This window comes from Ptychodera flava, chromosome 9, assembly GCF_041260155.1.
Source record: "Ptychodera flava strain L36383 chromosome 9, AS_Pfla_20210202, whole genome shotgun sequence".
NCBI lineage: Eukaryota > Metazoa > Hemichordata > Enteropneusta > Ptychoderidae > Ptychodera > Ptychodera flava.
In genome coordinates, this window is record NC_091936.1 from 36,191,593 (window position 1) to 36,335,771 (window position 144,179).

The 144,179-nt window shown below is 39.9% G+C and overlaps 5 protein-coding genes across 7 annotated transcripts in view; 3 read left to right on the top strand and 2 right to left on the bottom strand.

Annotated features, from left to right (window-relative positions):
* Positions 1 to 18,612: 18,612 nt before the first annotated feature.
* LOC139140847 (uncharacterized) lies at positions 18,613 to 28,416 on the top strand. Its single transcript, XM_070710296.1, has 2 exons — positions 18,613 to 20,068; positions 26,689 to 28,416. The coding sequence occupies exons 1-2, from the start codon at positions 19,339 to 19,341 to the stop codon at positions 26,772 to 26,774; spliced, it is 816 nt and encodes a 271-aa protein (XP_070566397.1). The 5' UTR covers positions 18,613 to 19,338; the 3' UTR covers positions 26,775 to 28,416.
* Positions 28,417 to 32,369: 3,953 nt separating this feature from the next.
* LOC139140853 (protein LSM12-like) lies at positions 32,370 to 43,959 on the top strand. The gene is made up of 5 exons (XM_070710302.1): positions 32,370 to 32,529; positions 34,479 to 34,615; positions 38,013 to 38,122; positions 38,859 to 38,982; positions 41,735 to 43,959. The coding sequence occupies exons 1-5, from the start codon at positions 32,385 to 32,387 to the stop codon at positions 41,792 to 41,794; spliced, it is 576 nt and encodes a 191-aa protein (XP_070566403.1). The 5' UTR covers positions 32,370 to 32,384; the 3' UTR covers positions 41,795 to 43,959.
* Positions 43,960 to 44,795: 836 nt separating this feature from the next.
* Positions 44,796 to 65,617, bottom strand: LOC139140851 (uncharacterized). The gene is made up of 20 exons (XM_070710301.1): positions 65,464 to 65,617; positions 63,269 to 63,375; positions 62,808 to 62,901; positions 61,933 to 62,175; positions 59,528 to 59,695; positions 58,672 to 58,906; positions 57,728 to 58,051; positions 56,985 to 57,137; positions 55,812 to 56,079; positions 55,001 to 55,143; positions 54,421 to 54,495; positions 54,101 to 54,250; positions 53,312 to 53,352; positions 52,567 to 52,741; positions 51,643 to 51,714; positions 50,648 to 50,729; positions 50,220 to 50,281; positions 49,518 to 49,629; positions 48,873 to 48,964; positions 44,796 to 46,636 (listed from the first exon to the last, which is right to left on the bottom strand). The coding sequence occupies exons 1-20, from the start codon at positions 65,527 to 65,529 to the stop codon at positions 46,467 to 46,469; spliced, it is 2,832 nt and encodes a 943-aa protein (XP_070566402.1). The 5' UTR covers positions 65,530 to 65,617; the 3' UTR covers positions 44,796 to 46,466.
* Positions 65,618 to 66,049: 432 nt separating this feature from the next.
* LOC139140854 (rac GTPase-activating protein 1-like) lies at positions 66,050 to 79,714 on the top strand. The gene is made up of 17 exons (XM_070710303.1): positions 66,050 to 66,180; positions 66,534 to 66,675; positions 67,663 to 67,723; positions 68,176 to 68,306; positions 68,763 to 68,928; positions 69,438 to 69,518; positions 69,665 to 69,776; positions 71,000 to 71,118; positions 71,625 to 71,670; positions 71,920 to 72,073; positions 72,482 to 72,638; positions 73,332 to 73,443; positions 73,634 to 73,739; positions 74,348 to 74,480; positions 74,946 to 75,069; positions 75,395 to 75,518; positions 78,064 to 79,714. Exons 1-17 carry the CDS (start codon positions 66,096 to 66,098, stop codon positions 78,134 to 78,136), a joined length of 1,926 nt encoding a protein of 641 aa, XP_070566404.1. The 5' UTR covers positions 66,050 to 66,095; the 3' UTR covers positions 78,137 to 79,714.
* A 51,504-nt stretch (positions 79,715 to 131,218) lies between these two features.
* Positions 131,219 to 144,179, bottom strand: part of LOC139140855 (uncharacterized) — a 55,670-nt gene continuing 42,709 nt past the window's right edge. The window contains exons 1-3 of one of the 3 annotated variants that reach the window (XM_070710307.1): positions 143,601 to 143,801; positions 134,056 to 134,560; positions 131,219 to 132,796 (exon numbers count right to left, since the gene is read on the bottom strand). In XM_070710307.1, the coding sequence (XP_070566408.1) occupies positions 132,158 to 132,775 (618 nt within the window). In that variant the 5' untranslated portion in view covers positions 132,776 to 132,796; positions 134,056 to 134,560; positions 143,601 to 143,801 and the 3' untranslated portion in view covers positions 131,219 to 132,157. Of the gene's footprint in view, positions 132,797 to 134,055; positions 134,561 to 136,825; positions 137,016 to 143,600; positions 143,802 to 144,179 lie in introns of those variants that run through there. The other 2 variants (XM_070710304.1, XM_070710305.1) reach the window with 2 other exon arrangements.

A 144,179-nucleotide genomic window follows, 5' to 3' on the forward strand; every position in this document is an offset into this window, starting at 1 on the left:
GGCGAGACCCCCGTGAGCCGAAAATTGGGGCTGGATTTATTTTGATGACATATTGGTGCATATTAGAGGTATACTAATTTACTCTTCGAAATATTCAAACATTTAGCTACTCATAACGTTTCAGGCAGGGCCTGTAACTTTACGCATGTTACAAAGATAAGGGAAAACTGATGGAAAGGCACATTTGCCAGAAAGATGACTTTCGATCGAGCCCGGATGATGAAACTTACGATTTTAGTCAAGCTGGTCAGCTTTCAGAGCGTTTCGTTCTCCATTTTTCTATTATTTGAAATATGTACGGTATTCTCATCAAACACACTGATGTACATTTAAAAAACTCATTGTCGACCCAGTACTTTTGAGTTTCGTTATACATAAACAGGTTATATCAACCAGCATCAATTACCATTGAAACTAATCAGCAACAACAAAAGCGAAAGAGTGCTACTCACAAGCACAGGAAACCCACTCAAAAAGGGAGGGATGAAAATAAGGATACGTTTATTATTGGCATACGTTTATTTTTAGATCAAAGCTGAAGAACATAGGATGGTGCTTTCTTTCAGCTTTCCATCTTTACAAAATCTTAAGGTACAGTGTAGTGCATACGATCAGAAATTGCACTTGTCTGTTGGCTGGCGGAAGGCGGGTTCAATGACTGATGATGAGTTTTTGCAACGAGAACTGTGTAATGCGAATTCCCATGGCACTCTTGGGGCGTATGGTTTTGGTATGATTGCTATCTCAGACTGTCTCGCTCGTTCCCCGAGCCAGACTCCAACTGTAACACCTGTTTTCCCTCAAGAACAATGCAAGACGACACTTATTTTTGGCCCGAAAAGAGCGACGCAAATTGATGCAAACCGTGCCAAACTTAATTAGACGGGGGAAGCAACTGCAGGGTTCGATTCCAGCGGCACCGTTGCTGGGTTTGGTTCAGCCCGCTGGGATTGTTTCGTAAATTACTGTGAAACGGTTAGTTGCCGCTCCGTGTCTGTTCACGCCATCTAATCGAAATGCCTTGAAAGGCAGGGAGGTGGGCAGGAACCGTGATGTCACGTAGTAGTCTACCTGTTGGCACCGAGCGCATTTTTTCGATCGAGCAAATGGGTTGGAAGGGGCATCCCGCTCACGGATGCACGGAAGCTGGTGTCAAGCTTTTGTGTTACGTGTCCCCTCTAAAACTTCACAGGCAAGATCGGGTTTGCATGCAGTCGGTGTGACTGAACAAACGCAAGACAGGAAGCGTGTGTTATAGAGCAGAGGGGAAGCCACGCACATGATATACCGCCCGTGATAAGCCGTGACTGTCCTGGACGAGATCAGGCAGACTGTCAAACGCCTGATATTCAAACCGACCAAGGTAAAATATAGAACCTGTGAAATCCAACTGATACGCTGCTGTGACAGTGTTATCGTTAACAAAACTTGTTTTACAGGATTCGGATAACCCTGAAACTGAAGCCCTAATCGTTTTCGACTTCGTCAGACGATTTTATGAGAAAATCGGCGCCACATTTCAAGGTCTTGGTGACGAGGGAGGGGGGACGAAAGGAAGAGCAGTGCTCCGTAAGCTGACCGCTTTTATCCACCTTCCTCCGCGATGCATACTGTTATGTATCAATTTCAAACCTGTCAAATTTATGACGTCAGGGCGCTCGCTGGGAGTAAGCAAAATGTACAAATGCAATAAACACAACATCAAGACAGTGGTACTTTGCGATCTGCGTGGTTCGTTCGCCCATGATTGGTGGGAAGTAAGCCATAGGTGAGGGAATGAACAACAAACAATTACGTCAGAGTAGACACTGCCATCAAGTCTTCCCCGACTGAAGCCTCAGACTTTGTGTCAACTTTTACGTCTTTGTAGACATAGTATATGAGATAGTGGACCAAATGCCGAAAAGAGGAATTTACGAAATTTTTGTCTCGTGACTTCCCACAAAGTAGAATCTCATGTAGTCCACAAAGAGAGAGAGAGAGAGAGAGAGAGAGAGAGAGAGAGAGAGAGAGAGAGAGAGAGAGAGAGAGAGAGAGAGCGAGAGGGGGTTTCTTGACCCTTCACTTTATTTTACACTTTTACATAACAATCTTTCCTTCACTAGAGTGCGTCATATTGTAAATGTAATACATCTCTAAACTGTTGTTGCTTCTTTCTCTCCTTCTTCAGCATCACTTACAGTAGATTTTTGTTTTGTATCTTGTTGCTATGAACGTTTTTATCGTCAATGATCCTATTAGTAAGATTAATAGAGATGCAAAAGTATGTACATATACATGTATGCGTTCGTTCCAAAAACTGTTGGTAAACCTTGGTTTATGTCAATTTCGTGGAGACAATCTCATGCAAGCACACACTCACTCAAATCCTTCGTTTCTTCTTCAGGCAAGCTTCTATTTCAACAATAAATCGCACCCAGCGACAGTATACCAGGATATTTTGACCAGTTCTCGACACATCTGCACTAGCGATAGCAAGTGCATATGTTGACTGAACTGGTCAAAATCGAGTGGTATACCCGTTGCTGAGGTGGTTTATTGCTGTTATATCATAATATTAAATTTAGATTCTGGCGTGAAACGTTAAAAATGATATTTTTCTCTGGCTATGGGAGCTCGTGTCTGTTCCAACCGAGCTACATCGTGAATACGGCACGGTTATTTTCACGTCCCGACCGATCAGATCGCAGTATTTGCGCTATCAATATTCTGGTATGATGTACTAAAGTATACATGACGGGCGGTACAATATACACCAGTAAGTGGACAAACACAGACGGACGTTAGAAACGTGTTTTATTAGCCATGGCAAGAACATGGCAGAGTGAGATACCCATGATACAATGCCACAAGGGGAGGGACAAACAGGCCTACCGGCGATATTTTTGATTAATATAGGTTTACAGTCGCTGGTGTCCTCGGCTCTTGAAGACCGTGGATTTCCGCTCAACGTATTTCAACAGGAAATTATTTTATTAGGTGAAAGGGTATGTAACAATACGACTTTATTAGAACACTTGCACCAAGGGATGGACCAATCGATTTCGCGGAGCAAGGCTAGGAAGACTTTGGGAAGGGAGTTTGTTGGAAGTTGAAGCAATGAAAACATAAAAGGACAATATATTATGGTGTCTCATGCTATTTCGTCGGACTCTTCGGGTGCAATGTTAAATTTTGGCATCTCACTTTATCCTTCCGAAAAAAATGTGGGCCCAGTATTATAATGTTTTCTATATTCTTTTCAACTGTGCCATTCATAAAAAGATGTTTTGACAAAACTGGGTTGCCTCTGACATGGTTCACGGCCGTGTAACGCGACCTTGCACTTAGGAGTTCCTTTGTAGGTCTTCTGCTATTCTTGGTAAACAAAAACTAACGTTTGAACCAATTTTTTCAACGATTCAATCAAATTCATTATATTCCTGTGCAATGCACACATTGTAAATTTAATCCCCATTAATGTAAGCAATTACCACTATTGTACGGGTTCACATTTGTTGTTCACATGTAGGGGCATCTAAAAACCAACTTAAACACCATTATAAACTTATTACACATACTCGTAAAGGTCATGTGAAAATAATGAAAATACCATGCCTACAAATATACAATTCTTTGACCCGACTCTAAAACATTTCTCAACCCCACCGGTCTCAAAGGCAGATTAGCCTTTATAGTTTTTAAATGAGAAAAAGGAAATGCAGGGAAAGGCATTTTCTAGACCATGTTATGCTCATACTGATGAAAAACTCGCCATATAAAAACTATCTTTCAAACGTGTACCTGCAGTGTCATTTTCCCATTAAATGGTCGTATGTATGTATTTAATTGAAGACATAAAATTTGTCATAAATTTGTATTTCAGTGTGATACATCAAAAGAGGTGGGGGGTCGAGGAATTACACAACATTGTTTATGTTGGAGAATCATGTACAATATTTTGAAACTGGAGGTATCGAAATATCATAACACACAGTTACTGGACCTATCGTCTTGACCTGAAGAAAATACCACCCACCATTACGAATTCTCTCTCCTCCTCTTCCACACCCTCAATCTCCCCAACTCCTTGTCCCCCTCCTTCTTCTGCCTTCATCGCTACTACCTGTTTTGCTCATACGATGTATGTACGCAACATTATTCTGTATTTATGAGATTAAATATGAAATAAGCGTTCCATCAAGGGGGAAAATAAATCTAAAATATAAACACCTACTTGTACCCCACCACATTAAAACATCATCATCATCATCATCATCATCATCATCATCATCATCATCATCGTCATCATTATCATCACCACCACCACCACCACCACCACCATCATCATCATCATCATCATCATTATCAACATCATCATCATCATCATCTTGCGATTGCAAATTATAGCAATATGTGAGAAGTAGAACTCATAAGAACCCTCCTTAATATACCCCCAGTGTAATCACCCCCTCTCAAAACTTTCCATCATATCTTGATCTGAAGTGCCTTTGGAACACGAGACTAAAATCTGGAACTTAAAAAGCTTTGATAAAGTTTAATAGCAAGGGTTCTACATATCGCAATCAATTGTAAAAGTATACAGGGTCATAAATAGTATTCCTACTGTTTATGGATAAATAAAAAAAAAGGTGTAATGTTACCCATGGCTTTCCTCTGACGTATTGACAAAAGCCTCCACACAATTGCGTCGGGGAGAACCTTGAGTTTCAACACTGGAGCCAAGGTGCCTGCTTTCCGAATGTGATTTAAAGGGGCAGTGTTTTTATCAGCTTTATCTCTAAACAAAGTGATTGACAAGATAACTGGAAACAACTTTCGGAGAAGTATAAAGAACTAACATCACGTAAATATAATGAATATTACCAAGCACTGGTACTACGACGACAAGCTCTCTCTCTCTCTCTCTCTCTCTCTCTCTCTCTCTCTCTCTCTCTCTCTCTCTCTCTCTCTCTCTCTCTCTCTCTCTCTCCCCTGTTAGCTTTAAAATGCATATACTTCAAAAACGATACGTTGCAAACTTCTCATTTGTAAAGCATAATTACATGTAAGAGTTATAATATGCTGTGAAAAGACCAATAAACTGCAACGCGACATATCTGTAAATGAACGCGTTGCCATGACATTTGACATTCAACATATTTAACATCTTTTTTATTTCTCCTTTGAATTCGTCCTAATAGCTTTGCTCACTTTTATTATTACTCACATGAGTGTCCTTGAAGAGACTTGACGGAAAAATATGTAAGAGTAAAGAAATACCAACCATCTATCACATGTGCCGATGTCACAATCGATCTCAGTTCGATTTGTACCAGACACACCAGTCTCAGCGGAAATGTAAACAGTGTCTATCTATCGTAATAAGTGTTAAACTGGAATTTTTCAAAAACACAGACTCCTAATCAGAAGAGCCGAGAACGCCCGAGGCTCTGTAGCCGTCCCCATGATGAGGTGGGAAGCTCGGCCAACGATCCGTAACACTGCTGGTGATTATGGTGTACCAACGTAAACAGTCAGGTGGAAAATACCCGGATGCACGCCGACTAGAACCGCGAGAGCGTGAAACAAACACGATGGAGTGAAACTTGAGATGCTGAAGATATGAGAACCGCTGCAAGTTCTTTTTCGCCTGGTTTGCTCGCTGAACTGGTTTAACTTGTAGGCTTTCCGTCGCTTCGTCCTTATAAAATTAATGGTATCTTTACACCGAGTTTCAGCGCAAACTTTTAACAAACAAATTTATATAATTATTACTATATCTCACGTTAACAATTTCGCCTTCTAAATTAGTGGAGAAAGTGCAGAAGTGGCGAGGACGTCTTGTACAGGTTTGGAGACCCTGAACTATTAGCATGCAGTCGACGGATTTAAACTCAGGCGGGCTGTGTGAGCAATGCAAAAATCGTGCGACTGAAGAAACTTTGAAACGGGGGATGTTTACAGTGAGCAAGACGGAAGTGGGTCCGTTGTATGGTAATAGGCAGTGGTCGACATTTAAATAAAGAAAATAGTGAGCGTGCATATTTGTGTATATATATATATATATATATATATATATACACACACACACACATGTATATATGTATGTATGTATGTATGTATGTATGTATGTATGTATGTATGTATGTATGTATGTATGTATGTATGTATGTATGTATGTATGTATGTATGTATGTATGTATGTATGTATGTATACACACGCAAACACACTTGTATTTTCCTAGAGAATTATTCAAATTGAGGTAAACTTCATCGCATCTTTGATTTGTTTTGTCATCTTCGTGTATGTGTGTCAGTCTCTCTCTCTCTCTCTCTCTCTCTCTCTCTCTCTCTCTCTCTCTCTCTCTCTCTCTCTCTCTCTCTCTCTCTCTCTCTCTCTCTATATATATATATATATACACGAAAAATGGATTGCTTGTCAATGCAGGCAAAGTATAGTGCTTAATGCATTTCTGTGCAAATCAACCCTCAAAAAACGAGAATATTTCTTCTCAAAATGCAAATTCCTCCTCATTAATAACTGACCTGTACAACCGCTTATTTGAATATGTATACTCACCTGCAACACAATATAAACACTTCCATTCCCGCCAAATACTCACTCCTGACGATTGCTTAGCGCACGAAACAGCCTGTAGAGTGACAACTACAAGTTCCTAGATTCTCAGTATATATATATATATATATATATATATATATATATATATATATATATATATATATATATATATATATATATATATATATATATATGCCCGTGTGTGTGTATCTCAACTAACTTTCAAATGTTTCCTTTAAACACGGCGTATATGTCCTAATTGTTTTCACATATATTTCACTATGTTTTGGGGGTCAAGAGTTTCTCTGTTGGTCACAGAGTTTGTCCACTAGTAAGTCCATTTATCCGAGATTTATAGATCTGTTTGTTTCTCTTTCGTTGTGAACATTAACTTTAGGTCTTGCACATTTTGTCACGATTAACGACACTTTCAAAATACGTGCTTCACAAACCGCTAGTTTTTCCCCTCGCTGGAAGTTTATGTTTTCTGACTGTCCTTGTTTCCAGTATTCATGGCCCGTGTATTCCATGAACGAGTTGTTTTTTATTTCTCAGGGATGGGGAGAGATTCGCATTTATTGGCGGAAAATTTCTCCATGAAACTAATGTCTACAGTACAAGTTAAATGTATTCTACCGCCGGTAAAACTGCGCATGCGCTCCTGTGTCTAGCCAAAGAACCAATGAACCTGTATGTCTGCCAGACTGTCGGCTTGTCTCTGTCTTCCTCGTGTGTACAATCTCCGTATCCCTTTGCATTTACCGAACCACCGCCTGTCGATCTACCAGTCTTTCACTTCGAAAATAAAGTTCTTTTCACCAAGTTTTGGAATTCCAATAACATCTATTAGCATTATATATGTTTGAAAGGTGACGACTCTATTTTTAGCATGATAGAAGAAATACACTTGAGGTTAAAAGTTGTTCCCCTAAAACAGAAAACTCACTCTGACGTATTGCACTTTGGTGTAAGGTTGGGCTGATTTATTTCCTCGCTGGAGGGCCGACAACTTTTGAGTTTGAGGTCTCTCAGGCATGCTGGCATCTCTGTGAGCAGACGACAACAATAGCACTACTCAAACTCTTACCCTCATCGTTAGTCCTATGTTTGTTTAGATACAGTTTTCTGCTGCCATAGAGGTCTACAAAGTATGTGATCTTAATATGTTACATAAATTTCCAACGTTGGCTTTTCACGGTGGCTACGTCACGACTAGCATGTGTCCAGCAAAAAAAACCTGTCTACAAACATACACCAGCGACAGAAAAACATCCGACTGTGTGACCTCTGAGGACAGTCGATACTTTCAGCTAACGTTATAGCGGCTCGAACATAAATCGCCAGTTTTAATCAGCCCGTTAATTAAGACCCACGTCTATCGCGGCGCAGATCTCGCTCGATAATTATCCAGCCCGGCTTTGTTGTAACCGACCGTGTAATCGGACACTGATTTGTCTCTGTCCCCCCTTGCTGCTCCGTGGGATCGATTTCTGTATCGAGTTGTAGGAGGGGTGTTAACCCGCCCCAGAAACGAACATCCCCCGCTGACTATCAGTGTTTACATTCCGTCGTAACCGCTCCGCGTGGCGCGGCAAGGGCAGAGAGAAAGTACGGAGACACCGTACCCCAGTATTGCAATTTAGAAAAAAACAGCTGACGCTCGGTCCCCGTCTCTCAATTTATAGAAAACATACACGTTAAATAACAAAGACGAGATATTGATAAACCGTCTGATAGTTTTAAACTTCCAGAAGAAATTCTGACTACCATATGAGTGCGGCACATGACTTTTATTGTGCAGACGTTATCTTGTATTTGAGTTTTCAATCTGGATCCGGATTTTTGAACAAATCTAATCAGCCAAAATTGGTAGTTCTATTATTTTGATTTCAGAAAGAATAACCAAAGACAAGAAGAATATTAGAATAAGAATCATTATCATAAGTGTTATATCAACTAAATGAATATGTGTTTTACATTTTACATCATGTAATTATTCACCATTTTTATATATAAGATAGTACTATTTCAATATTTCAATATTATTTTTAATATCAGCTACAAATTGCCGTTAAGAGAAAAATATGTTTGTATTACAAGAATACAAAAAAGACCTCTCTCTCTCTCTCTCTCTCTCTCTCTCTCTCTCTCTCTCTCTCTCTCTCTCTCTCTCTCTCTCTCTCTCTCTCTGTAAAATAAAGGTAGGACGTATAGTTCCCAGCGTCCCCAAACAACAAATCGTATCCATGAGCCCGTGTGATCGATCAAATGAATGTAAGTCATTTCAACACTTCGAAAGTTTTACCAATTTCTTGATTCCTTCGTTCCGTTGTTTGTTTTGTTTATATTTGTTTTACTTTTTTCGCGATGGAATCCCTCCCCCGCAATACAGGAAGCAATAACTAAACACGTGTCGTTGTTGATGGGCAGGGAGCGTAAAATTTCACCAATGGTTTTGCAGAAGTATACGTTGACATTTATCAGTGTGTTGTTTTCACTGATTGCGTTCCAACTGTTCTTCCTGCGCGCTGCGTGTGTGCGGAAACCCCTAATGAATATTGTGCGAGCTATGCGTCTCGGCGGGTCACAGCACAGATTAACCGGGCTCTAATTGCGGCGGCCTGACGTTCACGGGCGTTAGGACGGCAGGCCGGCGCGCGGCCTCCCTTTGAAGTCTTTTTTAGTATTGTAATCAAGCTAAACATCCAACACTCCGTCAACAAAGGACCCGCTGTTAATGTAAACAAAAATAAACCGTCAGCAACTTTATGTATACCCAGGTGTAGGCGACAGAGCGCAGCTGCGCTAATTTTCTTGGCGAAAGACGTTGCCTGCGGGTACGTACTTTCAACCACTTTTGAACAAGACTGATAGTGTGCATCTTCGTTTTAAACGCGATGTCGTTTCTGTTCTTTTGCTTTCTTTTCTTGCTTCTTTCTTTTGTGTCTCTCTTTTTTGCTTTCTTTAAAGGGCTGAACAGTTGACAGAGGTTTCTGGCCACATAGTTCTTCCATGTGTATACCTTCGGAGTTCCCGGTTTGTTTGTTTGTTTTTTGCTGTATGGTAACACCGGATTTTGAGCTAACTTTAATTTCGAATATATCAGTTTAAATTTCACCCTGGACCTGGATATTTTTGAGCGCGTTTTGTATTTTCGCTTTGCTGTGCAGTCTAACACTTCATATTGGCGGGGGCTGAAGTATGTTCACCTCGATCAACTTAGCAGCTTTGGATCAATAATGACAATTTGGTGGTGTTACAAAGCACGAACAAACCTTTAGATACCAGAATATCAATGGAGTGACCGGGATACACAGTGATAGTATGCATAGCAGTGACGGATGTGGGACTGAGTGTTCCATGCTGACGATGACGTCACAGCGCCAGGCTTCATTTTGGCTGAATGTCCGGAAACCGCTTCCATCGGTTTGAAGGTTATTGTCAGGGTGATAGAGATATTAAAGATCATCGCGTATTATATTCCAAGCGTTGAAAACAATTGGAAAGTAAAAGTTGATGAATATCTTTGTGCCATTCAAATTAGTAAGAAAAAAACTTTTATTGATAATAGCCAACAGCCTACAGGACTGAATTGCTCTAAGAGGTGGAAAAATCCCCGAAATGTTCTCATTTTTATGAAAAAGATAGTACGAATTTCGATTATATCGACGAGACAATGTCCTTTAAAGTATGAAAGAATAAATCCGTTTGGGTTTTAAAAAGTATGGCTGGGCGTACCCATGCTTACTTCATATCCATGGTGTACCCAAAATGCGTCAAAGTTTTACGGCTTGAAAGTATATTTTTGCTATTTGTGTGAAAATCAGGGATACATGAGCGGACTTTCCCCCATAATGTCAGGAATTTCACTCGTCGCTGGCATTGACATAGTAAAATAAACTGAAATTTCACAGCATTTAGCTACAGGTAATGGTTATTTTTTTTTCAATTAACATCTGACAGTAACTTCACTGCAGTGAAACGAAAAATTTACCGATGCCAGCGAATATTTACCGAGCTTGACAAAACTAAGCAGTGAAACTAAAGTTCATACCTGTGCATCTTACAGCCAGTGAAAATGAAAGAGATGATATATATATATATATATATATATATATATATATATATATATATATATATATATTATATATATATATATATATCATATCTGTTACTTTAGTATCTGTTACTTTAGATTTATGTATATAGCAATCGTCACACTGCTAGATGCATAAAACGTATAAGTAAACAGATATAATTACTTTGTATACTTGAAGTAATTTGTGTTATTATTTATAACGCTCTCATTTTAGCATCGAGCACTGCAATTTCTCACAAGGACATCTGGAAACTATGTGTCACTCCAAACATACATACACACATACATACATACACACACACACACACACATACATACATACATACATACATACACACATGCATACATACATACATACATACATACATACATACATACATACATACATACATACATACATACATACATACATACATACATACATACATACATACGTACGTACGTACATACATACATACATACATACATACATACATACATACATACATACATACATACATACATACATACATACATACATACATACATACACACATACACACATACACACATACACACATACACACATACGTACACACATACACACATGCACACATACACACATGCACACATAAATACATACATACATACATACATACATACATACATACATACATACATACATACATACATACATACATACATACATACATACATACATACATACATACATACATACATACATACATACATACATACATACATACATACATACATACATACATACATACATACATACATACATACATACAAGTAGACAGGCAGTCAGGCTCATTTTAATTCAATAACGGTGTTCCCGTTTACTTTCATGGCTGAAATTTTAACTAATTCAATTAAAACATTTATCACACCTATTTGTGAATTCTGTGACGTAAGGTAAAGTGAAAAAAAAACAGGCCACTTCAAACTGACGATTAGTTGTTGTTGGCAGTTGTTTGTACATGTATACCATCATTTTGTCGACCAAGTGTCTCGTACTTCTTCGGAAGACTCTCGGTACCGACACAGAACAATATACAGTGTCCCCCATTCTTCCAGAAGAGCAATCGGACACCAAAACTGTTACATACGCGCCGTTGATGTTGTAGGATAGTCCGTAGGCAAAGTTTTGAAAACTACTTTCACAAGTTAACTTCTGTACTCATAAATCCATCCAAAGCTTTGTAAATTATGACGATCGAGAGTTGTATTGCACTAATTATACCTTCAGAAAGTCTGTGAATATATATATATATATATATATATATATATATATATATATATATATATATATATATATATATATATATAATCACATTGCAAACATTGCCAAAATGGACAGATTCTCATGTACTTAGCTCGAAGCACTTTCAGCGCATACCACCACGTTTGAAAGTACTTCAGGCGTTTTTTGAAAAATCATTTCTTTCTGCTGGTGAGAGATGTGAGTGCTCCTTCCGAGTGATCTTTGACCCTTTCACCGGGAGTTGAAGTACTGTGACATTTACATCGAAACTAGTCCCTTTTCAGCCAAATTTATTTGCTTGTCGTGCGTGGGTAAAAACGCCCGCTAACACTGAATCCCCTGTTACATCACGGACGCTGTGGTGTCTCCAACAATGATTGCTTTTTTCCCTCTCATGTGCTACTATTTCAGTTCTGCCATAGGCGGCGCTGTTTGACACTGAAATCAGGTACAGTTCGCTAACTGATTCTGCCGTGCTCTATTATCGGTCGATCCTTCCTGACGCATACTATGAAACTTTCCACCAAGCGGTGTAACAATAACGAGAAAGATGTGGTTTAGCTTTCAAATTTGCAGCGTTTAATTTGTGAAAACGATCCACTCACTGTTAAGGTTAATAATGATTTCACAGGGTAATGGCTTATGTTTCGTGTCACTGTAACTAAAAATTGAGCAGAGATAACAAAATAATATTATTCTTTTCCTATTTGTTCGAAAAGAATGACCATAAATGCCATAAAAATGTGTAAAACGTCCTCATTTTACCCCTTTACAGACAAAGATAAGACGTTGATCATGCTGGTGGTGGTGATGATGACGATGTTGACGATGATGGTGACGGTAGTGTAGTGACGGTGGTGGCGTTATCATAACCATCATCTTCTTCATCATCATCATCATCATCATTATCATCATCATCATCATCATCATCAATATCATCATCATCATCATCATCAAGAACATCATCATCATCATCATCATCATCATCATCATCATCAACAACAACAACAATAACAACAACAATAACAACAACAACATCATCATCATCAACAACATCAACAACATCAACAACATCATCATCATCATCATCATCATATTCATCATCATCATCATAGGCGGCAGCAACGTTTCGCACTAACTCCATTCCCCAGAGATATTGCGATGTTCGGTTGCATAGCATCCTTGGGACATGTTATGGGATTGACTGTTTGTATCCTCAACCACCACCACCACAACCTTGAAGTGCTCCTCCTGTGGCTTCTTAAAAACCGTGGCTGTAATTTTTGTGGGAAACTGTTGCATACGATTTGATCAACCGCGACGAAATAACTTGAGGAAATTTGCCAAAATATTTAAATCAGACGTGCACATCATGTTGCAAGGAATACGGCGCCCTCACCAGGGCAGAATTCAAAATGTACAAGTGATGATATTGCCAGAATGAGAGGGTATAGAAATGGAGGAAACGTGGGAAAACTGACTTTACGATTGTTTGACCGGAAGACAAATGTTGAAACGTGTGTACACATCGGTTGTAATATTTTAGGGAAGAAAGGAGACAGGTAATGCGTAAGTGAAAGGAACATTTTACCTCGCGAAAATACACTTCAAATATGAGGATATGGCTTGCCTTTTCTACGTCAAAACAACTAGATGCTGGGTAGTCTTTCTCAAGAAGCCAGTTTTAAAAGTTTGAACATGTATTTCAGTTACCTATCGGCATTTTTCGTCTCATTATTGAGTACGATAACAGCTCAATGACTCTATCTGTATACTGTCCACGCATCTTTCGAGGGGTTATAAAAGTGTGTTTAAGCGGATGTTTGCGCGACGTTAGGACCGACTGTGTCATTAATGCATTGACACTGACCACGAGGCGTCATACGTCAAGGCAAGTCCTGTGGAAAAACGGCAAGTCTAAGCCTGTTGGACAGAAAGCATCCATCGCCATCGTGATTAAAATTCATGGTGGCTGCTCCCACTAGAAAGAAAAATGTTCGAGTCGCTACTGAGACACGAAGTGTTTACTGGGGTTATATAACAACAAAGATTATCTCAGAGGCGCGCACATTCATAGGGTCTACGGTACATTGCATTTACATGCTTTGTAAAACTATATGATAAAAATTACAGTCGAGCATATCTTAATTTTATTGTATGTCGTAAAATAAAAAAAGATTGCGTTCGGATGGTTGTCGTAATCAAATGAACAACATATGCAAAGATACAATTAATTTGAAAGAGCAATAAAGTATTACACTTAACCCAATGAGAACACCATGAAATACCGCGTCTAGCATGTTCAGTAGGTTTCGGTGTTTATAGTCACTTTCGTGGAGGGACCGTGTTTTAGTCTAATCTGGGGAACCTGCATAAGCTAGTTAAAAATTTTCACCAGTGTGACACCGTGACATGACCGACCTATGCCATTTTTCAGTAAATGTGTTAAAGTGACTTCGGGAACCCCATAGAATAGTGAATAACCCGTTACACACTGTTTAAAGAATCTCCTCTCTGCCTTGCACGGTTGCAGTATGAAAGTGATGAGATCAATACTAAAAGGGGACACTCAGTCTAGTCGTACATTGCGCCCTCTAGCGATATCAAGTTAAGACAGTTAATGCACGATCGTAAATCTGTTGTATTCACATACTAAATTTTAATCTACGTTACCCGGGGCAAGCCATTTTTTTCTCACCTAATAAAGATCGATATCTCAATGAAGCATCGTTTCCTGGCTGTAAAGCTTTCAATTAACTGACAGAAAAGTTACTCTGAATTCCGCGGTCACAGCGTGTTATTTATTTATACATATATTTCTGCTGGACCAAAAAGTATGATGAGAGGTGAAATTTCAAGATATTTAAAGGACATAGTTTCGATATTCACGTTTTTATGTGATTTTTCCTTTGTGAAGCGTTATTTCGTAATGGCACGTTAGTGTTAAGGGGTTACCTATTGCTGAAATAGTTAATATTCGTTTTAGCAAAGATATGTGATTTCTTGTTCTTTTTCTTAACCGTATATTGGAATACAGGCGAATGCCAGCGTCGCAAAGACAGCACACTTTGCAAAATATGCTATAATGACGTCATGGTTGTAAGCGAATGAACTCTAGTCCAGAACTAAATTTCATTTGTTACCGAGACGTTGCAGAAAAAATGTGCAATGATGCTGTTACAGTTCTTCAAGTTGCCTGGACTAAAATTCACTTGTCAACAATTACATTTGACATGAATCGCATACAGACTGAATTGTCAACATTTTAATTGGGCACTTCGACATGACTTTTTGGAGCAGGACAAGAAACTGTATTTAACAAACAGAATGGAAATTTAAAAAAAATCAATAATTGCTGCTGTGTAAAGCTAACAATAATTTTTTGTAGATCCCACTGCACCTTTAACATCACAATAAACCTCCTCAGTTTACTTTTCGAGTCCCTTTGTTTTGCCCGGATAATCAACATTTTCAGCCAGGGTATCACACAAATATCTGACTGTAACAAAACCAAAATATGTTAATTACTCTAATATTTGGCTGATTTAGTTTCTTTCGGCACAATGTCGTTGCTTCATTTGATGATGCATCATGGGAAAATTGATCAGCACAATAAATCACTTGCCTCGAAAATGTGCACACACTGTACAAACTATGCATAGTTCAAGTGTTCCTTCCCTGTAAAGTGTGTGTAGATAACATTTTCACCACTTAAGCTCCAGTAACTATAACATTTAATACGTGTTTTTTCTTCTATTGGTTCATTGCATTTTTCTCTTGTTCTTGCTCCGGAACTCTCTGAAATGCCCGCATATCATCGCAACCTCTCTGTGTATGTGATATCCAATGTTATTTTTGCAAAATGAATTGTAGTCCGGTTCAAAATTCATTTGCCAACAGTAAGATGCGATATTGTACAAATTGCATCGTGTTGGCAAGGCTAGTATTTTGCATCTTAATTTACATTGGGGGGATATTGGAAACATAATTTGATATATAGAACAAATTTAAAGGAATCAGAAACTTTATGAAAATGTACAGCCATCCTCTCTTCAAAGAAGGATTTCACTGGTTGGCCTTCGTGTTGAACCGAAGAAAACGGTGTGTGGAATGCAATGACTGGAGACCGACTCGTGCAAAAACCAAACCAAATCCACAAAAAAGACGAAATCAAAGTTGAAACGCTCAGTATCTGTCGCGCTTCAGCGGCCTGGCCCACCTGTGCCGACCGGTAAGACATCTGCAAACAAACTGACAATCATAAGTGGAAAGTTACGATTGCGCAGGTAAGTCCCGGGACTTGAAAAGTCCACAAGAGTACACAGTTAGCTCAGATCGGGGTCCGCGTTCCAGCAGTTTAGCATGGACCAATTATGTGTCATGTCTATTTCAAAACACAGCTGTCCTCCCTTTTCTGTGTGTACGTGAGTTATTTGATTCCAAACAGGGGCCTTTTATCTGGTCACATTCCGCTCCAAAGTTTAACTCCACTGAATACTGGACGAAGTATAACCATGTGCCCACTCAATCAGTGACCTTTTCATTTCGAAGGGGGAGGGGTAGTTTAAAACAGATCATACTCTTCACACATTCGGAATGGGATATCGCAAGGACTTGGGGGGAAAGGTCATTAGGAGTTTATCTTGGAATTGTTTTTGTCGTTTAATAATCCGATGTCATATCATAAATTGTGGAGAGAAGAGCTTTGTGCTAATCTTGAGGATTAGCAAATCACTCCAAGATATAACTGTAGTTTTCAACACCTATCAGGTTTAGCTGTTGAACTCAGAATTACATGTCAGACAAGCTATCACTCTGTCAGACTGTTTTCAATTGGTGGTTTTCTGCACATGGTTGGGCTGCACAGAAATCATATGGATTCAGCCGTTCTGACGTGATGTGTTCTCTTGTCTTCGGGCATGACAAGGTCTTTTAAAGCACAGAGGGATAAAACATCGAAATCAAAGCGAGCGTTTTCATCGTTTCCTGGCAGAACAATTCAAGGTGTTGATCACAACCATTCTGAAGCATGACAGGGGGATAGGAAGTGGATATACACCACAGGACAGGATGTCCCCGCATCCATAAACGATTTTTCACAGGTGGGCGTCGTTTTGGAGGTGTCATGATCGATGCTGGTGACACCGTGCACGGTGGCCCTTTTTCGAAGCCAAAAAAAAGAAACCGCCTCGGGTGTTGCACCTGAGTCCTCGCAAGTGTGATTTATTGGCCATCATGTGTCCTCCTGTTTTGGCCGTATATCAATTATAAGCAAACTACCCGAACAGCTTGAGAGACAGGAGAGCGCCAAAAGAGGGTTTTTTGCTGTTTAAGTTACGTAAATGGCGGCAAAACCGCTTCATAAATTTGTGTTCAGGTCATCGACGTGATTTGATATTTTACGCGGGACTGACGTGCAAAAGCCAGCTTTGAGTCCAAAAGTTACGGGTAACTCCAGATTGCGCTCAGCTTTGCCGGCCATTCACTCCCCGGTGTTTAATGAGGCGGGTCATCGGTAATATTGCTAAAGGACTATATATATAACTCGATTACTATTGAGGGACGCGATATTTATAGGCGCGTTTATTGAAATGATGCACTGCAAAAAATGGTTAATTATTGGCCACAATAGTCACGGTGATTTCACGGCATAATTAGAAATGTTTGGTTGAAACCACGATTTTGAACGATTTGTCATAATTACTGGCGTCCTGTGCCATCGCTATGGAAAGGAGACACCAACTTCTATTGCATTGCATTTCAGAATTTATGATAACTTTTTTATTCGACGCAGCGTCCTACTAATATGATGGCCCTACATACCATCTACAAAAAAAGTTTTTTAATTTTCAGCTTTTTCAAGATGACCCCATGTTTATGAGCTTAGCACAGTCGCCTCCAATTTCTAATTACAATTTAAATTAGGCAACGGTTAAAAGAAAAGCGCCTTGAATTATTCTTTTCATCCGATTGAAACTGACTTTTTTTCAGGGGACAGAAAATGCGGTTTAGTGAAATGTAAACGGCGTCACGGGATATTAAGTTTCATTTTCCAATCAACGAAAACTTAAATGCGTTGATGAATGTACTGCGGAGATGTCATCCCTCTACAAAACAAAATAACTTGGTAAAGGGGGTTCCATTAACATTTTGTCTAGCTGGAAGGCAATTACTTTTGGAGCCCATCTCATAACTGCAGGGGCATGAGTATGCATCACAGAAGTTAACATTTGTCTCTACGCATGAGCGGACGCCCAGCTGTCACCGTCGGCGCCAGTGTGTCTAGCGACTTTTATGCAATAAATGTGCCGGGCCCGCCAGGTCGCTACGCATGTTCGTGCCCGCCCATTGAAACAGCTACTGGTGCTTTATTAAGAGATAAAGAAAAGCGCTCGTTTGGACTCGCCTAGGGTGTCTGGGAATCCATACCTGATAAATAGGGCCATTGAAACCATTCTCATTGGCCGTGAAAAGAACACCTAGGAGAAGCACTGTGACGTCACGGAAGGTTTTTTTGAGTTGTTGATTGTTTGTAAGAACTTGTCTTCGGCTTGTCAGTTGGTCACTTTGGGGAGATTTACGAGAGGTTGTAACAAAGCTAAAGACACTTACTTAAGTCTCCAATCACAAACATCGTTCTTTGGTGTTTTTGTTCCTCCAATGGGCAGATATGTATCAATTCAGAGTGCTATGTTATTTCTTTTAAATACACACACATTCCGCACTTCGAAACACCGGCCGCATAATTCTATTCCAGCTTATAGTTTTTTTGTTACTATGATTTTTGTTTCCGTTAAGAAAAAAAAAAGCTGAATTGAAAAGAGCAGCGAGCGAGGTTAATTGAAATAGTTGCATTAATTCAAAGCCTTCCGTGTTTCAAACGAGCTCGCGGCCATTATTCACCCGAAGAAACAAAGGCTGACGTGTCACGGAGAGTGATCAAAGATACAACTGTTTTGTTAAATTAATTTGCCGTTGTCAATCACACTTACACCTCGATGTGATCCAAGCACGCGTGATGGACTCAGCCTGAGATTTGCAGAGGAGAAAAATATACCCAACCTACCCCTAATAGGTGTTCTGGGCGGCGTGACGAGCATAGAAATTGCCTTGGATTGTGGGCCACACCGGAAAAATACCATACATATACACTGACACACACACGGCGGCAGCTAGCTTTATCGGAAGATTAATTGTTGTCGGAGTGTGTGGGCACAAGACGTCGACTTTGAAGGAATTTCGCCCGAAATTTCGACTGCAGAGACCTAAACTACACCGAGTGACTCTGATTTCGGCGAAGCCTACGAAACTGAGGCGCGACCGACAGCGTGTTGTTGACGCGCTTGTTGGGGTTTCCCTTACATCAATACTTGACTGCGTCGATTGGTCGATGAATAGCGCGGTGGTGCCAGTATGTCTGGGCTCGCAGGTAGTGACGAGTTCTCCTTCGTTGACGCCTTTCAGTGGCTAGAAACGACCATAGCCAATGAAATCGACGCCGAGGATGTGGAGCTGGATATCGAGGGAAGCCCTAAACCGGAGGATGGGAAACCCAAACGGCAGAGAAAGGCAAAAAGAAGGAAAAGGGCCCTGACAGGCGTGAGTAGACAGAGGCGGGCAGCGAATGCCCGCGAACGTCGACGTATTCAAGGCGTCAATATGGCATTCGTTGAACTGCGTAAAATCCTGCCGGTACTCTCGCAGGACGAGGTGTCGAAAATTGAAATTCTCCGACTGGCGACGAAGTGGATCGCCCACTTGACGACGGTTCTCATCGAAGACGAAGAAAACAATCTTGTCCACTCGCCGAGATCGAGCAATGCCGCCGGCCAGGCGAGGAACAAGCCGAACGACAGGACTCTGTCTGCCGAACTGCTGGAGAAACTGGAAGAGGTGAAAACAGTGAAGGAAAAGGAGGACAACTTTGAGATTTGTTTCTTGAACGATTCGACTCCAACACCGACATCGAACTGGGAAATGACAGTAACTTCTTACGAAATGGACAAACCATGCAGTTTAAGTGACGATAACAATTTTAATGACCCCTGTTCTAACTCGAATATCCCCGTAAACAACAACACCAAATACCCGAGTATGAACATGGGACCAGTCCTACAGTACCACCAAAACGACAATTCGAAAGGTGAGGTCTGCTTTGCTTTCCGAGAGTGTGTTTACGGTAAATTGCAAGTTTGAGAGTCCATACCAAAGCCCGTATTTACACTATCATTCACAGAAAAGCCGCAAAAAGCCTGCGTTACACCAAGACATTTCACGAGTCAACTATAGAAAATCAAACACAGTTGCCTATTTTTCTCTGCTTTTCCCTATCCCAATAACCCTTTCCGGAACAATTTCGGTGCTACTGAAATTTAGCATTGCTTGTTTTAGTATTTGCAATCCAAAATTAAACAGAGATAGGATTCAGATAATTATTGAGGAAAAAAGCCAAAAGAATCGATCGTCAAAAGGAGTCAACTGGGGAAAAGTGCGGGTATTACATTCGATGACGTGTATAGCGATTCGACACGTCATCTTCAGCTCTAACTGTTATCTCCTCAAAAGAGTTGCTATACAGAAAATAAGACTGATTAGAAAAAAAAGGCTGCGCATTTGGGAATCACCTTCGCAATCCGCAAACGGCCGTGGTGATCCTGAAATCATAATCCGTTTGTCAACAGCAGCAGAGCTCGGCGTCATTGATATAAGTTTTGGGCACATATATTTGTCGTGGGCTAACCATTTCAGTAAAAACCCGGTTAATCCTCAGCTTGTCGCTAATCGGTTGACGTAGAGCCCTGGGTGTATCCAAGCGGGCAAAGGTTTTCTAGCGATTGAGAACTGAATCCTTTACAAACGACTCCTCCAGGGAATTAAGTCTAAGGCACACGCCCCAGATCTACACTCATATATTTACAAAGTTTATTACCGGGGAAATATCACTGCCGTTTTTTTTATGTATTTCTCCCTGTAAGAGAAGATTTTCCTATTAACATGCAATTTAATGGGTACGAGTACACAAGAGTGTTTATATCTTGTTGAGTGTATGTACAATTGACTTTGTGAAAAAACACTCCGGAGTTTACAAGTTTCAAATGACCCATAGAAAACCTAGCACGATATTTGCATGTCAAAATCGCTCGAAGTGCCGATATTTTATATGAATCCATAGTTCCGGAGCTGAATTTTTTATCCATATTTGTAGAAACGTGTTTAATTAATCCCAAACGTTTTAAATTGCCCGAGTATGAGGTCCCTCCCAACATACACACAGCTCCCCTACAGTCTCCTTTAATAGTTCTCAAACGTTGGCGGACATCGCGCGCAATGTGTGTAATCTCTGATATACACCCGGGGTTTGATTATAATGATAGATGGTCGGTGCTTGAAGTGAACCCGCGAGTGATGTATTGACTGAGCGATTCCCTGACACTATTGCCGGCTTATCTGGCAGGCAACGAGTTTTGACGGTTTCTAAGCCTTTTTGAAATTCGGCACTCCGACCAATCGAGCACCGCTTGGAAACGGTTGACTTTTAATCAGTAACGGAGAGGCTGGGACGGAAACCGCAGTGTATCTAACGCTGAAAGCTTTTTGTGATATTTCCGTGGAGTGTGACCAGAGATCCCTTCAGAACCAGATTGATGTTGTAAAATACATTTAGAACATAAATCCTCATGTCAATTCTTAGATCCTTGATCTGGCAAATTCATATCGAATGGCCATCCAATGCAGTATTCTTTTTTCAAATCTTTCCCCCTTGAAATTGCTGCACGTTCCTGTCAAAATGCGAGCGCGGGTTGTTTTTCTGGATGATTCACCCGTCCCCCATTGTCGGCAATAAAACGCACGGGTCTTGACAAAATTGCAATAACTGTTTAATTTATCAAATTAATTGGTTCTGATATTGCCATAGTAACAGCGCACTGCCACAAGACATCTCATCATATACCAGTTTGATCCAGACACGAAGATTTATGTCGACTCAGGATACTTTGATTTCCTTCCCGATTTTCAGTCGATGACTCAGTATACATGTCTGCGCATGTTCCCTTTCTACGTAAAGAGAAGAGCTGTAGAAGTGCATCCTGTCTCTGTTTGTTCTTTAGAATATTATCATAAATATGACTCTCTCTCTCTCTCTCTCTCTCTCTCTCTCTCTCTCTCTCTCTCTCTCTCTCTCTCCCCCTCTATGTTTTTAGAATCCCTAGTCTGATGGTCTAAAATATATGAAATACACCTAAAATTGTCCTCCTTTTTCCTCAAAATCATACTCCATCCAATAATTCTAAAAACATGGGGAAATGACACCACCCACCCACTAAAAATAGGCAAGGACCGAATTCCACCGCCTTTTGCAAATCATATGGTAGCGGTGATTACTGTAAAGACTCTGGTTTTCGATTGCTGGATGTTGTGATGGTAATTTGTATAGTCTGTAAAAGTGTGTGTCTCTTGAACCCCCCCCCCCCTCTCCCCCCCGATACTTTCATGTTCATTTCCATTGAAAACAAGTCTATTTTTGTCACTTGAGAAGTGAATGTTTTTAAATGCCTATAGTATAATAATGCCTACTGTTGATCGCTTTTCTGCCATTTTCCGTTCGTTTTTTGTACAAGATAATGAACGCTTTATACGTCGTCTTCTTTTTTTTCCTTTGGCGGACAATAACACCACTGCGAAGTTTGACTTTATACAAAAAAGTCAAACATAACGAAATGCAAACATCATGCGATAACACCTGCACTGTACAAATTTGGACAGGGGGGAAACGGAATCGCCTCCCTGCGAATGCCCGTACGTTGTAGCTCAGCAAATGAGAAAAACTACGAGACGGCGGTTCGAAATTCGCGCAGCTATAATCAGTGAGCAAATAGTCTGGTTCAAGAGCGCACGCTTGCCATGGACAAGCCGTGAACTGGAGTGTGAGTTCCCCAATCGCCCGGGCTCTCAAGGTGAAATAAATCAGCTGATTTGACATTGAAGTCCACCTATTAAACCACGCATGCGGATTAAAATGGGGTTATTCACAGCCAGCTCTGGTCGTAAATTTTCCCGTCAACCTTAATCGTGTGAAGAAGCTTGTAATCGTGTCGATAGTCGTACAAACCCTAGATAAAAAAATAAAGTGCTCGGTGACATGTCACTTTGGATTTTTTCCGCTAGTTTTTCATTGTACGATCGGGCGTATCTGTTCCTGAACATACACATGTGTTAACCAACGAAATGTTATGCTAAAAAGTCGCAAAGAATTCCAATGGCACGTTCACAGAAGGCTGGAAGAAGGTAGGTCTTTGCCAGCTGAGAAAAAAAGAGACAAAAATGGCTGGGATGTACTTTTTACAACCTATGAGAAGACGCCATGTGTGTCCAAGATCTATTTCTTTTGAATTATTTAACAAATTTGACCGCAATACTCTAGCAACGCACAACAGCTGCTCAAGTTCACCGTCTTTCCGAGCGGACAACCTTGAACGCTGCCAGAATTTTTGAAAAAAAAAATCAAATTGTACTTTCTGCTTCCATTACAATGGACATACCACGGAAAGTTCCCCTCTTGCAATTATTTTGAATTTGCCAAGTCTCACCTCTGTTTAGCAGTGTGCCCTTTCCAATGCGGTTTAGGTTAATACTTCTTTCTTTTTTCCCTTTCCTTTCTCTCTTTATTTGACAAAACTTTTGACAAACTATTACCTCAACATTGAATCTTAAGAAATGTCACCGAGTTCGGAATATCGGAAAAAAAACCGTTCCGATAGCGCTAAATGACTTAAGTAATTTCCCCGCTTTCGTCAAAGTAATTTATTTCAACACCTGGTCGAAGAATTGGACACCCACAACATTCTAATAAACGACACCGCAAATCTTCGGAAAAAAAACCGTACTGTCGATCACTTGGCTTCAGTAGGCGTGTCGAAGAATGGCTGGATCAGCCAATGGAGGCAAGAGACGGTACCCACCGGCTGTAGAAACCCCTTCCCTCTGTCGTCTTTCCAAAGACAAAAAAATGTCCCGGGACTATGTGAATCGAAATGATTGATCTGTAGTTGGGCGAGCTGTGGAGGGTTAGAAAGTGACAACACGGATCAAACCTGTGTTTCCTTTCAATGAATGCAATCGATTTGCATTATAATTGGATGAAAGCTACCGGGGATGTGAAATTGTCTTGAATACGATTAGCCGAAAACAAAAGCAATTTGTTTCAACAATAACTGTGATCTTTTGGAAGATGGGGGATCTGTAACAAATGCCGATGGCACAGAGAAAAGGGGACGTTGTTTGTGTGCAATCAAAATTATCAAGAGGCTGGTTTTAATGAGAGGAAGGATTAGACTTGTTTTGTGAGAGGTGTGAAAGGGGAAAGCTGCCGGAATACAGAACGAATTACGTCCGAACGGTGTAGGTGTGAAATGAACACCCGACCATGAAATTGCAATTCTTCACGCGACCTAATGGCGAGTGAAATGCACATCAACAACAGTGAGGGCAGTTAGATTAGGATAAACAATCATCGGTAAATACGTGACTATTTGAGTATTTTGCGTTGTTGACAGGGATGAGGACAGAGACTGTGGGGGAAAACACTCTGGGTGTGGTCCTTCCTGACGAAGAGCGGGAAACAGGATAAACTTCTTCGGCGTGAATTGCTGGCACACACTGCACAGCGCTCACGTCGGTTGGAGAGATGCCAAGACAGTGGGAAAATATGCGCATCGCCGCTGTGTTAATGACGGAATACTTATCTATTGTTTTTCAGTCCCTTTCATTCCGTCCCATGCCACTGCACATTTCTACACTCGCCCCGCACGTAAATGCTTTCTCCGGTGCGCTTTCTAATGACTATGCAAAGATCGCGCAGTGCCCGTATGTCGGCCCATGCTTTCAGCGAGGATGACGCATTGCATCAGCGTGAACTTTGCATCAACGCGTCAACCTTACAACACTAGCCAAACACGATCGACATTTCTAGAATGTGCCGTTACTCCGGGATACGGTGCCCGGGCCCAATTTATTACCACACTTTGAGAGGGCCCACCTGTGGGGTCCTGTGTTCCAACTCAATTTCGCCTCTTTTTATCGTCGACTGAGATGCATAATAAGCCAAGAGTTTATCGTCTCTCGGTGTTGTTTTTTATGAGCTGCCTTGTGGTTTTCGATTGCGATCGACCGCAGTAGGGAGAGAAAAAAAATCGGTTTTCAGAATCACGTTTTGCAGATGGAAATACTTTTGAAATGTTCGCCCCTCTGTCACTCACTGCACGCACGGTGAGTCGAAACGAAACGGACGACTGGACTTATCATCGCGTGATTTTTTTTGTCAGTAAATTTTGAGATGAAATACGAAAACGACATGATGCACTTGATGTGAAGAGAAATGCACAGGTCAAACCTGAAATGTTCAATTACATGTTTGATTTATTGATCCGACTTTTTTCACCTTTTGCCTTCGTGATATTAAACAATAGCTTTGAAATTTCAGTCATACAAACTGAACTCCCTAAACAACACGGTATATTTCACTTTTTTTGCATCTGAATCGAAGATCAGGGCCGTCCCAATCCAAAACGGTTATTGATTTTTTTTTCTGGCGAACAAATTTAAATTACCACTCAGGATCGCTTTTTATCACCATTTAAATTGGGGCACAGGGAGGTACGGCGGAGATAATAGGGCAAAGTCAAGCTGTAATAAGGATCGAGTTAATTCCCCACCCCATCACCTTTTCAAAAACATCCTGATATTCCTATTATGGCTTGTTTACCGCCGTGTTTGGAAATCTTTGAGACATTAACTTGCCTGGCATTCAGTAACACTAAATAGCCAGGCCATCTGTTCCCTAAAAAGCCCTTCTATTACGTATTTCAGCCAGTGTTTCACATAAACAGGAAATGTACCTTGTAGACTTGTTTGTGCATATAAGTATATATATATATATATATATATATATATATATATATATATATATATATATATATATATAAAGTTGTTATATTTTTTCTGTTGCGATAATTTTGATAATTTGCAGAACGTTCGACAAATTTTGTAGGGTTTATATGATTCCCACTTTGATGCGATCCTCAATTATGGTCTCTCCTGCAAATCCGTGTCTTATCAAGATCGCCAACCTCATCTGCAACTCCCCTTATCAAAAACGGATATATACACATTTGTTTGCATCCTGTTTAAGCGAGCCCTCATCTATAATTCTACCCAGGTATAGGGTTGACTTGGGCAGGGTCGAATATTTTACAATCTTAGCTAACCCCGTCCTGCCGTTCTGGTGGGAAGCCATCTTCATTTTGAGTATGAATGGATATTTCAGAGCGTGTTTGGTTTTGTCAAATAACAATTTACATTTGCTTTTGTTCTTCATTCGTCTGTTAAAATATATCATTTTTGTTCTTTTGGTCCTAAGATAACGAAAGCGACGAAACCGTCCGAGCTACATCAGCAGTGTTCGTCTGAGATCAGTTTAATTTCAATCTCGGTTGCCAGACAAATGCGTGTTGTTATATCGAACTAGCTGTGTGTGCTTCAATATTTGATATATATATAATTATATATATATATATATATATATATATATATATATATATATATATATATATATATATATATATATATATATATATATATGGAAAGATATATAGGTGGACAGACACCTTTCTTGATCAATACAACACCGGTATAGTAACATATTTCATAAATATTTTACACATCTGAATTCTAACTGAAATGTCTGTTCGTCTCTTTGCTTTGCAGGATCTTGTTTCTTGCCCGGTAACAACTATTACAACACTAACGTCTACGGACCCATGGACACTTCTAGTTACGGAAACTGCCTCTAGTTCTAGACTTTGATGACGAAATTGTGGCGCGCTTGGATGCGACCCGAAGAGAGAGGGGGAGGGGTTTAATGTGTATAACGTCATTTTTGTTTGAATTGCAATAAACGAATATGTCTGAAAAGATAATCAACAACAACAACAACAACAACAACAACAACAACAACAACAACAACAACAAGACGAGAACAACGAAAACGCCTTTCACCAAGCCAGCAAGAGTTATATGGTAATCATGGCGATTGGAGGGAGATGATATTTTAACCTCGATGAGATCTAGCAGAGTGTGAGAGGATTTTTTGTGGAACTAGCACAATCAATTTCCAAATCAATGTCGGTCGCGTTGTGAACTTTTAATTATGGCAAACAGACTTGGCCATAGTTTGAAACTTTGAGAGGAGAAGTATACGAACTTGGAATTCGATTCAGTGGGTTGAATTCTTTTTAATCAATCACTTTTTATCATGTTTTTTCCCTTTTGTTATCTCAGTATTACAAGTACTGGTGCAACATATATGTGGCGAAGCACATTGGGAATCTTTCATAATTCTTACTCGCACTTTGCAATAGCCCTGTGTAACGCCAACTTTTAATCGGGCCAGGGCAGGTCACGACTTCCTCCGCTTTTGAAACGTCTTGTTTCAAGGCGACAGCAAACTGCCGTTTAAAGACATCCGCTGTGACTTACAGGTCTGTAAAGAGTGTGCCACCTGCATATGTTACAAATGGTCTACAACCGCCAGGAGTTTTATTGAATTTTATGCGAATTTTGTGAGGGGGATTAAATGTGGAAAGTTGTTTGTAGACGGGATTTTCAAACTTCAAATTCTCTAAATGTGCTGTCAATCTCTCTATGCGTGGATAATCATGCAACACAGCATCAAGTACTACATAATAGAGTCACCAAGTCCCGAGAACCAGCTATAACGACTAAATCCAATACTTCGACTACAAACGTCGACCAGTAGGAGGCTCCCGTGTCACGGAAAATAGAAGGATCGAGACACATATTTTTGGGAATTGTACTTGAAATCTTACACAAATCACACAGGACAAAATCGTGCCTGTCCATTGTAATTTCGAGACAAGAAAAATTTCTTTAATAGGACCTGCATCGCCAGTTATGAATGACCCCATCGTCGTCACTGTAAATTTCTCTTCAGGTTGTTGTTCCTACAATAAGCGCTGTCTCAATTTGGCAACCTTTGAAAAGACTTCTTATCATTTATTTTCGTTTCTTGCCATGATTCCGACTGAAGCTAATATGTTGGAACCCAGACTGACCCGCTAGACAAGAGTAGAAATACGTTCTCTAGCCTGTTATGAGTTTTTAATATTTTTTTTTTCAAGCATGGTAAAATGATAAATTCTAGAACCTCGGGCGGTGCGATGGAGTAAAGAGGTTTATGTGACGATATATTTGAATGATCAATCTAGAAATTTACATTTTTCGTGATTTTTTGCGTGGATGTCGTTGTGATTTTTCGATTTTTCCGAGTGCTATGAATGTTGTAAGTCTCTCGTCTGATGTCTGATACGTGCCGTGGTGGACACGCACCGTTACAGTGATTGTAGAGTCGAGTCGAACAGGTTACATTCCCAATCAGCTAAATAAAGCTACCGTTCAGAGGGTGTTTTATCTTAACTTTTCGTTCCTGTAGTTTTTTTTTTACGTTTTGTGTGAGTATGATTGGGTCATACAGGCTGAGATGTGGAATGTCAGAACCGAATGTTTTGATGCGAGTTTGTGCGTCGGAGTCTTTGAAACTGATGTGGTTATTTGTTGGCTCGAATGTTTTGTTTGTGTTTGTCGTGTGCGTCCTAAAATATGTGTCGTTTTGGTGAACTCGAAAGACGCGCTCAAAGTCGAGCACAAAATGCTCGTCCTCAAGGCGCAGCTTCGTGGAGTTTTCAGTGTAAAGAGGCGCAACTTCCGCCATTTTCAGTCATGACGTAAGCTCGTTTCTTTTAAAAGAAGGAGCAGTTTTGTTCGGGGAAAGTGACAACATGAATAGATGAATCGATCCGAAGTGATCTGCACTTTTGAGGCACTGCTTCATCGTTGCATAGGTTTTTAAGAGAGATCAGTCGGTCCAACGCGCAAAGCGACACCGCGAATCGATCGCCTTTTATCTTGCCTCTTTCACCGCCAGGTAACAGCCATACTCCGTCGTTCAGCACAGAAGTGTTTGTCACGGTGTAGCCGAGCGATCATCTTTAGGGGGAACGCAGCCTGCGAAAAGTTCAAGTACTGCTCGGAGTTTAGGTTTGTTTATTGCTGACTGCGTTTGGCGATTTGATTGGCTTGAATGAATTCACCGTCGTGGTGTGCTGAACACTATTTGTGAAAAAAGTGCACTTTGTTTGAGAAGATAATACAATTAAATCGAGAAGGTAGCGCCATTAACATAACAAGCCACCTGGCCAGTTTGACCGTTGCCCCGAGAAAAAAGTTCTTTCAAGACGATCTCCGCCCAGGTGAATTGAGACCGGAGGCATCCAGTATTTCCCGTTCGATTGTCAGCGTTGGCTGAATGGAAAACTTGAAATTCTTTCAGATATTTACAGCCAGGTGCCAATCTCTGCCGTGTTTGTATGCGACATTTACTCCTATTCCCCAGGGCATGCCCGATCTCCGTGAACGAAGGAATAGTAATGATGCGCTGTCCTGACTACAGATGGCGCTCTCTTATCTGCCCTCTGTTGGTTGCAATGGTCTCTCGATCTCTCAGTGCCAGAATCTAAAGTTAAAATACAGGTCTTGAACAATATATACGGAAAGGTCTGTTCCATGCAGATGTGGCTATTATCAACTATTTCCTTCATAGAGTTCTTTATGAATATCAACACGAGTAAAATTTCTTTCCGTACGAGTAAAATTTCCATCACGGAACTATAGTCTATTGACCTAAAGACAACCAGATGTACCCATTTACGAGCAAACATAGATTTGGACTCACCACGTGTTTGCATGCAGCTCTAATAAACAATCTGAAATACAATGCTTTAAGTTTATCAATATGTACATCTTAACCTTTATACACAGTTAGGAGACGATTGGTTCAAAAATAGCGTCAGTTTTAAAAGAATTTGCTGTGATGCCGTCACAACTATATGTCAATGCAATTAATCAGGCCTAATGGAGCGACACAAAATTGAAGGAAACCTTACCATTTTGTGTTCTCTCAAAAGTTATGTATAATATATTAATATACATTCAATATCTTTATTTCATGGTTTATTATGTGTGTAGTTCTGACGATTGTAATAAAAACAACATGCCAAAACTTTCGAAAAAGGTTCAAAGCTACCACACGGAACACTTTAGAGTGAGACACGCCTAGAATTCAATGATCGTTATAAACTTTGGAGCTCGCAGGAAGTTTACGCTTTCAGTAGGTTCGGTCTAATACATGCATGTTACACTTATTCTCAGGTATCACTGGGAATACTCACTTGTGGCCGTTAACTTGGATCTCGTTCGTCAATTTTGTTGAAACAAACCAACGCAGTTACCAAATTCGTCTGTTTTACACCCCATTCGGCAGGTATTTGAGAATTAGTAACAATTTGTCACTTTTGTTACACGTAATCTCTCTCTCTCTCTCTCTCTCTCTCTCTCTCTCTCTCTCTCTCTCTCTCTCTCTCTCTCTCTCTCTCTCTCTCTCTCTCTCTCTCTCTCTCTGAAAAAATCAACATATCTGCATATAAGCCATCGTTATTGTTACTGTGAATGATAAGCGATGGCACTTCAATCACTCTGTCCTTAAACTTCACATAAACTTCATGGTTACCCTTTCTTCGACGACATGTTGACCCTTTGAATGAGGACAAACTAAAGGTGCATCCTTTTGTGTGTTCAAAGCTTGAGTTGTTGATTGATTAATGTTTTGTGAACGTATTCACCCAGGAGATGTTTTTTTCCCCTTTTGATGCGAGCGTGAAAGACTTCACGCTACGGTGAAGTTAAGACAAGTCAGGTACCGTCCATTTTGAAATGTCAACCTAGATATTGATCGTTTCCTTTCTCTCTCTCTCTGTCGCACATTTGTTCTGCCAATCTTCTTGCCTTTGTCTCTCTCTATCTCTGCCTATGACTCCTGTATTGTGTCTCCGTATATTCGTATCTGTATCTCTCTGTTTGTTCGTCTCCATTTTCTTCTTCTCTTTTTCTGTCTCACTCCGTCTGCGTTTGTGTCTGTCTGTCTGTCTCTCAGTCATTTCTCTACCCTCTTCAAGGGAAATTTGGCGATGATGAGGTCCTATTGAATACATGGTGAGATACTACCTCAACAAGGTAGCACACTTAAACTTGAACCCCTGCCAAACGACAATATGAATGTTTGAGTTGAAAATCAGAGATGTAGGCTAAGGTTCATTCAAAACAAAACAAACACTTGATGTTGGACAGTTGGACATTTATTTCAATAGATGTGTTTGACTCAGGCTTTGCGCATATCATTGGAACACCTGTCGAGTTTAGCCAAGAAATGATCCCATAACGCATCGGACCCGGCGATATTTTTGTCCAGATTTCTTATACATATTTACACTCAAATGAGATGTGTTCCAGTGTTTCTTCTTGGCCACAAATATGGCATTTTCCATCATTTAAATTAAACGTTTTTGCCATGCTTCCTGTGACCAGGCCTTTTTGAAATATCTTCCGATTTAAATCATTGACTGAATTGTTTAAAATTACTGTCGAATTAAGACGAGTGAATAAAGAAGCTTTGTAATTGTTTGTGAGGGTAAGACTCTCGGGCTACTTTTGACCAATTTGACCTTTGACTTCATGCCATTTCTTATCAACTAATTTCCGCTAAAGTCATTTGGTTTTGCCATCACTCTTTGTCAGATCATTGTTTTTAAGTCTAGAATATCACATTTTCTCCATTTTGTCAAAATTCGTGTTGAAATACTTTGATAAGTTGGCCCATTTTGGAGTCTCCTTGTCTTGATATTTCTTAAATAATTTAATAAGTATTAATCTTTTCATCGATGTCGACAAGTTATTTTAATGCCACAATCGTCATCTTTGAGTGAAAATACTCATTTAATGACTTCCCGTTTGCCTCTCCAAACAAAATCCCATAGTTTCCTATAGGCTTAGTTCATTAATTATTTTAAGTACATTATCAAATTATGCCAGGTACAACAATTTCGATGCAGCTAGCATATTAGCTATTATTTCCCTGCCTTTTGAATTTCTCTCTCTCTCTCTCTTCTCTCTCTCTCTCCTCTCTCTCTCTCCTCTCTCTCTCTCTCTCTCTCTCTCTCTCTCTCTCTCTCTCTCTCTCTCTCTGTTTGGATAAATGAATTTCTTATTGGTAGACTGCCCTCAATGTTGTGTAGCGTAGGACCGTTCCTTTTTATGTATCTTTGGACAGAGAGGGCGCTGATCCTTCAGCATGGCTCCAATGATTTTTATCCTGTCGCTTCAAATTCTAAATCAGCGAAAAATCCATTCGAGCTTTGGCTTGCCACTCAAAATTACATGTACTAATCCATTATAGAATCACTTATATCGGTTAAAAAGCCTTTTAATGCCTCCATTTCGCTCGCTGCAGTGCGGAAACACAGACGCGCAATGACGTCTGGGATATTTTAAGGATGCTAATCAAGATGGCGACTCCAAATGAGACATCTGATTCCTTCTTCAAAGTTGGTAGTTATGTCACATGTACGACGTGCCACGGGCAGAAGGTTGAAGGAGAGGTGATGGCATTCGATGTACCAACTCGGATGCTCGCTCTAAGTATCCTTTTACGCAATCTTTCAGGTTGATATGTTTGAATTTTCGTTACCGGCACTCGGTGAGTTCGAAACGCACATTTCGCGAACGTTACAAATGCAGTCTTTTGTTACCCTGAAATCGTTGACAGAACAAAATTTCTCCATTCATTTATGATACAGTTGTCCCAGTTTCATCCATTTTAGTCATGATGTTACTCTTGTGAGTTGTTTACAGTATGATCGAGAAAACTGCTGTCGCGGTTTTCACCTGGTGTACATGTCTGCCGCGCCGGCAACCTCGGCCTCGGCCGTTAACTTGTAGGTCAGGGGCTTCACTCGCGTGTACACAAAATTTGCGATTTGTTTTGTACTTGTAGGATGCCATTCATCAAGGGCAGTCTGAAAACTGCTTCCGCCAAATTTCTAAGATGCCTTTGATCATTTGAAATATTATGCCACCAAATAACACGATACATTCATTTTGTCTAATGCAAACGATATTTTTTAAGTGTGAAGAGGTTAATTTGAAAATATTACCCCGAAGTCGTAACATCTAAAATCACACCCGAGGTATTTCTGTACTTCCATGGATCACACAGTAGCTCACAGTGGCTGAAATGAATCAGAGCCATTGAAGCTTTGGGTGATATTTGTTTTAGTAACTGTCATTCGTATGAAATAAGATGAATAACGTTCTGTTTGGTTTCCTGTAATCTGCAGTTCCTCAGTTCAAAATGATTGCCTGTCAGAAACACCTGTAGCTTTCTCACTTGATGACTTTCGATGTGATCATCACAATGTTTGCAATGAATTTAGGTAGCGTTCTGACTGTAATAGTATCAGTATTCCAAAATACTGATGTGTGCAGGATGTTTCCTAAATCATACTCGCTGTTCTCCACAGCGCGAAAAAAAAACACTGTGGCCCAGAGGCGGCCAATGTACTTAATGATGCATTGCATATCTGTTTGAAGTGGAAAATACATTCTTTTGTCTGTTTATTAGCATATGAATCGTTTGCTTGAAAAAATGAAGGGGTGGCCAATCCCTCTAAATCCCCCTTGTGGAGCTCATGGAGAACCCTGATATCATGGACCACTGGAGGGACTGTGCACGGACGTACCACAGACCTCATGCCATTATATGTAAATAACAATCACAAGGTCTGGCCAGCACCATTCTTGCTCAAAACATGCATTTGCAAGCAATGACACATTCTACATAGTTGTCATTGTGGTACTTCAGAAGTTGATAGTGATATTCAGACTTACATCAAATTATGTCAAATACCACAAAACAAATACCAAACTGAACATATCAGAGGTATGTGAATTTCAGCTCAAATCAATATGGTTTACGCCTTCAACCCTCTTCTTGTCATTCAAAATCAGCGTAAAAATCAAGGTACAAAGACAATCACTATGATGCACACAGTTGCGACATGCAGTGCCACCAGGTCAAATCACAATGTATATGAAGTCGTTGCAAGACAGGTTGATAGCGGTGAAAGTAAGATTTTATGTACGATTGGGTCTTCAAAACAGTGTCTTTTAAAATAAATTACATGGGACGTGTCATGCTGCATTGACTCTAACCCTTTAAGTGCCAAAGTCAACTTGTTTTGCATTTGTAGAATGTAATGCCAACAACTTTTCAGATATAGACAACATTTGTCAGATTTTTCCCAAAATTTTGGTCAGAAACTGTAGCCAATGAAAAGTTATGACCATTTGGTCCAAAATTATCAAAAAAATTACAGAAAAATTCATGAAAATTGGTAAAATGTTGCACTGAAATTTTGGTGGGAAAAATTACAGCCCTGAAAGGGTTTACTAACTGGACTTGGTGGCATAGTATGAATTCAGCATGAAAAGGGATAACAGAACATTGAGAACGTTAGTCAATCTCTCCATGGTCAGTCTGTCTGTCTCTCTTCAGCTGTACAGAAAATCCTTAACTGACTGTCTCACAGAAGCCACTGCCAGTAACAGCAGTAAGCCCAATCATTGTGATATACGTCTCATTAACCTCTTCCTAGTGTCAAACGTGTCTGTAGAAAAAGAAGCAACAGAGGTGCCACCACCACCTCCGTACCTCAATCTCCAGAAGGTGAGTTGTGGAGCCTTCACCTGGTGCCACAAAACTATCACACACACACACACACACACACACACACTCAGTTGTAAAGATGTCTTCGTGTGGAGACCGTGATATAAGGCAGTGATTTGTGCTAGAAAATCATCACTCACATACTCTTACATTATTATTGGAGAAAGTCTGCATGCATGCACAAACCACAGGGGACTGTCTAAATGTCCGTCCCCAGGGGTGGGTAGGTGTTTCGTTGTATCGCTAATAAAGCTTTATTCTACCAACCTTTGGTGTTTCGGTCTTAACTTATCACTGCCCTTGACAATCTTGCGTATACGTTTTATCAACATGCTGCGTCTATTATCTGATGAGTTTGAGCGCCTAATTAGCCAAAGTAATCAAGGGTAAATTACTAATCTGTGGACGCTCTCACCAGATTATCACCGGATTAAATTTGACAAAGTCAATAACGAACGCACCAGCAAGGTATAACTGAAGAAAGGGCTGAAACTCTCAAAAGCCGTGTCCAGAGGTGGTCCGTAAAACTAGTGGACACTTTATATTCATGTATTCAGAAACAAACAGAAGGCAAAACAAACTTGAATATTCATTTGTAAACGAACAGGTCGGAAAGGAGGACCTCCCAGGAATGCGTGGTATGTGTTCAACACACCTTGGTAACGTATCGGAGATGTGTTTATACTCTTCCTGCATGCTGGCCCGGCAAAAACCACGTTGGTCGACGTGTCTAACACCGCATCAAACTGAATCAGATTTCACGGGTATATTGAAAAATTCCGTGTTAGTCGAGAACAAGAACAGAAAAGACTTTATTAATTCGACGTTCGAGCTCACCTTCAACTTGTCCAGTTTATCAACTGCGTTCTTGCAATACGTACACTTTTGTATTAGTCTTTTTTTTTCAAATAACAAAAGACATGTTTTACATACGACCGATCATGTGCTCTGCAGCAGTAGTGTTGTGGGTTGGTGACTACGTGCTTGCAAATGTTATACACCGCGGTATTTTGCTTTGAATTTTTCAATTGACCCCATGTGCTAAGTTACACAAACAAGAAGGTCGAGTGTTCTCTCTGCAAATCAAGAAGTATTTCGAACACGAACGATTCAGATATCTTGACCTCAACATTACTAGCTAAGCAGCTCGAAAGTTATGCTCGGAAACAGGACGGGAACATTAGTCAGAGCCGGATTTTGCGTGGAAAGCATGCAATGTACTGCATACTGCTCCCTTGGGTCTGAGACTCTCGCCCTCTCGGCCATAAACGTCGTTGAGCTGCCAAGAATATAGTGCAGTCGCGTGAATCTGTGTATATTTTGATACATTATATTTTATCAATCCTTATACTCAACTACCCAACGAATCAAACAAGGAGCGCAGTCAGGTTCTTAGTACGTTCGCAAGAAGACATAAACGATCACTCTTGCGGAATGTTTTTACTAGTTTTGAGAACTAATAAATAACTGGTCGTCAGTGTGTCTTCGCATATCAAATCGACAAGTGTATTACTAACTTCGAAGGATCACATCCTTCACTGTAAAGTTGTTTTTATACAAAACACATTTTCGAGAAAGCTGACGTACAAGGGAAAGACACAGCGACTGAGTCCGACGGAGGCGAAAAAAACCCAGTGCATTCGCATCCGATGTACACATCTCTATTATTCCGTTCTATCAGTCGACGAAGCCTACGTCAAATTGTAGTGAACTCCAAGCAAAGTCCCACATAACATGCAAAGGCGAGCCAGTGGCCATATGATGATGTATTGCATAAACTTCGAAGTCTAACATCCTTAACTGTAAAGCTGCGGTTTTTATACAAAAAAAAACACATTTTTGGTAAAGCGAATGTGCAAGGGAAAGACGGGGAAAGACACCCTGATCGCGCGACTGAGTCTTATAGGGGAGCAAGAAGTGTTTCCCTGACAGTCAGACATATACAGTATGCTATATCATGCATTTCTAATGCGTGTCCAAACGTTGACATAAAAAGATATGTCCAAAAGGTTTTGTATAGTTATTACATTGTTACGCAGGGTTTCACGCGGGTTCAAAACTGACATAAAAAGATATGGTGTCCAAAAAATTCGTTTTATTCAGCTGACTGATTTATCGTCTTTGCTATGGCTTAGGCTTAACATCCCTCGTTTTCGTTCGACAAGACTGTGACATCAATATCTCCCCAACGTATAGATCAACCTGGTTGCATATTACTATGCTTCCAATGTGTCTTTGCAGCTTTCATCTCGTCTGGAAACGAATAAGCATATATAAGGCATGAAAATACTTTTGCCGACTAGTCAGTTTTTATGTTTACAAGCGGCGAGTTTCTTCCCGCAAACGATGACCGGCTGTAGTCAAAAATACATAGATTGTCATGTCCGTGTTTATAAACACCGATGAGCTTGACCCTCGATCCCAAAGGATGTTGGCTAATTTGTTTACCTCTATCGATCATGTGGGCTTAAACTAAACATTTCTAAGGTTAAAGGTTTGTAGTTCCGGCTTCCGGTCTGACGGACCACATCAGGACACTGACTCCACCGCTTCGATTAGCGTCCTACAGCTCAAAGAAGCAACCGACGAAGGCATAAATTGGCCTGTCCCCGTTTAAACATGTCAGAAAACTGTTGACGTTCGAAAAATTAGGAAATGTTTATTGTAAAGTAGATTTCTGTGAACACGGCTTTTGAGAGTTTCAGCCCTTTCTTCAGTTATACCTTGCTGGTGCGTTCATTATTGACTTTGTCAAATTTAATCCGGTGATAATCTGGTGAGAGCGTCCACAGATTAGTAATTTACCCTTGATTACTTTGGCTAATTAGGCACTCAAACTCATCAGATAATAGACGCAGCATGTTGATAAAACGTATACGCAAGATTGTCAAGGGCAGTGCTAAGTTAAGACCGAAACACCAAAGGTTGGTAGAATATATCTTTATTAGCGATACAACGAAACACCTACCCACCCCTGGGGACGGACATTTAGACAGTCCCTGTGCACAAACTGAAGACTTAGGTAGAGAATGCCTCAAGGACAGATGTTTGGACTCTCAAATTTTTACAATACTTTTTTAGACTACCACTTGCGGGGGATAAGTGCCTCAGTCTAAAACTCATTGAGTAAATAAAAATTTTCACCATCTTTGTGATTATCGTAAATTTTAATTTTTTTCCCCATATAGAAAATACAGGGATGTTGGCCATTTTGAATTTTAAATATTGATAAATTTATGGTAATGTGTAGCAAGTGGTACCAAAATTTGTATGTTAACCCACCTGATTTTGTCTCATTCGTCAAGTCTGTCAACTGATAAAGAAAGAAATGATTAACTCTAACCAGTTGCACTGAATTGGCTGATTGATTTATTTTCATATCATTTCAAAAACACAGCTCACTGCGAGGTGCAACAGTGAAGTGGAGGCCAAGAAACAAGCTGTCTATTCAATAGGAGTGGACGTCACCGCCGAAGCCCAGAAACTATTTAACACGATACAAAAAACGTAAGTAGTGATAACTACTGCAAAAAACAATGCAATTCAATCCCCACTTGCCGGCACTACAGTCACCATCGTACAAAAATAAAATCAGAACATTTTCAGCTCTTGGAATCATGGGATTGTTCCTGTACAATGATGAACTGTGAATAACTCACAGCAGAGTAGTTTTATGTGTAGTATTATCGTAAATGCCGCCTCCTCACCCCGTCAACCCCCATTTTTCTGTATAGAGGTCCAGCTTTGCCATAGAAGAGAATAGAACTGGGACAAACTATGGTGGTCCGAGGTAACAGCCACTTCTTGGCAGTTGTATGGCAAATCATCATCATTTGCTGTCACACAGCCTTAACAGGAAGGAATTTGCATGTTATGAAAAATCTGTTCTAGAAAGGTTTTCTTGTATCACAGAGACAAATCTTTTGAAAGAAATCTGTCTTTGTGTCTTCACACTGAAGCTGAATTTTCAAACACCGCTTAATGAAACAGTCTCAGAGACATAGCCAGTTGCTCTTGTGTCATAGTTATCTACATGATGACCTGTGATTTCCCATAGTATATGTGTCTTCTCTGTGAGAGTCACATCTCGTGTGATTTTTTTGTTCAGTGAAATTGAACACTGCTGTCTTTCAAATGCTGTTTCTTTAAGGTACTAACCTTGTCATGTCCACCCCTGATAATTATTGTAATTTTTGAGGAGAAGCACATTCGATGATGGTGGTTCATATTTTTATTTTTGCAGATTAAAATGCCAATGGCAGGATAAGACCATCGTAGTACTGGACGAAATGACCATAGTGCCGCCCTACGGTGTTGAAAACTGCAAATCCAAAGACGGCAAGCTACTTAGTCATGTCATAAAAATTGTGAGTTTCTTTTTGAAACAGCTCAACAGAACCATCTCCACTCAACCTCGCTAGGATGAGTTCAATGACTTGATCTGTTCAATTTCTAGTCCCTGGAAAATTTTTGTCTCTTGAAGAGAGTTGAGACATGCTTCACAAATGAATTGCACTCTCAAAAGAATGAGCTATGCTGTGAAACATAAAGCTTGCCACTTTCTGTGAAAGTAGCCAAATCACTGTACTGACTTGGCTGAATGGCAAGACAATCATGGATTTGTTTGATGACATGAGTAGTGAGGTGGGAGTGCAGCCCAGTTATATGTGTTGCAAATTTCTTCCTTCGTCAAATAGGTACGGAGGTAACAAGTTCAAATTCCATTGAAAAATTACTGGAAAAAAGACAGAGTTCTAAATATTTGGGTAGTGCAAACAGAGCCAGGCCAGAATGAGCTGATTATCCCCTGTGCTAGATCATAGACCCTCGAGAGTATGGCTAGATACAACAAATCAGTGTAAGACAAAGTCAGGGCTAAGTAGCAGAGAGCATGCACACGACACCAAACCAGTCACGACCTTTCTTATAAACCACAACAGTGTTCTCCCCAGAAATTTCTGAAACAGGATCGGCTAATTTGCATAACAATAACTATGTAAATTTTATGTTAATTATGCAATGCAAACGTCACTTCATAGCATCAAAAAAATCCCATAATAAAAGGATAAACTTAAAAGTAAGATCTTTCATGCACTTTAAGCACTTCATATATTACATCCATATTTTCATTCAAAGTCTTCCAGTTCTTTCTAGAATAACATTCAAAATCAGACGTTTTATGTGATCCTCTGTTACTACCGGTACATGTTTGTCTGTAGCCAGATTGCTATTCTAAAACCATGGACGTCTTTTTTAAACGTCCATGGCAAAACAGTCACACGGACAAGTTCATACGGGACTGAATATTGCACTTACAATTCGGAGTCAGAGGAGCATGCCTGCAGAGAAATATGTTCACTTTAAAACTCAATTCATAATAAAAAGAAGCCCGAAAATATTGATACCGGGTATTTTCAAGAACAAGATTTGAAATTGCATCGACTTCTACTTCGACAAACGTACGAAACTTTGACAACTGCGTAGCGTCGGCCGCGGCCGTGCATTTTGTGGAGCACACGTACCTGAACACACGCGACCTTTGAACCTATACTGTATACCCTAACCGTACGTACATAGCTGCTGTATTCAGACGATCACACGAATGATTATTTTAGCTCATGTAGTTCCTTTTCTTTCATTTCATGGTGCCTTGAATATTGTAAAACGGGTCATGGGTTTTGAAACTGGATCAAGTGCAATTGTTTCATAAAGTCAATCGAACAAATCCATGCAAGTTACGAATGCGTGACACGAGGTGACACACATGGCTTCAACGTCATGTTTAGATCTCGAAATGGCTAACTCGGACACGCAACGATCTGAACACGCGGCAGTACCATACATTTTTGCATCTTGATTTTTGTCTCAATCAATCGTACGATTTCAGCTATTTCTGATCGAAATCACTTTTCCTGCACTTCGGATTCTTACAAGTGCGAGACATTGGTGGCAACGGCAGTTCAACCAGTTGCCTATAGTATAGATGCTTTGACCATTGAACTACCTCCATGCTTTGACTGAGTGCCCGCTGGCAAAGATGCAACACCGAGCCTTTCGTTGAGTATACTCCATGTCGTTGTATAACCCTTTTCCTGCCAAGTCCATATTTCACCACCAGGTCAAGATGGTTAAAATTAATGAAACACAACATATTCCATATGGTGTATTTTAACATAATACTGTACATTTGAAGGCTGTTGAAAACATAATACTGTAAAGTTGATTTTTTTTGAACAAAAGATGCTATAATATACCAAGCCAAGTGGGTGAAAATACGTCATGTTTTGGCTCAATACCGCTTTTTACTGACTTGGCTGATGGGGAAGTGATACAGTTATTACTGTCTGGCAGGAAAAGGGATAAAATCTGTACGATCGGCAGCCTAACACATTTCATGCTTTTTGAATTTAAGTTTCATCCGTCTTAGCCGATGTTCATTTGCAATACGGCCGGGGCCGGCCTGTTTATTCTCCTCAAAGACAGGCGGACAAGCGCGACTTTGGGTGCTTTGCACCCGATAACCCTGCCTCATTGTGTGTAAAACACCTAAAGCATCGACATGAAAGGAGAACAGGCTAACCATTTCACACATTTTGGCGATGGAATAAACCTTTTAATCATCTGGCACGTCGTGTTATCGCCACATTAGAACCGTTTCACACTTGATACGCTAGCTGAAATAAAAGTGACAAAATCGCCGCCGAGAAACAATAGGTCTTCAGCCACATTGAAAGAGAATCGGCGGACATGAAACAGGATCGGCATGAAAAATAAAGGATCGGGCGAAAAAATAAAGGATCGGGCGAAAAAAAATAAAGGATCGGGTCCGATCCTGTTAAACGGCCTGGGGGAACACTGCACAATGTGTTACTCTTCTATGGAGATATTGACACAGTGAACTGACAAAAAAAATTGCCACTATGTGAAGGAAAAAAGTGTTTGTGAAATCGTGACAAAGATAGAACCTTCATGATCAAAATCTAAATTTATCATCAGAAAGGCTGGCAAGACTACAATCACCAGAAACGTGCACCGCAAATTCACAGTGCTTTTAAATGGTATATTTCCGTATTGAAGATCGATGTCCATTTCTTCTTTCCTTTCTTTTCGAAATTCTAGGTAGAGAAACATATAAGAGACCAACAACAGCAGCAGCAACAACAGTCTGGATCAACGTAGCACCACTCATCATCCACCACATTCCATAGTGTTTAGGAACGTTTTGCTGATCATGTTAAGTTATTACACACCAGAGAACCAAAAAAAACCCAAACGGTGGAATATCCCCTCTTAAAATGAAAGGGTCGGAAATGGGGGGGGGGGGGGGGGGGGGGAGTAAGGGGGAAATTTAATCAGAATATGGCGGATGGTTCCAAGGCTGTGTGGCTGTTCATATTTGTAAGATGTCAAGCCTGAAATGAATACGTTGATTTGATTTGATTTTACTTTTGAAACTTGCTGTGACATGTGTATCCATGTGGCATTCCTAGTTGGGTCAAAGGTGACTCCTCAGAGTCAGTTCTTGTGTCTTACCTGTGCCTTGTAAGCATAATTTGGATATCATGCAAGATGGACTCATTGAAAAGAAAATTGTGTACAGAAAATATGGTTAAAACCCGTACAGTGTAAAGGACAGCTGCAGTAAATCTGACACTAGTCCTTTGTTACAAAGATTTCTGTATGACTGATTTTAACTCCTATCACAGCCCCTCTGCATGTAGAGACGGGTAGAAGTTTTCATCATGTTTTAAGCTACGCTTATGTTTCCCAGACACTGAGGGAGGCAGTTCCTTTTGAAATGTGTCTGTCTGAACCGCGCACAAGAAATTACACGAAATCACTTGGCATGAACATTCAGTTCTCGGTATACCAAAAGCAGTGGCCGCGATGGCAGCTCTGTGAGCTTTTTGAGACTTGACCCTGGACTTGAAACTTTTTCTGAAATAAGTCTGTCATCTCCAAGGGATTATCTGGCAGCCCAACAGAGGAAGTAGGGGCTATTGTAGTTTTAGTCAAGGGTAAGCATATGGAATGAGATGCCAGTGTAATCTGACTATGTGGGATATGTGGATTCAAACTAAGTGTACATGGCAACCCCCATTGATGATAATGGAATAGCCCTGTGCAGCCCCACTGATGATAATGGAATAGCCCCGTTTCCCTAAAAGAATGTCGGTGTTGTTTTATATGTCTTCAAAGAAAAGAAACCTGACCATTTACCAAAATAAAGACAATGAGAGAGTTGTCATGCAGAACTTTGAAAAAAAGGCAGCTCACTATCTTCTTCGAAAGCTCTCTCATTTCTGGATGTGTGTATTGACTAAAGATGTAGTCTCATACTTTGTGTTGAACTTGTGACAGACAGGGTAACTATATGTCAATTTTCTTCACCACTGATTTGCCAGAGGGTTGCCAGACTGCAGGCTGTTGACCAAACAATTCCATACAGTGATGGACAGCTTGGTGTTGATCGCAAGTTCTGGTTGGTACAAGTGGTATAATTTTGTTATTGTCATCATTTGACCACAGAAAGGCTAGACATTTGATAGAGATCTGCTGATTGAAACAATCCTGCTAGTATTACTCTGTGTACAAATGCACATTGCAATGTGTACAGAGTGCAGGATTTCATTGAATGCTCTGTGGTCTCTCACATATTTCTCAAGGTGTGAAATTTTACACACACACACACTATCACACACACTTCCTTTCCACTAGATTCACCATACTCCGGTTTAGTTCAGTCTTCCAGATGAAATATGGGATCAATTTGTAACATAGTAATTCACATATCTTCCCAGTTAATTTTGGTTAAGGGGCATCACCAACCTCAACCCCAACCACCCCCCTAAACCCCTTCCCACAACAGCATCTACACTGCAGATGTTGAAACCAACTCTGAGTGTGTATGTATGTATGTGTGTGTGTGTGATGTATCTCCAGCACCTGAACTCTACCTGTAGCGAAGCAGATGTGTCTTAATGAGTAAAGTTCAAATTTTCAGTGTCATATTACAAATAGCAAACAGCCACAAGCCGTTGTTTGGGACCACTGTCATTATCATTACCATTATCAAAGAGCGGTGACTAACCCAAAGACTTGGCCCAGGAACTTGAAAAAAAGGATAGGTTTCCTAATATTTTGGGAAACACTGAAAAATGATGCGTAAAGGCAGGTTTTGCAAAAGTGATGTGTCATCTCTATGTCTCTTTATCAATTTGTTTACTCTCCTGGTCGGTTTTTGTTTTGTTTTTGTTTGAGGGAAAAGAGATTTCACAAATCTGTTGGAAACTTCTTAATTTTTATTGGAAATAAATCCGTGGGTTTTTCCACAGAAAAACTTGGCCACTGGTATTTCCTTGAAAACATTTTGAAGCACTATGCACAGCTGTAAAATATGCGGGTACATGTTACAGACAAAGAAGTTCCGGTCTCTGGTCTTGAACTAAACGTACCATCTTACTGTGGGGAAATTTTATCACAAGTACCAGAGTTTGTTAACCACTCAAAGATATCCCTTGGGGAATGTGGATAATTACAACGTGCACATGTCATGAAACAAAAGTTTGGAAGTACGACAATCCAACAATGAAATTGTGATTTGAACTTGACCAAACACGATAATTATTGGACTAGGTAATTTGCCGAGAAAAGTGACAACATGCGTTTCAAAATAGAGCCTTTGCCGTAATCATGAGTATACCTGTCTATGGTTTCCATGATGTAACTGTGGCATATAGCTAATGCAACTTTATGCATGCCAATGAAATAGAGCTATTCCGCAGACAACGCACATTTTAATTATCCGCTGCCCATAGGTGTTCAGTTGTGCCATCAACAAGTCAAGCAGGAAGTGAATTTCTGTTTTTATTTTATAATTAAGATACACAGTTGAAGTTTTATGTGGTAAAGCAGTATAACATTGAAAAATGATGCCTTAGACCAAACGGCATCATACAGGATAGTGATACTGAGCTAGCAAGAAAGGGACATAATGGGAAATAATATAGCACTGTCTCTAGTCAAATCGCAGTCTGGCGTCTTTCTTCAACATTTTTGCTATCTTTGTTATGTTGTCGCTGCAAAAATCTTTTCAACCCACTTTAGTAAACAGTGAATTCGTCCTGTTATCAAATAGTTTACGTTGTAGCAGTTTTCACTGTCACGTTGTGGGTCTAACTTAGCAGTTTTCACTGTCACGTTGTGGGTCTAACTTGCGTTCCATCCTGGTGTCTTCACATATCTGACCACCCCAATTCCCTGTAAGCAAGTCCACCTTTACCATTGACAACAATAGTTTTGGACAAAACCATGGTGGAGAAAAAGGTAATGTAGGTAAATTGCCGAGGGACAAGTTGTTGAACTCGCACCGATTTTTTTTGGAGTGAATGGCAAGTTGACTGTATAGGACATAATACTATTGTCCACGCTGTACAACCAATGAAATGAGTAATGGCATTGATACATGGCAGATGTCAAATACGACCTCATCTTCTTCACATCTACTTTTGTTACTTGAGGTCAGCCACTGCCTCATAAGCGATACATTCCTGATGGATACAGAGCAGAAAGTCTGTCATGATTTATGCATCTCTTCTGTCAGACAGTTTGTCAACTTTTCATCCACCTAGTTAAAGGTTATGATCAATGCAGTTTTTCATTGATACAGAATTGACAAAAGTGATGCACAATATGGCAACTTTCTCTTTCTAAATAAAACATTGCTAGCTATCAGGCAAGAGAATATTTTACACGTGATAAAACACTTTTGAAATTCTTTTCGTATGAGATTCCCCTACACTGATTTACAAGGGAACAATAAAGATATGCCCTGTTGACAAATGAATTCCAACAAAATGGTTGTCTGCCCAAAGCTCACTAGATTGTAAATTGTGAATTTGAGAATCATTATACAAATACATTTATGGCACTATATTCTCAATCACTCCATCCTGCAGGGGTCCCCTAAGCCAACACCTGTTGAGATATATTGGGTTGTAGTTTCCCATCAGCCACCACGTGAGAGTCATTGATGAAAAATAACATGTACACATTAAGTAATTACTGTCAAGTATAATAGGGAGTACCTGTATGTGCCTAGTGAGATCAGCAAAGTTCACTGGCTTTGAACTAGGGTCAAAGGTTATGTAGTTTGTTCATTTTAAGCCAGGGAAACAAAACGATGGGCAATTTAAAGTTGTGGCCACATATTTCACTGATCTTCTCACCAGTGAACTTGATACATCCTCAGTGAACTCGTCCCCTCCCTGATCAACCTTTGATGAAAATTTACCACTGGAAAAAAATATTTTATGCTGCGATGATGGTAATATATAGGATGTTTATGTAGTTCTGATCATTATATCATGGAGATAGAAGCTTTCGTCTCCATGACAACGCCTGCTTTGAATCGTTTGGTGAGCAACAGATGAGTCTATACAGATACATGCAAGTTAGTCGCAGAGAAGGGTCCATATGATCGACATATCATGTTGACAAGCCATGTCCTGCATCGCCTGAGAAAAAGGACAAAACCTAGATATATACTATTGAGGAGACCGTTATGGTCAAAATATCATCACACACACCCATTGCTTTTTTAAATCTTGTTACCGTGGGAACAAGACTGCAATGTATTTCTTGATCAGATCTTACAACACTTGTTCTACATGAACGTTTGTCATTCTTTCTACAAGAGACAAAAATTTCATAAAAACAATTTTGAAGAAGTCATAAAAACAATTTTGAAATCAAGTATACTTCTCTTTTTTGGTTATTTTGTAAACAACAAACATTTTTGGAGTTGCTTCTTGAAGAAAAGTCTTCTCGCAAGCAGAAGATAAGAGTGAGTTTATTCTCCGTCATCACCATCATCTTCCCAGAGTTCCCTGGGAACGAGGTTTTGCATCCGGACGACCCTGAGCTGAGGACAACTGCTCAAGTGTTCCATGGCATTGACAGAGACGTAGGTGCCATCCAAGTTGATCAGGGTCAGGTAAGGAAGTTCCAGCGCTTCAAGACCTGGGAAAATAATCAGGGAAAATTTTATCAAAAATAAAACAGTAAAAATCGACAAGAATTCTTGGTTCCTAACAAAGAATAAAATTGTAAATACAATTTTGCCACCTATGTTAGTCATAAAGGTCTCAGGCCGTTGACTACATTTTCAATATGGCAGATTTCTAAATGTAAAACCCAGGTTACAAAAGCAAAAGAAATTTTACAGGCAAATCAGGAATTTAATGCCTGAAAAGATGCAGGAGTTTTAGCAAGTTTTGCGAACGAACACAACTGTTTGCTGTGGTGGCAATTACATTAGTGTGAAAAGTATTTATAAGATCACTATCTTAAACTCTTGCTGTTGTGAGAAGTCAACTTTTTACCCACACAGCATTTCAATATCAATAGTTTGCCCCCTTAGCACAGGACAAAAGCTATTTAAAGTAGTGAGAATTCACATCACCTCTTCATCATGTAACTCTGCCAAGGGTAGCTGTGTACCTGATAACGAGTCATTGGGTGGATTGTTTTAGAGTTGCCACCTCTTTTGCGTTTCCTTCATTATTGTATTTGCATAGCTGTGACTCAATCACATTTACTTTAAGCCTCCTGCTATCGCTGTTCACAAAATTTGATACTTTTTTATTCCCACTTCACGTAAGTCTAATCCATGTTATCACATACCTACATTCACGTGCCTGTGTTAAGCTATGGGAGAAAGTGCCCTCAGATCCGTGCATTTTTTTTACGTATCACGCCCCGGCCCGGTGCCCAAATATGGGCAATCGCGCGCATTTCTGAACTATTTCGATTCTGGTTACTACGCGCGTTGCTATCTGCAAACGTTCCATTCGTACACAAAGCCAGCGCGAGATTAGGAAAACGTCTGCTCACTCAGATCGTAGTTGCGCGTGGCGACAGTGGGGCCGTGCAGGTGACATCGGCTTTTATTTCTAAATTCTAGTGAAATCCTGTGTATACTAAGTGCGTGCCTGTTCAGTAAAAATTACCAGAAACTGACAACACGCTTTGTCCTCCATAAACCTCGATTTCAGCCTTGGTCTCTGTTGGTCACGTACAGTACGGATGTTGCTTTGCGCGTTCTAGAATTCTGCAGGTAAACAAATGACGTCGTTATGTATGTCAATCCGCGACGGGAAGCGGTCATCGTATTTCTGAAAAACTTACACAAATGGCGATGAATCTTTGATATCGCACGCATTTTTATCTCCTAAACAATGTTGAATATTATGTAAACTACATATTTACCATTCCATAAGGTATATGATAAAACCTTTACGGCCCTGATACTGCTTTTGCGGCCCTTGGTCGTACGGCGTACGGGCCCTCGCACGCTCGGGCCTTCCGCCGTACGACCTCGGGCCGCAAAAGCCGTATCAGGGCCGTAAAGATTAAAAACCACTATTGACATAACTCAGAAAAGTCTGTGATGGTGAAAGGGCATTCATGTAACAGCTGGTACACTGTTACAATGCCAGTTTGTGTGCAAAAGATGCATTTACGATGCATTCAACCTGGCATTCATAGGGATCACGATATAAATAAAATGTTCAGAAATATAGAATGATTATGTGTATTCCTGCAAAGGCGTTTTATCCATATCTATGTGTTTGTATTGCTATAAATACCTACATGTACAGATATTTTCAAAGCATTTGTTCAGGATCTACCCCTCAATGGGCCTATTGCGGAATAAAATATCACACTTGTGCTACTGCCATGCACTGTGGAAAACAGCAACAGAACACAATACGAAACAACCACATTTTATTCCAGATTCAGCTCACTGAGGGATAGATTTTGAACAATTCCTATGAGAACATCTGACATGAGTAGTACACTATGTATCTATCGAGGGTCTAAAAGCTTTTGACAGTTGAATCTTTAGACATTGTTTATTTGTGGAGTATTATTGTTTAGTGTGGGTAAATGTTTCAGTGTGTTCATTAGGTCATAATTTGTGGGGTAGGAGCCTCTCCCCCCCCATTCATAAAGGGTGAGAGGAAGGATGGGGACTGTATCTGATGAGACCATTTGCACATGTAATCTTTTTGATATTGGGAAAACTACTTACAGTTGTAAGAATTTAGATTCTGTGACTCACAAAGCTCAGTTGTTATGTTTGGCTCTCGACAGACAAAGAAGACATACCTGCAGATGGTACATCTAGTGAGGTCGGGAGGGTAGGGTAGAGATGAGGGGACTGGTAGACAGGAGGGTTTATCCACAGACTCACCTTTGTCTTTCACTCTGGTTCTGCTGAGGTTCAACTTGTTCAGCATAATACACCTGTTAAGTACTCTCTCTGTGAGTAGCTTGCTGGTGATTCTAGAATGGACAATAAGAAGTAATTTCATTTCCATGTACCGGTATCAGCTTCAGTATCAGCTTCAGATATCTCAATGCCACACAAAATTGCAGGACATTTAGTAATTTTCTTGCCTTCCGTCAACTTGCGGGAGACAAGCTCTATTCACTGATTATCAATCATTGAGGGACGACCATAATTTTTGATCTCAATATTCAATCCAATTGAGGTCTTTTTCAGTTTGCTTAAATTGTAAAGAATGACTGCATTATGGGCAGTCTCTGTGGTGATGCCGCAGCTCTCTTAAGGTAGAATGCGCCTCGGGGACAGATATTTGGACTCTCAAACTTTTACAATTCTTTTCTGATCTACCACTTGTTGGGGCTCATTTTGAAGCCCTCGGAGTAAGAAAAATTTTCCCTGTCCTAGTTTTTAGAAAATTTAAAATTTGTATTTTTCTCCATAGAGCTAACACAGGGATGGTGGCCATTTTGAATTTATTTTTGGTGACTTTTTTCAGCTTTTCAAATTACAGTTGGTTTACAAGGTTTCCTCAAACAAATCTAAACTCACCGAGTGGACGCCAGTCCAAGCACTTGTAAGTCTGTGAACTTTCCAATAATGGCTGCCCCAGCATTGCTAATTGACGTTCTGTCCAAGTCAAGCTCCACTAGTCTGGTTAGGCCTTCAAAAAAAAATAACACAGGAGATTTCATTCAGTTTATGCGTAAAACTGCAACACACATTTCTGCAAGTTTGATTGCTTGTGTCAGTGAGGAAATGCAATACATAAACTTCCTGGAGTTCAACAGCCATTTCCATGTGCAAAGGTCCAACTATCTGAAGCAATCTGAGGGTTGGACAGAGTGTGGTATCTTTGTCACCCACTTTTTCCCTATTGAAAATAATGATGATGTAGTATAATTTCAGTGGTATACAAGGTTAAAGATATATGATCAGAAATAAACTGGTAACAGACTAAACAAAAATTTTATACATTTTTACATACCATTATGCAAAATGGATACAAATGAAAATTATAATTTTCTTCGTTTATTTTAGAAAATCTCTAATCTCAAATTTATCGATTATGAGTTTACATAGTAGAAGTTAAATTCATGTTTCAGGGCCACTTGGATGGCTTCCAGCTGTGGTATATCTCGAATAAAGCTCTGTTGCACGTGCCTCTCGACCAATCGGATCATTGAAATTCACCATCACCATACTGGTATGACATACATGAAATATTATAGCATAGTAGTACATGCAACTTACCTTGGATGCTTGTCATTGCTGCATCAGTTACCTTGGTGTTGCTTAGTGAGAGAACCTGTAAACTATTAGGGGAAAAAATACTTTTTTATATTTACCAGTAAGATGTATACGGATTTACAAATTCACATATTGCCAATGTAATGCAGTGTATGTTCATACCATATGTGCATTGTCACTGTTTTCATCAATGTAATTTGAAAAATTCACGCATAAATTTTTTGCAATAACATTTTATTCTCCTATGAGTAGCTTACTCAGTTTTTTTTATATTCCAAGAGTAAATAAGTCTGAAATACATGTACTACAAAAACAAGCGAAGAAAAAACATAAAGAAAAGCAGAAATATCATACCTTTCGGTTCAATATTTTTTTCCAAAACACTCACATACACTGTGATGCTGAATTCAGCAATTGGAATTAAATCTTACCTGTGCAAGTTTGAAATATGCCTGACTCCTTCATCTGTAATATGAATGTAATCTGTCAGGTCCAGTGTGACCAGCGGCATGTCTTTAAAAAAAAAAGGAAAAATGGAGCATCGAATTACTTTCATGTAGTTAGGATACACATGTATGTTCTCATTACGGGAAACCTCCATTAACTTAGGAATACCTGACTTCCCTAGAGGATCAATTTCACAGACCTGCCTTTCCTACAATGGCACTACAATGGCACCAACTGGATTAGATAAACATAATAATGGAACATTCACGCCTTGGGGATTAAAAGTCTTGTGTTTGTCACCCGAGTTGGTCAGGCAAGAACTCGGTTTCAGGTACCATGCAAGTTAATGCAGCCTTCCCTAATGTTCTCATATGTCAAAACTACAAAAATTACATCCTGTAAGTTTGATGCAAATGCAGGCGCACACAAAATCAATTGCAGACCATTTCACAGCTGATCTGCTGTGCAAACTTTCAGTGTTTTCCATGAGATGGAATTGTAGCCCTACGGGCTGGCGCTACACAGCCAACACGTCAGAAAAAGTCGGGGCACAGCCCGTGGGCTACAATTATTGCAGCTACATAGGAACATAAGAATAACTGCAGACAATATTACTCATACCAACACAATAATGTTATGGTAGAAAGCGCTTCGAGGTCTCCATTTTATATATTTTCTGATCTACCACTTGTTGGGGCTCATTTCAAAGTACTTGGAGTAAAACTTTTTATCATTTTAATTTTAGTTTTCCAAAAATCAAAACTTTTATTTTTCCTCATAGACTTAACCTGGGGATGTCAGCCATTTTGAAACTGCAATATTTGTAAATGTTATATGATGTGTTTCTCTAAAATACCAAACTTTACTCAGTGATCCCGGATTTTTATTCTTGACATGGCGCCAGTATGATTGCAAGTTTCACTGACAAAAATTTGAGTCTTTAACTTTTGAGGGCACTTACTACCTCAATTGTGCATACCTGCAATGTACTGTAAACCCCGATCTGTTGTCGTCAATCTGCTCGGCAACTGGAGTTCACTTAACTTTAGACCTGTGGAAATTGGTAATGACAGTGAAAAACATCTAATGCCAAATGAGTCAAAAAGGAAATAAAATTCCCGCAATCGTATAGTTGGTCAGATCATGGTTCATTTAACCTGTTCACCCCCAATTCCCTGTAAACAGGTCCACAATCACCATTGCTAACAATGGGTTTGGGCTAAACCATGGTGGTGAAAGGGTTAAACTAACATTCAGAGTTGTGAAAAAATCTAATTTCTACAAAAGTACCTGTATCTTCATTGTTCTTGGAAATAAATGAGTAAGTGTCATGAACATTGGTAACAGCTCTTTTCAATGAAAATGTAGAACAACAAAAATGTGACACAACTTTGGCTATTCCCACACATCATGTTTGACCATTAAAAGGCATTATTCATTTATCGTGATGGCAACAAAATTTGATCTAAATAGTGTTTACTCCCATACAAAATATTGCCAATGTATTACATTTGCAGTTGTATAAAATACATACAAGATTATACATGAAGGTACTTGCAGTATATCAGAGCACTGTTTCATTCAAATTTCCAGATAACTCATGTACTAATCAGATACCACAAGCACTTCACTGTTATCTGTGCAAACTCTCAACAGAAGTTGCAGGCCACAAATGCTGAAATTTCAACAACATTAGACAAAGCAAGAGGGCAGATCCGATCAGCTGGGGAAATCACTTCAAACTGATTTTTTTTTAATGATTTATGAATATTTTTATCAATGTATTTTCTCGGTAGAAATTCAACTGAATGTGTCACATTTACTCAATCCTTCCATGCAGAGTATCGCAGCACGTTGTCAGCCCTTCAGTCTTGATGACTGAATCGCTAATTCATGACTTTACCTTCCAGACACTTCAGTGCCTCATCACCGTTCATGTTCTGAGTCTGTGAGATGTTGAGAGACATCAGGGCCGGCAGTTCTCGCAGACACACCAGTGATGTGGCCGGCAGCTCAGTACCACTGATGTTGAGCGCTTGAAGATTGGTCAGTGACCGTAGTGATGCTAGATCGCTAATCTGTTCAGAAGGAAAAATCATCATACATTCTTTTCTTCAGTTTTTTTTTTGACACATTGTATATACAGCAATTTGTATTGGGTTGATTGGCGTTGAAAACAGGTTTTTTTTACTGACTTTGAAAAATTCATTTACCATTGAAAATGGACCTTCCAGTGTAATGAATATTGATGGTAACTGATCATTTCCTTCTCTACAAATTCCAAGTCTAACTCTTTTCACATGTTCACCCCCAATTCCCTATAAACAGGTCCACAATTCCTAATGATGACGATGCGTTTGGGCCAAACCATGTTACTGAAAGGGTTACCGTAGACCGTTATGAGCATACTGTAAGACTAAAGCAGATAAACACTGGTGCAATGAGTGTAGAGTATTGTTTCGAGGATTTCCAATTATCCAGTATATGCACATGTACATTGATACATGCATCTGTGGACAGAAAACGGGCATAAATAGCAGTATGTAACACAGATGTAGACTAAATTCTTGTCACAGCATGTATCACAAGTATACATTTACTGACACAAAGACCATTACTTATTGAGAAAAAATGTTTGTCATTCTGACCTGGGTTCTTTCTAAGCCTAGAACTGTGAGTTTTGACAGATCTGTGAAAGTAATTCAGACAATACGTGAGATTTTGATCACTTATACATATTTACATGCTCAAACACAGAATACAAGTACCAACACAACTTTCTGCTCTCACATAGGACAACATTTTTGACCAAACATACAATAGCACTGGTTGTGATTATAGGTTTGTTACTAAATATAGAAATGCACCTGACATTTTGCTGTTGTAGATGTCATTCATACATGTCTTTATTACTGTGGTTTGAGGTCTTATCCTTTGGCATATGATTTTCACACTTTCATTTAAAAAATTGATGGTATCACAGTATTGTTTTCATTCTTCCTGTATGACTAATTTCAGAAAGTCCATCCAAATTTTTTGGACAAGTAGTTATTTTTGCATATTAATGATGGAACTCTATCGTCATCATGATTCAGCTCTACTACAATAGCATGGATCTAATATCATTAGTTTTTTATATTTCTGTATTCACATTAAAATCCATGCTTTCATTTCTGAAGTGCCTGTCACTCCTCATACATGTATGGCTATGAATACTAATGGTCAGCCCTGCAATATTCAGCAAAACTATGCCTTTAATACTGAAATGTCATTTCTTGTACGTCCATTATCCTTATCATTCAGGACACAGTACAGTCTTACCCCTAACAACAGCACCCCCTCCCCCTCAACTCCCAACCTGCATCCACCACCACATCCAAACTATCTACACTTCAAAATCAATTCTGGCCACTCCATAAGATACAAACTTACATTACCTGTGAGTGCCTGTAAAGTTCTATCTGTTACAGCAGTTCTGTTCAGATTGAGCTGTGTTAAATTACTGGGCTTGGAATCTACATATTCTTGAATGCCTCTGTCTGTAATGCTAGTTTCTTCCAGAGAAAGTGTTTCTAAATGCCTAAATTCTGTTGAAAGAAAGTCATAAAAGCAACTCATCAGAAATTAACACCCAGTCTGGTATAAACAAGCAATCTAAGACAACACGATAAACAGTTAAAAGCACTATTTTAAAAAACAAGAACGAAATATTATACCTTTGAAAATAAAAAACTAAACAGAATGAGTTGAGTATTACCTTTGATTGTGTAAATGATTTTGTCTGTCAACTGTTTACATGAACTAAGGTTAAGATGTTTAAGCTTCTTAAGCGCTGTAAATAAAGAAATGACACTGTTATGAAATACTTAACATTGTTAGGATAAACGTATTACCAATCATAACTCTCTCTCTCTCTCTCTCTCTCTCTCTCTCTCTCTCTCTCTCTCTCTCTCTCTCTCTCTCTCAACTATGCCGTTAACTAGAACATACAAAATGCACTGACACATTCTGGACCCTTTTGCAATGGCTCAAAATCATTAGAAAAGCTACAGTATAGGCTAAACAGTACTTGAATTGCACATGGAAAATCAACTGTGAGCTCAAATCTCCGACATCACTGCCTTTCTTGATGGGGATTCGAAGAGTGCGTGGATGGTGATATATCGTAGCAACCATCTCCGATGAAGATTGTAGATCAATCCATTTCTTCATGGGCAACTTTCAGACAGCATTTGTAACAATATTTTAAATTATCACTCTCCAAGTGGAAGACACCTGAGTTCCCAATACAAGGCGACAACGACAGGTCAACAGAAAAACAGTAATATGTTACTTACATGTAAGCGGTGCAAGACCGACGTCATTGATCAGAGGACAGGAACAGAGACTAAGATTAACTAGATTAGTGTGAAGTCTAACAGCATGGAGTAACTCATTTGTTGTGTACTTGTAACAGTCAAGTATCAATTTCCTCAAACGACTGTAAAAAGAAGAAAAAACGAAATGATTGATAAGAATACAGGAAAATAAAAAGCTGTTAGTGACAGCTGTCCATTTAAAACACAATCACTAAATGTTGTTTCTTTATTTTCTTCATTTTTGTAAAAAAAAATCTGAAATTTATACACAATGGCAATATCATACTGGCTTGAAAAAGGCTTGCAACACTTATTATAGTGACCGAAGAAAATATGAAAAAAAAGACCAAAAAGTAAAATATTGATGAACATGTAATATCTGGACCTCATCTATAGATATTTATATTTACATGGTATATCTTTTATTTCATACTCTTTTGCTGTTGATTTTGTAAAACCTTTATTGTACTTTATGATCAAGATCCCAACTGGAATACAATTTCATTAAAGGCTTACTTTACTTTACTTTACAATAACCAAAAGTTTTAATAAGGCATGTTTTTCCACTAATTGTGAGTATTTCTGTACTGTGATGATTCAAGACACACAGGAAACAATGAAGACACAAGTTTTATGTTTTGAAACAAAAAGTTGGTCAATTTTAAGAAATCAATCTGAGAATTTTTTGATATGTACATGGAAATTCTGGGCATTTAAACTTGACAGAAGATAATATGATGAATGCACTTTATGAGACTTTGAAAGAATTTGAAAATATCAATAAGTTTACCATGAAAGAAAAGGCTGGAGAGTCTTTGGTCTAAGAGTTCCTTCCTTGATCATGACACTCAGAATCCTGGCTGCTACATCCAGGGGAAGTGCTCCTAGGTTCAGTAGAGGGTGCTGTTGCTGACGGGAGATCCTCTTTGCTACTGCACCAACACAGGCTTGAGTGAGAGACTGCACACCGGTGTGCATCCCCCTGGCTGCACTGCCTGATGACTTCTGAGTTGGCTGTTCCTGCTTGGCTCTCTCAAATCTCTGTAAGGCTGCTGCAGCTGCGTGTGAGAGTACATCAAGATAGAGAGAATAAGAAATAACAGAAGAATATAAATTTGTGCTGCTGAGCTCTCTTTTGCCTAACTCTGTGTACTTTTTTGTATCTGAAGACGTTTAATTGTGCACTTAGAACGCAGACAACATTAGTATCAACGTAGTGTAACTTTTGTGAATAGTCGGTGTAAACCTGCTCATACTGATCAAAACATCGGCAACCCCTCCCCCTCTACATGCAATGAGTATCATTTGTCATGTGCATGTTTTTATCACCAATGGCCCCCCCCCTCCCCTAATAGCATCAGTGTAAGAGAGAAGATGCTCAGTCTCCCACTACTGCCACCAATATACTGTACACGAGAGCACTATTAACAAACACAAAAAGCAGATCAAAGCCAGCCTACTATCACTGATACTTTGTTGAAAATGATCATCATTTAAGAAGTGGTTAATCGATCTTCCCCTACATCTGTGATAATATGAACCCTTTCACTGCAATGGTTTGGTCCAAACCCATTGTTATCAATGGTGATCATTGACCAGTTTACAGGGAATTGGGGTGAACAGGTTTGACTTATTACTTGAAAGGCCACTTGATTTTTGAAAAATGCAACACTCAGGCATTCAAAATAACCAGTACCTTGGACAGGATGTTTTTATGATGGTACAGAAACATACCTGGTAGGAAAGGAATTCTATTTGTCCTGTTTAGCGGTGACCCCTTTCCACAACACAAACTGTGTTTCTCACCATGTTAACGTGATATCATTGATGATTTTACATCAATAAAAGTTAATAATCCTTTACTATATGACTGTGGAAACTGATAAGCTGTAATGTCAGCAGTTTCAAATCAAAAATTTCTCCTCTCTGATAAAGTACAGAATGTAAAAGATCACTCTCTCACCGGCCCTCTGTGCACTTGATGCATCCTCATCATCATGTCCAAAGCCATAGTCAAAGCGGGATCCTCTCCCTGGCCCGCCACTTTGCAAGGGCTGCCCCTCTCCCCACTGGTGGGCACTGGGTCCACTTGGCGGACCAAATAAGCCGACAGGTGCTGTTCAAGAAAGAACAATGACTTAGACAGTGACACATGCAAATGTGAGAAGTATGTCCACACTGTACACATACAGGTCCATATTAACACACGATATCCAATTTCAAAACTAACATCTATAGGCTTGGTATTCCAATATTATTTCTGTATCACCAAGTGGTTGTACACATATGGCTAAATGATAGAGATCATGACTGCCTGGGTAATGCAAACTCACTGATTATGTAGGCCCACTTTTATAGTAATCCCATGCAAGTGAAAGCACATGCACTTGATTATTGATTTACACTCAGAATGTAGACTCAAGGGAAAATGTATACCAATATACTGTACACCATCAGCAAAGGTGTATGAATCCTCATCCAGAAAGCGGCATATATATAATTTGGCTTACCCTTCCATGCACCAGATATATAATCAATTTGTCCTATCCAAAGATAGCAAACACTTGCAAACTTATCCTAAGCACCACTTTGTACCCAATGTAAAAGTTTTTTATATGTAGCATAATAATAACATTTAATGATTTTTTTCAATTTTAAATAAGCTGTTATTTCTGCCTTCTTTACATTCAAAGCCTGCTACACTACCTGGAGGAGGGTGCCATCCTCCCATGGCTCCTGGGACAGCAATGTTCTCATCTTCATCACTATTCTCCCCCTCTTCCTCTTCTCCTCCTTCCTCCATCATCATGTACGGATCTTGGTCCGACCCCTCTCCCTCGTCGTCTTCGTCAACTTGCCTCTCTGGAGAGCTCAACTGTTGCCCTGCACCCCATCGGTGTGGAGCTGCAGGTTGGGGCGGCACTACTGGACCCAGAGATGATGCTGGTGGGCGTGGTGGTGGTGGGGGTGACGGCAGGGTAGGTATCAACGGGTCTGATTGGCTGCCACTTGGTTTATCTGGTCTGAGTACTGAATATGCAAGTATAGGAAGAAACCACAATTTCAATGAAATCATAAAGAATGGGTTCTGTATTGCCTGATAGATAGTGAAAGGGCTACGCAAGGCAGCTGTCACTTGTTGTCATGTTGTCATCATTTTGTTCTGTAAACGCTTACTCTTTCTCATTCTTCTCCCTAATTCCAGTCAAAAGTCTGTTTGTCCACCACATCAACAGTGAACATTGCACATTATTCAGGCTGTACATGACAAGTTGAACACATGGCATTTCATATGATTTTGGGAGTGGAATGGTGAGTATTTCACAAACAGAACAAAACACTAGAAAAACTCATCAACAGTTATTGGTAAATGGAGTTTTAAATTTGTCCTGACATTTTGAGCTGAAAGTCACCAACCCAAAAAATTTTTCATCAGGGCCTTGCCTACTTGCAAAAGGTAACGTTTCAGGCATGCCATGTCATAATGACTGAAGTGTAGTGGTAAGACAGCACCCTCAGCTGATATTATCGCCTCCAATATTTTTTATATAAATTCCATATGTTGGCCAATAATGACCATTTCCAACCTACTGAATTGATAGAAAAAGAATAAAGTACACAAAGTCTTTTGAATAAAGAATGAAGCATACCTTTTGATGGTGGACCCTCAATTCTCTTTACCACAAGAGATCCATTTGGGGTCAAACCCAGGTCCTTGAGTGTTTGAGTCATCTCAGACGCAGTGAACTCACGGCGTGGAAAGGGCTGCATGAAACCAATGTTGGACAGAGATCGGTTCTGCTGCCTGACTGACTGGAGAACTTCGCCCAGAGTTGAGGTGGTGTGAAAGCTTTGCCGGAGACTCTGCCCACTCGGAAGACGAATCTGCAACAAACAGAAACAATGGGAATTGTGGTTCCTGAGTTGACACTGCATCAAGTTCTAGAGTTTTCCTATCAGAAGTACTGCATGTCACTTTTTTCAAGTGAAATCATATTGCTTCAGTTACAAGATCACTTTCCATTTCTTACAGTGATACAACAAGTTCTATGAAAATTTAACAAGACCATGAGTTCTGTTACTTAGACTACCAAGTATCTCATTCTCCTGGTTTGACCGACCAGTGGCAGTGTGAACTTCTCCATTGGTGCACTTACACGGTGCTACCAAACAAAGTGGTAGGACCACTGCATTTACCTTGACATTGAACCAGCAGACACCATACAAATTTGCTTATCCCTGGGCATAACCGGGTATACACTTACTTTATTGTTGAACATATGGCTGGACATAATTTACGATAAAAATATGAGGATTCTCTATGGCAACAGATGTTTTTGTCCTGTCACACCAGCTGATGACAACACACACTGACTGTATTCAGCTGCATTGGAAAAATTTGGTCACCATTGGAGTTAATCAATTCTCACCAGTGACCAACTGGCCTGAAATTGAAAGCGAAGAGAAAACGACAGTAGCGTAGATATCAGTAAATGCAATACACACCTGTAACATACATGAGTCAGATTGATCTGGTGTCCTCTCTGACCCCTGTTTTGCTGTCTCTGGCTTCGTTACAGGTTGTGCCTCACTCTTTTCGGGTGACACTTTTCTGCTTTTCTCTGCCTTGGCTTGTCGGTCTGCTGCAATCTCTTTCAGGATTTGGTCTTTAGCCTGGCAAGACGTAGACAGTAACATTCGTGGAAAGTCTGCACACACGTATGGGCAAATGCCAAAGAATCTAAGGTGCACATGCAACTCCGTTTCTCAATGTCTGTTTGTTTTGTGTCTGCATGTGTGAGTGCACAGAATGTGTGGTGTATGAGTAAATTTTTATAATACGCTGAAATTAAAGCGCAGTGGTCGTCGCGCTGCGCATCCTCCTGAGGGGTCCCCCCTCTGTTGTAAACAAATCCAAGAACGCCGCACATGTTACGGGTTGATTGTAATGTTTGCCATATTGCCGCTTGTTAAAATGGCGGCTGATCTGACACAAGCATACCAACTAACCAAATGTAACACGCAATAAAAGGTCAATTAATCTAAGTTAAATATCTGCTGAATATTGAACAATAATTGCACGCTGGATTGAGATCACATTTGCTCATGATTTTCTTGAATCAGTTGAATGGGGCTCGGCTACTGTTATCGCTCGAGCCATAGAGCTAGACGTACGCATGTATAACGCCACGCCAACAGACTATCAACGACCGGGCTCTAGTTTCGACATCGCTAGCAAGGACGAGAGCTTTCATTTCAAGAGGCCCGACAGGAGTACAAAGACAACAACCCAAACTACAGAAATATACAACTCGCAGAGCCAATGCCCGCTGCAGCAAGAAGCATGTGTGCATCTGTTCCGTTCCGTGGTCTGTATGAACGTCCGTGTCAAACCGGGTATAGGCTATGGCGCGCTTCACTCAGCTGTGGAGAATCCAACTCAACTACAACAAAGTTTACCCGTTTTGGGGTGCAAACGAGAATTCTGAGTACAGGTATCAAGTCAAGCGAAGGACCTTTCATAGGTCTTCTTGTTATGTGGGGGTTATCTCACTTGAAAGAGGATTCAGACCTACCCGGCAATCAGGAGGTACAACAACGAAGTTTGCCCAGCACCGGTAGGCCTACACCAGCTAGCGGTTGGATCACTGCCATGACCGTGCACAGGCCCGGGGCACAGGATCTCTCGATACGTCTATGCACGGTGTAGCCATGCAATTTTCCTGCCAAATGCCGCGAAAACCCGCTCGTTTTGTCTATTGTTTCCTGACATTTACTATTTCTTACCACGTAATACTAGGAGAAGTAAGACATGGTGATCAACAGTTGGTTGTGGGCCAAGTCGTCGCGGGCCGGCCGGTACGTTGTGGGACCGGATTCTCTATATCCGTGTACGTCAACGCGGTGACCGTCTCCCAAAACATCTCCCGTGTCCTGCTCAGGCTAGCCGATCATGGTCTTGAGTGTAATTTTTGTGTTAGGCATTGTGCTGTTGCTGGTCTACATATATAGGCAATGTTGATCATTTTAGTTATGTATTTTCACTGTACTGTACATAGCATTGTGTATAACTAGCGTGATCGCGCGCGATCAAAGCTTTTTGTTCACTGTGTCTGCGTACAGTGAACTCAGCGACATAATGTGCTGAGTGTAGTGTCCCAATGTTCGTAGCTCTACACGAGTTTATACCACTGAAGTTCGTTTCCGATCTTAATATTTACTATTGCATGATGTTGAGTCTTACAAAGGCCTTAACAAAGTGGGGGACTGCTCCCATCTCACTCCTATTGAAGTTGAGAAGACTTATGTTTACAAAAATTTATGTTTATCAACAAAAAAACCACGCAAGCGCGGCGCGACGACCACTGCGCTTTAACTAAATCAACCAAAGACTGAATTCCTGAATGCAAACACCACGACTTGTTGATTTCTGCAATGGATGCCAAATGTCATGGCGCGTATTATCACCCAACCCTAAATAAACACAACAAATGCCTGTACAGTGTAATGTTGGGTTTGTATTCTCTAACATACACACTTTCTAAAACTTTTGAACCAAGTTAGGAATTTCTAAAAAATTCTTTCGTCAGCCTTTCCAAATGCACGTAATACATACAATTTCCTCATGTGCAAGAGAATTTTCTAGAGTTAGGAGCCTGTCAATTTGGATAGTGAATGAAACTTCATCATACTGCAATAAAACCTACAAGACTAAATTACATCACTGCAGATAGGAGGACAGATTCACGCGAGAGAAAGTTACAGTGAGTGGAAAACTTTACAATTTGTTGTAACACTGATGAAAAAGAGAGCAAAATTCCACTCAAAGTGAACAAGATGACATAATATTTACATCAAAATACCACTGCCATTGAAAACAAGGGCATATTTTGTAGACTTTTGAAACTCACCATTTTCTCGGCCATTCTTTTCCCCTTGGCTTCGGCCGCTGCCTGTTTTCTCTGTTTCTCATACCAGTTGTCCTTCTCTTTCTGTTTGTCTTCGCCCAAGGTGAATCGACTGTGCACGTCTTGCAGCCGGAATTTCTCCTCTGTGGAAGGACTTGGGCTGGTTGCTGGGCTGACAGGAGACTTACTGCTCGGTTGGACAATGGTACTGGTGTTTGGTGGATCTGGTGCCAATGACACTGTCCGCTGGGGAAATAAAAAGACAAATATTTAAATTTCTGTTGTAAGCACACTTTGTCCTGTCTCTACCCATTTCCTGCCAAGTGACCCTGTCTGTATCTAATCAAATTGGTTAATCCAGTAAAATTTCACAGGTCCCTTATTACACATTGTAACAAGTCTGTGTTATATTGAGCCTACATGTTTATGTAAAATCTGGAAAGTCTCTTCAACCCTTATAACTGAAGAAATTCAATTTGCTTTCAGACAAATCGTGAGAGAAATCATTCTTCTGAAACCTGCTAGGTACCTGTGGATGGAAACTTCCTGGCCAACCTGCATAAGTGTTCTATGGTTGTGATGATGTCTTACCATTGTAGAATGGAAGCTTTAAATATTATGATTGGTTGACAGTTTTTACATGGTCACCAATAGGAAAAGAGGATTCATGTGGGACTTCAATGCTGATAAAAAAGGCTTCACATTTACAACCGTGTCGAATTAGAAAGACATTGAAAATATACACAACACATGCCTTTCTCCCTCTTATGTTTTCATGATTGAAATACGTAATTCCTTGAGATAAAGTGTAAATAAGCCAGGAATAATAGTTGGAAACAGATGACACCGTTACCAACTGTAAAATATGTGCAGCTCACCTGTCCAATTGGAAGAACCAGTGTTGCGCCTGACTGCTGGGATGGCTGTGACATTACTGGGATGGTTGCTCCTCCTTGCCCACCTTGGAGTATCCTGTATGGCAGTGAGCGGAGAAGTTATCAAAACCAGATTTTTGAAAGGGGAAATTAGTCGCAAAAAATTACTCAAGAAGGATCAGCGATCTATAAGGCCGAGACTCTGGTATCACTGACCAAGGTCATATTGCAGAAGGGACCAACCTTGGGAGAGCAAAGTCCATCTGGGCTGTGAAGAAGGAAGTATGTTTTCTGCATTGCATCCTCGCATGGGCAAACAGAGTTACCAGTACAGCATGTAGATCATTGCAAAAATGGCTTCCATGGTGTTGTAAATGCATGATAAAGTTGTGGTTTGTCACAGCTTATGCAAAGATTACACACATGTAACAACAGTACGAAGAATCAGAATTATGAACACTCACCAATCCACAGCGTCTTGAACTGTCAGTTTACCGGCCTGCACAGCTCCCTGACACTGATCCATCTCAAAGCCCATACTGGCTAGAGATGCAAGCAGCGAGTCAACAGTCTGTTGGAGATCAAGTGAAAACAATTTGCTTCAATAGACACTCCTTGTCTCATGTGAAGTTATAGCATAGAAATATCCATGATAAAATCTTGTTCTAAATATACATTTACCCATGTTCTTCTGCAGTCAAGCACGATGCAGTCATCAGAACTCTGCTCAAAGGTTGCCAGGGACCCCTATGACTGATGTAAACACTGTATCTGGGGTACGTTGGCAACAGATGAAAGTTAAAACATGTTTGTTAACAATGAATATCGTAAAATTTAAATGTTGCAGCGATGTTGACTTGATGCATCTAGATATCATGCCAGAAATACGTTGTTTGTAAACAAGAAAGTCGCACACGTGCAGTTCCGATGACTGCATCCCTTTAATGTAAGCTGATATGATACGTGCTAGCAGACTGAAGTATAGATGTCAGATGAATATACATTGATTGGACCAGAGAGCAAAACTACCTGTATTATGAACTTTCTTTACAAAACAAGGGAGAGCTTTCTGTGTTTTTCACAAAGCAGCAAATTTTCCCAGTAATTTGACGACACTGAATGTCACTGTCAGTATACAACAATATGATCATGAAATAGGAAATATGTAATTTTCAGACAAATATATATTTGACTAGGTGCATGAACATGATCGATGAATAAGCACTGGGCAAAATTGCCATGTGAAAGTCTTTGTGGCTGATTGTATGGCATTAACCCTTTCACAACCATGGTCTGGCCAAAAGTCAAGGGTGATTATGGACCTGTTTTTACAGCAATTGTGGGGAGGGGGGTAACGTACTGGCTAAAAAAAAACATTTGCCAAAGTAGAGGCAGCAGTTCCAAGAGAAGTGTTACACTAAGGAAGTTTTTGTCAACTTTATCTCTAAACTGAGTCACTCCAACCATGGAGGTAGCACACCAAAGGGCTACTTCTATGCTACACCATAGACCCTTGTCTTTTTCTGGGGTCGATGACTACATAGAATTTTAGGAGAACTCAGGACTTACATACATCACATAATGAGTCCATGTCAACACGCACTAATGCGAGAACCAGGAATGAGGAATGCCACTTTATTCATTTTAGTGTGAGAGCTCTTGATTCTACACGCCGATAATGCAGCAGTTTATGTAATCCCCAAGGGACCCCACCTGGGGCGATTAATGCCAAAGGGGGTGGGGCAATTGCCTCATATTGATCCCCCTAGTTACTAGTACTTTCACGGACAAGCACAGAATTTATTGTCCCACCCATTGGGGTACCCAGGGTGAGGGAAATGTGGGTAATTTACTTGTTTTAGGTGGGGGGTTTAAAGATTGTCTTGCCCCACTGCCCCAGGGGGGTGGGGCATTTGACAAATTTCATTAGACTAATTTCCAAATCCCCCACTATGCTCCGAGATGGGGGAGTGGGGGTTGACATTGACCGCCGCATAAATTAGAAGTGAGAGTGATGATGTGGCTCCCTATTGTCACTAATGAGGATTCGTACAATTATACCGATAGACAAGCGTTATGACCCGCAACATTCTTTTGCGATGGTAGAAAACGGTCAAGTACGCATTCATTAAAAGAATCCATCAAAATACATACAAACTGGATTTTACAAGGCAATAAATAAACATATGGGTGCACAGAAATTGATATAATTATGATAAATGTGTAAACAAATGACAAGAGTCTAAGAGTAAGAGAATCGAAAGTCACTCAAAAACTGCATTTGCAGTACACTGCAAAAAAGGTAATCAAAAGTCTCGGTTCAGAGAGTTGTTAGCAATACGACCGGCTGCAATGTCTGTTTATGACATTTGCTCGGCTTCAGCCCCAAACATTCAACGGAACCGTGATCATTCCGATAAGCAGTTTTCAGTGGCCGTGAAGCGTATTCAGATCGCGGGTCAGGATTGCAAGTGTAAGCGATTTTATACTATGACTGTGTAATTTTTATGGAGGCACACATGTGAAAGTTTCGATGCCATTTAAATTATACCTGAGATGTAACTTTGCTGTGATCATTCATACATTTATTTACATTAAAGAAACCCGTATTGTATTCAAATGACCCCAGAAATTGCAAGGAACACAAAAATAAACATACCTGATCCGCCATTTTCAATGTTACCTTTGACCTGACCCAACAGCGCCACTGTGACCTGTTTATCATGTCATGTGACGTCTACTTTACGAATATGATTGGCTGTTTCAAAAGCAGTGCGCGTAATTCGAAGTTCTTGAATAGTACGTTTGCTTTTCGTCTATTGTCCACGTTTTCATCTTTTATTTTGGAAATTCGTTTCACCAAGGACGTTTTTGACTGAGGTAGGTGTTCATTCCGTCAGTTTTTTCTCAAGAAGAGATAGATACATGGTGAGAGTTACGATTGTTACTTAGCATTTAGAGTTAGAACTTGGTGACAACTGGCCATTAATTCTTGAATGTGGTCGTCTATTGGTCTAACGACGACACGGTACACCTCGCTTGACTACTTCATCATGCGTTCCACCGCTCTGCGAATCTTCTCTTCCCGATTTCCCCATAGTGGTCTTTGCGACAAACTTTCTCATTCTAAACTTCATGAAAATCACCCCGACTCTCATTATTTATCGATGTCTTTGTGGTGGCATTCCGCTGTATACAAAACTTAAACTGATAGCATAATATTAAAATCGTTGTCATAAGGTCATGCCATTTTAACGAAGGATTTTTTGTCCCGCAGGAAAAGGATTAACAATGACCAGTAGATACGGCAGTCTAGTGACTGCCTTCGACGATATTGTGCGTTGCACGTCCATACCAACCCAAGGTTGTGAATCGGGTAAGCTAAAAGTCATGCCTGCCTGCCCGCAGACAAGACGGTCCATTGTGTATCCATGGCCCATATTGTTGAACTGAAAATGGTGTCACTATCACATGACACATCCTTCCCACATACACCTAGGCTTTAGGCGCGCCAGGCGTTGGCTGCCTATCAGCATTTGGAAATAATAGGAGTGACTCTAGTTGTAGATCGGTTTGCGTGATTTTCAGATTTATAAGCAAACCAACCAAAAATTGAATACTGGCAAAACATGATCTAAAAAGTAACATGGCAAATATTTTATCAATGTACAATCACAATCACTTGTTAATAATCAAATGTTATGACCTTTTCATTAAATCAAATATCAGAGTTTCTGCAGTTTGTGAAACACCAAGAGGAATGTCGGAAAAGATGGCTTGAAGCCGAACTGGAAGCTGGGCAGCTGAAAGAAAAGCTGGCAAAACTTCAGGCAGAGAGAGATACATATGATGTCACACTCAAACACATTAGGTAGGTTTACTAATAGTTGTAGATTCTCATGTAATGATTATTATACTGGTTTGTGTGGCACATTTCTTCAAATGAGTAACCTTCTAGAGAGGTGATATGTAATTTTGTCTGTCATTCTCGAATACCAGATTGATGTGGGTTTTTTTGGCCCCGCGTTCACTGTACTGTCAAGAACACTGTGATGCACAAATTAGATGCTTATTATGGTAATGGCGTACTGCTCGTCTCTTTCAAAGATAGGCAGTGATACCTAAATTTTCATTTGATAATTCATGAAAATCTGGAGCGACAGTATGTAACCAGCGAACTTTTTACAATATAGTAGTAATGATCAAATGAAAATGTAGGTATCGCTGCCTGTCTTTGAAAGAGATATACATTCTGACAAGCAGTATGGCATTACCATATTGTGAAGTGACCCTGGTCCGATTTGTAAGAATGGTTCACCAACAAAATGCTTTTCAAACTACAGTCCTTCAACTGACACAGAGAATGGCAATTTAGTAGTTATACCCTGGCGTATTCCCTTCATGTATTGTGTACAGCATATTAACACATTCAGCAAGAGCAGATATTCAGAATTCTTGGGATTGTGAATGATCCATTAATTTTACCAGAGTTATATAGAATTAGCCAAACAAAGACTACCACACAGGTTTGCAACAATTCTTATTTATGCTGACAGAAAGATTCACGGACTCAATATCGTATTTGCAACATATACTCAGAGAGTCAGTAGCTGTGTTTTTGTCAAGGATGGTAAGCAAGTAAATGCTACCTGAGTTTTCCAGTTATTCTTCTGGGGTTTCCCTCAGTATATTACTGTAATAAGGGGACAGCAGAAATATTACCAGAGTTCCCAAATTATTATTTACTTATTTGTTAGTCAACCTTAGCAGAAACCCCGAGTAGGCATTATTTCAATCAGGCACTATTTTCTCCAAATTATTCAACGCTTAAGATACCTTGCCGTTCCTTTTCTCACAGGTATCAGCTGGATGTTGAGATGAAGAAACGGCAAAAGAGTGAATTGGGAAGAGATGCACTGGTAAGCAATGCTTTATCAGCTTTTATCAGGGACAGTACCTGGAGATACAAAATACATTCTGATGCTCCTGTTGTTTGAATATCTGAGAGTGCTAAAACTATGGGCTCGGCTGGTTATTGGAATGGTATCGTATATAATACCAACAACTCATCTTTCCAAACGTGAATTATTTTTTACGTTGGAATGTTATATTTGAAATTGTATTCTGTTTCTTTTCATGATATGCTGTGATCAACTTGTTGGAACAAATAAGACTCCAGTTTAGCTATATGTCATATGCCTGCACAATACTTGCTATAATTTATGTATTTCACAAATACCATAAATACCAGTCTGCTATGCAATTTCAATTTTAGGATACAATGCAATGCTGTTCTCCTGCAATGGCATTGGAACAATTTTAAATCCCCTGACTTAAAGTTAAAATCATCCATTCTGTCTTTGAATACCAGGATCGTCAGTTGGCCCTTGTCAGAGAATTACTCAATGACGGCAACAGGATCAGTATGTTGAACGAAGAGGAGAGACAGAGTTTGGCTTTTCTCAGTGCCACAAATCTACAAGCAGTCACTCCAAATAAAAGGTGGGTTGTAAAAGTAGTTGCAAAACCTTGTCAACTCTGCTGGTAGATGTGTTTGTGTTGTACAGCTGAGTCATCCCATCTGCATGAGAAGAATATAGTAGTCTTCAGTCAAGGAACCAAATGCAATGTTACTTCTCAAACCCCAGGATGGGCAATGCTGCTAGACTTGCCAACGAGTGAAAGCTTCTCAACTGTTAAAACATGAATAATGCATGAAGAAAGGTGAATCAGAAATCCAGACTGCAGTACCACTACATAATTCAATACCTGACACCTCTAAATAGAATTCTAGTATAATGTTGTTTGTTATCAAAACAAAATTCGTTTCTTTGCTCCCTTTTTACCAGCAAATCACTGGGAAATCTTCAAAACTTTTAAAGGATTAGATTATGCCAGGTCTTCCTTTTTCAACATTCCCTGGATATTACAAGTGTTGTATTGCTCTCTTTTACTCAGGTTGTCCACAGTTGATGAGTCAGGGGATTTACTGTCAGCGTCAGATGTCAGCTATGACCACACAGAGGAAGACTTAGATGACGTCTCGTACCTCAGAGATGGAAAACAGTGGCACAGAACGGCCTCTTCAACCACAACAACAACAACAACAACGAAACCTAAAAAGGTAAATGAAAAGAAGTCACCATTTTAGTGTGCCTTTTTACATGCATAAATTTTCTTAGTTCTGTGACTCAAAAAATTCCTTGCATTTGCTCTTTAAGCAGTGTTAATGTTACGAACAATTTTCATGCGTCAAAGAGAATTGTATGCTTCAGTTGAACATCACACTGGTGTAGATGATTTACCCATGCCTTCCAAAAGTACAACATTCTGCTGGTCACAGATTCACACATTGAGCAACATCAACAGAGCAATACAAATATTAACCATATAGTGACAACACTTTTAACAAAGCTACTCTCTGGCATAAAAGCTTTCAACAGCTCACTGATACAACGTAGATCACTTTTCCAAAACACTGAGTTCAATATCACAGCAGTAATATTAAAAATCTGTCTAAGTATATTACATGTAATTTCATCACATGAGTTTATGATTCTTTTTTTAACTTTCTCAGTTGATTACAGTCCACATGATGATGAATTCATTACTGTTTGCCCTTCTTATCAACAGCGTCCTAGTGCACCGCCCCTTGAACCAGATGTGCAGGAACAGCCGAAGAAAGTGAGAAAATCAGTTACCACAACAGACGCAGTAAGAATATTCAATGTATTTTCCATCCTTCACAAAATACATACCTAGTCTGTCTTTTAAAAAAAATGCTTTAGAGCCATCATTACTTATTGTTTTAGAATACTTTGACGATGACCCATGAAATCTTTCTAATTTTTCTTTTTTAGGATCAGTCCATTGTGACCACCACTACAGTTAACGTGCCAAGCAGTGGTCCCATCACAGCTACTACCCACGTTGAAGCCATACGCAGCCCACCCAACAGACTACCCTCAACAAGTGAGTGTTTGATTGTAAAAGAAATGCAAAATCAATGATCTATCAACAAATTGCACATTGTGACATTAATTCATTATTGTTAAGGTAATATTCTGTTAAAGCATTAACTCTCTTGTCTTTTATCTTGCTTTAAGGATCTGAAACCTTCCTCGTAAATTTAATCGCAAACAAGTACCACAATTAACATTTTAATCCTTGTGCCATGTACACATCAGGTCCAAAAATTCAGATCTTTGTAACTTTGTCACTCACAGAATTTTTCACTAAGTGAGATGCACTTTGAAGTATCTGGTCACTCTATCCGACTGTCTGGGGCATATTTATTTTTTCCCCATTAACTTGCTGTACAAAGACTTACATGATTAAAACCATAGACAGAAGAGTGGAAGACCATGATTGTCTACGTTAAGACACAACACTATACAAATAAATATCAGAATATCTGATACCTAATCAACGTTTGCAAGAAGTATTGAAAGGAACTGAAAGAACCTACTGCTTTAATAATTTAAATTATACAGTATCTGAAAGGTCTACATTACATCATGCAACGTTCTCCACAGCTTGGAAAAAACAGACGGACGACCAATTATATAACAATGCACAATTCGCATAATTTGTCATGGAAGTGTATTCTTGTGTGTATGGTTATAACATATGAATAGATTGCTTGAAAAACAGGGTTGGCCTTATCCCTCCTTGTGGAGAACCCTGACATATCAAAACACCTCAGGGTTTTTTTGAATAATGGAGAGTTTCTGTCATGTCAGTAGGAATTCAGCAAGGTCTTACAAAATAATCCAAAGGGGGAACGCTTCTTTTTTCACAAAGGTACCTGCATTTGTTAATCTTGACTCTGTATACACTTGTATGACAATCTCAGTGCTCTCCCCAGAGCAATTACAGCAAAGTGTCCACTTTCTCTTTAATTTCAGTAAAATGATTGAAATTCATTAACATAACAATTAATTATATTGTCATGCAAATTAACCATTATGCTTTCAGAAATTCCTGGGGAGGAGAACACTTATTATCTGACTGCTATATTAACAGTAACGTCATGCTTTTTAAGATGTAAAAAATAATTATTCCTTACCCAATTTAAAATGATAAAATTATTATCTCTCCTGCCTTATCCTTAAATCACTGCATGGCTAACTCCATATCACTAACATTTTAACCTGTTACTGCCTACCTGTAAGGCTCTATTACCTCATACACAGATTCTGTAGACAGTGATGATTACAATATGCGAGGTACGCCAAGCACGCCCGTGAATCGTGGAAGACGAATGCATACTTTCTGTTCTAAGACCGTCATCAAACCAGAGTCCTGCAATCCAGTAAGTACATGTGGTTACACTTCATGATTTTGCCATCAAAAGTCATTGAGACCATGGTGTTACCTGGCTGTAATCACAAGGTGACCTTGAATTGTTATTGAATGTTATTGACCTCAAATGGCAGTTTAAGAACATTATGAGGTAACCACAGCTACAGATGTCTTTCAATTTGCTAAAAATGCAATAATTTAAGAGTGCTTACTGAAGTGTAAAGTTGTAACTTTTTCACAATGTGCCTGTTGCAAAACTGTCACTCCCCCTTCCAATCTACCTGTCATTTAACCTGTGTCCTGCCTTCCAAATGTTACCAGACGTTCATCTATAATCTAGCAACATTTCTAAACTTGTATTAACCCAACACCAGTACAAATACCAGAAGGAAGATGTTTCTCTGTCAGATTCAGTTGCTTGGACTGTGGTCACCCATGCAGACACTTATCTTGGTGATTGTCATTTTGTCTTGCTCAATTGTTGTATATAACACTGTAAACTGATTTCAATTTCAGTGTCAGAAGAGAATTGGCTTTGGTAAACTTGCCCTCAAATGCAAAGGTGAGTGACCGACAATTTGTTTCACTTGTCACATTGACACATTGACCTTGTGTCGGCCCAACTACCCTTATAAAACAGATTTTTAAAAAAATTGCAAAACTTTGTATATTCATATGCAGTCCCATCACATACAGTAGTTTATGGCATGATGTCCATTTGCCATTCAGTTAACATATTGATATGAGTAATTTCTCAGTAGATTTCTGATCTGTAATTCAAATTATGTACTTTCTGTTATCACTTTCTCAGACTGTCGTTCAGTTTGCCATCCTGACTGCAGAGATCTGGTACCGCTGCCCTGCGTGCCCACCACCACCACCCCAGGCACTGGCGCTGGCAAGAAGGGCCAGCCCACATCACTGGAGTATTTCACGCCCAATAGCAGTCCCATGGTACCGGCCTTGTGGTAAGACAAAGCACTTTCACCTCTCAACAATTTGCAATAATCAATTGCAATTCATGACGACCTACAATATTTGTTGTCCGCGTATCACAGATTTTGTTTTTACTCAGACACAGAGCTTAGTCAGATGACAATTATATCAGTTTGCTCTGTTTCATGATGCTCAAGTTTACATTTAAGTTGTTTGTCTGAACTCATTCACAGCAATTCCTAATCAACCATTGATGACATTCGGATCAGGCTAAAATGAGCCACTTCAAGTGGTAGACCAAAGCTGTGTTGTAAAAGTTTGAGAGTTTGAATATTGAGGCGCATTCAACCTTGTAAATATATTGAAAAAGTTAGTATTTGCATAGCATGTAAGTTTTGCATGAATATTTTATTTCCTTGCCACAACTTTCCTCATAGGATAATAAACACTTTCTGTCCATTGCAGATTCACTGCTGTACAGAGATTGAGAGACGAGGTTTCATGGAGCAAGGCATCTATCGAGTTCCTGGCTCAGAGCGACAGGTCAAAGAGCTGAAGGAAAAACTGCTGAAGGGCAAAGGAAACCCAAATCTGGTCAGTACATGTGTTGAGTCGGGTTTTTTCATAACTACGGAAAACACCATAAGGAAACTCAAACATGAGAAAGAATGTATTCACAGACGACCTGCAAATGCCAGTACTCTCAGCATGATATCTCACTGTTTACTTTCTTTTCACTTGTCAGCAGGCCAATGATGAAATATTAACCCTTTTTCCCACCAAAATTCCAGTGTAACATTTTACTGATTTCATGAATATTTCTGTAATTTTGTGATAATTTTGGACCAAATAGACATAACATTTCAATGGCTGCAATTTTCGGCCAAAATTTTGGGAAAAATCTGAAAAAACTTGTCTAGATCTGAAACAAGTTGCTGGCGATGACACATTCTATAAAGGCAACAAAAGTTGACTTTGGCACTCAAAGGGTTAAATGAGATTATTTACATGCATTTGTGATTAACCTGTACTCTAATACATAATAGTAGAGGCTTTTTGTGAATTCAAACTGCACTTCAAATAGACACATGACTGCTTAGCATGTAAACACGGTGAAGACTTTCATAATCCAAGATTCTCAAGTCACCTACTGTCTCTTTAAACAACTATGGTATTACTTTCTCAAGTTCATGGCAGAAGTTAGCAATTTGGCGCCAGATTTACAGGGGTGTGATTTTCTTTTTGTTACTTATTCTAATGGAAATTTCTTTAATTTCGTTTTGGCAGCATCAAGTAAATGATATCCATGTGGTCTGTGGCGCCCTCAAGGATTTCTTCAGAGGGCTTAATGAACCCCTGGTCACTTACAGACTTCATTCACACTTTGTACGCGCAGCAGGTAAGGACTTCATATTTCAATACACTCATCAAAGATTCCTTTGTGTGTGTGTGTGTGTGTGTGTGTGTGTGTGTCTGTGTGTATGATAAAGAGTTTAGAATATGGAATTTTGACTGAAGAAGTTACCATGTTGTCAAGTTTATGTGACTTGTGAAATACTAGTGTACAGTGTTGGGTCTTTCCCTTTCAGAAATGTACGACGAGACAGACAGCCATACAGCCATTTACCAGGCAGTGAGTGAACTCCCACAATGCAACAGAGACACCCTGGCATACATGATTCTGCATCTTCAGAGGTAAGACACAGTAAATATTCACCTGCCACAACCCTCTCCAAAACCGTACTGACAATAAATCTCAAATCAATGATATGAATAAAGGAAATGTGATCCCTTTTTTGAAAGAAGTTTGTACTTTACTGCTCAAGAATCAACACTATGTCTGATTATTATTTCATCAACTTTTTTTCTTTAGCCCTTTTCCTGCCATTTCCATATTTCACCATCAGGTCAAGGTGGTTAAAATTAATGAAACACAACATATTCCATATGGTGTATTTTAACATAATACTGTACATTTGAAGGCTGCTGAAAGCATAAATACTGTAACTAAATTGATTTTTATGGACTAAAAATGCTATAACAGAACCAAGCCAAGTGGGTGAAAATACGTCATGTTTTGGCTCAATACCACTTTTTGCTGACTTGGCTGATTTGGAAGTGATACTGTCTGGCAGGAAAAGGGTTAATATGTTGTTCGCTTGAGTTGTCTGCTGTGATATTTTTGTAGGGCCAGCCTAAATTATCAAGAGCATCCTGGATTAATTCTTACAAAGTCGCAAAGTGACATAAAATTTGCCAATATTGACATTGACACCTGTGCATCATTCATTTCCTTTTTTCAGAGTCAGTGAGGCCCCCACCTGCAAGATGCCTCTGTCGAATCTTGCCAAGGTGTTCGGACCCACATTGGTTGGACACAACAACCCTGAACCGAGCCCCATTGAAATGCTGGAAGACACAAAAAAACAAGCCAAAGTATGTCCTCGCAATAGCCCTGCAAATACCTTTTGACAATTTTTTGCAGAAAATTGATGTTGGACAAACCACAACATTGCCTGTATATTAATCTTTGGATAGTGTGTTGTTTTAAAATTATTGCAGATTCCTTCTGAAAAATGTCAATGCTGGTAGATACTTTTGAAACTTCTGCAAAAATTACCTTTTTGTTGAATGTATTTGTTTCCGGACACCATAGGCCACTGGCCCTTTGTACATTTTGAGCAAATCAAACATAAAGCTGATGAGAACAGTTGATAACATTTAGAACTTGTGAACTTACAAATATGTACAGAGAGTTGTAGAATGATGGACATTCCAACTCGCTGAGAAAAGCCTGGCTCTTTTCAAAGGCATAAGACAAAATAAGGTAAAAAATAGGATAGCGAATTAAATTCTCTCTCTCTCTCTCTCTCTCTTCTCTCTCTCTCTCTCCTGCCACAGGTTATGCATAAGCTGTTTGCCATGCCAGAGGATTTCTGGAATGCCTTTGTATATGTGGACATTGAGAACGAAGTGATTTACAATCGCAATGCCATTTCATCCAACACACCAGAAGCCAAGCCAAGTAAGGACTCAGTCTTTGTCTTATGTTCTGTGATTTTCCTAATATCTTCATGTAGTATGAAAGACATTGAGAACTGCCCAAGATTAAAAACAATGAGAGGCAACAGGGAAAAGGCACAATATTCCAATCGAAACGTGATACATTTGATCAGCAAATTCCTAGTCACTGTAAAACGCTGACAAAAAAGACATTTTGTGTCCATGAAATGTTCCCCCTTTGCATTATAATATAAATGCTTACACACAAGGAACATGCATAGACACATACAGGTAGAAAACCAGCATGTCAGCAAGGAAATTCACTCTTTTCCAATATGTTTTTCCAGCACCAAGCAGTATGCTGGGTCCACTAACAACTCCAGGAAAGAAAGCCAGCAAGTCGTCATCGAGTAGTTCGATGGGATCCGTCGGAAAGAAGTCCCTATTTTCAAGAACACCAATGACACCGAGGTGAGTGACAACGTAAAAACAGCTATTTGGTCGTCTTGTTAGTTTTCACTTAGTGAACTCTGAGGGAGTGTACTTAGAATTCATCATTGCTTATCACTGCTGTCTTCAAGGAACCATTGCAGCAAGAAACACATTTGTTTATTATTTTACATTAAAACCTCCCCCTTCCCTGAACAAAACTTCAAAAGTGCAAAGTATTTATGTCTTCCCAAGAGTAAAATTTAACAGTTTTTCTTTAGCTCTCGATAATATGCCCTGGCCGTACTGCATCATCAAGTAATTGGTGTGAGCTCGGAGCCTTCTTTCTTAGCTCAATGATGCAGAAGTTGAGGTCCGTAAGATGATGATGCCCAAGTTGTATAAACTAATGTCACTCGTTTCTTAAAGTTATATTTTTTCCTAGTCTCAGTTGTCATGGGACACTAAATTGTCATCGTTTCAATGACTACAGTACAGAAATTTCATTACGCTATGGAAATATCAGGACACATGATGATGGAAAAAACATATTAGGCATTTTCTTTAACAACATCGCCTTCAAATTTCAATAACCAAATTGCATTTTCATATTGAACTTGAACTCGAAAAGGGAATTTATAGGTCGCCGCACTTCAAATTGAAAATCTGTGATTTGTACAACTAATCTGGAAACTTTTTTATTTTCCTTTCCATTAACAGGGGAGACAAGAAAAAAAAAAGCACTACTTTCTTCTCTACTCCTACTCTAAAATAGTTTACCATCAAGCAGAGAAAGCACCCTCTTGTGTGAAGGGGAAAAGAACTGACTTGTTTTATTCCAGAGACCGTTTCATGTCTTCTTTGAGTCTTGACTGGCATTTCTCTATCATTTTGGTTTTTCTTTGCTCCTCTTTGTTAACCTACAATAGTTAGTACCTGCAACAGAAATTAGTCAAATCATAATGTTCATGTCACAGTGAAGCAATAGGAAACATCACACGTCAGCCATTCATTAGCAAGGATTACAGTACACTATGATGTTATTGTCACTTTGATAGTTTAAAAATTATCAGTATTTAGGATAATTTTTGCAACGAACAAAAAAATATACTTGTGTAAGTCTGAAATGCAAGTACATGTAATCAAAATCAGACTTGTTAACATTATACAAAAGTCATACTTCTGTTGTCAGTCCATTAGTATCAGTCATACTGTACATTTCAGCATAACATTTGCAAAATTACACAATAGAAGAAAAATACCTTGACTTGTCTCAGTTATCACTGACCTTGAAAGTTCACTTTCTTGATGCCATGGATAGTTGATTAGTAGACTACACAAGGTTATCCAAGAGACTGTAATGTATGATAATACGTTTGTCTTTGGTTTGAAGTTTAAAAATCACAAACAGAATTTGACATTTGGTTTGAAACTTGGTTACTTCAAGTCCCTACTGTTAAAAACAAAAATGGGACATTCAATTGGAAATTTTGTAAGTTTTGACAAAATCATCGCTCACTCTTCCAATCCATCCTTTGGAAAGACGAGAAAGTCATAACAGTTGTTGGTTACCATCAGTGTTACCTATAACTAACTCAGCATTTTTCATCAGCATAAAAGAAAACCACATAGCTGACTCTTGCTTGACTCCGCATTTTGTCAAAGTCACCAATCCGGTAACTTTTGCACTTTCATTTTCTACTTACTCCCAACGTCACCATCCCATAATTTTTCTGTTTTTTATGCTCCTCTGCATCTTAGCACCCCACTTATTGTACATATCAATGCAGTACAATCTGACCTTAACCTTGTAAATATCTTGCCGATTTTATTAGGTGTGTATAATGTCAATGGCAACCTTACCCATATTTATGTATGGAACTCTCAGTGGGATTCCCACAACTTGAATATTTGTGAATCCCTTCAGACCTCAGTAGATATGCCATACCATTTTGTCACTGAAAAAAATGGTCTAGATGAGATCCAAATATCCTGTTCAGACAACTTGGAACTGGCAATGCATTGCTCTTTCCAGTGGAAAGACTTTTGTAATAGCTCCCATAGCTTGACCATTCATGTTGTTTTTGGTCATGGGTCATGACATTTGACAAGAAGTTGCAACTGTAATCGTTACTCATATTCACAGTTTCGTCCTTTGTCAACATATTGTGGAAGGCCAGAAACTGATTCCTGATACTTATCTCAGATTTTTTTATGAAAGCGTGTCTGTTCTGAAACCTAAGGTGGAAATCTATAAGCTCCATTTTCACCTTATTAGTGAAACAAAACAAACCAAGTGTTTTAGAGTGAATCTCAATTTTCAACTGCACATTGCTCAGTAGTTGTGGCTTTGAGAAAAAGGTAATACATGTGTTGAATCAATTTGTTGACAACCGAAAACCTGTAGCCTGAAAGAAAGAACACACCTTGTCACACACAGAAGTGGTTGCTTCAAACATACCTACCCTGATAGAATTGGCAAAACATTATTGCACGGTGTTAAACTTGTTAATTGTTTTAAGTTAAAGAAGACAATGTCATGGTAACCCATAATGCCATATTTTTTCTCTTTCACCCGTTCCCATAGAGCTGAGAGCACAAAGAGTCACAAGAAATCTTCCAGACCACGTCACTTCTTCTCGTCTCCCAAACTGGTGTGAAAATAGAACCCACCTCACAACTAGTGTAATGGACACACCCTGTAACTTGCATGTTAACAATGCATGACAACCGACCACAATAACACTCTCTTCTCTCAAATCATCCACTACATGTAAAGATAAGAAATATTTTACCATATATTCAACACTGCCATTGTTTTTGCATTATATATTTCATTTAAAGTCTACTCAAATAGTTTATTACTTTTCTTAATTTCACTTTAATTAACATTTATTGGCAGATTCGATCCAACTATGTACATTTAGCTCGAAAGGCTTTCAACAAGTGTTATGTCTGGCCAGCAAAAGAGTATTTTTTTCACTGCTTTTCATTAAGTTGTGCAGATATCCAATTACTGTATATTATATAATTAGACTCTGTGTAACCTCATAGAGCTTGTCAGTGTTTTTCATTGGTTAATTCTTCAACTTTGAATACAGTGTAAAGGTCAGAGTTGAAAGGTCAACACTTATCAAGATCATTTACTCCGATGAGATTATTAGTTTTGTTTTGTAGGTGATGATCTATACCATTATACAAACAAGTTTACAAAGTGCAAATAAAGTATTAACATTCAAGTAGTATTTAGATTTTTTATGATAGGTAGCTACTGTAATTCATGTAGACTCACCTTATGTCACTTGTATTACACTGCATGTTTCATATTTTTTAAGGGGCGTTTTCAAAACTATACTGAATCCGATTGACTGGAATTTTAGAATTGGAAAAAGACATTGTACAGTGAAGTCTTATAACATAAATTGATAGCAATATTAAACCGACAATTCAATGAGTAGGACGATTCTGACTGACTGGAAGACAAAAAAACAGTCATTGTATATAGATTTCATTTTTTTGACACATTTGCATATAGGTGTCATTGTCATGTATCATTTAGTTAGAATACCTTTGTCTGTCTTCTTGCATTTAATTACAAATATCTATGCATGTTACATAAACCAGTGCTGCTGCTACACTAATACTCATGATAATAGTTCATTTTTTACTGTTTGTCTGAGATAAGTTGATGTTATTTTTACAAATTAGCAATGTTCATTTCATAAAAAAATAATTCATTTCTGAAATCAGGATCCATGTAATCTACATCACAGCTAGATGTCATCATTACCAAAACATAAACATCACACCAGTTAAAGAGGCATATCTTTGATGAGATTACACTTAATCAAAATTCATTAGAAAAATGAACCTATCTTCCAGGGGGGGGTGGGAGAGTTGTAGGTGATTGGTGGATCGGTTTAATTCACAGCAACTTAAGGAGTCTGAAACAGAGGCTACTTGTGTAGCCCATTGTTTTGAAAAAAGTAAATTATGGTCAATAATATTCAGCAAATCAATAGCTGACTACAAACTTCGAAGATGCTGCACATTTTTCAGGAGTGCATTCATTGAACAATGATTGAATCCCATCAGAAAGATATGCCCCATGAACACGTGAACTTGACCAGTGGCTCTATTGTCCTATGTGTATGACAACCGTGACTTTCTCCAACAGTCTTGAGTTTCGTAATAGCTGTTCACACTGTATGGAAATAAAATGGACTGATAATACTGATTTTACTGCATACTGCTTTATTAATCTCTTCATGTGTGTTAACCCTTTGAGCGCCAAAGTCAATTTTTGTTACCCTTATAAAATATACTTAAGTCAATTTTTGTCAGATTTTTGCCAAAATTTTGTTAAAAAACTGTGGCCAATGAAATGTTGTGTTCATTTGGTCCAAAATTATCAGAAAAATTACAGAAAAGTTCATAAAAATTGGTAAAATCTTGCACTAAAATTGTGGTCGGAAAAAATATAGCACTCAGAGGGTTAAAGGTATACTGTCACCTGTTCCAATTTTGCCACATGGAAAGCGAGAATCTAACCAATCACAGATTTTAAGCGGGTGGCCGCTTTTTAACAGCAGCGCCCTCACGTGGGCATTTGAATACCAAGGAACGCCCCTTTGACCATATATTGGCATATTTAGATTACAGGTACTGTATACCTTTAACACAGTGCAAGAATGTTAGGTAGACTGAAATACTCATTCCTGTACGGGCGCTGTGCTACCTACAGCTGATGGTTCCACTCATACACCACTGAACCTTTCAGTCTACCTGTGTTCTTGTTAAAACCATATTTTTGAAAATTTTTGAAAATCATGAAACCGTTCATTAAAGACAGACAGGAATTGTCTTGCCATGAAGTGCTAGGGTAGATAAGCAACTTGAGAATGTCTTCATATTTTGCTCAGTAGGAAATCGTTGAATCGAGGCATTGCACCTATAACAACCAGATATGAACTGAAAATGCCCACGTGTTTCATTATATATTGCAGTTATATGCAAACTGAACCCTTGCCACATTTCTGCAACTTCATTGAAAGTGTTATGATCAACATAACGAATAATATTCACCACAGATTAATTCTAAATCCAAATATATATCCCCAATCAGGAAAGTTCATTAAAATATGCAAATAAGGAATTGATTGAAATGTTCTCATTAAATATGCAAATTAGGAATAGGCTGAAGTAAAAATGTTAAATGACTTTTAATAATCTCGTATCATAGTATCTTTAATGTACAAAACAATTTGTCAGCTTTGGTCTGGTCAAGACAGGTAAATATCCTTAATTAGGAAAGTTCATTAAATTTGCAAATAAGGTATTGGCTAAAGTAAACCAGATATGAACTGAAAATGCTCACGTGTTTCATTATATATTGCATTTATGTGCAAGTTTGAACCTTTGCTACATGCTTTGCTACATTTAAAGAGTTATGATCAACACAATGAATTTCACCACAGATCAAATCTAAAGGTCATTAAGTATTCAAATATGTAATTAGCTGAAATAAAAATAATTAATTTCTTTGAGTACTGTCATTGTATCACAATATAGCATGTGTAATTACCTTTGGTCAAGTCCTTCAAGCTCTATATGCCAAACCGTGAAAGCTTGTTAGCTATTTATGCAAATTATGAATTAGCTGACATGAAAATGCAAAATGACTTTCAATACTGTTATAACCTGGTATAATGATCAATGTACACAGCATGTTTCGCCAAATTTTATCAAGTAAATGCCAGTATATATCCCTAATTTGGAAGGTTCATTAAATATGCATATTGGGAATTGGCTGAAAAAATGTCAAATGACTTTCAATAATCTTGTATCATAGTATCTTTAATGTACATAGCAAGTTTTGCCAACTTTGGTCAAGTCAAAACAGATAAATATCGCTAATAAATGCGGGATATCGGACCGCAGGCGGGCGAAGATTGCATTATAAGCGCGCCAACCCAAACTCACTGCATGGACATCACATTTACGAAATCGAAGTCCAAAGTCAACTACGTCATTGTTAGAATAAGAGAGGTTTTCCATCACACGGGAGCATACCACAACAAATTTTGCACAGATGGCGTTGCACTGGCATTGAAAAAGGGTGCATGGGAGCATGGGAACGCGGGCAGTTTCCCTCGCTATGGGTAGGAAATGCATTGAGCAAGACACACTTCCGGGTTCGCAAAAAAAACGAGGATCCCATTTACGGGGCGCTCAAATATAACTATTTGCTGTGATACATAGCAGAGGCGTATATGTTTGTGATGCTGAGAATAACATCAGTAAATAAATGACGGGTTTTAAAAGTTGATGTTTTTTGCGACGAAACAGACTTCTGAAGATAGCTCGCTTGGGGAACACGTCATCCTGGCCGCTGTCCGCTTTGACCCCAGTAATTCACACTGGTTTTGGTCGGCCCAGGTACCCAAGTCACTTCGACCCCGTCACACTTTTGCCTACATGTCCACGGAGACGATTCAACATATTCCAAACAAAGCCAAGACAAAAATTGAAAATATCAATAAAATGGCTTCACAAAGGCTGAAATACACGATACTCGATGAAGTATGAAGTTTATGAAATGAAATCAAAATTGACAACACAAGTGTTTGTCTCGGGTAATACCACTTGAGGTTGAACTATTCTACAGACTGTTTTTCCATACAGTGCAGTATTTGTCAGTGACAAATTAATCTTTGCAATACATTTTTTTGCGATGAGCTGGAAATTTGATTAATATCGAGTTAATGTACATAAATATTCCGTATTTACTGGGACACGTTTATTTTCTCGATCCGCTATCTGCGGACTACGTGCTGAAGTACATTGACTGTTCATGTCAACGATCGTTTCTCCCTCTGCAGAGTTTCTGTATCCCGTTCAACAATGCTGTACCTCGATCACACGATAGTGACGCTATGTAGCTGTGCAGTATTGAATCATAAAATGGCCACCTCGTCTAACAGTAACACGTATTGTCGGGATTATCGTACGGAAAAAAGACTGCAAAAGTAAGACTTATGAATCTTCATCAGAATTGAACACATCATGATTGTACACGAGTATCAACCGTGAATGCACGTTGAGCTCGGCAGTTACACAAGCATGGTACGCTACATGCGTAGCCCTACGAGTATGGCGACAGTGTCCGGCTTTGGCTACGCGGGGGCTACGCCGCCTGCCGGAGGTGGGAGGCGGCGTAGCCAAAGCCGGACACTCTCGCCATACTCGTAGGGCTAGCTACATGCACTGCCGCGATGCCGATCGTATGCATTCCAAGGCCTATCCCGGAATTTGTTTCACAAACAACCTAAAAGGAGAGCAAACATACTTCTATGGACAATGACGAATACGTTTCTTGGCGAAGCAAAATCAAAACAGTGCAGAAGTACATGAAGTAGGTCATGGCCTTGGACTCTGTGCACGAACCTGATTGGACACTTCAATACCTTTGACCCAAAGTAATATTATTCATCAGCACTTCCATGCCATGAGGCTAGGTAGAGAACGTATTAGCCCTGCGTACGATGCTGTGTGTTCCGCTACAGCTAATAATAGCCCCGCTCACCACAGCCCTGCAAAGACCCGTACGTAGAGTTGGTGACTTCAAATCCATTTTTGGACTTGACGTAAAAAGCCAAATTACTGCCGAAATTCAGCGTTCTTGGGCCCAAGTCGTATCCCTGCCTACCTCAGCTACTCGATCGCTTCCAAAAATGCCAGTCTTTTATTCTTTTTCGTAAATAACCGTCGATGTCGGCAACTCTCTCGCTAGCCCTGCGTACGTACGCAGTGTACGCTGTGTGTTAGGAACGCACACAGGGAATGCACAGCGTACACTGCGTACGTACGCAGGGCTAGCGAGAGAGTTGCCGACATCGACGGTTATTTACGAAAAAGAATAAAAGACTGGCATTTTTGGAAGCGATCGAGTAGCTGAGGTAGGCAGGGATATGACTTGGGCCCAAGAACGCTGAATTTCGGCAGTAATTTGGCTTTTTACGTCAAGTCCAAAAATGGATTTGAAGTCACCAACTCTACGTACGGGCCTTTGCAGGGCTGTGGTGAGCGGGGCTATTAGCTGTAGCGGAACACACAGCATCGTACGCAGGGCTAAGAACGTATGTACTCATTTCTGGCGATCGAGCAGCGAGGGAAACAATCAATTACCAAGGATAAAGCTAATTTGCTAAACGATATTTTATCTTGAATAGTGAGTTGAATGAGTAATAAAATATCATATTTTTAATGTTCAATACGAGGTTTTAAACACGGAGGGACCGTGGTTGAAACCAGGCTATCCAGCTGCAGCTGTAGCCACCTGGACATAGTCGGTTTTCCCTGACCCATTTCCCCGGTAGAGGGCGTGGGGAAATATAGGGTCAGGTACCGGGGTAGCCATCTTGAACAGAATTTTGTTCAAGATGGCGGAGGTTAGTCACCTGACATAACATGCTGCAACAAATGTGGCTGCTACCATGAAAACGCCGGTCAAAATTAGACTGGATCAGAATTATGTTCGAACACTGGTATCTAAACCAAAAACATTGGCACACGAGACGGGAAACATAAACTGAAAGGATTAATCCAGAAGTACGGGGAAATAATGGTGATTGAAGGCTGGCTGTGATATCGCAGCAGTACTTGTGGAGTGTATCGAACGTGCTAGGGTCATTGAGGTCATCGCCGACAGTGGCGTGACCCCAATGACCAGAGCACGTTCGATACACGCCACAAGTACTACTGCGATATCACAGCTAATTGAAAGCAAACTTTGAACGATTCATTTCGATGAATGGTGTCCGAATTTCGTGAAAAATGCCAGGCATCATGTCGACCTTCTAAAAGTATCATGAGGTGTGCTAAATCACAGTGGCTAAATCATGGAGGTAAAAAGTCTTTCTTTCTACCTCCACGGCTTTGTGGAACAAACAAGAAGTTTGTGTCAAGTGAGCCTGAAAGTGCGAAACCCAAGAAACATGAGAAAAAGTTACAAGTGTTACTTTCATCCAATCACAGCTTGTTTTATTTTAATCCAATAGCGTCCATGTTTACATTAGCCGGTACCTGACCCTATATTTCCCCACGCCCTCTACCGGGGAAATGGGTCAGGGAACCAGACTAACCTGGACAAGCACATTTCACAGCGCCCTCAAACAGTCGATTGTTTTCACTTGTCATACGCGGCGTAACAGAAAAATTAAAACTTTCATAACTTCATTAATATCCAAGCCACGCCCACCAAAACCTTTTCAGTTCTAGCCATTTGAATTCTGAAGATGTCTACCAAATTTGACTGAAATACGTTCAGCCGTTTTTGAGAAAATGGACCAACAGACAGACAGACACACAGACAGACAGACATCGCTGCGACATATGCCCACGTGTTCACACGTGGGCAAATAATTACACTTCGGATTGGTATGGCGCCCTCTACAGTTGTCAAGAAGAATTTCGTTTGTGCCATGTCAACCGGGTAAGATGGAGATTCATAATTTTGTACAGTGACTGTGTACAGGCAAACGACAGTAAATCATAGTATATTGCATGATAAGGTAAACCGGCCACAAGCAACGTACTTTTAAAGTTCATTTTTCTCAAAAGGTCGTCATTTTACATGTCACAGAGAGGATTAGGTAGATAATGTGCCGGCTATAATATTGGTAATGTATCATATATAATTTACGTCAACAAATGGATATTAGTGATGTACCTCGGGTATATGGTGCACTGCACTTTGCTATCTTTCGCTCGTGAAGTTTTCTCCACAGCGCCCTGGCCCAGACACAGGTAAAACAAAAGGTTTTTCTCGGTGGTCCATGGTTAAATATAAATATTGTACACACACACACACATATATATATATATATATATTTATATATATATATATATAATATATATATATATATATATATATATATATATATATATATATATATATATATATATATATATATATATATATATATATATATATATATATATTTAAATATATATACACACGCACACATTCATACATATATACAGTGACTGTATCCTCAAACTGGATAGTAAATAAGGTACACGGGCAACGTACTATTAAAGTTCATTTTTCTCAAAAGGTCAACATTTTACATGTCACAGAGAGGATTGGGTGGATTATGTACCGGCTTCAATATTGGTAATGTTTTTTTTATAATTTACGTCAACAAATGGATATCAGTGGTGTACCCAGGGCAGTGCGCCGCACTATGATATCGTTCACGCATGAAGTTTTCTCCACAGCGCCCTCTATGGATTGAAGTGGCGCAACTCATATAAGCAAAAGTGCAGTGAATGCGATTTACGCGCTTTAAAACTTCAACATTCCTGTCGTGTCTGTATTGTTTAAATACCGTGTAACGCACATTGTACGTCTCATCAATACCCGTTTATTAAACAGACCAACGCACTCAAATGGCCATCAAAAATTCAGACCGACCTCTATCCCTTTGGGAGCAACCACATTTCCCTCCTCTGCAACACTTTTCTATCGTCTGCTTTTTCTTCAGGGCTGCTATCAGGCGTTGCATAAGTTTACCATTTCCACGGTCGTTATCGCTGGAATGATAGCCAGAAATAGCAGCACTAAACGTACTCGTCTTTCTAGACTTAATATTCTTCTGGCGTGTGTCGCCAGGGAGAAGCAGAAATTGTGGCCGATAGATAGTATACAAAGCTTCTTGTGGGTTTCTGAGATAATGTGCTGGCCCTCAAACTTATTGGGCAGATTGCAAAAGCACTTAGATTTTCATATAAAATAGTTGGTTACCCGAAACAGTCTGAAAGCCTTTAAATTAGAAGAGAAGATTTAAGATAATGATTCGGTTCAGGGCATGGAAAGCTACCTTGGCAGCAAAGACAAGTCTTCAACAGCCGCCTGTTGTCCGAAGCCTATAAATTGTGTGTTTTCGTTCAATTGTACAGCCCGTCCAGTGTGCAACCCTACTATACTGGGCTGCAACTCGTTTGATCGACATATTACTGAAAGACCTGGAGAATTATCTTAATACACAGAGTATCTTCAAATTACATCTCATCATTTTGAAAGAGCAAGAACGCAGCAAGTTTCAGGGATATTTGACGAAATCTGTTGAAATCAACGTTCCGAGGGGCCGGAATATCACTGCTTATGATAGATAGAGTATACACACATGTGCTGCGGTTTTGATCCTCTCCTACCTAATTCTCCTTTTGGCCTGATGTAGACTTTGAAGTTTTGATACAATCACTTTTTTACCTCGAGGTGTTTGCCTCCAACACCGCTTGACCTATCATTTTAGAGTTTTGACACCAATATTCAGTCAAATGTAGACTTTTGACCCCTGGTTTAACGAAAATTCATAGTTCGTTATTTGTACTTCGAATTGTACATAGTACACCTGTACCAAAATCGAGGGTGAGTGCCCCCTCCCTCCCCCCTCAGTTTACCAGTAACGCTCTAAGCTCTGTGAACTTCAAACGACGAGAACTCCGCCCAAAATGATCGGGGCGAGTGTTCCCTCCCCCAGGTAACTCCCAAGTGTTAGGCTAATGTAAACATCGAACGCCAAGACCTATACCCAAACCAGGGGTGGGTGCCCCCTCCCCCGGCTAAAATAACGTTCTAAGTTTTGACTTCTTTAAACTTCAAACGACAAGACATGTAGAGTTTTACAGGGATAAATCTACCAATTAACTGTTTAAGCTTTTCACTTGCAGTAAATATGTTAAATCACACACAAACTTTTAACTTTTCTTCATCAGAAACACAAAACTTTCCTCAATGCAAATGTTTCTTTAAATTTCAAATACTTAGGGATGGACCATTAGACCTTGGGAGGGGGGGTGGTCACAATGAGATTGTGAAAATTTTTTTTTTACTATTGTAAATTTCTGAAATTTTTTTTTTCCAATTGAGATTAGCTGTGCAAATTTTTTTTTTCAGAGTAAATTTTCAGATTTATAATTTTTTTTTCGTTCGTCGCTGTCTGAAGATAAAGAGGGCAAACATGTGGTGCCAAGCACCACAAGCGGCCATGCAAGCGGTCACTGGGAAGAGGTCAGGAGAGGGGTGTCCCCCTCCTGCAGTTGGAGCTTTTGAAAAATAGAGATTAAAATGGTGGCATTTGGTGGCATTTGGGGAGTATTTTGCGGGGGGTGTCAGGAGGGGATGCCCCCTCCTGCCGTTGGAGCTTTTGCAAAATAGAGATAAAAATGGTGTTATTTGGTGGCACTTGGGGAGTATTTTTGCGGGGGGGGGTCAGGAGGGGGGTGTCCCCCTCCTGCTGTTGGAGCTTTTGAAAATAGAGATAAAAATGGTGTTATTTGGTGGCACTTTGGGAGCATTTTTTTCGGATTACACATCTTCCTCTGAAACATGGTCTTCTTGCTCCTCAGTAGCTTCATATAGTTTTGAAAATTGACTATTTTGGTTTCCTGGCTTCCCTTTCTACTGCGTGATGAAATGCCTACATTCACGCCACCAAACATCATGCATATCTCATGATTTACAATTGATTTTGACAAGCTGAGAAGCTAAAATAAGCTAAATAATATAGTGAAATTTGCATATTTGTGTTTTTAGAGCAATTGTTGCCCTTTTTTGATCAAAACATCTATTTCTCTGTAGCAGCATGTCCAAATTGATTGGATGTGTATAGATGTGTTGAAATTTCAATATTTGTCTTTTTGGGCAATTTATGCCATTCATGGTCAAAAAATCTGTATTCTCTGAAAGGGCTTGTCCAATTTCTTTGAAATTTGCTACACAAAAACGATTAACCATGCAGATTTATTCAGTATTTGCTATCGAGAAACTTTCAAAGTTCAACCCTTTTATGTGTTTTTGTGTTGGGATTTGTTGGATAGATGGCATTCTACGTAGTGTATTGTGAATGTTAAAACATGTGTTGCTGTTGTTATTTGAGGCTGTTTTTTGAGAAAAAAGAATTGAAAATGCCTTTTTAAAAGCAAAATAATACATAATGACTTGATATGTGTTTTATCATTATTGACGTGTTTCTACTTGTTCACCCGTTCTTGCATTCATAATTGTAATAAAATGCTGTGAAAAAAATGAAACTGATGTGGCCTGCATCTGTTTACCTTGATCTTAAAAGGCAAATACAACTTTCTGTCTTGACAACCATACCATAGTTTCAATGTTTTACCTAGTGTACCTGCTTGGTTTGTACGCAGGAAACAAGTAGAAAACAGGCTCTATAATTTCATAAATTTCAAGTGATCAGAATACAAAAGTCCTGAAAAGATAAGATAATCACAACTTCCAGTATAAGGGATACAGTCACTCTAAATGTATAAATTAAAATTAAAAATGTGCGGGAGGATGTATTAAAAATACAGAAAGGTGCTTACTGTCGGTAAAATATAAAAAAAATTCGAAATTTTAAAGATTTTTGCAGATTTTTTTTTTTACGCCCTTGTCTTCTTATTTATTTATTTTTTATTTTGCAAACTAGTTTGAAGATTTTTTTTTTCCTAACTTTCTGCTCTGAAAATTTTTTTTTTCTGTTTTTGACCACCCCCCCCTCCCAAGATCTAATGGTCCGTCCCTTATCGGATGGATTCAGGAACAGTTTATATTGTGTTGAAAGCGCCTACTTCATCCATTGTTGAAAACTGATTTTCGCGCTACTCTCCTACTGGAGGTATGCTATTATTTGCTTTTTATTTCTGCGTGACCTTCAACAGACTTGAAAGTGACCATTGATGTAAACGGAAAGAGCTGTTCCCCGTGTATCCGCTCTGTCTGTCGTAGATATTTCTCAGGTGAACGGAGTTGACCAGACGCGAGAGAATGTCTTTGGAAAACCTGGAAGTGCATGATCTGCAAGCAAGAAACGCCGCACTTGGCGATTAGTAATGTTTGAGTCACGAATTCGAGAGAGTAAAACCGATTACGTAGTGTATCTTACGGGTCGCAATGGGGATTTTCAAATACATCCTAGCAAAGTCCTGGCGTTGGTGACGAATTCTCAATCACACGCTCTGTTTGAGACGCAACTAGTGCACGTGTCGGCAACGTTACGGTTGAGCATTCAAATCCTCTCGTCAAGGTTAATACCCGGCCGATTTTCCATGCTATATCTAGGGACAGTACCAGCTTTGTAGTCCCTTTTTACCGGCTGAGAACCTTGTGGTCTCAATGCGATATTAAGTCAGGTCCGTCCATTAGCTGATAGTTCAATGTATTCCCCCTAGCAGGACATTTCTCTTGTTTCCCGAAAAGATGTCGCAGTGAAAGCCTAGGGTTTAACTTGACGTCATCAACATGGCTTGTATCTGCGTAATTGGCCAAATGTCATGGTTACCAGCTGAATTTGAATCCTGACAAATTAATTTCTCGACAATGAAGAACTCGGCATATCGTACTACTCGGTCGAGTTTGAAAGGCCAATACTTTATTTTAACATACCCTAGGGAGGCAGAGAATAAAATAAATTCTTTTTCTGAAACAAAATTAATGAAAATGTCATCAAAAGACACAGCTGTCTTTTGTACCTTCAATTGTACTTTTCAGATGTAGTCGGACAATACATCGACAACACCTGGTCGAATACACATTACCTCGCGTTTACCAATTGTCAACATTGATTCTGATGTGATCACAGCTCTCTTCGTATCCGCCCGGGGCGACCTTCATCCAGACCTCAGATTTCCTCTGTTTCCATCACCGGTGGGCAGAACGGATGAATATTTTATGGGGCTTTCAGTGGAAAGAAGTTGTTTTTTTGTACTCCGACCCCTTTGACAGTGTAGAATCACATGCAAGTGAACGGTGATTTTTAACGCGTGCTCAAAGTATTACCAAAGCGAAAGCAGAATGGTTGGTCTATACGTAGAGATTTGTTCAGGAGTACAACTGAACTCCGAACCAGCGCGGACAGATGAAGGTCAAACGTGACATTTTGCTCTGTTGTTGTTGTTTCCAATTTTTATCTTTTCAATAATTCACGAATTTCAGCGAGCAAATTGGTCACGATGACTGTCCAGTAGAACCAGTCTTCACGGCCAACCTTAGAGCATCTTTCAAGCGTGACGACAAAGAGTGATGACGTTGTTTTTTTGCATCGTGTTTTACAAACAAGGCACTCCTTCATTGTAAAGAACATAAATCTCTCCTAAATCCAACAAAAATAGTTAATGGATAAAATGTAGAAGCAATATTCTATGACCTACTTTCTGAATAAAGCTACCCTATACCGAAGAAAACAATATCAGCTATTACCATGAGATTACACTCCAAAGAACAAGCTCTCAAAGTAAATCCCCAGGAAATGTTCCCTGCGTTCGTCAACTCTCTTCGCATCATGAATAATTTAACTGTTACTCAATCTTTGTCTGTTGTTGGTAGATCGTTGGAGGCCGTTGCTTATAGGCCTAAAAAGTCACCGAGAATGTAAACTTACTGTCTCGCAAGATATTGTTTCATCAAATTTTAGTTGTTGTGATTTTACGAATACACATAAGCACACCTTACATTATTACACTTTTTCGCTGGCGCATTTTCAGTATGTGACCTCGCTTGTTTGATTGTTTGTTGTTTGTTTGTTTGTTTGTTTGTTTGCCAAAGTCCGTGTCATTATCACTATTCATTTTCGAATTGGCATGGCAACGTAAATGCCAGTACTCAATATCAAGGGAAAAACCTCTCGCGTTTGCTTCTGCCAAAATCGTACGATGAGTTTGATATCTTTTCCCGAGAGTACAATTTCCTCTCATCTAGTATTCCTCCTCCGTTTGAGAACAAAGCAGGAGCACCCACTCTGTCACCGTACGCAAGATTTACACAACTTCTCGGCAGGGAGACAAGTACCACACTTGTATTTCCCTTTGCGTCAGATAAATGTTAGTAGCACCCCTTCTTGCAAAGAGACATTTTCTCTACGTCAGCAAAGCGGGGTCAACCACAATGGATTTCTGTTGTTCGATCTGTTATATTACCGTCATTAGAAATTGTCAAACGCTCTCTGTGGTTCTACAATGCCACTACCTAGCTCCGCCATCGCAATGAGATCACTTATTGTGTAATCGCAATTTTACTGGCGACAATGTGAAATCTCTCTCTCTCTCTCTCTCTCTCTCTCTCTCTCTCTCTCTCTCTCTGAGAGCATGAGATCCTTCCCATTGGCAATATTTATTTTTAGGTATAACTGTACATCTATGGAACAAAAAAAAACACACAACCTGCGTCATTAGGCATCATCGAATACAGCAATGCCCATGGAGTCGTCAATTTGTACTGCTGTGCCGCTTGTGGTTAAATTATTCAATTCCCCTGCCTCTTGTTGCCGTGTTTAGCTTTGTCGGCGACGAAGTTGTGCAAAATGTTATTTTGTCATTGAGTTAGCCTTGTTTGGACCGTGATCTATTTGCCCTCACTTTGATACACCATCGACTAAGCTCCAGGAAAACTCTCACTCTCTCTGTGATCGGAAAGATCCAAAATGAATTTCTTGTATCACAGGAGGTCGCGTTCACCTATATACCCAGTCCGGGTTATGTCCATATAGAGGATAGTAGGGAAGAGCCAATGGCGTACCGTATATGTAATGAATTAAGGCAAGAACCAATCACGTACTGTATATGTAATAAGGGTCAAAGGTTACGTTGGTTCACTTTGTTCAGATAGCGATGTGACCGGACAGATCCACCGATCGAGTGAGACTGTTGGCTACCCGGAAGTATCTTAGCTCCAGTCGATTGGCGACGTTCTACCGTGTTAAAAATTGTAAGATTTCTTCAGGAATAGTTTTCTAAGTTTCTTTACCCTTGACCATATTCGACAAAGAGTTATTGGACGTTTTTCGTTCTCTTTTCCAGCTTTTGGTTAACTTCTCGGCGATTGTTCCGGCGCGCGTTTTTCTGAGCAAAGGGTCAATCGTACCGGGAAATGCATGGTGATCGAAAAAAATCGTGCTCCATCGTGCTCGATGACCGACTAAAACAGTTGACCCATCTTTGCAAAGCTTGAAACATTCTCCATACTGCAGATTACAGGTTAAATTGAAATTTGACCAAAAATAGGCGATATTTGGCGACAAATAACTTACAAGGGTCAAATACTGATTTCTAGGAGTCGTACCCGGCCAGGAAATTCATCCAAATAAGTAATTTTCAATGTACTAATCACTTGTATCGGTCACCATCTCGACCGTACTAAACATTGTGAGTAACGTCTACATCTAAAAACTACCCAGTGCTAAAAGTAAAGGGCGAAATCAAGCCGAAAAGTTCCAAACTCGTTGCAATGTACGAGCCCAGGTTTGCATGGTTAATTATTCATGACGTTGGGTGGCGGCAGGTTCGCTGATTGGTCAATCGTAATATCCTCTCTATGGACATAACCCGGACTGATATACCCCGTTTTGTCGTTTAAGTTGTTTGAGGCATAGTAATCCATATATTATTTTACCCGATCGTAAATGTTGTTCAACAGTTGCAAGGCTTCCGTGTGGACGATACGACGATGAAAGTCGGACATTCGTTCAAATAAAGTGTGGCCATTATCAAATCACATTTTCAAATCAGGCTCCTATTAGCATATGTAGCATATGCAAATTTCAGTGTGACGTTTCCATGCATGTGACCACGTCCGACAAATCAGAAGAGTTGCTTGCTGTTGACGCCATGCGGAATACTTCTCCAGCAGATACCTATAGCATTCTTTTGCGCTAATAACTTAAACCACATTGCAGTTTCACTTCTTATCGACTGTTATTTTAGTATTTTTAGGGAAACCCCTTAAAAAAGATTATATTTCTTGCAGACTACCTATGGGATAAAGTTTTATTTTCTAAGCATCCTGTTGGCTTGGATTTATTATCATGTTTCACTCTGGAGCTAAAAGGGAATCTGCTGTTTCACATGTCCCTGAAGTATCTTGCTATCTCTTGACGCCTGTAATAGCAAAGAATCGCTCTATATTCTCAGTCAAAAGAATATAAAATCGTAATTAAACGACCAAAATGTCAGGACGCTAAGAAAGAAAACATCAAAGTCACAGTTGAGCCTTTTAATACTCTGTTAGACTGTAAAAAAGGTAGTTCAACGCAACAATGGACCATAGCAGCACTAATACCCAGTCATTGAGAAAGAGAAGGATAATGGTACACCTTGTAACAACGCTTACAGTTGAGTCAGTATAGTGTCGCAAGAATGGATACGTCCGATTGTCTATACATAGACATATTTGGAAAGAGTGGCAATTATTATAATTATCATCAATTGCAGGAGCAGCAGTAGATAGGGTAGAGTGCGCGTCGGGGACAGACAGTCGAACTCTCAAACTTTTACAATACGCATTTGGTCTACCGTTTGATGGGGATCGTTTTGAAGATCATGGAGTTACTCAAATTTCATCGGCTCACATGTATTTTTATGAAAATTGAAAATTCTATGTTTCTCCATAGAGTTAACACAGAGATGGCGGCCATTTTGAATTTCAGGAGTCGGTAAACATTGCGTGACCTATTTCTCTAGAACCAAATTTTGCACTGTGGTCCGTGACTTTTATGTTTTATTCCGAAAGGCAATGATTTATAGTTTCCTATGAGGAAAGTTTGGGCGAAAGTTTAGGTCTTTAATTTCGAGGTGCGAACGCCATACAGACGAAAACGCCACGCCGTTGTTTAGCTTTTTGAAATTGCACTCGTTATTCGTGTTATATCATTGAAATGATGCGATGATTGTGAAATTAAAATTACAATGCTATCTTTCTTTGAAATCTTGCGCTGCACTGGTTTTGACTTTTGAGACACCCGATAATTTTTTTCACCTTGCTTCCCTGTTGCTCTGTATGAAGGGCCTACAATATAATAGTAATTTACAAGGCTGTATAACTCATTGCTATAAAAGTGCTGAAAACATAGGTGAGTGGGGGGACCATTCGCACAAAATTAATCTAAATGTTTATTTTTACGAGCTTCCCTCCTGGCACAGTAGTTCCAGGAACAGTATTTTGAGTGGTTCTGCACAGGGCAGAGGTCGGGACTGACCTACATTTTCATTGACTTGGCATCTTGACGGCGTATTCATTTCTCTCCATAAGTGATGTACTTCTGTGCCTCCACAACTTTTATTTGAATTATTCAGAGATGGCATTCAAAGTAATCCCATCTGCGGTAATATCCATCATGCCGTTATGGCACTCTGTCAATGTATCGCTTTCTAGTGATCTCGGTCAAAAAATTGATCCTTTTATGAAAAAAGGAAGCGCAAGACTTTATTTTCAGAGTTGATTATAAAAAAAGGCAAAGGGCTTACCGGGATATCATGAGAATTTGACGACGTTTATTTTTCGTGTTTTCTAAAAGAGGAAGAAGTGAACAGCTGTTGCGAAATTAGTTTGGTTTTGTCAGTGTGAAAGGCAACACGGTCGCTCGCTTATCCGAGTCTCTCCTTTACACCCGAAGATGAAATTTCATAGAAACCATTAACCAATGTATGACTCTATAGAGAGTATAAACCACAGTCATCGTGTAACAGCTACGTTTTCATTTGAAGTCAAGTGCATGCGTTTCTTGCGATAAGTTAAATATGTAATGAAATGTGTTCAATCTTGTGAAAGTGTCGCCGCAATACGGTTCATAGTTACCGCGCAATATGCTTCAGAATCCGTGCATTGTAAGGTCCTGTATCATGGCTATCTGATTTTTGCTCTTTTTACACATGAATATTTAAGCCTCAACATACTGAACTAAGATTAAAACGTTCTTCGCCAGTCGCATTTCAAGGGCAAAGTTTCCTGTAACCGGATTGACATTTTGCAACGTGTCAAAGTCTTTCTAAATTTTGCATTCTGTGCTGATCGTTTCTTTGGTTCCCATATCTACTACAGAATATCGGAGGAAACCCAATAGTTGGATTGACGTATTTACTCTATTTTGTTACCGCCGATGCTTTTAGAATGAATACGCCGTCAGCATTTCAACAATAGCAAGTATCTACGTCATTCCATGGCAGCGAAAGCTTAAGATTAACTTTTCACGCTGTAGGCTACAGGGCGGCGCCGCGGCGATGAGTAAATTTCAAGTGAAAACAAAGCGGCCACGTTATCCAAACCATCTGTTCATAAGCTATCCGCCATTTTGTTTGACTCCGCACGACGAGATTCACACCATCTGGCGCGCTTGCTCCCAAGGGTGTTTTTTTTGTGTCATTTCTTGACATCAACAATCTCGCGGCATTGAAATTGGGGAAGTATTGTGAAAGTGTTAAGCGGATGCTGTAAACATCTAAGGTTCCTTCCGATGCAGATAAATCGATGCAAAACATACTGAAAAGAATACCATCGCCCCCAAATGTGCTTTTTGAGCCTACGGTGATTGCCAGGCTACATATTGAACACGAAGAACGTCGAAGGGTACGGAAAACAGAAAATGAACGCCTTTCCAAAGAAAAGAAAACAAATCACACATGATTGTCTTTCAGTCCTATCCTCTCATTAAGATTAAGCAAAAAATAAGTTAACAGATGTTGCAACCTGTCACAAGTGGTTCGACAAGGTCGTTACAGAATAGCAAGGACAGTTTCGAATGAAAAGTGAAATAGTCCGGGGTCACTTGTCGTGATTTTGGCTTCCGTGTGCATTTCGTGAAGACTCTTGTCAACATATATCATTTTGTTCCTTAATACCTGGACAGTCCAAAAAATATTGTTGGCATTTTTTCTTTTCACTTTGTCAAGGTCAAATTCAAGGTCATTCATTACTCAGCAGATTCCATTGATTAAGCATTGTAGTTCATACAAATTGGCTATAATCATTGACCAAACTACTTTATAATACCTTCATTGGTGTAAGGGAACTTAACAGCTCATAAGAGACTTAAAAATCTTTGTTTGAGGCATTATTGGATCTGGTTTTTACCGTTTTATATGGATTTATACACAGTTACAAGGATTTGCTTGTGTTGGAGTTGTACATAGTTTCCCATACACTGTGTTAATGACAAAGATCAGTTTCTAACATGCACTGCGCTTGACAACTACATCATAGACGTTATTTTATCAACTTCCGTGCATTTCAGCGTAATTACTGTAAGCCGTCTGCAGTATTACCAGCTCTGCAAGGTTGTAAAATCCAGACCTCTGTGAAGAATTTAACTAGTGTAGACTAGATTACTGTGCAGCTAGCAGTGTACTCTTTGCTTGTAGTAAGAGTAAGTCATCCCTTTTCCTCGCATTTCTCTCCAAGTCATGTAAAACGATTTGGATGTTTCCTTAGTAACAATAGCAGGGATTAGAGATTTGTTGCTAAACATAGGCTACATGTAGAAGCCATTCATCAAAACTAAGCCTCTGCGCAGCCGCACTGAGAAATGTAGGCTATTACCTGTGTTTTTTGAAATTCAATTGCAGTACAGACAATGTTGTAATAACCAAGACACCCATTGTCAAAACATCGATGCCGAGTACGAAAATGATTCATTAATAATGAGTTGATCCTTTATTTAGACAAAGGGAGTCCGTAGGTTATTAAGGGTTAAAGACGACGAGATAAGTCGCATACGGTGTTAGTAGTTTCTCAGAAACCGTCATCCAAAGGCTCTTTACTAAATATTTTATTGTCACGGAATAGTCAACATTTAGTGCAAATAACTTCGTCAAGATTTTCAGTATGGAAAAACATATCATCCCTCCGAAAAGGGGACGTTCTGAAACAGACTTAAAGTCTGTTCCAGAACGTTCTCTTTATGCCTGATACGTCAGGAAGCAAGTCACGTGGTGAGCTTGTGTCAAACCCCACTGCATATGAGACAGTGCTGGAGTTTGTTCATCAGAGAGGTGAATTTGGTGATAGTGTCTTTCCAAAAATAAGTTCAAGACTCAGTGATGATGATTCTCTTTTCCCTTCGAGATTATGGTGCTAGCTTGCATAGGAAATACTATGCAAATACTTGCCACAGAGGTCTACTCCAGAGAGCAAAATTGCGCTATGAAAAAGCATTAGAGAAAGGTGATAGCTCTGTATTATTAGGTAAAGCAACTTTAAACCTCATCTACCATGGAAAGTGCAGGTTCATCTGAACCTAAAGTTGCTTTCACTAGACCATCAGCTAGTACATACATACGACAAAAGCATGTGTTATTTCTGTCAACAGTATAGGTTTTCTTTGGGTCCTCTCCATTCAATGCTGGGGGGAAACTACATAGAGCAGTAAACCAAGGGAATTCAAACTTTTTAAAAGTCAGACTCAGAGGTGCAATAGATCCAAATGATGCTAGAGCCATTGATATTAAATATCACAAAAGATGTTGGTTGAAAAACGTTGAAAATGTGTTGCGAAATTTAAACACAAAAGCAGACTTACAGCCATTGTGTGAGAGTGCATCTGCAAATGTAGGTAATGACAATACTACCATGCTTGCTGCAGATATCGAATTTTTTTCCTTGTTGGAAAATTCTTTCGCTGAAGGAGCGGTGTTAAACCTTGGAGAAGTACATGACTAATATTTGGCAATACGTAGGGAACATGGAATTGTGTGATCGTATTACTTTTATAGCTAACCTTTCTTCAGATTAGAGTTATGGCATTAAAAGTCATTGACCTCTGACAGGAAATGTTAGGGACCGGTCAGTGTCTTCGGCCTGGGGTGGATTATTTTTTGCCGGTGTCAAAAAGTGGCTGACCTCCCTATTCCAACTTTTGAAAACATGGTGACCCCCTCCTGTGCCAACTTTTGAAAACATGGTGACCCCCCCCCCCTGTGCACGACAAAGGTAAAATAAAAGGTGGTTGTCATGTTAGTTGTAAGATAGGACCTTAAAAGTCAATTCTAAAATTTTAATACAGTATTTTGAATGAGCTGTGAATATATTTCACTCTTTTTATGCATAACCACATCTCCAGAACTGTTATAAGACAAATGTAAATTTTGTGAAATTTTAGTGCATGTTGCTTTCTATAACTGAATAGAGGAAACAGAAAAGTATCAGGAAGTCGTCATGTTATTCATATGAACTGCAGAGTTCATAATGATTAGTACACATTGCAAAACAGACTTTCAATTACAGACACCAAGATATTTCTGACATATATCTCTGATATATTAAAATACTGCGCCCTAAGGGCGCACCGAAAAATATTAAACATCCAGATATCTCTGATATGTGATATATGAAAGTCATGCGGATGAAGGGCGTGCTGAAAAATATGTTTGATATTTTAAAGTAACGCACCCAAAGGGCACGCTGAAAATCTTTAAACATAAAGATATCTCTGATATATATGTCTGATATATTTAAGTTTCGCGCTTGTGCGGGGGGGCCTCTCAAAAATATGTCTTATTATTATTAAAGTTACGCGCCTGAAACGCACTCCGAAAATGCAACTCAATGATGAAATTTATTGCTCGTAAGATGCATTTTAGGCAAGTATGAGCCCATGTCGACCCCTATTTGGCATTTCAAAAACAGGGTGACCCCCTGAATCCACATCTGATTTCCTGAGACTGTTGTATAAGTTTTATGAATCTGAAATTGTATAAAAGATAATCAATGTGATGTTTAAGATATGGAAAATCAATGTGATGTTTAAAATATGGTAAAATTAGAAATTTCATACTGACCTTTAATTGACCTTTGGTAAAGTAGTTCTATATATTCTCAATGCAATAGCCGTTTTTTTTCAACAAACTTAAGTGTTAATGATTGTAAGGAATAATCCATAACAAAATGCATGTTTCCAAAAATAATGTTGTTGCAAATTGGACATAAAAATCTTTTTATAGCTAAGAATAAATGATTTTTGTTAATTTTAAGAAAATGACCTTGAAATGACCTTCACAGTTGTCAGAAAAAATGCCAACAATGTTTTTTGAAAATCTTGGCCATTAAGTAAATCAATGAGCTAGGTTGGCAAAAATCTTCACTCAAAACACACGGAATGACAATTGACCCCGGACTAAAAAGACTGCATTCTTGGAAGATTGTGTAACCTCGGTCCCGACTATTCTATTCAGCTCCTTCACACTGATCGAATGACAGTCGTCATGATATATGAAATATGCCGCCATTTTCTTTGATCTCCACAGGAAGTATACAATATGGCTGAATGCAAATTCATATGGCTTAATGCAAATGGCCGTATTTTAGGCACCTACACTCGTTAATTTTGTTAAAGACCATCATTAGAACGTTAGGTAATTGCAAACTGACAATCGAAAAATGCCATGTACTACATGCTAATGCTAAATACTGTTTCTTTATTGTGAATGAAAAACATATTCTTTTACGTTAACTTTGTATTGAACACTGTAAAATAGAGAAAATGCATGTATAAGCTGTACTTCATACTTTAGGTACATGAAACTAGTCAAAGTGTACACATCACGATTTCGAGTTTGACTCACCGTTACTGGGAACAGTAATGATTATTGTTAACTATACTATCTCAAGTACAGCTTCAAATTCGGGCTTGGCCACCCTGAAAACTGCTTATAACCCAGGCTGAGTTCAATTGCTAGATGTAGGTCAGTAATTAAAGTGTACGTACTAGGCAGACGTACGTGGAGTTTCATAGGATGCTAGAACCTGATAGAGCATAATCTTGTGAAGTTCTTAAACATTGATTCCGTCTTGTACCTATTTTATTAAGCATATTTTCTGCTACTGGTATTCAACATTTAGGTTAAAAACCGCACTGTTCATAAAAGAGGTTAAAAATCCTCCACCCGAGAGCTTGGTTTCAGAAGATTGTACCCTCAAAGTGTTGTATCATCTACCGTCTAAACCCCATTAGGTTCGTAAGAATAGCAACGCGTGCTGGAGAGAGTTATGTTTGGGGGCGAAATCATCGTTACCAAAGTGTACATTTTGCTCTGTTCTCGTGATTTAAGCGAACCTCAACTCATGTTTGAATTCGTCGCCCCAGTCGTTGGTCGTGCACTTCTCTCGATCTCTGACGTAGACCGGATATGGAATTTTAGACCGGTAACTATTGCGGCACGACAGATGGACTGATTATCCAATTGACGTTGTTCTAAAAATCAACTTAGCACCGTTCTTTGGGGCTGAATGCCGTAAAAGCGACACGAAGCAGTAAAGTGATCTTGTAAGTACCATCCCAAAATTTAATCATATCGGAATACGGTCGAACATTGCAAAAGGCGTAAGCCTTTTTTGTACCATTAAACTAGCAAACAAAAGTGCGGAAAAAGCAAGGTTGTGGAATAGGTGAGTACCCTCGTTTAGTTTACGAGACCATCGGAATGGAATTTGCGTTACATCTGATGGATTAGATTTACTTTCGGAAAAACACCTGAAAGGGCCTGTGTTAAATAGTTACAGTCTCAATCCATAGGTGCTGCGTGTTGTTCAATGTCCATAAGTTCTGTAGATTGAGTTGGTTTTGATTCTAAAGAGAATGGCCTGATATTACGATGAAGGTTCTAAAGTCTTGCAACAAAATAGGCGCATTATTGTGAGCAGGACTTTATTTTCGCTCCACGATGCACCTTCACGAGCTGTTGCTGAAATGAGGCAAGTCGTTTACGACCGTCAATCGACCATGTGCATAGGGTTATAAGACTTCATTCTTCCTGTGATATAATGGTTTACAATAACGCTGATGGAATTCATATGTATTTTTTACAATAGTGTAAAAGCTATGGTAACCTTTTCTGTTGCTTTTTGTCGCGTCCAGATCCTAAATTGAACTTGTGTTTGTGTGTGTCACTCAGTCATTTGAATGGTTCAGTTGGCAATGACAGCTATCTGAAAGGAGAAACGACCGACAAGCTTAAGCTGTGGCATCAAAACAGATCTGACGCTTTGTAAATGGCTGGAACTTCGAATAATGTTACGCACAAGTACCCATGATGCACACGTCAGAGTACAGTTTATGCATGAGATAAAGTTGAGGCTACGAACGTACCAAATGGTTATAACAATTATGGGTCCAGCAGCAAAATGAAGCAGCGAGGAACTTGTAAAATAAAAGAGATAATAAATGCAATTACATAACAAACTATGTATCGCAAGTAGCGTTACCAGGTGTTCACTAAGAACAAGAACATGGCTGCCTTGTTCTGTGCATATGCATCTCATATAAATACGACCGTGGCAAAGCTGTGTCAACCTGAGTGGTTTGGCATCGGGGCAGCAACATTTCCTCGGTCGTATTATACTTTAGATTCAGCTACGTGTTTCTAGCATCTCAAAAATCTGTTTTAGCCGTTGTGGTGCAAAGCTATGGTACAATTCAACATTATTTTAGGGGGTATGTTTGTCTTTATTCGCCATTAAAGGCACCCCAGACAAGAACTATTTACTAACCTTAGGATGACGTTGCGAAGTGTTCTTCAGGTTGTGATGAAATGAGTCTCGCAATTTTGTTCAGTGATTTCATTTGATACTGAATTAATTTTTCTGATATATATTATATCATTGTGAGACCAATACCTTGAAAATCTCAACATATGCATTTTGCAGGACCTTCACGTTTTAAGGAAGACTAGAAGTTAAGATAAAAAAAATCAAAGAAGGCTATTCAATAGATATCGTGACTTACAGAGTAATTTTCAATCTGGATTCTAGAAGACTCTGACACCTGTGGTCGATCGCGAAAGAAGAGGGCGCACTTTCACAGCGTAAAGTGATAACATCATCCCATGAGTCTAAGACAGGGTGTTTTTGTATTTTTTAATTCAGACGCTGGAAATGTGGGAGAAATCGTATAATTTATCGTCTAAAGTATTAACACTTGACGAGAGAAGTGTCTCGAAGCTCTTCCCTGGCAATATATCTTAAGAGCGTCTTAAGAACGTCTTAGAGAAGTCAAGCTACCAAGAGACGCGTAACTACTTGCTGATTGGCATATCAGCACATGGTGGAACAGCTCGGGTCAACAGTCTGCTTGTATAGCTCACCACGCGATTAAATCAAATTGTCGTTTTCAGCTGAGGGGACGGTCGTATTAACGTCACATAAAATTTGATAGCGAGCTATTTCAGGTCGCAAATGAGTTTTGCTCCGGGAAACTCTGGACGCTGGTCTCAGATAGGTTGTAAACTTGCTGCGTTGATTGCATCATGCATACTTAAGAGTTAATTTATGCAACATTCGTTGAATAATGATATCTTGTGCCAAGACTGTTCTAGGTGGAATAGACTTCATTAGCGCCACTGATTCTGGGCTACAAAACAGCAAACACTGGCCAAATATTAGTCCACAAGAAGATTCGGAAAGTTCACCTTAAATTTTAATGAAACAACATCATGTCAAATATATTCGTATAGGAACGCTCACTTTGGTGGGGATGTTATAGAATGGTTACAAGCACATATTCTTTGCTTGATGTTTTCAATACCGCGAATGTTCGTGTGTGGTTTGTAAGCGATTAAAATACATAGTTGTGCTTTCAAAAGCAATTGAAGTGTAGCATACTTTACCGCTGCTCTCATAAAGACAAGTATGCTAATAACGCATGTTGATATACTGCATTGGGAAAGGCCGGGTAAGCCTGCACAATCTCTGATGACAAGCTTAATAGATAATGTCCATTGATTATGTTTATTTCTGTCGTGCTGGTGTGCTAAGAAATTTCTTATTATGCAAGGTTTTGATGATACGTGTATGCTGTACGAATCAAAATGCAATGTCGTCGTTTACCGTAAAAGTGCCGTACCCGTACTCTTCCACAGGCTGTATTACAGTTTCTATTTTCCATGTTGTCGTCGCCGTGGTTTTCTGCACCAAGCTGCCATTAAAGGTCCATGGCTGTAACTTTTCTCTTTTTGATTTTAATTTCAACTAGTAGCAACGTACCTTTTTGTTTCACTCCCCAAAGCATGCTTAGGTAACAATATTCAGCTAGTCTACTCAGCTTATTGTGTAGACCGCATTGTTATTGTTGACTAGTGAATCCTGGTCCGGACAAGAATTCAAATGTCAACCGTGCATTTTACACGTATAGACGCTGTGTTGGTGAGCTTAAAAGTAAGAGTTTCAAGAGGCATTGGGGAGTAGGACAAGGACTTGCAATTGACACACAAAACAAAAATAACGAAAAAAATATCATCAAAATTCACAGCTACTGAACCTTTAATCGTTGTTGATGTTACCATTGTGTGGTTTTTAGTACATCTTGCTGATGTGTAGCTTTCGTTTGTTGACACTGTTGTTTGTCATGCCATCAGATGGACAACACAATCTCTGTATAGAGTAGAACAGCAACGTAGTGTAAGGCCTCTAAATGCGTTACTGTAGTGAGGGGTTTGGTAGGAATTCATAGCGGTGTTATATTGCATGAATGTGTTAACCGCTACATACCAGCATGAGCAGTAAAGAGTGTACAACATTTAATTTTATCGATATAGCCTAGGCATTATTAGCAGGCTCTGGAATTATAGCTAGGTGTTCTGAGACTGCGCCGTGGTGTTACGTTTATGTGTGCAGCTTGGCTCTCTTCGGCACTATGTACATGATTTATTACTATAGTAAAAGCTTTACTGCTTTGTTAAGAGATGAGTTGAAATGTAAAAAGCGTCGCGTTTAAAAGCATGACACACCGCTCATATGTCGAGACAAATGCAATGTTCTGAAGCAGTGATCCAAGTCTTTGTTGTTGTATCTCATGCCATATTACACGGCGTTGTATGCGGAATTCATAAAATGTGGAAGACGTAGTAAAGGGAAAGCAACTCCACACATCGTTCATATTTGGGTTGTTTGCGTTTTATGTATGATATCGTGGATAATATAAGTGTATATCCTGTTTGGCTGTTTATTGTAAATTGTTGTTTTAGCCATGGCGTCAAAGCATAGACAGGCAATTTGAAAATCAAAAAGTCGATTATCGACAGACAATAGCGACGACAACAAACAGGGGAATTGCATTCAATTTGGCAGACCACGCCAAGGAATGAATGCGATTAAAATATCCATCATCGAAGCAACAAGATTCCACTTGCTGCTACTGGAATGTATGAAATGTAGCAGGCAACGTCACAGAATGAACGCAATTAAAATCTCAATTACTGCAAGTAATAGAGATGACACAAAATAAGTGAAACTATCATTTGCATTACATAATGCAAAATGTGTCGGCGACACGACGTAGTCACGCGTTGTGCGCGCTTCAGTTCAGGTAGAATGCACCTCGGGGACAGATATTCGGACTCTCAAACTTTTCAAATACTTTTCTGATGTACCACTTGTGGGGGTTCATTTAAAAGTTCTTGATGTAAGAAAAATTTTGACCATCTCAGTTTTTCAAAAATCAAAAATTTATTTCTCTCCATAGAGTTAACACAGGGATGGCGGCCATTTTGAATTTCAAATGTCGGTAAATCTGGGTGATTTGCCTCTCTAATGCCAAATTTTCACGGTGACTCCCGATTTTTATTCTTTATTTTGGAAGAGAGCTGTTGAAAGACTCCTTTAGGAAAATTTGAGCAATGTTTAAGTCTTTCACTTTCGAGACACATACCAACTTAATACACGCATCGAAGCTGAAAGATTAAAACTTTCGGTCACACTTAAACTTTAAACCACTCTCTTTCAAATTCAAGCATAAAAATCAAGACCGCCTTCAGATTTTGGTTATATAGAAACAAATCACATAATATTTACCAAAATATGAAGCTCAAAATGGTTGTTACCAAAATGATAACGCTCAGGGGATTATATTTTTGATTTTTACAAGAGAAAGACGCTAAAACCTCATCACTCCACAAACTTCAAAATTTAAACCAGCAATATATTGTAAAGATTGAAGAGTCCGAATGTATGTCGTCGAGGAGCAATGTAGCTTAAATAGTGACAAAGATAGCCTACAAAATGAATCACTTCCTTTCATTTAAACATTTTTACGTGTACAAGAACAAAATCAAATGGTCGTGCAGGTTTTAATACGATTGAACGAAACGTTCATTGAATAGCGCAGTGACGCCACCTAGCGTAGAGAAAGCGAATGGAATAATAGAGGTTTACATTCTTGGTGGGGAGGAGGAGCAATATATGTTTGTTTGGAATATTTTTTTCAAAATAATATCATTTGCTTCCTCGACTTCTTGTACAATTATAAAAAGAAAAAGATCAGTAGTTGTATCATAGAGTTACAAGATCTTCTGCTCGATAAATTTAATCTACCGTTCGATAAATATTGACAAACGTAACATAAAATATATCCTGAAAAAAACATGGTGTGGTAACATAAGATTTTAATTGTTGGCGTGTGTAGTGTATATAACAAGGGCTCTTTACGGCCGTAAACACAGGAATGACGTTTAACTGTTTTCGCATCCGCAGAATCAAACCTTGCGCCGTTATACCCTAGAAAAACCGTATCGTTCACAGCGCTGTGGCTTGACCTAAACGCACTGGATAGGTGGCAAAATGTAATATTGGCAGAGGACTGGATGACACCATAGATAATAGAGAAAGATGAGACGTTTTTGACCTTGAATGACGACTTTCACACTCCGAACCTTGTGCCAAACTCTATTGGAGAACTTAGAAGCTGCGAGGTACAGCTTCTATCACGTGCAATATACTCTGATTCACTGATACCGATTCCAAACCATTCTGTAGAATTACGTTTTAAGAGCCCTGTCGAGAGTAGGGCGGGGGAGTTTCGGCTCCAGTAAAGTGGTACGACCTCGCCCATCCGTCTCTGAGACGTCCTTCGCATTATAGTCAGCTCCTATCAGGGTCATGCTAATAAATGTGTTGCATATCGGAAGACCCTACGGGTACAGGTGCGTGTCATGAATAATATAATACAACGACAGACAGGAATGAACCATTCAATCTTGAGAGGAGTGACCAGGAAAATGGATTTTGAAGACAATGGAATATTCGGCCTGGAGGCTGCGAAAAATCAGTAGCCGCTGCGGTTGCTCCTTCTTTGCGTATTAAATCGTGTTTGTTTGATCATATTGGTCTCCATTGTGTTCTTTTCGATCATCTGGTCTCCGATTCTATGTACCCCAAACAAACTCCATCGTCAGGACAGAACACGCGCCGAGGGTAACAAATTTTGAACTCCATAAAAAAACTTACATTTCTTTTCTTTTCTGATTTATGGCTCGTGTTACTCGATTTGGAAACATGCAGAGACATCATGGTCTTGTCTTTGTAGTCTGAAATTCCATTATGTTTCTTCTATAGACTTAACACAGAGAATGGCAGCCATTTTGAATTTGATATACCAGGAAATTTAAAGATTCTGTAATTGAAAACTTTGCACGGTGACACCTGTTATCTGTTCCTGATTTGAAAGAAAATTGAATATCTGAGCGAAACGTAAGCGAAAGTTTCAGACTAATGTGTGCTGTGTATTTTCCTTTAAATCTCCCGATATTTTATCGTATGTAGCATTCGCCTGACCAACAGTGTGGCGCATGTTCACTACGTGAGTCTGTCGGATTGAAGGGACAAAGTCGCCCATTTTTCATGAATTTTGTTTGATACGAGATACTGCTTATATTGTTTGACATGTTGAAAGATACTGAATGAATGGGTGACCATGCATATATTCGACCCTGGTTTTAAACACGATACATGAAACCATCGCGAAAATGAATTAATGGTCATGACCATTAATTCATTTTCGCGATGGTTTCATTTAATTTCTCTAAAACCAGGGTCGAACATATGCATGGTCACCCATTCATTCAGTATCTTTCAACATGTCAAACAATATAAGCAGTATCTCGTATCAAACAAAATTCATGAAAAATGGGCGACTTTGTCCCTTTAATAATAGTGCCAAATACAAGTAATGTAAAACATACGCGAGTTAATGAGGTACTATTTGCTTGTTCATCTGGGTTTTTTCCAGTTTTAATTATTTTTTTCGGTGTGAAGAGCCTCCGTATCCGACCCAAACCTGAAAATGTACTGTTAGTCCCTGAATTTAAAAAAAAACGAGTTTAGGTAAACACTTCTCTGTTTTGCCAGTTTTGCGAGGACATTCACTTTATGGCTCAGGTCAAAAGGAAATCCAATGCGTCATTTATTCATCATCTCAATCACGGTCGGACATTCTTTGACCTTCACTACAGGTGATATTCGCAGTAATTGTCGCTGTTGACAATAGCTAGTCAAATATCGCGGTTCCACTTCTCCGCACACAGTGCACGACGGACGTGACGTCATCCCGTTTGTTTCCCCATGTTGTAAAGGAAATTCTAGCACACAAGTGCACCTGCTGCAGCCCATATGGATACACGGTGAAAATATAGTTGCATCTTTGCGTAAACAGGCCTATGTCCTTCAGAGGGAAAGATATGCCAGGAGTTGTCAATTGGGTAACTATAGTCACTCGTGTAACGTAAACCATTGAGCTCTTTTCGGAATATATGAAAATAGGAAAGTTTATCACCCTGAAAAGCATTTTAGACTGAAATAAAATTGAATGTACAATGTGCTGACGTGGTTATGATTTCATTAACCGGATATATAAAATATTGTATTGTAGGCAAAAATATTGAAAACGCTTTTACTTAGGGGTGGACCATTTGATATCCTGGGGGGGGGGCTTGGAAGATTTGGGGGAAAAAAAAGATGCCAGGTGGAGTTGCTCGAAAAAAAAAATCTGGCTTAAAGTGGCTGATGGAAAAACAATTATGGACCATTGCGACTCGGAAAAAAAAATCTTGGCAATTGTTCGATGCACACTGCAGCATCAATAAAAATCAAGCAGTAGCTCTGTAGTTTTATAAAGCATAAACCATTTCAAGCTTGAGGAACAATAACTGAATATGAACAATTGTACAGTATACATGACCTTCTGATTAGAGGAAGTATGTTGAAATTGAAATTGCTCACCAGTGTTTTCCAGAAATGTGTAAATCTGAATGTATGGATTTTGTCAAAATACCACAAGAAGAGAGACAGCCTGCAAACATTTTACTATTATCGTTTGCGTATAGAAAACTCATAACAATGAAAAAATGCGTAGAGACTCAATCCAATGCGTAATATTATCACGCATTGGATCGACTCTCCACACATTTTTTCATTGTTATGAGTTTTCTATATACGCATGTTTTATTCGTAAATGCGAACACTGTTATAGTGAATTATCTTACCAATGTTTTTCTTAACAAATGCGAATGTGTTTTGATTAGAATTGAATGAGTTTGATGGTTGGGGGGAAACTACTATGTGGTAATGAAGAATGGGAAATGGGCAATGAAATGAGCAGACAGCAGGTGATTTAAGATTAAATGTTAAATCTTCACTGCTTATAAATAAAACCATAAGTGTGTCATAAATAATACAAACAAAACAAAATCATGTTTGTTTGTTTGTTGTATGTGAGCCACGTCTAAGACACACAACAAAAGTATAGTTTCAGTCTGTAAATGTCACCTCAGATGCCACCAGAGAAAACCATTTCCACTCCAAAATTTCATTTTTCGCCTTGCGAGAGGGGGGACACCCCCCTCTCGCGCTCTCCCCCCCTCGTTCGCTACGCTCACTCGCCACTCAGTCGCTTCGCTCCCTCGCAGTCAACCCGTCTACTTTCTTAAATTACCCGGCTACTTTCAATGTAAGGACAACACTGACAAGTAAATGCCATAAATGTACATGATTTTACAAATATGTTTTTGTAAAGTGAATCAAAAACGTACATGTATTTACATATCTTTATTTAGTTTCTTGAATATAGTCTGTGTGCGATAGAACAGCATCTTGTTACTGGGTGTGAAAAACCAAGCAAACAACATTGCACCGAAATTTGGTTAAAAAAAAATATATCTAGAAGAAGGAAAGTGAAAAAAAAGTTGCCAGCATATGCCCTGTAGAAAAAAAATAATTCATGGTGAAGCACGTGGGAAAAAAAATAATGGCTCTCCACCAATCTTCCAAGCCCCCCCCCAGGATATCAAATGGTCCACCCCTTAGCTTACTGTGAACAAAACAGCATACACGTAGAGTGAATTTCAAAATAGCTTGGAATCACAACCAACGTGCATGGGTGATAAGAAACACGTTCCCAGCGATAGAAAATTACGCCACCTGTATCCATTGCAAACGTTCTCCTTTGGTAGATTTTGCAACAAACGTTTTTCTAATCACCCAAGCACGATGTAATTCCAAGATATTTTGAAATTCACCATATATTGCCAATGGAATGCAGTGGTCGATGCAGTATCACGGAGTTACACAGAAATGAAACATCAAATAAACGGAATGTACATAGCGTGCACTTTTATGACCTCTGTTTGTTTGTTTGTTTGTTTGTGTGTTTGTTTATTTATTTGCAATCGTCTCAGTCTTCAAAACCTTAATTATAACCTGTTGAAAGAGGTGGCTCTGCTTTGATTCTTGCTGACTGTTAGGCGAAGTAGTGATTTTATTCTTGCGCTTTACTTCAACTGGAATAACTCTTGTCCTACGATATATATAGCCTATTGCTATACGCATATGGATCATCCGGGTATTACTAGGCTTGTGCTTTCGAAGCAATTTGCTTGGGGCCTTGAGATTAAGTAAACAAGTCGTTGACCGCAACTTGAGCAAAGAAAATATCGAAAACGTACTAATACGATAAAAGCGAAGAATCTGAAATGAAAAAGCGGACTTTGACTACGAGACCCCTGACATCGATCCCATATAACGCATATCGGTCATTCGGAATGAACTCTCCAAGTCAGGTAGCTAGCTCCTTGTGATTGGCAGGGTTAACATTAGCGTCAATCAGCCTTAGTCGGCAATCAACGCTGACGGTATCGCGTAGTCGAGGTAACTTATGATAGCTGCGGGGGTTCGTCACTGAAACAAGGCTTGTGTGATTACAAGTAATAGCTACCGTCGCTACGCCGAACAGGATAGAAGGCGGTGAAGCGTTGTACCAAGACTTGCTCCAAGTCTGTAGGCATATTAATTTATCAAAAAGAATAAATTGAAGGACTAAACATTAGCAGACCGTCGCGCTAATGGTAGGCTGTTTTGTACATCGTGGGGTTAACGCCTTGGCCAGCCAGTAACTCGGCCGCCGAGAAAAGCCAGGCGACTGGGTGCCATTCTACGTTGTACCGAACACGAAGAGAAATGCTTCGGACAGGTCTCCTGGTGTACACTGATGATATATCGTTCTTTTTCAACTAGCTCTTCGTGTTTTTTAGAAGTATTCCTTAATAATAAAGAGGCTCTTGGGAGAGAGGGGAGAAAGCAGGTAGGAGGTTAACGCCGTAATTAGCTCTACAAGGATTGTGACGAGCTCCCAGTGACATAGCAAAAAAAATCGATACGATAAGCATTTGTTAAAATGTCTATGTACGGTTTTATGCAGATTTAGATACATTTTTCAAAAAGCCACAAAGCTCAGCTGCGAACATGTCAACTTCAGCTTGGTAAGTTGCAGGTGAATAGTCGAATCTGCCTGCCTTTACGTCATGAGGGCGGAAAATTCATAAAATCGACACGTTGATGAGAACAGGTTGTCATACTATTTTGGGAATTCCACCTTGCGGAAATGATGGTCGAATTACGATCATTTGGTTTGGATTGGAAACTTTGATCCATAGTATTATTGGCAGCGGCTCGTTTCGCTATCCACGACGGGAAGATATTTATTTCCTATTATTTCGCGTAATTTCCGTGGCATGCCCCATATTTTTCCGATGACGAAATGCTATTTTCGACGGTTAGATCGTCTGGACTTCGTGCTTTGCGCATGCGTTCGGAGAATTCCATATGCACGCCGAGGCCACGACACCACTGACTTAGCTTTTTACACTTTCCAGACAAGCTCCCTACAACCGACCGAAGATCCGGCACAAAGTACATCAGGCCAAAGGTCATCACGAGATACAAAAAGTTTGTTACACCCTGGTGATAAGCGGATATAGTTGCTCTGGTGGGAAAACCAGGGAAGCCTCGCTGACGTGCTCGGCTCTAATAGGTCTCGTACGACAGAGACGAATTTCATAAATTTGGGGTTTTGACACCCTGTATCAACAATGAGAAGAGCCGAATTTCAGTAACTTGTAAACTCGAGCCTCCAAATATGTTTAGTAAAAGTATACGCGGTTTCTATTTCTTTTTTTCATTATAGAAACTGTAACCTGAAGATTGTTTATGTTTGTCTATTCTGAAGTGTTTGGTACAAAGGTAACATTTTTAGGGAAAGTGGAAGATGTTCGCAACTGCTCTCTCGCCTCTATTAGAGAGTTTTTACTCTTCCCGCTCCGCACTACGAAACCTCCTCGATTTCCCTCTCTCCATATTGCTCTCTTTACAGGGGCAGCCAACAAAGCTATTCATTGAAAAAGCTATTCCGGGAGCAATTTTTGAGGGCAGGGGAAATTTTAATTTTGCTTGGGCAGGGGACATATTTTCAGCTGGCAGGGCAGCACATTTTAGGGGGGGGGGGTTTTGTCGGGCAGGGCAGATATCTATTGACTGTCCCGAGGACAGGACTTTGCGAAAAACGAGGAGAGAAGGGAAGCTACTTCAAAAACGGGGACAGGGTAAGTTGAGCCATGGTGTTTTCGGTAGAAGGCCAGTGCAGTATGTGTCTGCATGGGAATGTTAATTTTCAGGGAAAATTTTTCACAGGGCAGGGGGGAATCGACAGGTTTTTCATCTCAGGGTAGGGTAGCTTCATGTCTGTAGGGGAAATGGAATGACAACATTTTGAGGGGATTTTTTGCAGGGCAGAGGAAATCGGCAAGTTTTTTGCCACAGGGCAGGGGAGCCTCAAAAATTGACAGTGGGGAGGGGAAAAGGCAAAAATAAGTTGGGAGTGGGTAAAAATAAATTTTGAGTGCTGGAGAGTAAGTCGAAAAATCTTCAGCGGGAGGGCAAATTATGAACAGCTAATTAATTACCCTCATGACTTAAAATTAGTCAGTTCACATTGCTTGTCATGCACAATATATCTTGTCATAGTAAAGACCCCTTTAATTTGCATTGTTCGTTGGCTGCACCTGTCTTTAGAAAACAACAGGTCCCCATTGCGTTGTCCCCTGTTTTTGCCCTCCACGTCAGCAAGCCACGGCACAATTGAGGTATGTGAACCTCGTAATTGAAATGACTTCAAAACTTTTTCTCAAACTTTTTCAAAGAAAACTTTAAATGCGTGCATTCTCTTTCAAAATTAAATACAAAAATAAGAGTTCACGTGCAAATATTTTGTACTGTGGAAACAAACTGTCTTAAATATACTGATATTTAAATTCAAAATGGTCGACATCCCCTTATTAAATTTATAAGAAAAAGTTAAATTTTCGATTTGCTCAAAAATTAGACGGTGATAACTTATTTACTCCAAGAGATTCAAAATGAGCAAACGGTAGGTTAAAAAAGTAGTGTAACAATTTGAGAGCCCGAATATGTTTCTCCGAATCGCAATTTTATTTGCATGAGAACAGGACTCTCGCCCAGCTAGAAAGTTTTTTCGCAAGTTGCCCGTTGAGCAATATTATTTAATTTACCAGCCTACTAAAAGGAAAAAACTTGCCAATCCGCTCATTTCAAACCCATGGACACGAGAAAACACACACATCTGCCCGTCGTGCTTTCGTTTACAAACACTGTAGTTTCACGAACAGGTTTGTTAGCTTGTGTGAGGAACTGACGAGAACATGGCGTTAGGGAAGGACTATACGACAGATTACAGGAAGTGTCGGTGTTCGGGTATTTCCATCCACTCATTGAGCGAAATATCGCTATCAGAATAAAAGATATAGGCTAGACATTAAAGCCAAAAGGAAAGCACTTGATAACGGTTACATATTAATTTTGTGTTTGATAGATTATTTTTTCAGTCACATATATATATATATATATATATATATATATATATATATTTATATATATAATGATTGTGTCTTCTCAGCGGAATACATATATTAGGTTTCGTCATACCATTTTAGGTGATTGGTTGTTGCCGAGGAAATTTGATAAATAACATCCGTTTTCGTGGTAAAACATCTCCTCATTGCATCAGTTTCTCATTTTGAATCATCTAAAGCTGTTTTTTTAAATAACCCAGGCTTTTACAATCTGATTCTGATGGGCTTGTTCAGGTAATTAGGTTTGCAAAATAGACCGGTGTCCTTTGTCATTCTGTTTTAACGACAGACAATCAATAGCAGCTTGGTTAGAAATATTGTAAACATGTCCATCAATATTTGCTTGAGTGGCATGAATTATTAAATTTGTTCATTACATCAAAACCAAACTACTCAACAAGTCCAGTCATCGAACGAAGCGAGCATATTAGTTGTCTGTTCCATTGGACAGACCGACACACATTTTGATTAATCTTATTCAAGGTGGCCGACTTCATGTATGTAGTTGGTGATCATGGCGTAGGTTTACGTGGAAGGGGGGCTATATACTGTCACGCGGCCCACTATTGTAAAGCCACAGAAGCGATAACGAGGAAAATTTAGCTAGACAAGGATAGAATTTTGACCAAAAAAAGTCACAATGGAATGACAGAATGATCAGCGGTTCGTGCTAAAGAAAATAGACGGTAATGAACATCTCGCTTGTCGCGTATAATTTTTGAAAAAGAAAATGATACCAGCATATAGCTCACCAAGCCAAGTCCGAAACAAGTGTACCTTGACGATCGTCTTAAAACTGTCCAATCTATAATGTCGCAGTTTTCAAAACGAGGCAAGTAGACGTTCGGTTTTTCAGAAGGCCGGTCAAGGCAACGTACATTGCTTTGAAATTGGAAAGCCGTCTTTAGAATAACGGCTTGGATAAAAGGTGAGACACAGAGCAAGGTCGGTCAAATTGACTGGACTTAATCTTCTAAAAACTACTTATCAAATTAGACCATTTTTAGAGGCAGGGTAATCTGTAATGGCGTCGATGATTGCCCAAGAACATAAAAATACTGCGTGCACGAGAATTCGCGTCACGTGTGTCATTACAAGCAATAATTCAAATGAATAACCATGGATAAAAAAATGATGGATGACGGGGGAGGGGGACGTTAGACGGTTTTAATTTCAATGAAAGCAAATGCTATTTTAAGAACAGAGAGAAAATATGTGGCGTGACAGCAACAACGGACGAGAGTTTGTTGTCAATTCGTCTCTTGAAAAATACGACTCTGTGCAATGCTCGATATTGACGCAGGCATTGCAGCGGCACACGACATCGATTAGCGGCTATTGTTGACAAGTTAATCATGTACATCCATCTCTGCAACTTACGGTCGTCTAAGTGGTGATTTCACTACATTTGGTTTTCCAGATCGATAGATAGATATCATTTGATGGCTCTGTTTTACACGTTAGGGACAGGGTGTTCATCTAGGAAACGAGCCAACTACGTATAAATCAAGAGCTCCCCGCTGGACAAGCGCAAAGGCAGGACGACAAATTTCTCTGATTAGCTCGTTCTGCTCCGCCTCTTCAAGTAATGATAGAGGTATAAGGGAGCGTTCAGTTACTATGGTCGGGGTGGGCCGGCAAAATTCAGGAGGTCATCTTATACTGGAGAACTGTATAGGGGGGTTCTTATTTTCCAAACGGCACATGGGGGGGGGGGGTCAAACTTGACTTTCATAAGTATCTACTCTGTCAAAAAGTCGTGTAAGCGTACACAAATATATTCTAGGAAATGCTACTTGTAAGAAGGTGGTTCCTCCGCATGTTTTCATTCTCTGACGTCATTTCACTGAAATATACATGTACCGGTATACATGTATGTGTTATCTGTCTTATAAACATCCTCAATTGTCAAGTCTTTAAAAGCTTGGCTTGGCGTAAAGTGTGCTCGCAGAGTGAAAATGAACAATTCTGTGCAGCCTATGGCTGAGGTAAGGCAATGTGTAGGGGCAAGACACCAATAGCATTGCTATATATCAGCACTAAGTGAACCTCATACAAAAGCAAGGTCTTTGTTGAACGAACAGTGCTGTCTGACAATTGATATAGATGTATTTGACACAAATGTGATGCCTAGAAGTGCATATGTGTGCAAGAATATGGAGAAAGCTGTGACCATTTTCTCATAAATCCATGACTGTGATTTTATGTGTTTGAGTATTGATATGGGATAGGTCGACAGGTTAGAGGTGAATATATGTACAAGAAATTTGATTTTGGAACTTCACTTAAAAGTGCCAATTCACTTTACAAAAGAGTCTATGGGGCAAACTATGAACACTTTGTTTCCCATACAAAACTAGCTAGCACATACATGTGCTTGACAAGAGTTTGGTGAAAAAGAAGTGCGTATTTGTATAACGAATTTGGTTTTGGAATTTTACCCGAAAGTATCCGGGGATTTATTATCACTGTATCTCAAGTCTATGAAGTCTATGAAATATGGTGTGTGGAGCATAATATGAACAATTTGTTTACCCATACAAAACTAGCAATATCTGTGCATATATACTCTTTTCCGCAGAAACTTGAAATCGCTTAACATAGCGTATTGTCATATCATTGTCTAACTCACTTAAATACCAGTACACATGATGCACACAGCTGCGCGAGCCGTGTCATCACAAAATACCAAAAACATAGCATAGGATAACATAGTATCGCATAACAACCACGTTGTGTCACTCAATACACATACTTATAACCACGAGTTGCTTTTAACAGCATTCTCTTTCACATGTATATGGTGTTGGTGTTGTGTGGGGTTTTATACAGAACAAAAGTGGCATTGAATTAATACATGAAGTATGTCGAAAGTGTCCATTGCAGTGAAACACGTACAGTCATCATGGTGAGGTTGGGTATATGTTCTTCCGTGTTTGAACACATACGCATGCGCACGGTTTCCCCACCATCTTCATCGCATATACATATTGTTGACTTTCGTAAATGGACGTATTCTTGGGGGTTTAGGGTTTCAGATTAGCAAACCATTCCTTGTCCGTCACAAAACACACCATGGCATACTTTACCATACCCTTCTCCACGTTGCTTTACCTTTTGTGCTGCCATGCACAGTAACACGCCAATCACCCAAAAATTATTCGCATATTTTCCCAATACATACATCTCCCGCCATAAAGGTGAATTGCTGTGCATATAACGATTATATTGTATAGAAAAACTTTCTGACCGGTATTGTTATTTTTGACTCGTCGATTTTTCCAACCTTACAACTGTGAAGTCTTCAAAGCGCGTACGGCAATATTCGAGTTCCATGATAAATTAAGAGCAAGGCTCTTGTGTACGGCCTTACCCAGCAGGCTGTGCGGTAACATCGCGTTGTCGAGATGCAGCTATGGTCGAGATGTTCACCTCGATGGAAGAGATTAGCGTCTAGCTGGTTGAGTCCAGCCAGTTGGATCCACTTGGGTCCAGAAAAGAGAGAGAACGATATATACCAGAAAAAATTACAAGTCATTGGGGAAAGTTTTCTGTTACAGTCATAAAATCACGCTGGCCATTTGGCTCGAATCGAATGTAGGATGGTTATGCAATTATGTTGTTGCTGCTCTTAAGGGATGAGAGATATCTGCACATGCGCACCTTACGACAGGGTCACTTTAAAACAAGCTTCAGTCTTATACCTTTTCATTTCTGTCAATTTTAGACGGCCCGCTGTTGGTGGGGTTTGGGGGACTGCGGAGGGACGATTTACTTCTCAGGATCAATAATAAATTCTGATCGTAAAATAAATGCGATCTAGCATTGTGAGTTGACCTTGTGCAAAAATCACTTGACAATCGGAGGAGAATGGCGGAAGCTGCTGGAAGGAACGGGAAACACTAGCTACTTGGCCTCGATGTTAATCATCCGTCACAAATGGACTCCGACGTCAATGAGGCAATGGTTTTGTAATGGGGCAACCTGATTTCATCCTCTTACAGACAGCATCGATTTGGTACAGTAAATCCAATCACAGGGGGATTTCTTGTTATGCCGGGACTAAGTGGTTGAAAACATCACCTTCTTTTCACATAAAATCCAATTGATCGACCCCTCGCGAAACAACACACCGTAAAGGCGCTTGAGCGGTTGGACAAATTCAATCCGACGAAAGAAAACCTTGCTGGGTTTTGTTCGTTGAGAGGGTGTGATCTAGCCTCTATTATGTTCAAAATCCAATTGTGACACAACCTGAAAGGCTCATTCACTAGTCTCCTTGTACAGAAGTCAAAGGAAATACACGAGAGGTTTCTACACATTGAATCACGGGAAGAGATTGGGAGGAAGGACGACTTGTCCATTCTCAAACAGGGGTCCCGGGTAATGCGCGTGTAGTGCGGTTCATTCATTTTCTGCACTAATAAACTAATTATGATTTTCGAGGTAGATCGATAACTTTATATTTGGAAATGCAACAATCTGATATCATTAATTGCAAAACCCCAGTAGCCCTCGTAAATACCAGCGTGTTTCAATACCAATGACGACTAAAATGAAAAGTTTGGAAATTTTTTTTTTCATTTCTCATATTTAAAACAAATAAAATTTTCTGGAATAACTATTGTGTGACCCAGATTTTCCCATTATTGCCCACAAATTCAGGTTGTTGAATAATCTAGGGTGATAGTAAGGTACAGCGACAGGATATGTTAAGTTATTACCAGCGACACTTTAAATTTACTTCCGTTTTCCTGACAAATCTGTCTTGAAATACAGCGGTCAGGAAGGTTAATCCTTAATTATGCCTTGTTTTCGCTTCCGAAGCCCTTTTCTTCATTCTTGATCTATGGATGTGAATACCAGGATGACGATTCAAATCATTCGCTGTAGCTATATTTACAATGCTTTTCTTCCAGATTAAAAGCGGGACGGAAGTCGCCACCGATAGATAGTTTAGATTTTGTGGCACGTGTCAGAAAGTCTTGAGAAAAAAAACCGTGTGATAACTACCGTGGCCGATATCTACATCAGTATTCCGCGATCCTTCACTTGCCAAACTTAAATGTACACCTGCCTTCCGCGATCCGACTAAGAATTCCAAGGAATGCCAAGCATTTATCACTTATTATCTGATTCGCGTGTAATATCTCCGTAAGTCAACAAATTATATTACATGTTTAGTAGTCAACTGATGCGATCCAGATTGATCCAAAGATATCACGTGACAAGACGCAAACGTCATGTCACGTGGTAGTCGGCAATTCCGGGACTGACGAACGAGAGCAACTCACTACAATCTATAATCCACCGTACTCGCCCCGGTATAACATCCAAACTTAGCAACACGACACTGGTAAGATTCTGTCGGGCTTTTATGATCATTCAACCCAATGTTTCTACTACACGCCACGCCCTCAGTTTGAGATATATTTATATGCACGCTTATTTAGCATCACTCTCGAACTTTCTGAATGACTTTCAAAAATCTGTTTATGTCAACAACTGATGTCAAGCGGAAATCGTGGACGACAAAACTTACACTGATGAGAGATTTGATTGACTAGGTTTTTGCAATCATTGTTTTGAACCACCAGCTTTATGAATCAGTAATCTTTTGGAAGCGTCAATACAGCAAAAGACATTTATACAACAATAAGGACTGAAGAGGACGGGCTACTCGTCCGCCTTCGGTTTCTGATAAACTTGCATATCATGTACAGTCCGGCTGAATAAAAACCCATGTAGCATGGCTGAATTACTATAAAACAGGATAGGTTGGCTGGGGGGGATTTGTCGGCGACAAAATTCGAAAAACACCAGCTTACAATGGCAAATTCACAGGTTACTTTGGTAAGAAGTGTCGAAATGCTAGGATTCAGAGGGTATTTAAAAAAGTAGGCCGGTTTGCCGGAAAGTCGAGTCTTTTATCTTCGGATTTCATTATGACGATGCTCGAATTGTTCCATCACATTAACGGCGTGCGAGAAAGGCTCGGAAACAAAATGTACTCGTCAAATAAAAAAAGACAGGAAAAAATACCAAATGTTATGGATGTTGTCATTGATTTGGCTGCTTTGCAAAACCACATGCAGTCTGAAATATATTGGTTGTCAACGCGCCAAGTGCGGTGACTGCAGTCTATTTCTTTTTCTGATGCAAATATCAACTATTTCAACCTCGATAAGTTATGGTTTCATATCGTGCCGTGCAAGTCATAAATTTATGAAGGCAAGCATGAATATATTACTCTGAGAGCAATATTTAGGATATATCAGTAATTCCATGGAGCTTAATATTTCTCGATGATTATTTTCAAAACGGCAACAAAATGCAAAAACAAGTATATTTTCGGATGAGATGAGAGTGGTATGAAATATTAGATTTTCTGCTACATGGAAATACAGGTCAATGAATAATACGTGGCCATGGAATCGAAAAAAAATAAAAATTCGAAACAATGAGATGCGAGCTAATAATTTCCGACAACAGGGATCAAATTTATGCAATCTTAGGCGTAAACACTTCACTTCTACGAATTCGTCATAATGACTTGTACTCTTCACGAGTAGTGAAAAGCTGTCGCGTGGGTGTTTGTGTTGCAGCTTGAAAACAAGCTTGAAGTTAGATCCACCGTTCGGCGAGTTTTTCTCTCGGACACTATAGCAGTTCCTTCAACCTATCACGTTGGGCGTATCATGACGGGCCGGGTCTGCCGCTGAACAAAGCATTGTACACGCACACATGCATGGCATGAGGAAAGCGTGATCCGTACAAAGTACGTATAACTCCATTCCGATGTATTTTGAAGAAAATGGCACACGTCTATGAGAGATTTTGCTAGGGTTGGGGTTGGGTACGAGACAGAGACGATTTCTCCACGCCTGGAGAACAAGTGCAACGGAGCATCATCAATTGTTACTAATGTTAGGAAATACTTAGAGTCAAACATTAAAAGGGCAAATCAACACTGCTTGCCACGCTAGATGATCGATGAAGCTGATAGATCTTTGTTTTTTATTTTGTCATTACATTCCAATGATCTGCACAATCTCTACCATGTAACCATCATTCATGTTGTCATTTTTGTACCATGGCTACAGTGCATCTTCACAATACAGTTTTCAGACGAAACTAGGATGATAACCTGTCAAAGGACTGACAACGGAAAATTGTTACTATTCTTTTATTAACTGTTGACAGCTGAAAAACGGTCGGATTGAACAGGATTGTAATAAACTATTTTAAACGACCGAATTTCATGAAAACCATATTCATGGGTGAATTATCTTAAAATGGACGCATGCTCAGTCGCAAACGCCGCAGCGCAGTCGCGTAGCTCCGTGATTTGCGGAGTCTCTGCACTACACTTGGTCACCGTATTGACTCTGTGTAAAAACGCTCCATGGAGGTAAAAAACCGAGATTTTTTTGAAACAGTTAAGAAAATATCCTGCAAGAGTTAAGTTTCTGTGAGTTTTGTGAATGGGTAATTACCAGTTTACCTTTCAACATTGGGTGGACGCACAAAAATAGAAAGATAAAGAATTTAGTTACTTTAGCCTGAGTGTCAAATGTACAGATAGTCTTGCCTATATTGCGTCAACCATTTCAAAATGTTCGTGTTGTTTTCAACCGAATCACATCAACAGCATTCGAACGGACTTGAATACATGGCATCGATAGATTATTATGATGGCGCATTATAATTAAAGGCGTGCATGTTACATCGTGGGACCGATTTGTTTGGCTGCATGCATTATTTGTGATGAAACAATTTCGCACTTTACTCACCACAGGGACCTGAGTAAGCTTCCCCCCAAAAAACAAAAAAAATTCCAATAAGCAGTTTGACATAATCATGTTTCAGGCAGGTCATATTAAATGTTATGAAAAGGGATTTTTGTCTCATGGACATTGCTCTGCCATTTGTTTGTAACCACAAATTTGTACAATTAGGTATCATTTTTTAAAATTCGATTTCAAGTCCTAGGGCTTTGGGAATTAGATCAATTAGATAATGTGTCCTTAGATATTTCTGTGCTACATAATGTCTCCATAGGGACGGTGCATGGTATGACTGCGACAATGGGTCTCTGTCGCTACTGTATTCTGCTTTGTGTATTTGCCAGCCAACTCTATATTCTATGCGACTGTTTGGTTCTACCTTTACCGCTTCGTTTGAATGATTGCAGTCACTGTGAATTATTTCAAGTTCCGGACAACCTTTTAATGGATGTTTTCCCATGTCATACTTTTAATTTCCACAGTAACAAAATACTGAAAATTAATGTAAAATGTCGCATCTTTCGTCATCTCTAATGACGTTATTAATGTAACTTTGACATATGTCTACCTTGTCCCGACATTTTCCTTGTGTTTCATAGATTTATTGTCTTCAGATTGTGAATCCTTCAAGCAGCTGTCTGTGGTTCTGCTGGCAAGGATGTAATGTACATACGAACAAACAAACAAACAAAGAAACATACATACATACATACATACATACATACATACATACATACATACATACATACATACATACATACATACATACATACATACATACATACATACATACATACATACATACATACATACATACATACATACATACATACATACATACATACATACATACATACATACATACATACATACATACATACATACATACATACATACATACATTACCATGATAAATTACAAATACTGAATATCGGGCACTTAAGATGTGAAACGTCCCCCTCATTCATGAAACCCTTCACTTTTTGAAGTTCTTGTGGTGAGACGATTTGATAACAAAAAACAAAAAACATTTCTCACAACAGAATTCTGCAGACCACTCACGTCGTTATTTACTGTGACGTGAAAGAAACAAAAGAATCATTTCAAGTCATTGCTCTTCTATAGTTATTGAGATCTATGACGTAGATTTCATGAGCATTTCCTGCGAATTTCAGACCAAGCCATATCATAACAACGTACATCTTGACCACCCACAAGTTGTTGTTCTTGTTGTTGTTCTTGCTGCTGTGCGTCATCGTCATTCAAACAGGAAAGTAATTACTTGAGCGGGCTTCGTTATATTTCGTAAATAAGTTGTGACCCCCAGGTCAACGAAAGTCGTCCACCAGGCTATATTCGCCATGTACTAGGCGGCATTTGTCATGTACTAGGCGACATTTGTCATGTTCTTGGCGACATTTGTCTGACGTCACACCATACTTGAGGAAAACGATCATCACGTGACTGTTAGCTAGCTGGAGTCTGTATTAAAAACGTTGCTTCTGATTAAACAATCTGCGAAAGCGTCATCGATTAGGACAACGTGATCATATTCGACCGAGAACGTGACGTGTGCAGTCGATGGCATCCACGCCAGAGGAAGTAATTAGTATTCGTTGTATGTGAAATGTTCCAGGTTATCACACTCGCCTAAATTGATCACAAGAAATCAACATGCTATTATCGAACTGAAATCAACATCATCAAAATAATGTTTACACTGCCTTCAATAAAATTTATGTTTTTGTGGCGCCAGTATTAATCCACGTTCAATTGGATTATTTGACATTGCTTTGCCTTGACGTCATCCTATGCCCGATTTTGGCCTTAACTTTCGATGATTTGTTCCCCATTTTTGTTTTGCAAGTCAAATGCAAGTCCTTGTTCTACTCCCCAAGGCATATTAAATATTTAGCGAACCAACACAAGCGTCTATATATATATATATATATATATATATATATATATATATATATATATATATATATATATATAATATATATATACATATATATATATATATGCACACGAGGGGAATGCACTTTTATTGCTCACAGTTGACTTTACAATTCACTTGTCAACAATAACAATGCAGTCTACACATGTACAGGCTTGGTTGATAAGCTAAATACTGTGTACCTCATTTTGGAGTAGAGCAAGAAAAGATCGTCGAAATTAAAAACAAAAATAGGGACAACCGCACAATTTACAGCTACCAACCCTTCTAAACTCGGACTTATGAGTAGACGGGTAAGGCGATGGTTTTATCGTAAGGGGTGTTTTCTTGACATTGTTGAGCATAAAATTCAGGTTTTCTCAATTTTCGATTAAACTCGAAGAACGTTCAAAATGTTTAGACTGGCATGAAAGGGGCGCAATGATCTGCCATGCAAAGAACTGACGCCCATAACGAAGCCATGACATATCTACGCATGCGCTGCAATGTGAGACCAGAGAATGACGTTAACACACCTTGATCGATGTTCGTGGCAAATGTTGGATTACGGGATAAAATGCGCATTATAGTACGATACTAAAATCGTAGTCGTTCAAGTACATCTATATACAACGTTTAAAATCGTGCTAGAAGGGTATTAGAATATCATTCGACGACTGTCTCATCAGTTTCTTAATTGCACCTCTTCTATATCGACCCTTACTGCTTGGAACACGTCCAAATGCAAGGGATATCGTCACACAGCGTGCGGTCAAATTGTCATATTCGATACAAAATTGAAAAACACATGTCGTGCTGCGCTGTCAGTGTGACAGGGAGATTGACACTGGCATGAGTTGACCGACAATGACAACTGACATCGCATAAATATGGCACTGAGATCGCATAATTATGGCGCCGAATACCCTTCAGATGAAATAATTATTGCCAGTTCTACCAACTGGCCAGAGCGATCTTGTTTACGATCAGAATTATTTGGTTTGGTTCTGTGCTGAAAACAATCAAATTTTCATCCAAGTCATTATACCAGTACATGAATGTTTACCTAGACGTCGCCGCTGCAGGTTCGGTATATTTCGTATATCATCACACCAGAGCGCAATTAAGCCATTCAATCCATACTTTCGCTTCTTTCGATATTTACGCACAGCGGCTTTCAGGACTTAATGAAAAGATAGAAGGGTGACTTTTCTCGGAGCCTTACCACCGTTTCACAGATCTCTTATTCTGAAACAAAATATCCCCATAGACGATTAATTATTAATCACCATACACGTTACATTCGCAAAGAATTTTCGCTTAGTGTTTGTCTCCCACAAGCATGTACGCTTCTCTCTCTTTCCAGTCGGTTTGAGGAAGAAGCGAATGTCGTAAATAATAACCCCTCTATATCTTCCTCCCTCTGTCTGTCTGTCTGTCTGTGTCTGTCTGTCTGTCTGTCTGTCTGTCTGTCTGTCTGTCTGTCTGTCTCTCTGTCTGTCTGTCTGTCTGTCTGTCTGTCTGTCTGTCTGTCTGTCTCTCTCTCTCTCTCTCTCTCTCTCTCTCTCTCTCTCTCTCTCTCTCTCTCTCTCTCTCTCTCTCTCTCTCTCTCTCTCTCTCTCTCTCTCTCTCTCTCTCTCTCTCATACGACACCAATTAAGTTTGTCCGTACGGTGCCAATGATCTATACACAGCAAAACGGTAGTTATACAGGTGCCGCCAACTGTGAATTTCATCAATTTCGCAAAATCATCAGAAAACATGTTTTGAAGGCTGATATACCGATTTTTCTTATTTTTGACCCTGACCTAAAATTTGGAGGGGAAAGTGAGATCTGTTCGTAACTGCCCTCCCACTGGCATACGCTGAAATATGTCCTCCCACTGAATTTTATGCCCACTGCCCTCCGGTATCTACAGTCTGCCCGCTCCCCACTCCCCACAACAATTAAGGCTCCCCGCTGCCCTCTCCCCACTACTGAAATTTCCCACTGCCAACTAGATGCCCACTAGGCACCCCAGAACATTGCAAAACCGTGCGAACAGTTAGCAGTATACTTGGAACATTGCTCCCCTCTGAGTTAGGCGCTTAATTTCTCCTCAAGCTCTATCAAGCACGTCGCTTTCCCCTCCCTCTACGTATTTTTCGGTGCCCACTGTCAAAAGTTTTCTCCCCGCCCATTGAAAGTATTGAAATTTCTTCCCCGCCCACAGTAAATATCGATATTTTCTCCCCGCCCACTGATTAGTTTTGAAATTTGCCCGCCCGCTGAAAAACTTCGCACGAACACCTTTTTGCACGAACAGCTTAGTTGGCGGCACCTGGTTATAGCTACACTAGTTAGCAATGACGTCAGCGCCGGGTCGAACGTTGCTAATATCAGTTGATAATCACCTCATTCCGCACAGCGTATATTTGATCAGCGCGTTTCTCTTAACCATAAGCCGAAGGCAGAAAACGGGACACCGGGGATTCTTAAGGGTGTCTTATCTGGTAACGCTCCCGGAGGTGACCATATCTTGCGTAGAAACAAGCTGTGAGAAAACCAGAGGAAGAGAATCTCATAAGCGACGTCCTGAATATTTCATGGTAAACCGGTTATTCGAATGTGGTTTTATCAGATAGATAGATTGTTGTACCTTATGTTGTGACGTATCGCAACGATTCCGTATATATACAGTATATTCTGGCCTTCGCTAAAATCATACGATTTTTGGAATCCCTCCCAAGGCGGGATACGTGCAAGCGTTGCCAGATTTCAACACTTACAGGTGTTGTTTCTTTGTCTTGGCAACCTTTCTCCCCGGGTCTGATCTCTCTCAGAGGTTTCCCCACGGACAAATCAAAGCACCCGTGTGACTCTGAACCAAGTCATCTACCGTCGTTCCGTGGTTGGTGAACCCTGTAAAAAAGAATCAATCTGAAGCGATGGCGAATTGCCATGGCAACTCCAGTGTGTGATATCGAACGATGATATGTCTCAACTGTCCCGGTGATAACGTATACGTCGAGAGATATTGAGTTCATCTTAATGATGATACTAAACCCCTTTAAGGTTCCACGAAGCACTATACGTTACTCCCAGAGGATGGAATTTCAATGAATCAATGTAATAACTGGAAATGCCAAAATGCCATCCAGGTCCCTAATGCTGTTCAAAGCAAATTATTTGTTAATGATTGATGCAGATTTCACAGCGGAGAGATCCCGTCTCCGACTAAACGATTTTATCGATTCTTTGGTGCCAGGATCCGATGCCCTCCCCTCTTCCTCTTCCCGGTCACGGTAAATGAAAACAGCTTTTGAATGTTTAAAAATTGAACCTCACTCCTCCCCCCCCCCCCCATCTTTCGACCGCCGTGCACTACGGTGGAGGTATATCGTGGTAGGCATACCGTCACCACGTCACAGTTCTGCCAATTCTTTCAGTTTTTTCTATGTAGGTCAAGTACACTAATCCATTTCTTCTTTTGATCCCTTCAGCTCAAAGTTTCATTTCAGCTCCATTGGGTTTCAACGGAAATCATTTGCCCTCATAAAACGCTGATTGAAAATGCATCTAAACGACATGCTTGTCACCTCACCCTAACCCGTTGAAAAGGCTACCTAACCACTAACAAGGAAGACCATTCATGTGATCACCTTTTTTACGGGCATCATTTCTGATCGCCGTGAGAACATTTCAAGGAGTGGCTGTTTTACGGTAACCAAGAGATTGTTTCATTCAAATTCCATCTCAGTGGGAAGAGGAACAACAGGATGTTAACGACATAAATCTTTGACCCCGGGAAACTTCTCACCGGTCCGATTTATGGCGATAAATGACACTGCTCTTTCGAGTATAAACTACACGGATCGTGAGTTACGAGAATATATTCTCATCTATCTGACAAGGAACAGGCACTTTGAATGAACTTCTGGAATCTTGGAAACCGCTTTTGGTTTATTTTGACAGTACAATTTGGAAACAACATGAACCTGTCCACTGACATAATCTGAATCGTTCTGATGGCGAAAAATGATCGGCCCAAAAGAAAATGAAAATACGGCTCTTGCAACTAGGAAAAATGGTATCAGTGAGAGGTTAGTAAATTACGAGAAACGCTTTTTGCCTGTCTCTCTCAATGCTGCTTGATCGATTACGACTGCGTATATCTTCACACCTTAATATACGTCTGTGACGCAATCTCCACAGTCGACAAAAACAGTAAGCTTTCAATTCATAGAATTGAAGAAAACTGTCGACCGCTCACTTGGACCAACAGATTTGGAATCTTGCGTGATTTCAAAACAGCTATGTAAGAGGGACCGTTTACGCACTGTTGGCCCGAGTGAACGACCATTTTGTGATTCGAAGACCACATCCGTATGAGATCGACCCCCACCCCGTGAAAAATGGCTCATTTTTAACATTTTGCACGTTTTGCCCTAAAAAAATATTACAGCATTACCAATCTGAAATAGGTTCTTGTATGTCCGACGGAGTATGCCATTCAACCCCTTCTGATAAATCAAAGACCTCTATTTCTGCATCTTTCGAGTAATGCTTAGTCTTCTCAGAGGGCGAAAAGTGTGCGTTTTCGAGGACATGTATCAGAGTCCGTTTCTTCCAGAAATGCTTTCGATGAGCCAAGATAACGTGAAAAAAGCGGCATGCAATTGGGTTTAAGTTGTATCATTTACGTCACTAAGTCTCGATTTGCACGGTGAGCCAGAGTAGCTTCCTCGCTGAATTCTAAAATCCGATATATAAATTCACAATGATGCTAAGGTTGACTGAATATTATTATGAGTAATGACAATCCCATAGTTTGACGTCATCTACAAGAGTACAGCATTTTCCATTCACTCTTTCCTTCACTTTCCCTGACTGACTGTCTCGTAAGATACGTGGGCGATGGTATTTGCAGCTTCATGTTAATGAGCGATGATCCCTCCTGGAAACAATTTCTTTCGCTCGCTATGTTAAAGGAACGAGGGTCCGATATACTAAACTTTCGAATTCCATTCCCACCGGAACGATGCCCTGAAGTTTCGTGATATCAACGTCATCTACCACATGTCGAGCAACAGTGCGCATGCACGCGCTCAAACACGCACGTCTAAGTGTAGTCTGGCAGAGACCCTGCGATTCGCGTTCTTCCCAGTGTCAGTCAGTTGGAACACGCGCGCGCCCTTCAGAGACGCGACGCGAATCCCAGGGTCTGGACGTTCTTGCAAGCGACCGGTCGGATTTCTGCCTGATCCGGGTACTTTGTAGAACTCCACACATCTGTTAATCGAAACAACAACGACACGTACCATAGCCAAATAAAATTAAAAATGAAAAATAAAACCATACCGCGTATATAGGTTTACTAGCTACTAGTACAAATTCTCTCCGCCCAGTTAGATAGGTGTTTCTTTTGAAGTCACAACCCTTATGAATATTCATATCCTTGCAAAAACGGACAGTCGCTGTGTCTGGCAGCGCGTGCTCACAGCTGCACAGCGTCGCCTTCGAATGCAGGCCCAACTTTGGCGCGCACAAAACAAGGCACAGCGACTGTGGAGAGTCTAGTCTAAGTGTAAATATCTGCAAGCCAGTTGAATACTTGGTCTAACCCCCTGTGGCAATTTGTTCTCTGTCATAGCTGTGTGTCGAATAACCCGGTGACCGAAAAGTACACGGCATGCGTTCTGTCTTTCCAGTGAAATCCGAATTCAAAATATTAGTGCTTGGAATGCTGAGTGACACAGACGAGTCTCTTCGTTAACCCCTCTGTCCTAGTTGGACGCCAAAATGACAAGAATATTTCAATAATGTTGGCTCGGCGAAATGACACGGTGGAATACTTCATGGCTGACTGTTTTCAGCTGTTCGCCTCCACACTATACGTTGAAGACCTTTAGATTCCCACGGTGGCCTGTTTGGTGAATATCTGCACAGAACGTTGGAGAGAGCGTCCCTCTGAAAGCACTGCCTCCAATCAATTTCACGTCACTTCGCATCACTATTTCCGAGACTCGCGAAATGGACAAATCCCCAGGCATTTTTGTCTAAGATTTATCTCAGTGAACAAAAAGGTGCCGTGTATGTAAAGCGAGAGTAGACAGGTTCCTCGTAATGGACCTCGAAACATTCCAAAGGCTGGAAAGTCATATGGTTTTTGTGGGGTTTTTTTGTATTTTTTTCCCCAAGCTTTTTTTATTTCCCCCAGAAGTCAACGGGCTAGAAGCCAATTTATCCATCATCCAAATGGACATTGAGATACAACGTGCCTTGTTAAAAGGGCATGATGCTCGAGTCTCCAACTCCCCATCCACTGATGATGGTGACTCTGCCACCGTCTAATCAAAACCTGGTCTGAACTCATTCACTATCCTCCGATCGTGAGTCCCGTGCCTGACATTGCCTATTTGAGGTATGTACGAACCCCGAGAACCGGGTTAACCCAGACAGTACAGCTGCAGCCAGCTTTTGATTTCAAGTTGCATCCCTCATCGGCTGTGAAAACAAAACTATGAAAGCATACACACTCGCTGTCGCTCTACTACGGCGCCTTCGTTGCATACGGGGAGGAGACCGGTGGAATTAAAGAAACGTAAGAAATGTACAAGTTGACCCCTCAAACTATTCAATCTAAAATATGACTCCCATTCACCAATAGTAAAATGTAACCTCTCCCCACATAAAATTACTAATCTGATTAGATTAATGAAGCTTATAATGTAGCCATGATGTGCCATCAAGATGCGATGCTTTGAATTTAACAACACAACCACGTACTAACTTTGCACTACAGATGCTATCTGTAACTTTTGCATGTTTTTCTGAATTTTACTCTGTGTACTTAACTCCAGTTCCTTGTTCTACTCTGCACAGAATACTGAAATATCCAGGATGATGATGGTAAACAAAGCCTCCATATGTGACACGACCATAGCTATTTTATTGACATTCATTCAAGTCCGGACTTGCATGCAATTTTGGAAAATACCGATGTAATTTGCCTTTGTTGAGAAGCTAAATACTTGGCATTTCAGCCAGCTGTTGGAAGCTGAGCAGAGGCCAGTATTTGCTATCCGTATTAAGCTATATGCAGGCACTTGTTTGTTTGCTTACCATTACATCAAGCACTATCGTTGGTTCAATCCTATGTCACATTGTTCCCAGACTTCATACAGAATAATTCATATGCTATTATTCTATTCCAATTTCTTTGAATTTTCTTTTATATATTGGTATGTCATTGTTCCAAACAATTTGTTAAATACGATTCCCCCAAACTCTTTATTGTAAAATTTTAACCTTCCCTCCATAACAGTTCTGTATAATTCTTCCCCTCTGATTTCCACACTCTTTAAAAAAAACAAGGCTCACTTAGCATATAGCATGTGCGCATGCGCACTAGGTCAACAATCTGTAGCGATGTCCATATTAAACCTATTGATGGATAAGGTTAGCTTTATGCCTGCAATTATGTCGTTTACGTCCAATGCGAGTCAATTGCAAGGTCAATATGATATGGTAGAAATTACTAGAAGGTAAATCAGAGGGGAATATCGTGATTTACCAGAATCGGAAGGTAGCAGCAAGCAGAAACAAGCTCATTGAGCTGTGGTTTGAAAATTATGCAATCGCAAAACTGAACTCGTCGAACCACTTTCCCTTTCTTTGTAGTATAGAAAGGTGGTATCCTATCATATTAAGAACTTCATTTTTAGAAGTAAATGGGTTTTTTTTAAATCTCGTAAAGTAAACAACATCGTAATTGGTGTACAATCTAAAATAATAACGCCATAGATCAATTTTGACGTCTTAGCGTTGAGCAAATAAGAGTAAATTTAATGTAAACATGACATTTGTCTTGTAACATCATTGTGTAATCGAGCATCGGTTTCATTAATCAGTATGCCATCGGTGTAAAATGAAAAAAACACAACCCATCACTATCGATCCGACCTGTAACACCGAATGAGAAAAACAATCAAGACGATTTTACGAAGTCAAACCACACCCAAGTCAACAAACGAACAGATGTCCAAAAAAGGGATACAGTCTGTCAGAATAGCTGGGGGATTCAACAGTGAGCTGAGTGCTTTGGGGATGAGAATCTGTAAGATCGGGGACTGGAGACACGACGGCAAATGGAACAGCTGTGCATGTATTTGTTCAATATCAACAAGCATGCATTAATCATCCACAACGCTTTCATGTTCATCTGTTAACACAACGCCCACTCGAATCATATAATAAGTAGGTCTTTATTGTTCCCGTAGAATAACGTAATTGATGCGTTGATTTTGTATGAAAAGATGCTGAAATATACATTTCTTGTGTTAGAGACAAAATATAAGAAAGATTTTCATAGAAAGCATACTTCATTTTAATTCACTTCCCGGGTGATAAGAGAGAACGTGATGTGTTGAATTTCCCTGTAGTTACGTCTGAAAGTGACACGGTATAAAAGATTGTGTTCATTTCGAAATCCACGTGCATAAAATTGATAGAAAACAGATAGATAACTTTGAACATGATACGATTACACTGTAAGCTTTGATGATTTGATATAGAGCACTGTTTTGTTATTTTTGTCATTTCTCAGTAGCTGTGTACTCGAGCACTGTTCGATTTTAATTTCTGGTTATTCATCTAATAAATTGAAGCTAGGCAAATGGTTATTATTTCGTACGTCATCGCCTCTGGCCGTCCTTCCATACTGCCTAATTGCCATGGCAACGATGGCGCTGTCCAGCTAAAAATACGCCGGCCTCCGTCTGTACTCTCGCGATGTGATGCTGGCAACACAAACGTGCCTGTCGCAAAGCATCACGGTATTATAATGTCAGTGATATGACTGAGTGATAATCAGTATTATTTATGAACGATGTGCAATGCTTTTTCCCCCAAAGAAGGCAAAGACTGCATGATACTAGTCACGTGTGAGATGAGTGTCGTTTAGAAGATATTGAGAAGTCTTGAATCGCAGCTTTTAAACTGTATTGATCCAGCCTCACACACACAAAACGGTCTGAGAAGCAATTTTCTGCAAATTACGTCGGTCAGGCGTTCGCTGATCCGTATCTCACACAAACTACAGCACCAATCAATTGAAGAGGAGGCGTCTTGTAACACACCACAGAAACTTTCGTAACGATCGCGCGCTTCCCGCATCGATCAGAGATCATTGCACTATGATCTCGGGTAATATGAATTTCCTCCCGTTGTTGGTGTTCGTTTGGTTGTTTTGGTCGTTGTTGTCCGTTTTCTCCGTGTTGTTATTCGAATGCAGGTAGTCAGCCTTCCCGCCAAAATCCCTCCCTGTGTTGTAGGCAAAAGCTCTGTTGAAGGAGCTTTGCGTGATCACGCTCGCTGGCTGTTGTTGTACTCTGCGGCCGAGCAGCGGGCTGTTCGGGCAACTGATAGCTCCTCGCACAGACAGGTTTTCGGTATTCTCCTCGGCTAGTTCATCTTCACTCTCCGAGATCAGACTCAACTGACAGTGAGACCGTGAAAGTCCGAAGCGAGCAGCTGTTGAGGGCGGTGGCTGGACCTGCGCGTTTTCCCCTCTCTTTCGGCCAAGTCGCGGAGACGTCGACCTGATGCCGATGGGCGGCAGGCTCTGAGGTAGTTTTTCAGATTTCATCAAGGGCACAGGGCTCGACGGCCGCATCGTTCGTTGTGACAAAAGGCGTCGCGGCGGCGGCGGGAGGGGGTCCATCGGGCGTTCTGCATCTTCAGGGTGCAGCAGATTATTCCTCCCGGGAGTTGACAGGGTGCTGGGAACAAACAGGTTTGACATCTTCGCGGATGAGTCTCAAATCTGGAAAAGAAACAGATCAGAAGTGTCGAGAACGTCTCACTCCTTGAAATATACACAACATTATGAGATGCATTGGCTGATTATGATGCAGCAAGTCACGAAGATTAGAATGACCGCCCATCCTTCTTGACTGTGTTTCCATTCCTACTTCAATAATTTAATAGACTGTGCGACCTCGCCCTGTTTAAGTGGGAAAATGCCATCCCCAACGACTGATATTAACACGCCTGTGAATCCACACGTCTCTCAAAGTGTTGAATCGAACAAAAGAAGATCAGCTAAAACCCCATTTGCGTATCATTTCGAACGCTCGATATTGAAAAAAATATATTATCAACTTACAAAAGATGGTATCACATTCGCCGTATAGTGAGTGAAATAGTTTATCCAGGGGAAGGACAGCGCCATTAAGTTCTAAATTTCAAGGATGAAGCTTGTTAATCCATTTGAAAAAAAATGTTTATAGCAGCGAGTTCTGAGATATTCTGGCATGAATTTCCTCTTTCGTATGTTTTACAGTGGCTTTATAAATGAAGTGGCCCGTTTAATCCCTAATAAAGTGACGAATAAATGCCGACGCCATGGCTGTCTTGAAGCAATTCCAATGTTGCCCTTTTGAGTGAAGTTCCCTGCCTTTTGTTTGTTCACCCGTCTAGACGTCTGTACACTTGTCTGACAATGTCTCCCTGTCAATTACGCCCTCCCCGTTCCCTTCGCCCACCCCTCGGGACATCAACAGGTGGCCGTAAAGGGCTGAGATGTTCTCGCACACCCATTTCATTCACTAACACGCATCCCTATAATCACGCGTAGCATTTACATTTGGCAAGTGGGTCCTGATGGACTTCATTAAAACAGCCTTGTTTATTTTTGAACGCTGGTAACTCTTGCAGGTAGTTGAAAAATTGAATAAAATTTCAATATTGAGTGTAACACTAGCGCATGTGTAAAAGCGATACGCACGGTGTCATGTACCGGTGCAGTGCAACGATAGGTTCATAACTTGAGTCTTTCGAAATTTGCATTAAAGGCACAGCAAGAGTCGCAGAATGGAAAATCCGACGTTTGTTATTTTCCTTCAGTGAAATGAAATGAACATGAAAGGTACTAACAGCAATACCCGGCGTGGCAGAGAAAACGGATATTACAATTTCACATGGTGGAGGGCTTTTGTAATACATAGGCACGATTTCGGTACGGGGGTAACATCAATTGACTGGTTATACACAGTAAACTGAAAAAAAATATTGAGCTTATACCTCGCTCTTGATCCAGTTCCAGTTTATCGTGTCACCTCCAGGTCATGTGATTAAGCAATCGTGAAAACGAGCTCTTCGTGGTCAACAACGCTTGTCGCGAAGATCTCCCAGCCTCTTTGCATTACACGAGGGTACAAAGTGGAGCGTTTTCTGTCGTTGGATGTCCTTATATATACACGAGAATAGGAATCCCTTGCGGACAAGTAGGTTTAAACACCCGTTGCCTTAAAAGCAGAACTAAGAGTTGGATTACAGTAACACTTCTGTATTCTCCGACTGTGGACCAGCAATGCTCTCGTTTCCCCTGGACGATGTCATCAGGTAATTTGGTGTGATGAACGTGAGTTTCTAGCACCTCGCAGCTGCATCAACACCGCAAGGACGGTACATAGGCTTCAAGGGCACATAAATCCCTCTACGACAGCTTGGACTTCTGCTCTCAGATTATTTCCGCCGTTGTCCGGACAACAACACTTCCTCTCTTATGCACACGAGTCGGGAAAACCTAGCAAAGGGAAAATGAGAAATAGAGATTTTAAAAAAAATGAAGAGGGAACAGGGAAGAATCGACTAAAAATACATTTGTGAAACTCTGATAATATAGTCATAATGCGATAATAAACACAAGCTGATAATATTAAACCCAGTATCCGCCAAGCGACTATGTAATGTCAACAATAAGCGACATACGGTTTCTTCTTCACTGAAGACGATCGGCAGAGAAAAAAGTGGCGCCGACATATTTGAGGGTGCGCCACGCCCGATGACGTCCTATATACCGTCGCTCAGGCATAGCTTTTTAACACTGAGGGATAGTGATTGGGTTTAACCTGTTCAAAAGGTGTTTATTTCGAGCTAATTTGTAACAAGTTTTGTTTGTTTGTGTTTTTTACCTCTATGTTTGTTTGTTTCTATTTACGAATTCTTATACATAAATGCGGTCAAGAGGTGACGGAAAATTTCCCGCCCTCCCGTTTTCGCAGGTGTGGATTTGACAAGAGACCCTCGAGGTGCTCTGATTTGACAGTGGTTTATTAACAAACGGCGAAATGAATTTAAAACAGGGCACCGCAACACCATGGATATTAATCTAATTTTAATTAACGCGCGATCTCGCTATCTGGCCTTCGTGATTATCATTTGGACACATGCCAATGAAGGGGTTACTGATACGTGGGAAACAATACATTTTTTGGGTCTACGGTCATTTCGGTTTCAAGTAGGTCTACCCATCATAAGTCTTCGGTTTTCATATGACCTTCAAATTCAAGGACAAATTCCCCGGGCCTTAACTTTAGCAGGTTCGTTAATCTCTTAATCTTCTGATGCCGTCAGCCCTTCAGAACATGAAAGGGCAGTTCGACGTAATGTTGCCCATTTTAGGTGTATTGTTGCTAACAATGGAGCAAGAAGAATGGATTAGAAGGCAGTAGAAAATAGCAGCGAGAAAACAACATGTTGTGACGTGATTCTCAATTTAACCTCTAGTCATGTTGACGATAGCGAGGCATACTACCCCGCTGTGGCTCAGTTGTAACATTTATGAGTGCGGCAATATACTAGAAGTGTTGAACAAAAAGGAAATGCTCGCCCACAATCCAGAAATTTAACCTACTCACATGCCTGCGCATAGCTCGTTATCAACTACATAATTTCGGCTGACATCCCTAAGGATGTTATTACACGCCTTAAAGATCCCCGGGAAAAATCCTTCGGCCTTCGACTGACTTATACGTACATCATGTATAATAACCCCTGTGGTACTTTCAAACCACATATACTCGCAGACCAATGAATAATTACATAGCATAGAAACTGATCTATTGTTCGACTGTATTCTATACGGTCTATAGTGTAACATGACTCTCCTAAACAGCGATCTCTTAAGCAATAAAAACACCCATGCACAGTGTTAGTCGGGCAACTTTCAACTCAATTAGCGGTGTACAGATAGGAAACATACGACTGGGATTAGGTAAAATGAGTTCTACCTAGCATCGTCAATTGTCAAGAGAGGTTGCACCTGGCTAAATTACTTGGGCAAGGTTATGGGGCAAGGTGGGTTTTTACCGATCATATCTTCCGGAATGTCCACGCTATATTAAACCAACCGAAAGAAAGCAAGAGCGATCGACCTGAAAGCAAATCCGCGAACTGTTGGGCGCGTACCTCCGCAACAGGCATTTGCCGACTGATTTACAAGGAACACCGGCGGCTTTTTTAAGACGTAACCTGACATGGTTAATTGGCTTATTCGTGATTTTTTTATCCGTAACGATTCGGTGCTTATCGTAATACGTGTTGTAGGGGTAGCGTTGATTTCATTGTCGGTTTCAGTGAAGTCTGCGTTACCGTGATCGATTCTCTGGAAAAATCGACTCACCGCGGCGTTTTCTTGCGGTTCAGTGCACCCAGTGTTTACAACCGCACCTGAATCGACGTGGCTACTTCCTAGTGATTTATGCCGGATAAAGCGCGAACTTTACCATCACTTATTCGTATACCTCGGGAGGTGGGGACGGGGGGATTCGATATATCTGCGGTTTCAACCATCTCGAATGAACGTCGTGGCAAGTGTGACTCGGTAAAGATCATTGATTCATGCCCTAGAAGTCATGCACTGCGAGCATTTCAGTTGCTTGCGTCCACTAATTTAAGTTTATAACACAATAGGTAGAGAGCCATGCTCTTCACAGAGAATAGTTTCTGAGACGGGTATAAACTGGGCGTTGTTCGATCGACGTTCGTCGTTCAAAACATGTGCACTCACCGTAACAAGCGATCGACACCTCGACTATCTCTGGCTCAACCACCAAAGGCACTGGTCAAAAACCCAACACAGCAGTTAAGCCGGTGAGAGAAACCCTCTGTGCTCGAGTGCCAACTGAAGGACTGAACTGACACAGTGACAGCATGAATGAACTGAAGCAGAGCGATATATCTGTAGCAATATTGTAATTCTGGCGCACGCGCAGTCGGTAGATGCATACGCCCACAACAGAGCCGAGAGATGATGTTTACATTGCGGTTTCGCTACGTTCACCTGTTTGTTCTGCGACCTTAATGATGAATCAATCGACATCGCTGACGTAAAACAGCTCATTGGTTCCTGAGAGAGGGGAAAAAAAAAAAATCGAACCTATTGCATTCCGAGCACACAACGCGGTTGTTTGACTATCGGGCTCTAAGTGCAATGTGCCTAAACACACGGTCTTGAACGCATCCATCAGCGTTCTGGCTTTCGGTCGGAGTTACACGCGAGCGCCCCGCGGGTCAGAGTTGATGAGAATCACTTGGGAAATATCAACATCGGGGTTTGTCGTAACATGGGTAATCTCCGATACCCCATGGACCGATTCTATTTCCATTATATTGACGCTGAGGGCAAGAAAATGCCCGTTTCTTTCCAAAATCGATCACTCTTACCGGAAGCGATGTCGTCGAACGAATATAAAGCAATCAAAATATATCACGTAGCATGATATCCTACGTCTGCAGTCCATTTGTTTTCGATTCATATCGTCTCAGAAGACGTGCCAGATTTTATCATGACAAGAGAGAGAGCGTCCATTGTATGCTTTAATTGCCATTATTGGAAGCCTCTCTCCTTATAGATTTTGACAAAGTCATTGAGATTCGCGTAAATTGCAATTCTGAAGATATGCCCCCTCTCCCACCCAGCTCCCTCCCACTGTTGTTCACCATAGTGAAGTTCGTGTAGACGCAAAATAGCACGGAGAGATAAAAAAAAGCTGCCCGTTGTACTGCCTATTGTACGTGGACTGGCCATTTCTCTCCTGTCTCTCTTTGGAATCAATCCCATTCGAGCTTCCATGGTGACTTTTCAAATTAGCATTCTAATTACTCGCAATGTTTTACAGTTTTTATCGACAGACTGCTTTTCTTTTTCCATCGAGGTTGAATTATTACCTTGTTTTCGTTTCATATCCAACGTCAATTGCAAGGCTATCGTGTTCTGTGTTATTTTAAACTTGATCACCATGTTTTATGGAGTTTCCATTTGATCAAAATGGAGATACACCTCCTTGACCGGTTCCATGATCGGATTAACAATGGCCTTTAGAATCGGAGAATGGGGTTGTAAAAATCCAAGTTTCACAGTCCAGCTGCCTTAATGGACAGATCGATGCAGCCACTTTCTAAAGACAGTAGAGCGTTTTTCTGTTACAGAAGATGACGGACGTGGTGATTCATCGTGCATTGTTTGAACGCCATTTGGTCAATCGTCAAGCCAGTCGGGACGTCGTATTGACGTGAATACTCACAAATCGATTTGGCGTTTGCCCTTTAAAAGGTGCAAAGAATGGAGTACCAGTCGACAAAGAGACAGCGGCCATGTAAATGAACCATCTGTGAACATTAGGCCTTGTATATCGCCGTGTTGCTCTTTTCAAGGGAACCAATTTCAATCCCATTATACTGTGGTGCCTTGTTTTTGTATTAATCTATGTGTAGGTCTGTTTATAGGTAGTGCCGTATTGTATATTTCTCCTCCACCTCCCCAACAATTTAGCGAAGTAGCTATGCGTGTAATTTCATGTGATTTAAAATCCTGGCACGATTTTCGACCTGTATGATGACTCGAAGGTGGGGGGGGAGACATCGCCCAATTTTAGTATTTGCATTCCATCAAGTCAAAGTTGACCAGTAGTGACGCTGTATAGGTGTAACGTAGGCGCACACAGTCTTTGAGACCGAATCATATGCGATCTCAAACCGCAGGATGATCGGAATTGTTTCAGTCCATTGTAGCGTTTTTAAGTATCGTACTTTATTTCCACTTTGTCTCCTGAAGTATCGAATCGACGCTCCGCGTCGGTGGTACATCGAACCTTATAACCTGGCATTCGACCAGCAGAACAAGTCAATTAGCGCGTATCACCTGTACGCTAATATTCGAATCACCAATTAACGTGTTTCAGTCGCTGCTCACCGAGACACGCTCTCGAAGAGCACACACTACGGTAATCTGTGTTCAAATGCATAAGACAACTCGTCGAAATTCCCGCCTTTCCGTGAGTCGGAACGTGCGTTTCCTCAACCGTACAGAGCAAACGAATGCAGCCTAGAGACACGAATTAGTGGGTGGAGGGACGGTGGTGTACGTTTACCGTGGCCATACGCTCACCAGATGTGTTCAATTAAAACAACAACACAGGTATCATACCTGACACTTAATTTTACAAATCCTAACAGATTCTTTCGTCTTGGGTTAATATCAACCAAGCTGGACTGGAAGCAGTGATTTCCAAACAAGGAGAGAATTAATTGTGGCAAGAAAAATAAAGATGGCGGAATGGCTGGACTTCAGGTTGACCAGGGTGAATATTGTGTGAGTAGACTAATGCTTCAGATATCCATACCATATCAATGCTTTGCATATGTCATGTATGTATCGATAAAGGACGAACGCCCTCTATGAACTCTTTCTGCTATACTGTTTGACAATGGATGTCTCTTAATTTTATCTTCCTCTCATTAAAAGACGGCATGATCCTCGTTCACCGCCGCCACCTGACTCGGCAACTCTTGGCTCGCTCGATCGATGTGGTCACAGCAAAATTTGAGGCAGGGACAGATAATAGCTGCCAGTACAGATCTCTTAGTTGCCCCTGCGCTGCACGCCTTCTCAACAGGTGCGCCTGTCTCCCTCGGAAGGCACCATTAGAACTCTGGAGGGGTGGTCAACCTGGGGCATGCAAATGTCTTTTATCGTTCCAATTTAGGTTGGAAAAAGCCATTTCGGAGTCAGCAGAAAAAGCATATTTTCAAACGAATTTCTCATTTTTGGGGGTAACTAGTCATGTGAATATTTTTTTTCACAAAAACAGGAAGGCTACAACTTTTGAAATGATCTCTGTGTGGATATTTTTGCATATTAAGAAAATCCGAATAGCCTCCAATCACAAATCAGGGTGCATGGGATAAATGACTGTCGTGGAAATGACCAATCAGAGAGTTTTTTACATGCGACAAATCACGACTCTTCGGCGTTACTATCGTGACACATGTCACAACCTTTCCTTGGCAGTAACATCCATTGTCTTTGATATTGAAGACCTTTGGTGAATAATTGGACTCAAGAAAGGTATCTCCTTTGTCGAAATGACAAGCGTAAAACAATGGTGAATCAATTAAATTCATTTTGAGCAATAGGTTGGTATTAACTTTAAAGTTTATAATCTCTGTCTCTGTGTCTGTCTGTCTGGCTGTCTGTCTGTCTGTCTGTCGTTTGTCTGTCTGTCTCTCTTTCTCTCCCCCCCACACACACACTCTCTCTCTCTTTCTCTCTCTCACTCACTCTCTCTCTCTCTCTCTCTCTCTCTCTCTCTCTCTCTCTCTCTCTCTCTCACCATTCTAGAGGAATTATTCGCATTAATTCGAAACTCTACGATGTAATGATCGGTCAAATTCGGGTCAGTTCACATCAAAGGTAGACGCGGTCACGCTAACGATGAAAATGTTTTCAAAACACAGGGCATCGCAACACGGCTTTATTTAACGGTTGCCTTGGAAACACCCACTTTCACAAGTTTGTTGTTTGAAATGGAACACGAAAAATTTACCGAGCGAAGTGTGGGGATGTCTGGCATGCTTTTAATAAATGGGAAATACTTTCTGGATATGACTAGTATCTGCGAAGTGCGTCACGTTTCTCGTCGACAAAAATGTTCTTGTGAAAAGGAAGGGTTTTCAGACTATTCAAATATTTAAGACGCCTGGCTTTACCTCGTGCTTTCCCATGGCAATTTAAAGGTCAGAGGGGTCTCACCGATATTGCACTCTGTCGTTTTACGAAGAATGCACTTAGAAAACACGGTCGGTGGCGAAAAAACAGAATGGAATATTTCCCTTATCGGTAGTATGAATGGAGTGCAATGGGGGAATTTCGAAAACGTGCCAAAAGTAAAACGTTTGTTCAAACAATGGCATAGCTGTCTGTTTGAACTGTATTTATTGAAGCAAGCGTTTATTTTTCTTTTGTGCGAAGCATTTCTTGAAAGAGCCAACGATTTGACATTTTGTTCCGACATCGCGACCTATGGGTCAAACGCAGTTCAATCGGTGAGCGTTTGATATCAATGCCCACCGCTGTTTTGCAAAGAAAAAACCCTGCTAATTAAAACGCCCACTGCATCATGAGTTACTGCCGGAGCAATGAAATGCAGGTGTCAATGTCATTTGTGAAAATGAAAAAAACGCGAGCTGTAAACATTGATTCGCCCCCAACTCATGAACACCGACAATATGAATTTCTATTGATTTTCCTGCAATTGACATTAAAACACTGACATGAATCTTGCTCCGGGCTGTATGTGGGAGACCGCTTGTGATGCGGTACGAAATTGCTTTAACATCAAACTATCAAAATACTTAATGTTCCAGTTTATAGCTGTAAATTCTAATGTGTCTTCCATCATTGTTGTTCTGTTAGTGAAATAGACAGGTAATTGACATTGTTCTCCTCTCAAAGTCATATCAGACTGTCAAGTATTCAACCCTGTTAACACAGCCTGCATATGTATAATATCCATTGTTATCGTAGGAAACCGAATTTTTGTCCGGACTGGACATCTATCAACAAAAATTGCATCTTGCCCTAGCGAGGTCAATACTACGTATTTCACCATACCTTGGGGAAATATGTTCGAGAACGCATTTGCTTCGTAGAACCAAAAAAAAGTAAATGCTACAAAAAGTAAAAGCTAGTGTCCCTGTAAGGTAGTTTGCACCTCGAAAATTAAAGACTTCAACGTTTCCTCAAACTTTTTCCTCAAGCAAACTTTCAACCATTTTCTTTCAAAATCAAATTGGGGATCGCCGTGCAAATTTTGCAACAAGAGAAACAAATTACTCAATGTTTACCGATATTTGAAATTGGAAATGGCCGCCACCCCTGGTTATCTTTATGGGGAAATACCGTGACCCTAATTTACACAAAGTTTCAAAATGAGTCCCAACTAGTGTAGGCCAAAAGAATATTGACAAAGTATGAGAGCCAGAATATCTGTCCCCGAGGCGAATTTTACCTCAAAACAAAAATGGCAGATTGCAATGCGCTGATTCTTATAGTGTGATCTTAATTTTCTCGACAATTTTCTTCATATTTTTTTTCTGGCGAATTAAGCCGTTATCTTCAGTTCAACACGATTGGAACTAATTTTGGATAATTGGATCTTCATATTTTTCGACTTTCTCAAAAGTGTTAGGTGCCATATAGCTGAATGTTGCAATATTACAAATTACTCATAAAAACAAGTGTCACTTAAAAAGAAAGCTGATGAGCTTACATTTGCAGGTTAAAACGACCTTATTTCACCATCCAATTATCCCAAATTAGTTCCAATCGTGTTAGTTCACAAAGGTCAAGAGCCAATAGAAACCACCTATTCGTATTAAGTGTTAAGTCAGATATCTGCTGTAATTAGCGTTGTGTTGGACGTTCTGTGTCAACTTGTTTCCTATGAGCAATGTGACAGATGCAACACAAGGTTTAGAGAAGATGTGTGCAAACCAACGGCATGGTACACAATACGACGTGTGAATGTAAACAACATCTATTACATACATTTGGTCTGTTGACAGTTAAATATTTAGCGTTCAACATGCTCCAGTTAATAGCGCTACCAACGACAAACAATAATTGAGAAACTATCGCAAATACTCTTTTTTTAAACGTTTTGACTACCGTCTCAACTCCATAAATATCACATTTGGTAAATACATGTACGGTATTGTCTGCTTATGTGTAATCTTATCCATCTATCCAATGTGCAACCATGCTTGCATCCATCCATACATCCATACATCAATGCCATCAGTCTGTATATCCATTCACCTATCTTTTCTCCCTCCCCCCTCTCTGAATACGTACGTATACATACATAGATACATACATACATACATATATACATATATACATACTGTACACACGTGCACACACATCCATCCATCCATGGAGGTCTCTACTACCTCCATGATCCATCAATCCATCCACCCATCCATCCATCCATCCATCCATCCACACATATACATACATTCATACATAGCAAGTTATTGCTATACGTGAGGAATAACTAGGGGCGAGTACGTGATTGCCCACGGCACTTCAAGCATACGGTGCGCGCGGCATCAAAGAGACAAAGTAGCTAGTTGTTTTTTTCCTGTCTTGAAACCCCTTCTCAACATCACCCATGAACTCACATTAGGTTAATCATTCATGACGTGGGTGTTAAATAAAAAAACCCTGGCGTGTGCTGTCATGGGGTTTGCAAGGTTTGTAAGAGCAGCCGCTCGTATATGGAGTATTGAACGTCAAGCCTCCCTCCCCTCTCTGTGATCACGTGTCGGACTTCTCAAAGCACGCAAAGCTTCTGACGTAATGCAGAAAGAGAAGCTTTGTGGCACAAAAAAGACAGAACGTCAGAGAGTTTGCTGGAATACAATTTCACGAAAGGACGGGGACAGGCTGTAGCGTCTTTCTTGCATCAGAGAATCAACGTGATGACGAATAGTGCACTGACCTTCAATTTCCTTCATTCAACCCCGTCTTTCACGATGAAATAGTGTCGCACCAGAAGGACATGGGAAATTACCGAAGTGTGGTGCTGTGGAGGGAAGGTTAACTCGCCCACTCTCCGCAGAAATCACGTCCGATTTTCGCTTGCAAAACCTTTGAGTCTCATGCAGTAGCTGACTGTAACGGCAAAACATGAAAGCAATTTAATGCGTAAGCGGGCGAAGATTGGTCCAACCACTGGAAGACTAGCGACATCAATTTTGCTTTGTAACTGACAGGAGCTTGGCATTCGAGCCGAATGGCTTCCAAATTTGGGTCAAAGTGCTCCTTTGTGCTTATGTTTACGCCCTTGTGCACGTATCAAGTTGGTGATTTACCTCGATTGGAACTGTCGGCAAAATCTACAGTAATCAAATATTTACAGTCTCCCAAATTGTAAAATATGGGGCACGTGTGGAAGCGAACTGATTTCGCAGCAGCTATATATGGAACTCAGAGAACGGGTCATCGCTGCGCTTGAGCATTTACACAAGTCCTTGTAATCTGAAAGGCAACCCGAATCTTACCTTTCCGCCGCCGATTA

What these genes read in the sequence shown, in the direction of transcription:
- LOC139140847 (XM_070710296.1), top strand. Translation starts at nt 19,339, where the DNA reads ATGTCTGGGCTCGCAGGTAGTGACGAGTTCTCCTTCGTTGACGCCTTT. An exon ending in CCAAAACGACAATTCGAAAG is followed by an intron (nt 20,069 to 26,688) that starts GTGAGGTCTGCT and finishes TTTGCTTTGCAG; the next exon opens with GATCTTGTTTCTTGCCCGGT.
- LOC139140853 (XM_070710302.1), top strand. Translation starts at nt 32,385, where the DNA reads ATGCTAATCAAGATGGCGACTCCAAATGAGACATCTGATTCCTTCTTC. An exon ending in TTTAACACGATACAAAAAAC is followed by an intron (nt 38,123 to 38,858) that starts GTAAGTAGTGAT and finishes TTATTTTTGCAG; the next exon opens with ATTAAAATGCCAATGGCAGG. An exon ending in TTAGTCATGTCATAAAAATT is followed by an intron (nt 38,983 to 41,734) that starts GTGAGTTTCTTT and finishes TCGAAATTCTAG; the next exon opens with GTAGAGAAACATATAAGAGA.
- LOC139140851 (XM_070710301.1), bottom strand. Translation starts at nt 65,529, where the DNA reads ATGATAAACAGGTCACAGTGGCGCTGTTGGGTCAGGTCAAAGGTAACA. An exon ending in TAGGCTTAGAAAGAACCCAG is followed by an intron (nt 52,742 to 53,311) that starts GTCAGAATGACA and finishes CCTTCTGAACAG; the next exon opens with ATTAGCGATCTAGCATCACT. An exon ending in GGCACTGAAGTGTCTGGAAG is followed by an intron (nt 51,715 to 52,566) that starts GTAAAGTCATGA and finishes CAATTTCCACAG; the next exon opens with GTCTAAAGTTAAGTGAACTC.
- LOC139140854 (XM_070710303.1), top strand. Translation starts at nt 66,096, where the DNA reads ATGACCAGTAGATACGGCAGTCTAGTGACTGCCTTCGACGATATTGTG. An exon ending in GTCACACTCAAACACATTAG is followed by an intron (nt 66,676 to 67,662) that starts GTAGGTTTACTA and finishes CTTTTCTCACAG; the next exon opens with GTATCAGCTGGATGTTGAGA. An exon ending in ATGATTCTGCATCTTCAGAG is followed by an intron (nt 73,740 to 74,347) that starts GTAAGACACAGT and finishes TCCTTTTTTCAG; the next exon opens with AGTCAGTGAGGCCCCCACCT.